Source organism: Jaculus jaculus, chromosome 19 (assembly GCF_020740685.1).
Source record: "Jaculus jaculus isolate mJacJac1 chromosome 19, mJacJac1.mat.Y.cur, whole genome shotgun sequence".
NCBI lineage: Eukaryota > Metazoa > Chordata > Mammalia > Rodentia > Dipodidae > Jaculus > Jaculus jaculus.
The window spans coordinates 54,690,264-54,810,521 of record NC_059120.1 but is presented as its reverse complement, the minus strand read 5'-3'; the positions used below and the strand labels follow the sequence as shown (position 1 = coordinate 54,810,521).

Here is a 120,258-nt window from a genome sequence, read left to right as displayed (position 1 = left end):
ATTAAAAGCATGTGCCACCATGCCCAGCCAAAAATTTTTTTTTAAATATTTTATTTTATTTATTTGAAAGAGAGAGAAAGAGGCAGATGGTGGGGGGGGAGAGAGAATGGGCACCCTAGGGCCTTCAGTCAAGGCAAATGAACTCCAGGCACATGTGCCACCTTCTGTATTTGGCTTACGTGGGTCCTGAGGAGTGGAACCTGGGACCTTTGGCTTTGCAGGCTAGCACCTTAACTGCTAAGCCATTCCCTCCAGCCTGGATTGTGGTTTTTAATTTAATTAAATTAATTTATTTGATAGAAAGAGGCAGAGAGAGAGGGAGAGAATGGATGTGCCAGGGACTCCAGCCACTGCAAATGAACTCTAGACACATGCGCCCCATTGTGCATCTGGCTTACATGGGTTCTGGAGAATCAAACTGGGATCCTTTGGCTTTGCAGGCAAACAACTTAACCATTGAGCCATCTCTCCAACCATTTTTTCAGCTTAAAAAAATTTTTTTTGGTTTATTTTTATTTATTTGAGAATGACAGACAGAGAAAGAGGCAGATAGATAGAATGGGTACGCCAGGGCCTCCAGCCACTGCAAACCAACTCCTGACGCATGCACCACCTTATGCATCTGGCTTACGTGGGTCCTGGGGAATTGAGCCTCGAACCAGGGTCCTCAGGCTTCACAGGCAAGCGTTTTTTAAAGATTTTAATTTTATTTATTAGACAAAGAGAGAGGGAGGGAGAGAGAGAGAATGGGCACACCAGGGCCTCCAGCCACTGCAAAGAACTCCAGACGCATGCACCCCCTTGTGTATCTGGCTTACATGGGACCTGGAGAGTCAAACCAGGGTCCTTAGATTTCGCAGGCATGCGCCTTAATGGCTAAGCCATCTCTCCAGTCTGGCTTGTGTGTGTGTTTTTTTTTTAAATAGTTTCTTTTTTTCCCCTTTATTTCTCTTTCCTCCTCTTTTTTTGTCTTTGTTTTCTGAGGTAGGGTCTCACTCTAGCTCAGGCTGACCTGGAATTAACTATGTAGTCTCAGGGTGGCCTCGAACTCATGGTGATCCTCCTACCTCTGCCTCCCAAGTGCTGGGATTAAAGGCGTGCGCCACCACAGCTGACTCCGGCTTGTACTTTTTTTTATGTGAGGTTTGGGGATCAAGTTTGGGTGCTGCAGCTTGAGGGGTACTGCAGTCAGCTTCACGTTGCTGGGATGAACCTCTAAACCAGGCACAGTGTAGAGGAGGAATGGCATTTATTGAAGCTTACAGATCCAGGGGAACTTCCATAATAGCAGAAGAAGCTGGTCCCTTTTTACAGGTCTACACAGAGAGAAAATCAACCACCACCAGCATTAGAGGCAAGCACACTCCAGGCAGAACTCAAGCACGCTGCATATCTTTAGGCTGTAATTTCAAATCTACCCCCAAACACACCATAGGGCTATCCCCTAGTATCTGCCTGCAGTGACACCTCCTCCACCCAGGCAGCTGGAGATGGAAAGCTTTAATAAACTCCTGAAACTAACTGGGGACATGCATTCAAGCTACCGTAAGGGTTGAGCTCTTTATCCATCTCCCCAGTCCATGGTTTTGTTTCTGAAGCACCATCTCTAGCCCAAGCTGACCTGGAAACTCACTTTGCATCCTAGGCTGGCCTAAAACTCATGGCAAACCTCTTACCTCAGCCTCTGGAGTGCTGGGGTTAAAGGTGTGAGTCACCAAGCGCGGCTCTGCCCACCCTTTACAGGGAAGTTTCATTTCATAGCTGATGTAATGCTAACCTCTCAGTAGTTTTACACACTTAGAACACCATCTAACTGACATACAAGGACACCCAGAGCAGCTGGTACAGGAAATCATCTTTTCATCTTTTTAAGATTTATTTATTAGAGAGAGAAAGAGAGAGGGAGAATGGGCGCATCAGGGCCTCTAGCCACTGCAAAGGAGCTCCAGACACCTGTGCTTCCATGTGCATCTGGCTTACGTGGGACCTGGAGAATCAAACCTGGGTCCTTAGGCTTCGTGTGCATGCGCCTTAACCACTAAGCCAACTCTCCAGGCCAGGAAATCATCTTAATCTGGGGTCCAGGGCCAGGTGCAGTTGTGAAATCCTTGGAACTCTGTGGCTCAGTAAGGCACAAATGGCACACACAAAAGCAATGAATGAAGCCAGGTGTGGTGGTGCACGCCTTTAATCTCCAGAGGCTGAGGTAGGAGGATTGCCTTGAGTTTGAGGCCAACCTGAGAATATGTAGAGAATTCTAGGTCAGTCTCGGCTAGAGTGAGACCCTCCCTCAAAAAACAAAAGCAAACAAACAAAAAAATAGTTGGGGCCTGGAGAAATGGCTTAGCGTTTAAGGCTCTTGTCTGAGAAGTCTAAGTATCAGAGTTCAATTCTCCAGGTCCCATTGTAAGCCAGATGCACATGGTAGCGCATGCATCTGGAGTACAACTGCAGTGGCTGGAGGCCCTGGCATGCCCCTTCTCTCTGTCTGTATTTGTATTTCCGCTCTTTTAAATTAATTAATTAAAATTTAAAAAGTAATTTGAAGTCAGTGGTGGCACACACCATTAATCCCAGCATTCAGGAGGCCCCCCTGAGACCACATAGTGAATTCCAGGTCAACATGGGCTAGAGGGAGACATTACCTCAAGAAATCAAAATAAGAGCTGGAGAGATTGCTTAGCGACTAAGGTGGTTACTTGTGAAGCCAAAGGACCTAGGTTTGATTCCCCAGAATCCATATAAGACAGATGTACAAGGTGGCACGTGTCTGGAGTTTGTTTGCAGTGGCTGAAGATCCTGGCATGCCCATTCTTTCTTTCTTTCTCTCCCTCTCTCTCTCTAATCTATCTGCCTCTTTCTCTCTCCCTCTCTCTCTATCTCTCCCCCAAAAAAATAAATTTAAAAAATATTTCCCAGGCACGGTGGTGCACGCCTTTAATCATAGCACTCGAGAGGTAAGGGTAGGAGGATCACCATGAGTTCAAGGCCACCCTGAGACTAGATAGTGAATGCCAGGTCAGCCCGGGCTACAATGAGACCCTACCTCCAAAAGGAATATATATTTAATAATAACAACTTGAACAAAAGTATCCTGTGCACATGGAAAAAAGATGTTCCCAGAAGCCATAAGGCTATTAAATGGGAATCCTAGTATCAGGAAGGGACTACCTCCCTATGAGTTGATGGGCAGAGAGGCCCCTAATACCACCCCCCCCAAAAAAATATAGCCTGTTGCCATTGCTGTTGATTGCTCACTGAAGTAGATAATGAGATCCTATGGGTAAGGACACCACATGCTTTTGTTGTAAAATAATGGTGAAATCAAGCCTGGCTTGAGCTGGAAGTTTCTTCCGTGCTGGCTAGCTTTCATAGAGTCAGAAGATGCTATGCAGGCCCTTGGGGGAGAATTATCAACAGTTCCAGTCAACAGTGATGTCCCATGCTACACCACCAACATGCCACGCAAGATATGCTGGCTGATGCAACAGTGGCATTCATGTCATGAATGTAGCAATTGTTTTCTGATTGTATTTAAGGTTCACGCCACAGGAGCGAGTTCATGTCCTGTAAACCTGGTCAAAGGCCTGTGGTGGGAAGGTCATAAAGCCCCAGTGAGCAAGCTACTGCTGGATATAATAGAGCTATCAAATTAGCTTTCTAAACATTTGTTTATACCTACAGATACCAGTCATCTTAAGTCAGAGATTTTTTTTTTTTTTTGAGGTAGGGTCTCAATTTAGCCCCAGCTGACCTGGAATTCACCATGTAATCTCACACTGGCCTTGAACTCACAGCGATCCTTCTACCTCGCCTCCCCAAGTGCTGGGATGAAAGGCATACACCAGCACGCCGGGCCTATCTCAAGGATTTGTAGAACTGATGGTCGCTAGGAGAAAGGGCCCACAGTCTCTCCCCAGGATTCATAGGCAGTTAACTGTTGTTAAGGGAAAGGTGTTAAAGATCACAATCCTTCCCCAAGGACATATTGGTAACTGACAGATGCTGAGAGACATTTCCTTCAGCAGGTTTAGCTGCACGCAGGCTGCAGTTGTGTGTGCTCTGTAACTAACCCATCACCTGGGCCCCTGTAACTGACCCATCACCCGAGCCCCTGTAACTGACCCCATCACCCGGGCCCCTGTAACTGACCCATCACCTGGACCCCTGTAACTGACCCATCACCCGAGCCCCTGTAACTGACCCCATCACCCGGACCCCTGTAACTGACCCATCACCTGGACCCCTGTAACTGACCCATCACCCGAGCCCCTGTAACTGACCCCATCACCCAAGCCCCTGTAACTGACCCCATCACCTGTGCTCCTGAAGTAACATGGCTCATTATGAGCATTATTAGTGTTTAAAAATTATTTTTTTAATTAAAAAATATTTCATTTTTATTTACTTGACGGAGAAAGAGGGAGAGAGAGTGAGAGAGAGAGAGGGGAGGGCATGGGAGTGTCAGGGCCTCTAGCCACTGCAAACGAACTCCAGATGCATGCGCCTCCTTGTACATCTGGCTAACGTGGGTCCTGAGGAATAGAACCTGGGTCCTTTGGCTTTGCAGGCAAACACCTTCCTTAATGACTAAACCATCCCTCCAGCCCTTTATTTATTTATTTGAGAGAGAGAAAGAGAGAGAGGGAGAGAGAGAGAAAATGGGTGTTCCATTCTTTCTCTGCAAACGAACTCCAGATGCATGCGCCCCCTTGTGCATTTGGCTAACATGGCTCCTGGAGAGTTGAACCGGAATCCTTTGGATTTGCAGGCAAACACGTTAATCGCTAAGCCATTTCTTCAGCCCCAGATTTTTGTTGTTGTTGTTGTTTTTTTAGGTAGGATCTCTCTCTGGTCCTGGTTAACCTGGATTTAACTATGTAGTCTCACAGTGGCTTTGAACTCACGAGGATCCTTCTACTTCTGCCTCTCGAGTGCTGGAATTAAAGGCATGCACCACCACGCCTAGCTTTTTTTTTTTTTTTTTTTTTTTTTTTAGGTAGGGTCTTGCTGTAGCTCTGGCTTACCTGGAAATCACTATGTAGTCTCATCCTCCTACCTCAGCCTTCCAAGTGCTGGTATTAAAGGTGTGTGCCACCACACCAGCTCATAATTGTCATTTTAAAAATAATTTTTATTTTTTATTGACAACTTCCATAATTGTAAACAATATCCCATGGTAATTCCCTCCTTCCACCTACTTTCCCCTTTGAAACTCCACTCTCCATCATATTGCCTCCCCCGCTCAATCAGTCTCTCTTTTATTTTGATGTCGTCATCTTTTCCTCCTGTTATGATGGTCTTGTGTAGGTAGTGTCAGGCACTGTGAGGTCATGGATATCCAGGCCATTTGGTGTGTGCTGGAGCATGTAGTAAGGAGTCCTACCCTTCCTTTGCCTCTTACATTCTTTCTGCCACTTCTTCTGCAATGGACCCTGAGTCTTGCAAGATGTGATAGAGATATTGCAGTGCTGAGCACTCCTCGGTCTCTTATTCTCAGCACCATGGTGTCTTCTGAATCATCCCAAGGTCACTGTCATCTAAAAAGATTAGCTTCTCTACCAGAAGTGAGAGTAGCATTAATATCAGGGTATGAACATTAAGAGAAGTGCTTAGTGGGCAGTTTGGTGAGCATAGCACATATATTTAGCCAGACAGCAACAGACGTTACACCCCTAGGGCTCATGACTACCCCTGTTGTAGTTTTCAGTATCAGGCATGTATTCTCTTCCATGGAGCGGGCCTCCAGTCCAATTAGAGGACGGTTGATTTCCCCCATAACAGATGTGCCACTATTGCACCCATTGGCTCATTTGGCCTAACCAGCCAGCTGTAAGGCTTGCAGTGTCCACTGTGGAGTATCTTCACTGGTGATTTCTCTCTCTCCCCTTGAACTTCATGCAGCATGGCTTTTTCCAGCTTTCTGTCAGCTGGTCTACATAGAGGAGGTTTTCAGCTCAGCTCCAGAAGGATTTCTCAGTGACCTTGCAGTCTAATTATATGGAGTCTTCAGCAATAGGGTCTTACAATCTATTCCTGGTGGGAAACCAAGGGCATTGACAATGGCCTATAATGCTTGGGGGCATCAGGGACCTCCCTAGCCAACAAGTCACTGGAAGCTATCCTATCTCTGTCACTGAAAAATTTCTAGTAACAATCTATGGCTTCTGAGTATTCAATTGTCAAAAAAGGAAGTTTTCCATATGACTTATTTATATCCTCTTAGATTTTGATTAGCCCTCCCTCCACCTTTCCTTTACTCAATCTCTTCCCCTGACCTCACTTATGCCTTTTCACCCCCATTAATCTATTCTTCTACTTACATATATACAATGCCATCCTATTAAGTCTCCCCTCCCTCCCTTTCTATTCCCTTTATATCTCCTTTCTAGATTACTGGCTTCTGCTACTGAGTTTTATGTACTTTATTATTTTTTTATGCAATTGTGAATGGAAGTGATTCTTTGATTTCATCTTCTGTGTGTTTGTTGCTAGCATATAAGGAAGGCTACTGATTTCTGTGTGTTTATTTTATACCTTGCTACATGGCTATAGGTGTTTATCAGCTCTAACAGTTTTCTGGTAGAGTCTTTAGGGTCCTTTATATATAAAATCATGTTATCTACAAATGATGATAACTTGATCTCTTCCTTTCCAATTTGTATCCCTTTTATGTGTGTCTCTTGCCTTATTGCTGTGGCTAAGACTTCCAGTACTATACTAAATAAAAGTGGGGACAGTGAACACCCTTGTCTTGTTCCTGATTTTAGTGGAAAAGCTTCAAGATAGTATTATGTTGGCTGTAGGTTTGTCATAAATAGCCTTTATTATATTGAGATATGTTCTTTTTTTTTTTGGTTTTTCGAGGTAGGGTCTCACTCTGGCCCAGGCTGACCTGGAATTCACTATGGAGTTTCAGGGTGGCCTCGAACTCACGGCAGTCCTCCTATCTCTGCCTCCTGAGTGCTGGGATTAAAGGCGTGTGCCACCATGCCCGGCTTGAGATATGTTCTTTCTATTCCCAGTCTCTGTAGGACTTTTATCATGTTGGATTTTGTCAAATGCTTTTTCTGCATCTAATGAGATGGTCATGTGATTTTTTTCCTTCAGTCCATTTATATAATGTATTACATTTATCGATTTGTGTATGTTGAACCATCCCTGCATCTCTAGGATACAGCCTGCTTGGTTGGGGTGAATAATCTTTCTGATATAGGCACTTATAGCTATAAATTTTCCTCTGAGGACTGCCTTCATTGTGTTCCAAAGGTTTTAGTATGTTCCTCCATAATTGTTCCTGGTCTGGAAGTTCATCTCAGAGTACTTGAATCTGTCTGCTACAGTGACCTTCCTTATCTTTCCTAACTATTGCTGGTCTGAAATCTACCTTGTCTGAAATTAATAGCAACCCCTGCTTGTTTTCTAGGCCTATTTGCTTAAAACGCCATTTTCTAAACTTTCACCCTAAGATAGTGTCCATCCTTTGTAGAAAGGTGAGTTTCTTGGAGGCAACAAATTGAAGGATCCTGCTTTTTACCCAAGTCTGCAAACCTATGTTTTTTGGTTGAGGCATTGAAGCTATTGATATTAAAAGTTATTATCGAAAGGTATGAATTTATTTTTACCATTTTTCTTGTTTTGTAGTTCTTCCAATTTTACCTTTGCTTTCTTGTATTAACTAGTATTTGAGTATGTTTTTGTTTTCCAGGTTCCTTATATGTGTGCTTTTCTTTCTCTTCAGCATGGAGGATCCTTTCAAGAATTTTCTTTTTCTTTTTTTTAAATGTGCCTTAACTGCTAAGCCATTTCCCCAAAGCAAGGCTTCACAATTGTGCAGTTTGTGTGTGTGTTTTATGTTCTTGAAAATGTCACTGTTCTGGTGGGATGGAGGACACGTATGGATAGTTCTACCTGAACAGAACTGCCGTGGCTATGGTGGCTTCTCTATGACTGTATGAATGAACTCGCACTTGCACCTCTGATAAAGGATGAATGAGAGAGGAAAGATGCAAGAGGCCTGCATCCCACACACCCATAGTATATCTACTGCAGAATGTTCGATTTTTTTTTTTTTTTTTTTTTGAGGTAGGGTCTCGCTCTAGCACAGGCTGACCTGGAATTCAGTATGTAGTCTCAAGGTGGCCTCAAACTCTCTGCGATCCTACCTCTGTTTCCCAAGTGCTGGGATTAAAGGCGTGCACCACCTTGCCCAGCAAAGCTAGCTTTTCTTTTTTTCTGAATTAAAAAAATATTTTATTTATTTATTTATTTGAGAGAAAGAGGCAGAGAGAGAGAGAGCAAGAGAGAGAGAGAGAGAAAGAATGGGCGTGTCACTGTAAATGAACTCCAGACACAAGTACCAACTTGTGTACCTGGCTTTTGTGGGGCCTGGAGAGTCAAACTGGGATCCTTTGGCTTTGCGGGCAAATGCCTTAACCGCTTGGCCAGCTCTCCAGCCTAAAGCTAGCTTTTAAAAGGAAGGTTGAGTTAGATGTTGAGGCCCAAAGAGAGAACCTGGAGATGCCACCTTGCCCTGACACAAGAATGGAACACTTGCCAGAAATGGAATTTGTGCTAGGTGTGGTGGCGCACGCCTTTAATCCCAGCACTCGGGAGGCAGAGGTAGGAGGATCGCCATGAGTTCAAGACCACCCTGAGACTCCATAGTGAATTCCAGGTCAGCCTGGGCTAGAGTAAAACCTTACCTCAAAATAAATAAAAAAAAAAAAAAAAAAAAAAAAAAGAATTAGAATTCATGTCTGATTCAGACTGATCTACAGCACCACCTGGTGCCCAGGCTGTAGCCCAGCTTGACCTGGAATTCACTATGTAGTCTGAGGGTGGCCACCAAGCCCTGCTCATATTTTTTATTTTTATTTTATTCATTTATGAGAAAGAGAGAGAGAGAGGGAAAGAATGGGCACATCAGGGCTTCTAGCACTGCAGACAACTTCCAGACACATGCGCCTCTTGTGCATCTGGCTTATGTGGGATCTGGGGAAAGGACTTGTTTGCAAAGCCTGTCGGCCATGGGTTTGATTCTCTGGCACCCACATAAAGCCAGATGTAAAGTGGTACATGCCTCTGAAGTTCATTTTCATAAGCAAGAGACCCCAGTGCATGCATACACACACACACACACACACACACACACACACACACACGGAAAAAAAAGTCCTGGAGAGATGGCTTAGTGGTTAAGGTGCTTGCCTGCAAAGCCGAAGGACCCAGGTTCTATCCCCCAGTACCCATGTAAGGCAGACGCATGAGGTGGCACATGTGTCTGGAGTTCCTTTGCAGTGGCTACAGGCCCTGGCAGGCCCATTTTTTTTCTCCCACTCTGTCTTTCTCTGTCTGCCTCTTTCCCTGACTCTCTAAAAAAAGAAATTATGAACTTTATATGATTAGGCCTAATGTTACCTACTAAAATTTCTCCATTAAGTAAATGTGGTTTTGTCTAATAGGAACAATATGAGATCAGAAATATATACAATATGTGTGTGTGTGTGTGTGTGTGTGTGTGTGTGAGTGTATGTGTCATGTACCACGAAATGAACTACAAGTCAGTGTATCAGAAGAAGCAAAGTCACTATGGATGCTTCCAAAGGAAGTCACATGGCCAGCACAACCTAGCAGAGGGCACAATGCTGAGAGTCCTAGAGCTCTTCACAGGTCCCTAAAAGTCTCTCCTACAGAGCCACCACTGACCTCTAAAGTAGAATAGGTTATTAACTATGACTACCTTACAGCCTTAAACACCCAGTAAGAGAATACAACCTCAAAATGTTACAATAGAAATGTGAATTCAGACTAATAGACTCTTTTGTCTGATGTTGGGTTATCACTAAGCTCTTAACGTTAACTTCTGCCTTCTTCTGCCTTTGCCTAGTTCTGATTAGTTAACCACTGTTTGCCTTTATATAAAAGATCAGCGGTGTGTGTGTGGGGGACTGGAGAGATGGCTTAGCGGTTAAGTGCTTGCCTGTGAAGACTAAAAGCCTTGGTTCGAGGCTTGATTCCCCAGGACCCACGTAAGCCAGATGCACAAGGTGGCACATGCATCTGGAGTTCGTTTGCAGTGGCTGGAGGCCCTGGCATACCCATTCTCTCTCCCTCTTTCTCTCTGAGTCTATTGCTCTCAAATAAATAAATAAAAATAAAACAAAAAAATCTTAAACATCTAGGGTTGGAGAGATGGCTCAGTGGTTAAGGCACTTGCCTGCAAAGCCAAAGGACCCAGGTTCAAATCCCCAGGACACACATAAGCAAGATGCAGAAGGTGGTGCATGGGTCTGGAGTTTGTTTGCAGTGGCCAGAAGCCCTGCTATGTCCATTCTCTCTATATCTGCTTCTCTCTCTCTGCTTCTTTCTCTCTCCCAAATAAATATAAAAGTTTTTTGTTTTTTTTTTTTAGTGGAGGGCTGGAGAGATGGCTTGCCTGAGAAGCCTAAGGACTCAGGTTCAATTACTCGGGACCCATGTAAGCCTCTCTCTCTCATAAATATATCAAACATGTATATATATATATATATATATATATATATATATATATATATATATATCAAACATGTCTACATATACATATTTATATACATATATATACATATATATAAACACACACACACATATATATGTTTGTTTTTCGAGGTATGGTCTCATTTTAGCACAGGCTGTCTTGGAATTCACTCTGTAGTCTCAGAGTGTCCTTGAACTCATGGCGAACCGCGAACCTCCTACCTCTGCCTCTGAGTGCTGGTATTAAAGGCATGTGCCACCATGCCTGGCAATAATATACATTTTGATTTATTTTATTATTTTTTTAAATTTAAAGACCTCAGCTGTGGCCTTTTAATTTTTTTTGTTTATTTTTATTTATTTGAGAGTGACAGAGAGTCAGAGAGAGAGAGAGAGAGAGAGAGAGAATGGGCATGCCAGGGCCTCCAGCCACTATAAACCAACTCCAGATGCATGGGCCCCCTTGTGCATCTGGCTAACGTGGGTCCTGGGGAATCAAGCCTCAAACCGGGGTCCTTAGGCTTCACAGGCAAGTGCTTAACCACTAAACCATCTCTCCAGCCCAATAATATATATTTTTAAATGGAGACAGCCAGGTGTGGTGGTGTATGCCTTTAATCCTAGCACTGGGAAAACAGAGGTAGAAAGATCCCTATGAATCCAAGGCCAGCCTGAGACTACATAGTGAATTTCAGGTCAGCCTAGGCTAGAGTGAGACTCTACCTCAAAAAAAAAAAAAAAAAAAAAGATTATGCGGTTAAGGTGCTAATAAAGCCTAAGGACCCAGGTCTGATTTCCCAGTATCCATGTAAGCCAGATGCACATGGTCACTCATGTGTCTGGAGTTCATTAGTAATGGCTGTAGGTCTGCCCATTCTCTCTATAATAAATAAATAAAATAAAATTTAAATTAAAAAAAAAGATTATCGATGGAATTTAAGAGAAGGAAGAAATGCAGAGCTCTTGCCCAAGAGAAGGCAATAAGGGATTCTGGAAAATGGAAAAGTCCACCTAGAGGTGCAGATAATTTTTTTTTTTAATTTTTATTTTTTAGGTAGGATCTTGCTCTAGCACAGGCTGACTTGGGATTCACTACATAGTCTCAGGGTGGCCTCAAATTCATGGGGATCCTCCTACCTCTGCTTCCCGAGTTCTGGGGTTAAAGGCATGTGCCCCCATGCCCAGTGCGGCTAGGGGTCTTTTATGGACTGGATGGGGACTCAACTAAGTAGAAACACCCAGATAGCTTAACCTAAGGAAAGTCATCTTAAGACACCCACCCATTCCATTTTTATAATAATAAAAGAAGCCCGATAATCTTTCTGTGTGTGTGTGTGTGTGTGTGTGTTTGTGTATTTGGTTTTTTAAAGTCCAACACAGACCTATAAAAAAAAGAATGAGTATGTCATCTCTGTTAAAACATCTGGTATTTCCTCCATACCCTATGCTAACCAGAAAATTCTGCCTTTTTTTTTTTTTGTTTTTAGAGGTGGGGTCTCACTCTAGCCCAGGCTGACCTGGAATTCACTGTGTATTCTCAGGGTGGCCTTGAACTCACAGTGATCCTCCTACTTCTGCCTCCTGAGTGCTGGGATTAAAGGCACTTGCTGTGAGGGGACAGTCTCCAACCAGATAATATAGTCTCTCTTTTTAAAATCCTTATTCAAGGGCTTGTGAGATGGCTTAGCAGTTAAGTGCTTGCCTGTGAAGCTTAAGGACCCCAGTTTGAGGCTTGATTCCCCAGCACCCATGTAAGCCAGATGTACAAGGTGGAGCATGCGTCTGGAGTTCGTTTGCAGTGGCTGGAGGCCCTAGCGTCCCCATTCTTTCTCTCTCTGCCTCTTTCTCTCTCTGTCTGTCTCTCTTAAATAAATAAATAAATAAATAAATAAATAAATAAATAAATAAATAAATAAATAAATAAAAGAAAATCCTTATTCAAGTGGTCTTGAACATGATTTCTGATCTGGGACTCACTACATTCTGGAGGCCCCAGCGAGATATATTCTTGCTAAAATGGTCCCTGGAATCTGGTCTCACAGTCTTGATTTCTTGGGGCTCTACTCCAGCTGCAGGTTGGAGATCCTAGGGGGCGGCCTCTGAGAGATGTTCCTTAGTACCAGGGACACTCTCCAGGCCCCAGCAGGAAGGAGTGGCAGTCAGAGGACATCAAAACTGTGTGCAGAGACTTATCTGGTCTGAAAGCCTCCAGAGGTAAGGGGGATTCAGAGGAAGGATGAATGTAACACTACTTCCTGAATTCCAGGGGGTCCCAAGACATCTCCCTGACCCTGGTCTTTCTGCTTCAGTTCCGTGTGGCCACATGTCTTTGTCCTTCTGTTTTATGTTTGTTTGGATTTTCCCAGGAGGCTGCCTACAGAAATCAACAATTCCACCATGGGGCAGATAAATTCCAGGTGTAGTCTTTTACTATGCCTTTTCTTTTCCTTTTTTTTTTTTTTCCAGGTAGGGTCTCACTCTAGCTCAAGCTGACCTGGAATTCGTTATACAGTCTCAGAGTGGCCTCAAACTCTCAGCAATCCTCCTTCCTCTGCCTCCCAAGTGCTGGGCCTGGTTTTTACAATGCTTCTTAACTAACTTTTCATATTTTCAACAAAGAGCCTCTGACTTGGGTGCCACCTGTGATGCCTTCTCTGTCAGAAAATTCTGTGAAGTAGATTGGCCCCCCTTTGATGTGGGATGGCCACCAGAGGGGACATTTGACCTGCCAACCACATATAGGGTGGAGCGTGTCGTCCCAGGCACCCTGATCAGGTTCCTCGTATTTAACTTGGATTGAGATATTTAGTGAAAAGCCCCCTTGGCTTCAGAAATGTGCTAAAAACAAAATGTTCTAGGGCTGGAGAGATCGCTTAGCTGTTAAGCCCTTGCCTGTGAAGCCTAAAGACCCCAGTTGGAGGCTCAAATCCCCAGGACCCATGTAAGCCAGATACACAAGGTGGCATGGCTGGAGGTCCTGGAATGCCCATTTTCTCTCTCTCTTTCTCTCTCTGTCATTCTCAAATAAATAAAAATAAATTAAAAAATTCAAAACCAAATATTGCTCTCTATCACACCTAAGAACCAAAAATCTCCCTCCTCACATGAGCCCCCTAAGCCATTCCTACAGGATTCCCCTGACAATGAACCCTCTCCTTCCCCCTCCTTACCCAAACCAACCTCCTTCCAGCTTTGATTCATTCCTGAGCCCGCCACACACAGGAGCGGGTCCCCTTATCACAACCCCCTGAGACATCTTTGTTAGGTCAGGACAAAATGAAGTGTATCATCCACATTCCTCAAGAAATTGTCCATGCATTATCCCTCCCCTGCCTAACAAAGCTCCAAGTCTAGATTTACTGCCCCCCTATGTCTCACTGGGTCACTTCTGGTCTCACCCTATGGCTCACGTAAAGAACAGAGATTTTCTGCCCCAACAAAGAAATTCCTTCCCTTCCTCACCTTCCCCCAAATGAAGAGCCTATAACGCCCACCATCTGTAACCCCAAGCTGACTGCTCCACTGAGTCCTGGCAACTCATGTTCTCCCCCCCCCCCCAAATAAAAACTTCCATCTTTGCCTCAGAGTTGTCTTGGTGGTCCTTGGTCACTCCTGAACCTTATAGTCTTCAGCCATACTCCTACCTTACATCAGGCTTCTGGGGCTGGAGCTCCTTCACGATCTAGCAGAATCTAGTGGCAAATCTAGTGGAAGCTAGTGATTTCTATAATTGGAAACAGCACAATCCTTCTGTCTCTGAAAAGCCCCAAGGTCTAATTTCCCTCCTTGAAACTATCTCTTTATATCCAGCATCCCACTTGGAACACTCGTCGGCAGCTTTTGCAGGCTTTCTTCATGGCAGAAGAATGGGACCGAATCCAGAGCAGAGCTCTAAAACATGCCATGGGATTGGACAGGACCCCCACTGAGGACCCTGGCCATCTGGAAAGGGCCTTTCCCCTCTCCTGCCCAAACTGGGACCGCAATTCAGATCACAGTAAGGAGGCTTTCGACAATTACCGCCAGTCCGAGATGCAGCAGGGAAACCTACAAAATTGTCCAAGGTGAGTGAGGTTACACAGGGACCTGATGAGTCCCCTGCCACCTTCCTAGGATGACCTTTGGAGGCCTACAGGACATACACTCCTGAAGCTCCTGAAAACAGGAGAGCTCTGAATATTGCTTTTGTTTCTCAATCAGCCCCAAACATTAAGAAGAAATTGCAAAAGCAGGAAGATTTTGAGGGAAAGTTATTGTCAGAATTAGTGGAGATGGGGTTGGACGTGGTGACACACGCTTTTAATCCCAGCACTTGGGAAGCAGAGGTAGGAGGATCGCCATGAGCCCACCTTGAGACGACATAGTGAATTCTAGGTCAGCCTGAGCTACAGCAAGACTCTACCTTGAACCACCCCTCCCCCCCCAAAAAAGAATTAGTGATGATAGCTGTGCAGGTCTTTAATAATGGAGACATGCCTGATGATAGACAGGCTAAGAAGATTACCAGGATCAGGATGGTGACTCTTCAGGAGCCAGTCCTACGACCACCAAGAGACCAAAAAGCATTAATTCAGAGGCGGGCCCTGTCAGACAAAAGACTGCAACTGGATGAAGGTCAGTGCACTTATGGTAAAGAGAAAGGACATTGGAAGAATGAGTGCCCAAAGTGGTCAGGTTTTACAGTTGAGGGAACAGAACTGCTGGGGCCCGGGGCTCCCTACAGGAGCCTGTGGTCACACTAAAAGTGAGGCGTAACAGTTACCAAGGCCTGATTTGAGACCAACCAAGGGTCAGATTCTCAAGACGACGGTTCTCAACCCAGCCACCCTCCTCTGTCTGATGATAATCCTGAGGAAGAGATTCATGACCGCCCTGAAAGCCTCAAATCCATCCAGGGCTTTTGGCCTGATCCCACAGCCATCCCATGAGACAACCCCAATGAGGTATTGTTTACTGATGGTGTCTGTTTCATTTATTTAAAAAAAAAAATTTTTTTTTGAGGGCTAGAGGGATGGCTTAGCGGTTAAGGCATCTTCCTACAAAGCCAAAGGACCTAGGTTCCATTCCTCAGGACCCACGTTAGCCAGATGCACAAGGGGCGCACACGTCTGGAGTTCATTTGCAGTGGCTGGAGGCCCTGGAGTGCCCATTCTCTTTCTCTGCCAAATAAATAAATAAATAAATTTAAATTTTTTTTGAGAAAGAGGGAAAGAGAGACTGAAAGGGAGAGGAATGGGTGCAACAGAGCCTCTAGCCACTGCAAACCAATTCCAGATGGATAAGCCACTTTGTGCATCTGGTTTATGTGGGTACTGGGAACCGAACCTGGGTCTTTAAGCTTCACAGGCAAGTACTTTAACCACTAAGCCGTCTCTCCAGCCCTCCTGTTTCATTTCTTTCTTTCTTTCTTTCTTTCTTTCTTTCTTTCTTTCTTTCTTTCTTTTTCAAGGTAGAGTCTCACTCTAGCTAAGGCTAAGCTGGAATTCACTATGTAGTTTCAGGGTGGCCTTGAACTTACAGAGATCCTCCTACCTCTGCCTCCCAAATGCTGGGATTAAAGGTGTGTGCTACCATGCCCGGCTCTCCTGTTTCATTTCTGATGCAATCAGGTATGCTGGGTCAGCAGCATTGGAAACAGTGGAAAGGACAATATGGTCTCAAGCCCTTGAGCATGGGACCTCTGCTCAAAAGGCTGAACTGAGGATTGGAGAGATGGCTTAGTGGTTAATATGCTTGCCTGCAAAGCCAAAGGACCTAGGTTCAATTTCCCAGGACCCACATAAGGTAGGTGGCACATGAGTCTGAAGTTTGTTTGCAGTGGCTGAAGACCCTGTAGTGCCCAATCTCTCTCTCTCTTTCTCAAATACATAAAAATTAAAAAAAATAAAAATATAGCGGGAACCAGTGATTGAGGAAGATGTCAACGTCTGGCCTACTATGCACACATACAAACATGCGTACACATGCAAAAGAAAGAGTAATCCCAAGGCAGTTGCCTGGGAGGGAACAAGCTAGTGAAGCTCAGTGGATAGGAGGGCCAGGCTCCACTGTGGGAATAAACCTGAATGCTGGGGCTACAAACCATTTTAAGGTGGATGCCGGAGAGACTGGGAGAAGGTAAGTGAAGGCAGAGAAAACAGAGGAGTACCAAGATCTATCCATAAAACAAAAAGATAGCTGACTGCCTAGCATGAGACATGCCACCTCTACCACATCTGCCTGGGCGCAGGTGAAATTGCAGAGGAAGTGGCAACATGAAAGGTCCTCCTACTGCTAGCCTGACAACCTGCTCTAGCACCATGGTGACAGATACCATGATCAATGAAAACCCATCCTGCTTACAATGCAATCTTCTGGGCATAAAGTGGCCTGGATATCCATGACATTGCAGTGCCTGGCACTACCTACACAAGACCATTGTAATAGGAGGAAAAGGTGATGACATCAAACTAAAAGAGAGACGCCTGGCGTGGTGGTGCATGCCTTTAATCTCAGCATTTGGGAGGCAGAGGTAGGAGGATTGCTGTGAGTTCAAGGCCACCCTGAGACTACAAAGTTAATTCCAGGTCAGCCTGTGCCAGAGTGAGACCTTACCTTGAAAAACCAAAAATAAGTAAATAAATAGATAAAAGAGAGACAATTGAGGGGGGAGGGATTATGACAGAGGGTGAAGTTGTGAAGGGGAAAGTGAGGGAGGGGAGGGAATTATCATGGTGTATTGTCTATAATTATGGAAGTTGTCAATAACAAAAAGTTAGGAGCTGGAGAGATGGCTTAGCAGTTAAGGTGTTTGCCTGCAAAGCAAAAGGACCTCGAATCGACTCCCCAGGGCCCACGTAAGCCAGATGCACAGGGTGCACAGGCATCTGGAGTTCATTTGCAGTGGCTGGAGGCCCTGGCATGCCCACCCTCTCTGTCTCTTTCTCGCTCTCAAATACCAATTCTAAGGAGGGGAAAAAAAACTACTAAAGCAGGGCTGGAGAGATGGCTTAGCGGTTAAGCGCTTGCCTGTGAAGCCTAAGGACCCCGGTTCGAGGCTCGGTTCCCCAGGACCCACGTTAGCCAGATGCACAAGGGGGCGCACGTGTCTGGAGTTCGTTTGCAGTGGCTGGAGGCCCTGGCGCGCCCATTCTCTCTCTATATATCTGCCTCTTTCTCTCTCTGTCTGTCGCTCTCAAATAAATAAATAAAAGTAAACAAAAAAATTAAAAGAATATAAAAAAAAAAAGAGTATAACCTGAGCTGGACGTGGTGGCTCATGCCTTTAATCCCAGGAGGATCTCTGTGAGTTCGAGGCTACCCTGAGACTGCACAGTGAATTCCTGGTCAGCCTGGGCTAAAAAACAAACAAACAAACAAAAACAACAGCAACAAAAAAAGAGTACAACCTGTTATAATACATACAAAATGAAAAAAAAAAAAACTTGTATGAAGCTCAGTTGGTAGAGTGCTTGATTATGCAGGAAGCTCTGGGTTCAATCCCTAAAACCACATAAAACAGGCACATATGAGTATGAGAAAGAAAGCATACACCACTACGCCTGGCACATTATAAAAGGACCATATACACCCATTTATTTAGCTAGAAACACCAGCTTAAGAGGTATTGGTTTATTCCATTTGTAATAACTTGTCTTATATTCATGTGTGAGAATGTTGAAGGACAGAAATGAGACAATAACTGTGTTTGCTGGTGCACCCTTTAATCCCAGCACTAGGGAGGCAGAACTAGGAGGATCACTGAGTTTGAGGACAGCCTAAGACTAGAGATTGAATTCCAGGTCAGCCTGGAAAAAAAAACAAAAAACAAAACCCAACAACAAACAAACAAACAAAAAAAAAAAAACAAGTGGCAGGAGAGATCGCTCAGCAAGGCACTTGTCTGCAAAGCCTAATGACCCTGGGGTTTGACTTCCCAGTACCACGAAAGCCAGATGCACACAGTGGTACATGCATCTGGAGTTCATTTGTAGTGGCTGGAGGACCTGGTATGCCCATTCTCTCTCTCCTTGCAAATAAATAAATACCATATTTAAAACAAACAAAAAAGAGACAATATTTTCTTCAACATCTTCTAACATTTCTTCAACATTCTCCAAAAGGTTATATATACCCTTATATTCCCCTCCCCTATTGTTTATGCTTTTTTTTTTCTTCTTTTTTTCATGGTAGGGTCTCACTTTAGCCCAGGCTGACCTGGAATTCATTATGCAGTCTCATGCTGACCTCAAATTCATAGCAATCCTCATGTCTCTGCCTCCCAAGTGCTATGATTAAAGGCATGTGCCACCATGCCCGGTTCTTTTTTGTTTTATTTATTTATTTGAGAGACAGTGAGAGACACAGAGAAAGAATGGGCACACTGGGGCCTTCTGCCACTGCAAAGAAACACCAGACACATGTACTACCCTGTGCATCTGGCTTTACATGGGTACTGGGAAATTGAACCTGGGTCCTTAGGCTTTTCAGGAAAGCGCCTCAACCACTAAACCATCTCTCCAGCTCCCCCAAACAAACAAACAAACAAACAAACATACATACATACATACATATATATATTTGAGGTAGGGTTTTACTCTAGGCGAGGCTGACCTAGAATTCACTAAGTATTTTCAGAGTGGTCTGGAACTCACAGCATTCCTCCTACTTCTGCTTCTCAAGTGCTGGAATTAAAGAAACGAGCCACCACACTGGGCTCCTAAAATAATAAAGAATCGAGCATGGCAGAGATATAGGGATTTAGGGTGTCTTTGAGAGTTTTGGAGCCCTTCCTTGGCTCTTTGGTGGGCAGTAACTCAGGTCTGTCACTGTTACAAAAAACTTTCACTGAGCCAGAGGCACCAGATCCTTGTCAGATGAATTTCAATGAATGAAATCCACAGATCAGAAGATTTAGAAACATATTATTTGGCTGGAGAAATGTCTTCGCGGATAAGGTTCTTGCCTGCAAAACCTAAGGACCCAGGTTCGATCCCCTAGCACCCATGTAAGCCAGATGCAAACTTCTGGAGTTCATTTGCAGGGACTGGAGGCCCTGGGACACCCATTCTCTCTCTCTCTCTCTTCCTCTCAAATAATTAAATATTAGAAGTATATTATTAAACTATAGCTCAGGTGAGGAAGAGCTTAAAGAGATAGAGCTTAGTGCTAAAGGAAAATGAATGAAAATTGAAGACTTCTGCTCATCTGGACAGAAGGGGCTTATCCAGAAAATGGAAAAGCCCACCTGAGACCCAGATTGGGGTCTTTTATGGGAGTGGGGACTGAACTAGACAGTCCAATCCTTGTATCAGGTTACAGGGGTCAGGTTTCTGGGAAAGGACTAATTCTTTTCTATTCCTTCCTCTTCCAGGAAAGGAAGAGATAAGAACCTAGCCACTTATTCAACTCTTTGAGAGATAAGAAAAATCTCAGGGTGGCCTCGAACTCATGGCAATCCTCCTACCACTGCCTCCCGAGAGTGCTGGGATTAAAGATGTGCGCCACCAAGCCTGGCTTCTTTCTGGCATTTCTGACCCTTGCTTAATTTCTTTGCTTCTACTTGTTTATCTGCAAAACAGAGAATCTTGTTCACACTGTTGTGAGAACACACTTTTAAGTTGTCTGCCCTGAAATGACCAGTGCTTCCTATTATTATTATAAAATTAATCTGTGCAGTCATCATCTTATCACTTCCTTAGTAAAAATCCATCCATTTGTCCCCATCAATGACAACAGGATGAAGCCCTATTTTGGGAGGGGACAGGTTTCATTTTGTAATCTAAATTACCCTTTAGTTTATCATCCTCGGGACAGTGCTTCCTGGGACACCCCACTCTCAATCAAGACAGCTTCTTCCTCCATTCCCTCCATTTGTTTGTCTGTATCATCTTCCTTATTAGCGGTTAGTTGTCCAGATTCTTTTACCCTATCAAGACCATAGCACATTTTCAAAATCTACTTATTGAAGCCGGGAACATCTTTAATCCCAGCACTCAGAGGGTAGTGGTAGGAAGATGGCTGTGAGTTCAAGGCCACCCTGAGACTACGTAAGTGAATTCCAGGTCAGCCTGGGCTAGAGCAAGACCCTACCTGGAAAAGTCCAAACAAAAACAACAACAAAAACCCCAAAACCAAAAACAAACAAAAAAATTAGTTATTGAATTTTTTTTTTCAGATTTTTGAGATAGGGTCTCACTGTAGTGCATTGAGTTGGAGCTCACTCTGTAGTCCCAGGCTGGGCTCGAACTCACTACGATTCTCCTACCTCTGCTCCACTAGTGCTGGGATTAAAGGAGCCCACCACTATGCCCCCCCCCCCCGTAGTTAATTGAACTTTCTGTTCAATAGGAATAAAAGTACTAAAAAAAAAGCCGCTGGGCTTGATGGCGCACAGCAGCACTTGGGAGGCAGAGATAGAATTGCCATGAGTTCAAGGCCACCCTAAGACTCCGTAGTGAATCCCAGGACAGCCGGAGCTAGAGTGAGACCCTACCTCATAAAAAAAAAAAAAGTCCTCGAAGTGACTCCCAGTCGTCACCACATGCAGTTAAAATAGAGGAATGACAAAACAAGTCGTCAGCAAGTAGTACATTCCGTACGGACAAACCCACAATCAAGCAGGACTTTTTAGTCAAAATTACACTTTTCAGCCGGGTGTGGTGGCGCACAATCCCAGCACTGGGGAGGCAGAGGTAGGAGGATCTCCGTGTGTTCGAGGCCACCCTGAGACTAACTACATCGTGAATTCCATCCAGGCCAGCTAGGGCGAGACCCTACCTCGAAAAACCAAAAAAAAAAACACCAAAAAAAAAACCAACAAAAAACCATTTCCATTGCTTCTCACTGACGTCACTCGGTCACGGACCTCTGACGCCTAGAAGGCGGGATCCCACACAGACAGCTGGACTTCTTCCGCGCCTCGGCATCACTGGACTCCCCCGGGGCCTCCCTGGTCCCGTCGGCTCTTCTCATTGGTCAGTGTTTCCCACGGAGGCGGGACTTGTACTGGCCACTCCCACTATGTGGGCGTGGCTTATCCTCCTCGGGCTGGGATTGTGGGGGGGGGTGTGAAGGGGGGGGGGTTGCCGCGTCCGCCATCTTGGACTCCGCCGCGGTAGCGGTGGCGGCCGTCGGGGTGCCGCTCCTGGGGAGTGGCTCTTCCCTCCTGCCTACTCCCCAGCTCGGTGGTTGGCTGCCCCTCCCACCCGGGGGTGGCGGCGGCGGCGGCGGCGGCCATCTAGGCCATGGCGGCGACTACTGCTAACCCGGGTGAGGAGACGGAGCGCGGGTGAGGGGGGGGGAGGAAGGGGAGAGGAGGGCGACCGTGCAGGGGGAGGGGCCGCCGGGGCTGACAACCGGGGAGACCCCCCTCCCGAGGGGACCCCCCGCGGGGAGGGCCCCGGGGACGGTGGGGGAGGGGAGCGGCTGGAGGGAGGCGCCAGACCTGACCCGACCCGACCCTGCCCTGGGGAACCGCGGACACCCCGCGGGACGCCGAGAGAACGGGAGAACGGTTTTGATCGCAGGTCTGTTTTTTTTTTTTTTTTGGGGGGGGTGGGTTCGAGTTCCTTGCCCCAAAGTGGCGGCGTCCTCGGGATGTGATGTCGTGATTTAAAGCCGCGGCCGTCTCGGCTCTGAGGTTGCGCTTGCAAACTCTTTTCTTTGGATTTTCTAGGTAGGGTCTCTCCCTCTAGCTCAGGTTGACCTGGCATTCACTGTGTCCTCTCAGGCTGGCCTCGAACTCACGGGGATGCTCCCGCCTCTGGCCTCCCGAGCGCTGGGATTAAAGGAGTGTGTCACCGCGACGCCCGGCTCTTCTTTTTTAGACTTTGTCAAAGTTAGGGTTCTTGGAACTTCTTCCACTTCACTGTCTCCAGCTTGTTCCCCATCCCGCCCCCCCCTCGGGCTGTAACTTGAAATCAGGTCTAGATGGGTTCCCCCTCTCCCCACTCCTCCACAGTCAAGACTCTTGTCAGTCCAGTGGCTGGAAGGTGGTTGTCATTAGTCCGTAGTTCAGCGCGAACATCAGGCTGAAATCTTGCTAGGCCTAGGACGAAGCCATTCTCATTCTTTCAGGAAAGTTTAGTTCTGGGTCGTTTGTCAGTAAACATTGATGTTAAAAATATATATATATGTAGGAGGCCTGAGAAGCCTAAGGACTCAGGTTTGAATCTCCAGCATCCATGTGAGCCAGATGCATAAGGTGGCACATGCATTTGGAGTTTGTTTGCACGGGCTGGAGGCCCTGGCCAGCCCATTCTCTCTCTCAAATAAATAATAAAGTGTTTATTTAAAAAATCTAGCCAGTCATGTGTAAGAGATGAAGTTGTAATTAATGCAGGGTTAGACGTAGAAAATGTTCAAATCCATGTTCCCCCTCTTTTTTTTTTGTTTTTTCGAGATAGGTTCTCACTCTAGCCCAGGTTACCCTGAATTCACACTAGCCTCAGGATGTCCTCGAACTCACAGCGATCCTTCTACGTCTGCCTCCCGAGTGCTGGGATTAAAGGCATGTGTGACCACACCCAGCTTTAGATATTATTTATTTCATTTATTTATAAATAAATAAATAGGCTTTGCAGGCAAGCACTAAACCATCTCCAGACCTTAGTTATTGCATTGCTTTTGTTTTTGGAGAGTTATTACATTGCTTTTGTGTTTGGAGACAGTCTCCGTAGCTCAGCTTGCCCCTCAAATGCCGCAGTCTTGCGTCAGTCTCTCAAGTGTTCCAGTTTCATAGGCCTGAGACATCGTGCCTGGCTCCCTAGTCTACTACACGACAGTTACTTCTCCCTTGAACGTATTTCATTTAAATGGGCCTAGTTTACCTTGCCTACCTTGTCCATTCTTTTAAAAATTAAAATTTTTGAGACGGGTGTGGTGGTGCATGCCTTTAATCCCAGCACTTGGGAAGTAGAGGTAGGAGGATTGTCATGAGTTCGAGGCCAGCCTGAGAATGCAGAGTGAATTTCAGGTCAGCCTGGGCTCGAGTGAGACCCTACCTTGAAAAAACAAAAACACAGTTTAAATTTTTGGGTTGGAGAGAGATGACTCAGCTGTTTAAAGGCAGTTGTTTACAAAGCTTAATGGCCTGGGTTTGATTCCCATGGAATGCTAAATGCAAAGTGGAGCATGCCACTGGAGTTCACTTACAGTGGCAAGAGGCCCAGGTGCGCCCATTCTCTCTTTCTCCATGCTAATAAATTCTTTCCAGAAATCTCTTTCTCCATGCTAATAAATTCTTTCCAGAAATCCATATCTTATATTTACACCCTTTAAGAAAGAAAGGGCTTGGGCTGAGGATACAGCTTAGTGGTTAAGACATTGCTTGCAAAGCCTAAGGAACCGGGTTCGATTCCTCAGGACCCATGTAAACCAGCTGTACAAGGGGTCGCATGTGTCTGGATTTCATTTGCAGGGGCTAGAGGCCCTGGTGCATCGATTCTCTTTCTTTCTGCCTCTTCCTCTCTCTCTGTCTCTCTCAAATAAATAAATATATTTAAAAACAAAGGAAGGGCTTGGAGAGTGAAGAGATGGCTTAGAGGTTAAGGCATTTGTCTGGGAAGCCTAAGGACCCAGATTCAATTCCCAAGAACCCATGTAAGTCAGATGCACATGGTGACACATGCATCTGAAGTTTGTTTGCAGTGGCTAGAGACCCTGGAGTGCCCGTTCTCTCTTTATTTTCCCTACTCTCTCTCTCAAAATTAGTAAATTAAAGAAAAAAAAAGGTCGGGCATGGTGGCGTACACCTTTAATCCCAGTACTTGGGAGGCAGAGGTAGGAGGATCGCCATAAATTCAAGGCCACCCTTAGACTACATAGTGAAGTCCAAGTCACCCTGGGGTAGAGTGAGACCCTACCTTGAAAAAACCAACAAAATAAAAAAACTGTTTGAGGGATTAATGAATTATGGAATAAGGTGATGCAACTTGCAAATATTGTTAGGGAAACCCAGACCTTGTGGCAAAGTAAACTGTGTCTCATCTAGAGAGCAAATACCCTAGATTTCAAATTCATTACACATTGTAAAATCCTTACATAACTCTGTTCAAATTGCACAGTGTTTCTATTATTAAGTGGCATGGATAAACAAGTTTTTTTCTTTTTTCCAGGTAGGGTTTCACTGTAGCCTATGCTTACCTGGCACTGCAGTACTCCTATCTCTGCCTCCCAAGCACTGAGATTAAAGGAAGTTTCTTTTTTAATTTTTTTTAATTTTTATTTATTTATTTGAGAGAGATAGAGAAAGAGGCAGAAAGAGAGAGAGAGAATGGGCACTCCAGGGCTTCCAGCCACTGCAAATGAACTCCACATGCATGTGCCACCTTGTGCATATGGCTTACGTGGGTACTGACTGGGGAATTGAACCTCAAGTGCATAACCACTAAGCCATCTCTCCAGCCACCCTCCCCCCTTTTTTTGAGGTAGGGTCTCGCTCTCTAGTCCAGGCTGACCTGTAAATCACTGTGTGGCCTCGAATTTATGGTGATCCTCCTACCTCTGCCTTCAGAGTGCTGGGATTAAAGGCTTGTGCCACCATGCCCAGTGCACATTAAAGGAAGTTTTTCTTTTAAATTGACAACTCCATAACAATATCCCATGGTAATGCCCTCCCTTCCCCCATTTTCACTTTTGAAACTCCACTCGTATCTCCTCCCCATCTCAGTCATTCTCTCTTTTATTTTGATGTCATGATCTTTTCCTCCTATTATGATGGTCTTGTGTAGGTAGTGTCAGGCACTGTGAGGTCATGGATATCCAGGCCATTTTGTGTCTGGAGGAGCACGTTGTAAGGAGTCCCACCCTTTCTCTGGCTCTTACATTCTTTCTGCCACCTCTTCCGCAATGGACCCTGAGCCTTGGAAGGTGTGATAGAGATATTGCAGTGCTGAGCACTCCTGTCACTTCTTTCCAGCACCATGATTCCTTCTGAGTCATCCCAAAGTCACTGCCCTCTGAAAAGAGAAGGCTCTCTAACCAAAAGTGAGAGTAGCATTAATATAAGGGTATGAACATTAAGAGAAGTGCTTACTGGGCAGTTTGGTGAGCATAGTATGTACATTTAGCCAGACAGCAGCAGGCGTTATACCCCTAGGGCTCATGACTACCCCTGTTGTAGGTTCTCAGTATCAGGGATGTATTCCCTCCCATGGAGCAGGCCTCCAATCTAATTAGAGGGCAGTTGATTCCCACCATAACAGATGTGTCATTATTGCACCTGTTGGCTCATTTGGCCTGGCTGGCCAAATACAAGGCTTGCAGTGTCCGCTGTTGGGTATTTTGACTGGTGATTTCTCTCTCTCCCATTGAATTGCCTGCAGCATGGCTTTTTCCAGCTTTCTGTCAGCTGGTCTACATCGAGGAGGTTTTCAGTTTAGCTTCAGCAGGGTTTCTCAGTGACCTTGCAACCCAAGTATGTGGAGTCTTCAGCAATAGGGTCTTACCATCTATTCCTGGTGGGAAACCAAGGGCCCCGGCAGTGGCCTGTAATGTTTTGGGGGAATCAGGGACCTCCCTGGCCAACAACTCACTGGAAGGTATCCCATCCATGGCACTGAAAATTTTCTAGTTATAATCTATGGCTCCTGTGTGTTCCATTGTCCAAAAAAGTAGGATTCCTTATGACTTAATTATATCCTCTTAGATTTTGATTAGCCCTTCTTCCACCTTTACTGAATCTCTTTCCTTGACCTCAGTTAGGCCTTTTCACCCCCCCTTAATCTGTTCTACTTACATGTATACGATACCATCCTAATACCATCCTATTAGGTCCCCCCTCCCTCCCTTTCTATTCCCTCTACATCTCCTTTCTTTTTTTTTTTTTTTTAATTATTTTTATTTTTATTTATTTACTTGAGAGCAGCACACACACAGAGAAAGAGGCGAAAGAGAGAGGAGAGAGAGAGAATGGGTGCGCCAGGGCCTCCAGCCACTGCAAACGAACTCCAGATGCGTGCGCCCCCTTGTGCATCTGGCTAACGTGGGTCCTGGGGAATCAAGCCTCGAACCGGAGTCCTTAGGCTTCACAGGCGAGCGCTTAACCGCTAAGCCATCTCTCCAGCCCTACATCTCCTTTCTAGCTTACTGGCTACTGAGTTTTCTTCCTACTCACACAGAAGTCCAGTCATTTGTAGCTAGGATCCACATATTTAAAGGAAGTTTTAATGTGTGTGTCAGAAACTTTTTTCCAGTTGTGTGGGTGGAGTTATTTTATTTTGTTGTCTGATAGTCTCTTTTTTAGTTTTTCAGAATGAGAAATCTCTTGATTGGATTTTCATTTCCTCATCAATGTTAGTTTAAATCTCTGAGCTGATAATCGTTCTTCCCTCTCCCTCTTTCCCTCATTCTTTCCTTTGGTAATTTTTAGACAGTCTTACTATGTAACCTTGGTGGCCTCAGACTTGAAACAGTCCTCCTGTTTCTGTCTCCCAAGTGCTGTGACTTACAGGCATATGCCACCGTCCATTGCTAGAAAATAGTATTTTTTGTTTGCTTCTTTTTTTACAATTTTATTTATTTACAAGAGGGAGGTAATAGGTGTACCAGAGCCTTTAGAAATCTAGAAACTTGTGCCATCTTGTGCATCTGGCTTTATGTGGGTACTGGAGATTTGAATCTGGGTCCCTTGAATTTGCAGGCAAGTGCCTTAACTACTAATCCATCTCTCCCAGCCCTGCTTCTTTTTTTTTTTTTTTTTTTTTTTTTTGAGGCAGACACTCTGGTCCAGGGTGGCCTCCAACTCACAACTCACAGTGGTCTTGCTACCTTATCCTCTTGAATTCTGGGATTAAAGACATGAGCTGTCACACATGGCTTGAAAGTGGTATTTTTAAAAATACAATTTTATGGGCTGGAGAGATGGCTTAGCGGTTAAGTGCTTGCCTGTGAAGCCTAAGTACCCGGTGCGAGGCTCCATTCCCCAGGACCCACGTAAGCCAGATGCACAGGGGGCGCACGCATCTGGAGTTCATTTATAGTGGCTGGAGGCCCTGGCGTACCCAGTCTCTTCTCTTTCTTTCTGTCACTGTCAAATAAATAAGTAAAAATAAACAAAAAATATTTTAAAAATTAAATTTCCTTAAAAAAATAAAAATACTTTTTTTACTTATTCATTTGCAAGGAGAGAGAGATAAACAGTGGGCATGCTAGGGTCTCTTGCCACTGCAAACAGACTCCAGACACATGCACCATTTTGTGCATATGGCTTATTATGGGTACTGGGGAATTGAACCCAGGCCATTAGGCTTTGCAAGCAAGTGCCTTTAACTGCTGAGCCATCTCTTCATCCCCTTAAATTTTTTTTTTTTTCGAGGTAGGGTCTCACTCTAAGATCAGACTGACCTGGAATAGTCTCAGGGTGGCCTCGAACTCACATTGATTCTCCTACCTCTGCCTCCCAAGTGCTGAGAATAAAATGCCTGGCTTTTTTTTTTTTTCTCTTCGATGTAGGGTCTCACTGTAGCCCAGGCTGACCTGGAACTCTCTATGTAATAATCTCAGTCAGGTTTTGAACTCACAGCGATGCTCCTGCCTCAGCCTCCCAGGTGCTGGAACAATAAGTGTGCGCTTATAATTATTTAATCTTTTTTTTTTTTTTTTTTTTTGGTTTTCAAGGTATGGTCTCACTCTAGCCCAGGCTGACCTGGAATTCACTATGTAGTCTCAGGGTGGCCTTGAACTCACCGTGATCCTCCTACCTCTGCCTCCCAAGTGCTGGTCTATGCCACCACACCCGGAGCATTTAAACATTTTTTTTTGGTAGTATGCAGCACATTTGTGGTGTATGCATGTGTGTATGTGTGCGCGTGCAAGTGGGTGTAATCCGTGCACACATGTTGCAGGCCACGGGAGGACTTTGGTGCCTCCTCTGTTGCTGTTCCTCATTTCACTGAGCCAACCTGGAGCTTGCCATTTTTACAGGCATGTGCAGCCTCATCCAGTTTTTTATGTGGATACTGGGGATCTACAGGTCCTTATTGCTTGGATAGAAAGCAGTTTTACCTGCTGAGCCATTTTCCCAGCCCCGTCCTTTGCTCTTTTATGTCCAGTGGAAGAGATCATACATGTTTGGAAATGATAGTTCTATTGTGGTAATAATTTTCTGCATGAATTGATTTAATTGATAATCATTTTTTTCATTAATTTTGCTTATTAGTGACAAATATTAATGTTTGGGTTATTAATAGTTTTAAGGAACTATTTTGTATATGTATCAGTGTGTGGTTTGCATTTGTGTGTTGTGTGTGTATGTGTTCATATCTGTGTGGGCATAAGTATGCAGGTACATGTGCATGTGTGTGCATGTGCATGGGAGACTAGAGATAAATGTTGGGTGCCTTCTTCAGTCACAATATGTTTTTTTTCAGATTGTGTCTCTCAATGAAAATAGAGCTTACCAATTTGCCTGGTGTGATGGTTTGAATTAGGTGTCCCAATAAATTCATGGGTTTTGTGGGCAGGAAAGATGGCTTAGAAGTCAAGACACTTGCCTACAAAGTGTAAGGATCCAGGTTTGACTCCCCAATACACACATAAGGTAGATGCACAGGGTGGTGCATGTGTCTGGAGTTTGTTTACAGTTACTGGAGGTCTTGGTGTACCCATTCTCTCTCTCTCTCATAAATAAATAAAATAAAACATTTAAAAGCAGAAAAAAAAATTGATGTGTTCTGAATGCTTGGTCTCCATCTGATAGCAATTTGGAAATTGGAGCCTCTTGGAGGCAGTGTATTTTTAGAGGAGTGCTATGGGTGTTATAGCCAGTTCCCCCTTGCCAGTGTATTTGGCTTACTCTCCTGCTGCTGCTGTCTGCTTGATATTGGCCAAGAAGTGATATCCAGCTTCTGCTCATGTCACCTTTTCCCTTCCATTGTGGAATTTCTTCTCAAGTCTGTAAGCCAAATAAACAACTTTCCTTTCAAGCTGCTTCTCCTTGGATGTTTGTTGCAGCAAAAAGAAACTGACATAAATAGAAATTGGTACCAGGAGTGGGGTTGTTGTTAGAACCCTGACTTTGGAGTTTGGCCTTTTTTTTATTAAAAAGTTTTTTATTTCAGAGAAGGAAAGAGGCGGGGGGGGGGAGGGAGGCGGGGAGGGGGGGAGGGAGGGAGGGAGGAATAGATAGAAATAGATAGAATGGGTGCACTAGGGCTTCCAGCCACTGCAGATGAACTCCAGATGCATGCTCTACCTTGTGCATCTGGCTTATGTGTGTCCTGGGGAATCAAACTGAGGTCCTTTGGCTTTGCAGGTGAGCGCTTAACTGCTAAGCTGTCTCTCTAGCCCCTAATTTTTTGTTGTTGTTGTTGACAACTTCCATAATTATAGTCAAACCATGATAGTTCCTGGCCCGCTCACTTTCTCCTTCACAACTTTACTCTCTCTCTCAATTATTCTCTCTTTTATTTTGATGTTATCATCTTTTCCTCCTATCATGAGAATCTTGTGTAAGTAGTGCCAGGCACTGTGAGGTCATGGGTATCCAGGCCATTTTCGTGTCTGGAAGAGTGCATTATAAGGAGTCCTACCCTTTCTTTTTTCGAGGTAGGGTCTTGCTGTAGTCCAGGCTGACCTGGAATTCACTATGTAGTCTCATGGGGTCTTGAACTCACAGTGATCCTCTTACCTCTGCCTCCTGAATGCTGGGATTAAAGGCGTGTGCCACCACCACCACCACACCCAGCTGCCCAGGCTGTTCTGGACCTTACTCTGTAGTCCCAGATTGGCCTCGAACTCACCGTGATTCTCCTACTTCTGCCTCCCTAATGTTGGGATTAAAGGTGTATGTCACCATGCCCTACTTACTTGTTTATTTTTTAAATTTTTATTTTTTTGCCTGTGGGGAGTGTGTGTGTGTGTGTGTGTGTGTGTATGTGTGTGTATTTGGGCATGTCAGGGTCTCTTGTGACTAGAAATCAACATCCTACTAAGGCACCACTTTTTATTTTATTTTGATGTGAGAGAATATTGGCATACTAGGGCCCTAGCCGTGGCAAAGTGGGCTCCAAATGCATGTGTTGCCTTGTGTGCATGCACCACCTGCGTGCCTGCATCACCTAGTTGTCAGGCTTACGTGGGCTCTGGGGAGTCAAACCTGGGTCATTGGGCTTTGCAGGCAAGTGCTTTAACTGCTAAGCCATCTCTCTAGCGTAAGGCACCACTTTTTGCATCCAACTTTATGTGGATGCTGGGGAATTTTTTTTTTTTTTTTTTGGTTTTTCAAGATAGGGTCTCACTCTAGCCCATGCTGACCTGGAATTCACTATGGAGTCTCAGGGTGGCCTTGAACTCATGTGATCCTCCTACCTTTGCCTCCTGAGTGCTGGGATTAAAGGCATGTGCCACCATGCCTGGCTGATGTTGGGGTATTTAATTTGGGTTTGAAGGTTTTTCAAACAAGTGCCTTTAACCACTAAGCCATCTTCTCCCCCATGTTTGCTTTAAAAAATTATTTATTTGCAAGGAAAGAGAATGAATGAATGAGTGTACCAGGGCCCCTTGCCCCTGCAAACAAACTTCAGATGAATATACCTCTTTGTACATCTGTCTTCATGTGAATACTGGGGAATTAAACCTTGGCTGGAAGGCTTTGCAAGCAAGGACATTTAACCATTGTGTCATCATCCCAGGCTCCAAAAAGGAATTTTAAAGATATTCTAAATTTAAATTTAATTTATTTGATAGAATGGTTGTGCCAAGGCCTCTAGCCACTGCAAATGAACTCCAGACGCCGGTGTCCCCTTGTACATCTGGCTTTACATGGGTACCCAGGGATTGAACCTGGGTCCTTAGGCTTTGCAGGCAAGTGCCTTAATTGCTGTGCCATCTCTCCAGCCCAAGAAGGAATTTTATTTTTTATATATATTAAATATTTATTTATTTGCAAGCAGAGAGAGCTAGACAGAAGAGAGACAGAGAGAGAGAATGGGCATGCCAGGGCCTCTAGTAGCTGTAAACAAACTCCAGATGCTTGTGCCCCTTGTGCATCTGGCTTTTGTGGGTCCTGGGGACTCAAACCTGGGCCTTTGGCTTCACAAGCAAATGCCTTAACTGCTAAGCCATCTCTCCAGCCCCCAAGAAGGAATTTTAAATACCAGCCTTGATTGTTGTCAATTTACCTTTCGGTTTTGTTAGTTTGGGACCTGTTCAAAGCTCTTGTCATTGGTTCATCTCTAACCTTGATTTAGTTGCCAGCAGTTTATGGATTTTGATCATTGGCCTGAAAGGTCAGTGTTGGTTTATGTTTAACTGCGCCATGGAAGGCCAGCACTTGGAAATGAGTTACCAGCAACTTGGAGATGTTTCACTATGGTGTTTAGCTCTGTCTTCTTTTGAAAGTATTTATTTTCCTATCTACCAGGGTATCACTAATCACTGACCAAGCCATTTGCCTCTGAGGAAGCCGGTATAGTGACATTCATCTGTCTGAATGGTACCTGCAGGGGAAGTATGTGGCTGTAGGTGGTCCTTCAGCCCCTTTCTTCTACCTAGCACCCCATCACTTTCTGTTTAGATGACGTCTGTCCGTCTTTCTGTCTCTCTCTCTCTTTCTTTCTTGAGGTAGGGTCTTACTCTAGCCCAGACTATGTAGTCTCAGGGTGGCCTTGAACTCATGGTGCTCCTCCTACCTCTGCCTCTCAAGTGCTGGGATTACAGGTGTATGCCACCATGCCTGGCCCTTGTTTTTTTTTTTTTTTAATAAGACAAGTTCTCACTATGTAACCCAGGCTGTCCTCAACTCACTGTGTAGAGTAGGTTGGCCTTGAACTCATGGTGATTCAGTTGTCTCAGTCTCTGGAATCTTGGGATTATAGGTATGAAGCCACCATGCCTTTTAGCCATGTTTTAAAGGGCTGATCTGTAGCCGTGTGTGGTGGCGTGCTGGCGCATGCTTTTCATTTGGGAGGCAGAGGTGGGGCTGTGAGTTTGAGGCCACCCTGAGATTACATAGTGAATTCCATACGGGTCAGCCTGAACTAGAGTGAGACCCTACCTTGAAAAACAAACAAACAAACAAAGTGTTGATCTGCCGGGCATGGTGCCGCACGCCTTTAATCCCAGCACTTGGGAGGCAGAGGTAGGAGGATCACTGTGAGTTTGAGGCTACCCTGAGACTACATAGTGAATTCCAGGTCAGCCTGAGCTAAAGTGAGACCCTACCCCAAAAAACCAAAAAAAAGTGTTGATCTGCTATTGACAGGTTATTATTAATATTATTTATTTATTTATTTATTTGAGAGAGAGGCAGAGAGAGAGAGAATGGGCACATCAGGACCTTTCGCCACTGCAGATGAACCCCAGATGTATGTGCCATTTTGTGCATCTGGCTTATATGGGTACCGTTTTCCTTTATCTGATAATGCCTTAATTTCTTCCTCATTCTTATATGATATTTTCACTGGGTATAAGATTCTGGGTTTATATATCTTTTTTTTTTTTTTTTTTGAGGCAGGGTCTTGCTTTAGCCCAGGCTGACCTGGAATTCACTCTAGTCTCAAGGTGGCATTGAATTCACAACGATCCTCCTACCTTAGCCTCCTGAGTGCTGGGATTAAAGGCGTGCAAAATATGGTATTATTTTCTGGCTTCCATGGTTTCTTTTTTTTCTTTCTTTTTTGGTTTTTCAAGGTAGGGTCTCACTGTAGCCCAGTCTGACCTGGAATTCACTATGGAGTCTCAGGGTGGCCTTGAACTCACGGCAATCCTCCTACCTCTGCCACCTGAGTGTTGGAATTAAAGATGTGCGCCACCATGCCCGGCCCATGGTTTCTGATTTTAAAAAGTTCACTGTTGGTGGTTTTAGTGGCTGGCTCATGTGTATAGTCTAAGCACTTAGGAGGCAGAGGCAGGAGAATCAGGAGTTGATCATCCTTGGTGGCTACATACAGAACTTTATGCTATCCTGGGCTACATGAACGCTGACTCAAAAAGAGAGGAGTGGGGAGTGGGATTGGAGAGATGGCTTAGCGGTTAAGGCACTTGCCTGCAAAGCAAATAGACCCAGGTTTGATTCCCCAGGACCCATGTAAAGCGGAATGTTTAAGGTGGTGCATGTATCTGGAGTAAATATGCTGTGGCGAGAGGCCCTGGCAAGCCCATTCTTTCTCTCTGAAAATAAATAAATAAGATATTTAAAAAAGGGGAGGGTGCTGGGGAGGTTGCTGCTCAGTTGTTAAGAGCACTGGTGCAATCATGAGAGCCTGACTCCCTGAGTTTAGCTCCCTCACACTTACATGGACCAGCTGTGTGGCTGTGTGCATCTCTAACCCCAGTCCTGGAGCAGGGTGGAGAGTGGAGAGTTTCTGGGGCTTGCTGGTGGTGCTGGTGGGGGTGCTGAGTGAGAGAGTCCTTCTCAAGGAAACACATGGATATATCGTGCTAGGCTGGCTTCGAACTCAAAAGTGATTTTCCTAAGATCATGACATCAAAATAGAAGAGAGACTGATTGAGAGGGTTAGGGAATATGACGGAGAGTGGAGTTTCAAAGGGGAAAGTGGGGGAGGGAGGGAATTACCATGGGATATTGTTTACAATTGTGGAAATTGTTAGTAAAAAAGATAAAAACAAAAAAAATTATTTTCCTACCTCTGCTGGGATTAAAAAAAGAAGATCAACAATAGCTCCTCCTACCTCAGTCTCTTGAGTGCTAGAAGTATAGGTGTGAGCCAATGTGCATGGCTGGTTTCAGATTTTTTTTTCTTAAAGATTTATTTTTATTTATTTATTAGAGATGGGGAGAGGGAAAGGGAGAGAGCAAGGGGGAGAGAGAGGGAGAGATAGATAGATAGATAGATTGAGAATGGGCATGCCAGGGTCTCTAGCCACTGCAAACAAACTCCAGATGCATGCACTACCATGTGCATCTAGCTTACATAGGACCAAGAGAATCAAACCTGGGTCCTTAGGCTTTGCAGGCAAATACCTTAAGCACTAAGCCATCTCTTCAGCCCTGGTTTTAGAATTTTTTTTTAATGTTTAGAAAGACTTTATTAGATTAGGTGAAGGAGCTCCTTCCATGTGGAAGGCAGGAGGGGATAGAAAACCCATGAGGGAGTAGGGGTCCCCTCTTCCTCGTCCCCAATCCCAGCTGGCAAGGTCTCACTCTAGCCTAGGCTGACCTGGAACTCTGTAGTCTTAGGCTGGCCTTGAACTCACAGCAATCCTCCCACTTCTGCTTTCTAAGTGCTGGAATTAAAGGTGTGAGCCACCATGCCCAGTTAAATGAACTCCAGATGCATATGCCAAGTTGTGCATCTGACTTTATATAGGTACTGGGGAATTGAGCTTGGGCCATTAGACTTTTCAAGCAATTGCTACGCTGAGCTATCTTTCCAGCAGCCCCTTGTTTTGTTTATTTCAGGAAAGGTCTCACTATAGGACGACCTCTGTAGCCCAGGCTGGCTTCAAACTCAGAATGATTCTTCTACCTCAGCCAACACACCTGGCATCTATCTATCATTTGTTTCCTTTTATTAATTTTTTTGTTTTATTTATTTATTTGAGAGCCACAGACAGACAAAGAGGCAGATAGAGAATGGGTGCACCAGGGACTGCAAACGAACTCCAGATGCATGTGCTACCTTGTGCATCTGGCTAACTTGGGTCCTGGGAAACCGAGCCACAAACCAATGTCCTTAGGCTTCACAGGCAAGTGCTTGCTCAACTGCTAAGCCATCTCTAGCCCCATTTCTTTCTTTTTTAAAAAAATTTTTTTTTTGAGGTAGGGTCTCACTCTAGCTCAGGCTGACCTGGAATTCACTATGGAGTCTCAGGGTGGACTTGAATTCATGGTGATCCTCCTACTTCTGCCTCCCAAGTGCTGGGATTAAAGGCGTGCGCCACCTCACCTGGATTTTTTTTTGGGGGCTTAAAAATATTTTTATTCAAGGCCACTCTGGGTCTATACAGTGAATTCTAGGTCAGCCTAGGGCTAGAGCGAGATCCTGCATCAATGAAAAAGGAGGAAAAAACTTTATTCATTTATTTGTAAGGGGGGGGGAAGAGAAAGAGAAAGAGAGAAAGAAGAAAGAAAGTGGGCACTTCAGGGCCTCTAGCCACTGTAAATTAACTGCAAATGCATCTGCCACTTTGTGTATCTGGCCTTATATGGATACTGGGGAATCAAAACCATCAGGCTTTGGAAACAAGCTCCTTTAATCATTGTGTCATCTCTCCAGCATACCTTTCCTTTTCTTCCCTCCCTCCCTCCCTCCCTTTTTCTTAAGTTTTAAAATTATTTTTACTTGAGAAATAGAGGCAAGGAGAGAGAGAAAGGGAGGGAGGGAGGGAGAATTGGCATGCTGGGGTCTTCAGCCACTGCAAAGGTACTCCTGACACATGCTCCACATCGTGCACATCTTACGTGGGTCCTGGAGAATTGAATCTGGGTCCTTTGGCTTCGCAGGCAAGTGCCTTAACTGCCAAACCATCTCTCCAGCCCTTCCACTCTTTTTCTTTCAAGTATGGGTCTCTTGTAGCTCAGGGTAGTATTAACTCACCATATATATATATATATGTATGTATGTATGTATGTATATATGTACAATTTTTGGGTTTTGGAGATAAGGTCTCATGCTAGCCTAGGCTGACCTGGCATTCACTATGTAGTCTCAGGATGACCTCCAACTCATGATCCTCCTAACTCTGCCTCCCGAAGGCTAGGATTAAAGGTATGCACCACCATACCCAGCCTCAAACTCACTATTTTGTCATAGATGACCTTGAACTCCTGATCCTCCTTCCTCCATCTTCCCAAATTCTGGGAAGGCAGGGATCGTTACGATGCTTAGCTAAAGCCTTTCTTTTAGACAACTTGATGATACTGATTGTTGATGAGGATGATGTGTGTGTGCGTGTGTGTGTGTGTGTGTGTGTGTGTGTGTGTATGTATATGCATATATATAAAATATTTTTTTTTCTTGACAGAAATGGCATCAGATGTGCCATCGCTGGGTCCCACCATTGCCTCTGGAAACTCTGGGCCTGGGATTCAAGGTGGAGGGGCCATTGTTCAGAGGGCTATTAAGCGGCGGCCAGGGTGAGTCTGAGTAGTGTCTTTCCTATGAAGTAACTTGGCTGTTCCTAACCTCACTTCCCTGCTTATTTATTACACTGCTGTCATGTGACTCCCCTCAATCCCTCCCTAGATTTTTTCTTACACTGAGTGACAGAGAACGAGGCAGAGAGAGAGAGAGAATGGGCACACCGGGGCCTCCAGCCACTGCAAACGAACTCCAGATGCATGCACCCCCTTGTGCACCTGGCTTATGTGGGTCTTGGAGAATTGAACCGGGATTCTTTGGCTTTGCAGGCCTTCTGCTAAGCCATGTCCCCAGCCCATCTTCGCATGTTGACTGGTGGAAAAACTGGGAAAATGAGTCACATAAGATGTGACATCAATCCTAAAAGTGTTCCTGCTCCTTCCCTTTATATTTTGTGGGAGGGAGGAAGGATAGGGTCTCTGTCCTTGATTTTGTTACATAGCCCAGAATGATCTTGAATTCATCTTTGTTGCTCCGCCTCCTGAGTGTGTATCACCTGAGCTGAGAGTGGGACCTCGGGTGTCAAGCATGCTAGACAGGCACCTTGCTAAGCTGCTTCTCCAATTCCTAGAAGCCTTTCTCCACTTTATTATCTGTATTGCTCAATAGCTAGAGTGCTCCCTTAGCATGGACAAAGGCCAAGTTTCATCTTCATTATCATACACTAACCAAAAGGCTTGAGAGATGGCTTACCACTTAAGGTTTTTGCCTGCCAAACCAAAGGACCCAGGTTCAATTCTCCAGTACCCTCCTATGCCAGGTGCACAAGGTGGCGCATGCATCTGGAGTTCACTTGTAGCAGCTGGAGGCTCTGGTGCATTCATTCTCTTCCCCTCTCTCTTTCTCTTTCCCCTCACCTATTTCTCTAATAGATAAATTGAAACAAAATATTAAAAAATAAAAAGAGCCGGTGTGGCGGCACATGCTTTTAATCCCAGTACTTGGAAGGCAGAAGTAGAAGGATCCCTGTGAGTTTGAGGTCACCCTGAGACTACATAGTGAATTCCTGGTCATCCTGAGCTAAAGTGAGACCCTACCTCAAAAAAAACAACAAAAATAAAAAATAAAAAAAAGAGGGGTCTGGTGAGATGGCTTAATGGTTAAGGTGCTTGCCTGCGAAGCCTAACAACCCAGGTTCAATTCCCCAGTACCCACATAAGCCAGATGCTCAAGGTGGTACACGGGTTTGGAGTTTGTTTGCAGTGGCTGGAGGCCCTGGCATGACCATATTTTTTTCTCTCTCTTTCTCTCCCAAATAAATAAATAAAAAAGACAGATGAAGCCTGATGTGGTGGCACAGGCCTTTAATTCCAGCATGGAGAAGGCAGAGGTAGGAAGATTGCCATGAGATTGAGGTCACCCTGAGACTACGTAGTGAATTCCAGGTCAGCCTGGGCTAGAGTAAGACCCTACCTACCTCGATAAACCGCCCCCCCCCCAAAAAAAAAGAGAGCCAGCCATGGTGGCACACACCTTGAATCCCAGCACTTGGGAGGCAGAGATAGGAGCATCGCCTTGAGTTTGAGGCCAGCCTGAGACTAATTCTAGGTCCACCTGGGCTAGAGCTTGAATTATTCATATTGACTTTTTTCCTGTCCTTTTTGAGTGGATTCCAGTTCATTTTGTAGAGATTATCTGTATGCAATCTTTTGGCCACCCTGTGCATCTAGCTTACGTGGGTACTGGGGAATTGAACCTGGGTCCGTAGGCTTCACAGGCAAGCACCCTAACTACTAAGCCCTTTCTTGAATTTGGGACTACAGAGTGAGTTTCATTCAGGTCAGCCAGGACTGGAGTGAGACCTTACCTTGAAAAAAACAAAACACGGGCGATACAGCTTTCGTGGCTTCTGTCCACTTTTCCTTTGTGCATGCCCTAGGAGGAGAATTGCTGCAAACACACTCCACTTGTTCTTTTCCTTCTACCTGGGTATGTTGATGAAGCTTGAATTTTTTAGTATTCTATATTATCAGTTGGCTTATAATATTTTTTATTGCCTTTTCCTAGGCTGGATTTTGATGATGATGGAGAAGGGAACAGTAAATTCTTGAGGTAAGGGTTTGGAATTTTTTCTAAACTTCTCATGTTAAAAATTATTAGGCTGGGGATGTAGTTTGGTAGAAGGCTTGCATAGCATGCTAGAGACATTGTGTTCAAACCTCAGCAATGAAAAAATGTTATTTAATCTTTATACTTGTGGCTTATAATATGTGTGTGTGTATGTGTGTGTGTATATGTGTGTGTGTATATATATATATATATATATATATATACACATATATATATGTATGCATGTGTATATGTGTATGTATATATGTACACACACAAAATAGAGAGCAAGAGAGAGAGAATTGGCATGCCAGAGCCTCTAGCCACTGTACTTGAACTCCAAATGCACGGGCCACTTTGTGTGCATGTGCGACCTTCCGCTTGCATCACCTTGTGCATCTGGCTTATGTGGTATCTGGGGAATCAAACATGGGTCTTTACGCTTCTCAGGCTAGCACTTTAACCACTAAGCCATCTCTCCAGCCCTTGTAATATTTTTATCCTCAAGCCTAAGAAAAGTGCTTCTTCCTAAACTATGCATTTTCATAATATAGCATAGACATTTTTCAAGCATTCTATTAATAATTTTAGACACATGACCTCTGTTGCAATTACCTTCACATTACTGGGACAGACATCTGACCCAAAACAGCTTATGAGAGGAGAGGGTTCATTTTAGGCTTACAGAATGCAGGGGAAATGCCATTAATGATGGAAGATGCTGAGTTATTCCCATAGATCTAACAAAGACATACTACCAAATAGCCAGCAAACGTGAACAGCCAGAGCTCAAAGTACTCTGAACTCACCTTAGGGCTGGACTACAAGACTTCCCTCCCCCTCCCCGTGACACACCTCTTCCCAGCAGCATACATAATGAATTTCCAGCCTGGACTACAGTAAAACCTTACATTGAAAAACAAAATAAAAAATTAATTAATCTCAGCACTTGGGAGGCAGAGATTGGAGGATTGCTGTGAGTTAGAGGCTACCCTGTGACTAGTGAATTCCAGGTCAGCCTGGGCTAGAGTGAACCCCTCCCCCCAAAAAAAGAGACAATTACTTAAGTAAACAAGTATGTTAATCAAGCCTTGTATTTTCTATGTAGTCTCAGGGTGGCCCTGAATTCACAAAGATCTTCTTACCTCAGCTCCCAAATGCTGGGATTTAAGGCTTGTGCCACCATGCCTGGCTTAGTTTTTTTTTTTTTTTTTTAATATTTATCTTATTTTTTATTTACTTGAGATATATATATATATATATATATGTATATATATATATAGATAGATAGATAGATAGATAGATGGATGGATGTATAGAGAGAGATATAGATATGGATATAGATATATATAGAGAGAGAATGAATATGGGTGAACCAGGGCCTTCAGCCACTGCAAACAAACTCCAGGCTCATGCGCCACCTTGTGCATCTGGCTTATGTGTGTACTGGGGAATCAAACCTGGGTCCTTTGGCTTTGCAGGCAAATGCCTTAACTGCTAAGGATAACTGTGAGTTCAAGGCCACCCTGTGACTACAAAGCGAGTTCTAGGTTCAGCCTGAGTTGGAGTGAGACCCTATCTTGAAAAAACCAAAAAGGAAAAAGAAAACCTACTATTTACAAATAATGTTGGCATTATTTGTCTAAGCTTCATATATTCTAACGGTCGTGAATATTGCTTTATGTTAAATTATAAAAGTGAGTCAGGTGTGGTGGTGCATGTCTTTAATCCCAGCACTTGGGAGGCAGAGGTAGGAGAATCACTGTCAGTTTGAGGCCACCCTGAGACTACATGGTGAATTTCAGGGCAGCCTGAGCTAGAGCAAGTCCCTACCTTGAAAATCCAAAATTAAATTAAATTAAATTAAACTAAAAAGAGATTGGCAGCCAGGCGTGGTGGCATACACCTTTAATCCCAGCACTCTGGAGGCAAAGGGGGCGTAGTGAATTCCAGGTCAGTCTGGACTAGAGTGAGACCCTCCTGTGGTGCGTGTGGGGGAGATTGACACATAGCAGAACATAGATGACTTTGTTGAGCTCTCTACAGTACGGAGTAACATCAGGGAGCTTAAGGTTTTTGTTTTGTTTTTCAAGGTAGGGTCTCACTAATCCAAACTGACCTGGAATTCACTATGTACTCTCAGGGTAGCCTTGAATTCACAGTGATCCTCCTACCTCTGCCCCCCAAAGCCATTTAAAAATATTATTTATCTATTTACTTATAACAGAGAGAGAGATGCAGATTTAGAATGGGTGCACTAGGTCCTCCAGCCACTGCAAATGAATTCCAGATGCATGTGTCACTTTGTGCACCTGGCTCTACCTGATTTCTGGGAAATTGAACCTGGGTCATTAGCCATCTCTATAAACCTCTATCTTCCCCCAAAACATTTTTTACTCTATAAATAAATCACATGTTGGTTCTGTGTTACCATATATTTCTTTCTTATCCCCATTGCACAAGGGCCTGCCTCAGAGGGGTCATGAAGGTCTTTTTTTTTTTTAAGGTAGGGGTCTTACTCTAGCCTAGGTTGACTTGGCATTCACTTTGTAGTCCCATGCTGGCCTCCAACTCATGAGGACCCTCCTACCTCTGCCTCCCAAGTGCTGGTATGCAGTTGTGTGCTCTCACACCTGCCATAAGACTTTATTGCTGTGAGTTCGAGGCCACCCTTAGAATACAGAGTGAATTCCAGGTCAGCCTGGGTTAGAGTGAGACCCTACCTCAACAAACGAACAAACAAAAAAAAATTATTCAGAAATACCTCTTTATGTGGTGGTGCACACCTTTAATCCCAGCACTCGGGAGACAGAAGTAGGAGGATTGCCATGAGTTCAAGGCCACCCTGAGATGACTGAGTTAATTCCAGGTCAGCCTGGACCAGACTGAGACCCTACCTCGAAAAACCAAAAAAAAAAAAAAAAAAAACTTCTTTAGGGGCTGGAGAGATGGCTCAGCAGGTAAAGTGCTTACCTTCCTGCTAAGCATAACAACCTGGCTTCAGCTCCCCAGTACCCACATACAGCCAGATGCACAAAGTGACACTTGAGTCTGGAGTTCCTTTGCAGTGGCTGGAGGCCCAGTCTCTCTCTGTCTATTTTTGCTTATAAATAAATATATAAGTAAAATATTTGAAAAAATAATTATTTATTTTTGGTAGAGAGAGAGGGAGAGACGGAGTGGTGAATATGAGACCCTGTGGCCTTCTGCTGCTGTAAATAAAACCCATATGCACAGGGGACAACATAAGCCCCCAGTGAGACATGCACCGCAGCCTAGGGTCTCCCTTACTCCCCCCATCCTCAGTTTGTATAGAGCAAAGGAGACAAAATAAACTTTGAAATAGATACATTGTTTCTCTCAAAGCCAAAAGCCATGGAAGAACAAAGGCTGGCACTCCTGGCATTAGCATAGAGCCAAGCAATTTCAGTGTGACACGCCCCTCAGATCTGGTCCAAGCATCTCAGCCACACTGAGCTCAGAGGCCTTGGCCTAAACCTGCAGTGAGACTTCCACCTTGCTTGGTCTCCTTCCGTTGCCCAACCCCTTTCCCAGTGTTAGGCTGTGGAGCAGTGGTGCTCCTCAGTCGCCCAAACGGCAGTGTCCCCCATCCCCTTCTGTGTGGCCTAGCCATTTCCGGGTCTGGCCAGCCCGCCCCTCCTCCTCCCTCTTTACTGGACAGTGTATTTGGAAGGAAGTGTGTGTGTGTGGGGGGGGGATTAATTTGAATTGATCTTTTTTTTTTTTTTACCATTTAGGTGTGATGACGATCAGATGTGTAATGATAAAGAGCGGTTCGCCAGGTAATGTAGTGTTGGGCCCTTGTTATGGGACCTGACCATCTAAAGTTTATCTGCGTGATCGTGAATTTCTTTGTCTGCTCTTTTCCTGTTCTGAAAGGTGGTGAAACTGTTGCAACTGTTACATATTTCAGGTGACGTGGCTTCAAACTAGAAGAATTTTTACCCAGCACTTTTCTTATGTGATAGCTATAGAACAGATACTTCTTTACTGAGATGTTAGGTTTCATTTTAGAAAGGAAGAAATATCAGGCAGAGTTTTAGCAGCTTAATATACTCTGTTAGGCTTTGAATTAGAGCATATTACATAAAATACTTGGTATTGTTACTTTTGTGGTTGCAGTATGTAAGACTTACCAAAGAAGCCTGTAGTCAGAGAGGTAGATAAAGGCAAGTTGTGAAGTCATAAGTGCCAGGACCAGAACAGTGGCAATGGCAACAGGAAAAGAGTAAATATATATAAGGGATTTAAAAAAATTTATTTTGGTTTCTCAAGATAGGGTCACACTCTAGCCCAGGCTGATGTGGAATTCACTATGTTGTCTCAGGGTGGCCTCGAACTCATGGCAATCCTCCCACCTCTGCTTCCCAAATGCTGGGATTAAAGGTGTGTGCCACCACGCCCGGCTTTAAGATATGATTTGTTAGGGTAGTTCACATCATATATAGCCTTTGGAATTCAGTAAGGGGTGTTCAAAAGCTCAAAATGTATAAGTTTTCTTCTCTTGATAAAAGCAGTTTTATAGTTTACTAAGGAATTGTCTAGAAGTAATATAACTCAAGGAACATGAAGCTACATAATACTGTTGTCTCTTCTCATCAGAATATGTACGTAAATTTTTTTGTGGTTCTCATTGTTATTGTTATTTTATTTATTTATTTATTTAAGAGCAACAGAGAAAGAGGCAGATAGAGAGAGAGAGAAAATGGGCAGGCCAGAGCCTCCAGCCACTGCAAACAAACTCCAGACTCATGCGCCCCCTTGTGCATCTGGCTAACGTGGGACCTGGGGAATCGAGCCTTGAACTGGGGTCCTTAGGCTTCACAGGCAAGCGCTTAACCACTAAGCTATCTCTCCAGCCCTGATAACTGTTATTTTATATCTCTTTCCTGTTGATGATTTTATTTTGCCACTTATTCATTCATTCAACAAATTAGTTTTTTTGTGAGTGGCAGGGTCTTAGTGAAGCCCTGACTGACCTGGATCCCACTCTGGCCTGGGACTTACAATAATCCTTTTCCCTCAGCCTCCTGAGTGCTGTGATTAAAGGCCATGAACTCACTCTGTAAGAGAGGATGACCCTGAACTTCTGATCCTTCTGGCCAGACTTCACAGTGCTGGGCTTGTTTACCACCACACCATGTTTATGTAGTGCTGGGGATGGAACCCTTTATGCAAGATAGACAAGCAGTCTGCCAGCAGCTACATCCCCAGTCCCTGATGTTATTGTCTTTATTTGTGTGTGTGTGTGTGTGTATGATTTTTGCCCAGGTAGGCTTTGACACCTTGGCTGAAACAGTGCTCTTGGCTCATCATCCCAAATAGCTGTACTGCAAGGTCACTCAGCTGCTGCTCCCAGTTTGGAGCAGAATCTTGAGCACTTACATGCAGATTTACCGTGCTTGGCTTCTTAAGTCTTGTTTGTTTGCTTGAGACAACCTCTCTGTGTAGCCCAGGCTAACTAGGAACTCTTTTCTTTTTTTTTTTTTTTTTTTTTTTTTTTTTTGAGTTTTCGAGGTAGGGTCTCTCTCTAGCTCAGGCTGACCTGGAATTTGCTGTGTAGTCTCAGGGTGGCCTTGAACTCACAAGCCTTGTCTCTTAATTGTATTGTTTTGCATTGCTGGGGATGGAACCCTGTGCCCTGTACAAGCTGGCAGTTACTTTGCTACTTAGGTATACTCTTTAGTCACTTTCACTTTTTTTGTTTTGTTGAGGTAGGGTCTCACTTTAGCCCAGGCTAACCTGGAATTCACTCTGTAGTCCCAGGCTGGCTACCTCAAACTCAATAGCAGTCCTCCTACCTCTGCTTCCCAAGTGCTGAAACTAAAGACATGTACCACCACACCTGATTATCTCAATATTTTATTTGAGGCTTATCTATGTAAAGTGAAATCAGTTAGTCTGGAGAGATGGCTCAGCAGTTAAGGCACTTGTTGGTAAAAATGGAATCAAATATTGATATACTGAATTGGTGATATTTTGATATTTATTTTCAATTGCCATTCACTCTTGGAATATCTCAATTTTCTGGAAAAATTGTATTAAAAGTTAGGTGATAATCTTTGTCCTCCATGGGGGGAAGTGGTTGATATTGGAGATATAACTGTGATGTACTTACACTGCAGAAAATGATGAAGTGATTGAATCAAAATGAAGAAATACTTTAGGAACATACAAATGATAGAGGATATAACAATAGCTTAGCTCTTACTTTTATTATGTAATTTCTCCAGAAAGAGCTAGTTGTTATTTTGTCTGAGTGTATGTGCATGTATGTGTTAAAAGATTATATTTAGCCGGGCACACGCCTTTAATCCCAGCACTTTGGATCCAGAAGTAGGAGGATTGCTGTGAGTTCGAAGCCACCCTGAGACTATATAGTGAATTCCAGGTCAGTCTGGGCTAGAGTGAAACCCTACCTTGAACCCCCCCCCCAAAAAAAAGATATATTTTCTATCATTTGTTTGACACTCTTGTCTTTACTGTTTTTTTTTTTTAATTTTTTTATTTTTCTTGTGTAGAATAGCTCATGTGGGTATAAAGTTCTTTCCAGATGGGCAGCAGTGTGTGAGAATGGTATTCTTGAATTCCCTGGTTGGTTTTGTTTAACTTCTATGTCTTTGATCTCTATAGGGATTAACTGACAAAATACTTTCTCTGATGAGATCATAATTACTTATAGTTGGCCTTGCTTTTATGTTGACTTGGTTTTGCTTTTATTATGCTGAATTACTTGATCCTTAACAGATTACAGGCAAGGTTCCAGTTTATATTTCCATTTCCTCCCTTTTCTCTGCTTTTGTTTGTAGAGGCTGGGTGGAAACTTACTGTGTAGCCCAGGTTGGCCTCAACTCACAGTGCCTGGATTTCAGAGTGAGCCACCCCACACCCGGGCCTGCATCTGTTTTATTCCCTCTCACCCCATTTACATTCCATTGTTATTCCTTTTCCTTCTTTCCTTCCTCCCTTTCTTTATTCCCTTTTATTTTCATTTTAGCTTAGTTCATTAATTCTGTTTTTAGGTCGGATGATGAGCAGAGCTCTGCGGATAAAGAGAGACTTGCCAGGTAGGAGGAAGTGCCCTTAGCATGGCAAAGCAGATGTTGCTGCTTTTCTCACCCTGTTTCTTACTCTCGTCTCCCTTCTGTATTTTCCTTATCTGTGGCAAGAGAGGACACGAGTTCTTACAAGTTGGGTGTGACAGGAACTTTGGCTTCCCCCATCAGAAAGTGGGTGAGTTGAGGGAATGTTACTTAGGAATTTAAGTGATTGCTCTCAGTTTTAAGTTTTTCTTTTCATTATTTCAACCCTAAGTTGTACAGAATGAAAAAGATTTAGAAATACTACAGCTTTGTTAGTGGTACTGTAACAGAAAAGTATTCTTTATCAGAAAATCGGTAACGTACCTGTATTCGCCGTCAGTTTCCAAAATATGGGCCTCCACCTTTGTTCTGAGCCTCGCTAGAAGCTCGCTCTTCTTCCCATGCAGGCTCATACTGCATCACAGGAAAACTGGCATTGGGGCTGGAGAGGTGGCTTAGTGGTTAAACGCTTGCCTGTGAAGCCTAAGGACCCCGGTTCGAGGCTCGATTCCCCAGGACCCACGTTAGCCAGTTGCACAAGGCGGCGCACGCGTCTGAAGTTCATTTGCAGTGGCTGGAGGCCCTGGTGCGCCTGTTCTATCTATCTGCCTATTTCTTTTTTTGTCTGTCTGTCGCTCTCAAATAAATAACTAAAAATAAACAAAAAAAATTAAAAGATGGGGTTTCTAGATTTTATTCTCAGAAATTTGTCTAATACTAAGATGCTGGCATTTTAAATTTGAGAGTAGACATTTTTTCTGTGTCTTTAGCAAAGTAAGTTAATATGAACCAAAAAGGTGAGAATTTTATGAGAGAGACAGAGAGAGACTCACACATACATACGTACATATATACATGTTCATCCTAGGCTGACCTGGAATTCACTATGTAGTCTCGGGGTGGCCTCAAACTTACAGCAATTCTTTACCCTTTGCCTCCCAAGTGCTGGGATTAAGGCATGCACTACCATGCCCAGTTTAAATATGTATTTTGAGACAGGGCCTGAGGTAGCCCAGGTTGGCCTGAAACTCCAGGTCTTCTTTCCTCTACCCCCCAAGGTGCGGGCATTACAAATATGTGGCATTATGCCAGCTAAAGCATTCTCTCAGCTAGATTTTCTTTTGAAAGGTCGCTGAGGACCAAACTCAGGGCCTTATGCAAACATTGCCAGTGAGTTACATCTCTAGATACTTTGAATTCTATTTTTAGAATGTTGTCCATAATGTAGAAATACTGCTATGTGCCAAACTTTTGTTTTTTTGGTCTCACTGACTTAGGATGCTGTATTGGAAACAGATCATACTATAAACATCTGTTTTTACTGTCTTCTTCTCTAATTTATTATTTATTTCCTCAAGCTGGGCTGCAAATTTATTTTGCTGCTGTTTAAATCCACGCCTGCTACTAACGTTTCGATTCTTTAGAAAACTCAGTGTGATGGTGTGGAAGGCATGGGATGGGGGCCGCTCTGGGGAAACCATTTAATCCTTTCCTCTCAGTTTGCTTATCTAATAAAAAAGAAATTTGCGTCAGATTAGCCAGTGTTGTTTTTTTTTTTTTAAAAGACTAGACTCCTTACGTGATGACAAATCAGAACAAATAAAGGTACCAAAGGAAAGCTGCTCAACGGAAGCCAAAGTGTGGTGGTGTTCGTTTTCTTCCTTGAGGCATCCCCATGGAAGACACTTCCAGAAATGCTGTTTTTAAACTTCTGGTTATTCCTCTGAACAGGACACCATTCTGTCAGAGTCTTTGTTAGTGACGTGGTATGCTTACCCTGGTGAAATCCAGCTTGTCTCTTCCAGGTCTTTTAAGTATTCCCCTCTCCACTGTACTTTTACTCCCCAGTTGATTTTGCAAGCCTGGGGAGCCATATGGTATCATTCATTCTGCTAAATTCAGCCATTGGCACACTCAGATAAAGACAGTAGAATTTATGACTTAGTGAAACAAGTAAAACTTCAGAATCGAAGATTCTGCATTGAAATGTTATAAGAGTAAAGCAGCCATTTATAGACAGTGGGCATCTATTCTATTAGTTCTTTCTTTTTTCTTCTTTTTTTGTGATTTTTGTTTTGTCTTTATATTCTTTTTTTGGTTGGTTTGTTTGTTTTTGTTTCTTTGAGGTAGGGTCTCACTCTAGTCTAGGTTGACCTAGAATTCACTCTGTAGTCACAGGGTGGCCTCATGGTGATCCTCCTACCTTTGCTGCCCAAATGCTGGGATTAAAGGCGTCTGCCACCACGCCTGGCATCATTAAGGTTTTTTGAGACACAAGGTATTGCTGGCCTCAGACTCATGGTGCTGTTCCTCCTGACTCAGCCTCCCAAATGCTGGGGTCAAGGCGTGCCCACTTCACCCCCCTTGTTCCAGTTTTCTGAGACAAGGCTCCACTATAGAGACTCGCCTGGATTTGCTATGTTGCCTAGATGGGCTGAAAACTAAATAATCCTCCTGCCTTAGCTCCTTCCTGGGTGGTGGGATTGTGGGCAAGCATGTGCCACCCATGACTGTTACTTCTTATGTCAGCTGTTGAGCAGCATACTGGGCAAAAATTGATCATTTTTATTTTCTAGCTTTTAAGCAGTTTAGTTAGTAAATATGTAATCATTGAAACTGAGATTTGTCCTTTTTAGTTTAAATGAAGTCAACATTTTAATGAAACATTATTTATTAATTAATTTTTTTCCAGGTATGTCTCACTGTAATCTAAGATGACCTGGAATTTATTTACCCTGCTGGGATCAAAGATGTGTGCCATCATGCCTTGAAAACAAAACTAATTTTTTTCTATTTTATTTTATTTATTTTTTGTTTCAAATTTTTATTAACAACTTCCATGATTATACAAAATATTCCATGGTAATACCCTCCTGACCCCCAAAACTAATTTTTTTTTTCGACGTAGAATTCACTCTAGTTTTTTAGTCCCAGGCTGGCCTTGAATTTGTGGCAGTTCTCCTACCTTTGCCTCCTGAGTGCTAGGATTAAGGGTGTGTGCCACCATGCCCAGCCTCAAAACTAATTTTTTAAGAGAGTGTTATTATTATTATTATTGGTTTTTTGAGGTAGGGTCCCACTGTAGCTCATGTTGACCTGGAATTCACTCTGTAGTCTCAGGGTGGCCTTGAACTCACATCAATCCTTCTACCTTTGCCTCTTGAGTGCTGGGATTAAAGGCGTGCACCACCACACCCAGCTAGGTTTTTTTTTTTTTTTTTTTTTGTTTTTGTTTTGGTGTGCATGTCACCCACTGAGATTACTTAGGATTGCTTGCATGAGCATGGGTGGGCATTTATTTACTGGAGCAGGAAAACCTTGCCTTTGGCTACACTGAAGAAAATGTCTCCTCCCCTCGGCAACCATTAACTGCCAGTGACTCCTCAGAGAGTTACCATCCACGACAGAGTGTTGACGGGCCCGATGGTTTGCAGATCTTGTGTAGGTGACCACAGTGCTGAGAGTTCATGAGGGCAACAGCTGCGTCATGTCCAGAAGACTGTGTTCCACAGCACTCCCTTCTGTCCTGTGGCTCTTACATTCTTTCCACCCTCTTCCTCAGTGTTCCTGAGCCTCGGAGGGAATGTGTCACTGTCCTGTTTAGGGCTGAGCACTCAACAGTCACCTATTCTCAACTCTTGGGCAAATTTTGAGTTTCCCCGTAATTACTGCCCACTACAAAAAGCAGCTTTTCTGACCCCAGCCGAGAACAGCACTACCCTATGGGCATAAACAAAAAGTGTAATTTCTTAAAAGTTTTCTTTGGCGAATGTGAATGAGTTTCTCGAGGAAGTGGCATTTCTCGGAGGTGCAGCGTCTGCTTGTTCTTTGTGTGCTTTGCTGGTTCTGTTCCACCCTTGCGTGCATGAGAAGGCTCATGAGCTTTACTTCTGAGACTTAGCCTCACTAAGCCTCAGTGCCACGTTCTCCGGCAGCTGCCTTGTCCATATTGTTCTCCCTGGTTCTAATGACCAGATGTGATCACCTGGAATGGGGCTTCTCCTCTCTCTCTCTATGCAGGGAAAATCACAGTGAAATTGAACGGCGACGACGGAACAAGATGACAGCTTACATCACAGAACTGTCAGACATGGTACCCACCTGCAGCGCCCTGGCTCGAAAACCAGACAAGCTGACCATCTTGCGCATGGCGGTCTCTCACATGAAGTCCTTGAGAGGAACCGGCAACACATCCGCCGACGGCTCCTACAAGCCATCTTTCCTCACCGACCAGGTCTCCGGGGCTTACGAAAACTCAGTGTGTCTTGGATCTGGGTGTAACTGAAAATTTTCATTGTTTTGGACAAAATTCAGTTTGTTTTATTTTTTTTGAGATGGGGTCTTAAAGTAGCCCAGATTGACCTTGAACTTGATATGCAGCTGACAGTTACCTGAATTTTTGATCTTTCTGTCTCTATCCCCATGTGCTGGATTACAGGCCACCACCATGTCTAGCTACAAGAAATTCAGACCATGGAAAAATGAGTTTTAGTCCTTGGCTATAACTAATAAGTATTAGAGTGGTGAGAAACAGGAGAGTTGTGAGAACTGTTCAGTGAATTTCTAGGTATTTTAGAACTTGATTTATGAATACAGCCTGAGAGAGAGAGAGAGAGAGAGAGAGAGAGAGAGAGAGATTGATTACCATATCCATGGAATCCAGCACTCTTCCTTGCCTTTAGGGTTGTGTAGGATGGAAGAAATCTGTCTCAACCTTAACTTACCTTCCAGTCTTTTTAAAAACATTTCTTTATTTGTTAAGACATTAGAGGAGAAAGAAAGAGGCAGATGTATATAGAGAGGATGGGCGCACCAGGGCCTCCAATCACTGCAAATGAACTCCAGATGCAGGTACCACGCTGCGCATCTGGCTGTCGTGGGTCCTGGGAAACGGAACCTGGGTCCTTTGGCTTTGCTGTCAAGTGCCTCAACTGCCAAGCCACCTCTCCAGTGCCGCCTTCCAGTCTTAATGATAGGAAGAATCTGTTAAGTAATCATTGTTCAGGGATATGGTCTGTTACATTTGGTATATGAAAAATAAAGACAGCAGAAACACTTCCTGCCTCTCAAAAATGCTATCCGAATGTTGCTGTGAGTAGTAAGTCACACACAGTGGAAAAAAATGCTTAGATAGAAAAGGCATACAGAGAGGAAGTGGCTCTTTTCCTTACTAATATTTTGTGTGTAATAGATAACTATTGACTGGAGGGATAAATTGATTTGAATGTCCAGAATGTCAGTGTGGTTAAGGAAGACCTGTGTTTTGTTTTGAAATGGGCTCCTGTAGCCCCAAGAACCCCTGCAACTCCCTATACAGCTGTTGATGGCCTTGAACTTTAGATCATCCTTTCTTTACCTCCCAAGTACTAGGATTACAGATGTGCACCATCATACCCAGTTTTACGTAGTACTAGGGCTTGAATTCAGGGCGTTATGAATGGTAGGCAGGAACTCTACCCACAGGTCCCAGTGAAACTTGACCAGAAATACTTGGATTTTTCAGAGTTCGGTATTCACTTCCATTTCTTTTTCCTTGACCAGGAATTGAAACACTTGATCTTGGAGGCAGCTGATGGCTTTCTGTTTATTGTCTCCTGTGAGACAGGCCGGGTGGTATACGTCTCTGATTCAGTGACTCCTGTTTTGAACCAGCCACAATCTGAGTGGCTTGGTAGCACACTGTATGAACAGGTGCACCCAGATGATGTGGATAAACTTCGTGAGCAGCTTTCCACTTCAGAAAATGCCCTGACAGGTGAGAGTTATGTGGTCAGCAAATGAATAGAAAAAGTCTTTTATTTTTCTGAAACATTTAAGGTGTTTTAAATGCTTAAGTTGATTTGTTGAATGGGTGGGATTCTAAAATTTCTTTTTTCCCCCCCTTTTTTGAGAGGGGGAGAGAGGAAGGTAGAGAGAGAGAGAATGAATGTTTATGCCAGGGCCTTCAGCCACTGCGGACAAACTCCAGTCGCATGTGCCACCTTGTGCAACTGGCTTACGTAGGTACTGGGGAATCGAACCTGGGTCCTTAAGCTTTGCAGGCAAGTGCCTTTTCTGCTGAGCCATCTCTCCAGCCCTAAATTATCTTCTTTAATGAATGTAATCAGTTCTTTTTATTTATATACAAGTTACCTACTCATTAGTAATATTTCATTAGCAATTATGTTGGTATAAAAGTATATTCTAATAATACTATGATTAAAAGAGAAGATCATGTAATAGTTTTTGTTCTCTGTTTCCTAACATAATTATGCTTTTATTTATTTTTTCTTTTTCTTTTTTGGGTTTTCAAGGTAAGGTGTTACCTCTGTCCCAGGCTGACCTGGAATTCACTATGTAGTCTCAGGGTGGCCTTAAACTTTTAGCGATCCTCCTACCTCTGCCTTCAGAGTGCTGGGATTAAAGGAGTGTGCCACCATGCCCAGCTATGTTTTTATCTTTTTAAAAAATTATTTTATTTATTTGTTTCAGAGAGAAAGAGAGAGAGAGGGAGGGAGGGAGGGAGGCAGGCAGGCAGACAGACAGACAGACAGACAGACAGACAGACAGACAGACAGAATGGGTGTGCCAGCCTGTAGCCACTGCAGATGAACTCCAGACTCATGTATCACCTTGTGCATCTGGCTTATGTGGGTACTGAGGAATGGAACCTGGGTCCTTTGGCTTAGCTGGCAAGTGCCTTAACTGCTAAGCCATCTCTCCAGCCCTCTGTCTTTTTAATTTTTAACATTTTTATTGATAGCTTCCATAATTATAGAGAGTGAGCCATGACAGTTCCCTCTCCTATATCCCCCTCACCAATCCACCCTTCATCATCTCCCCTCCACCTCTCAATTAGCCTCTTATTTATTTTTTAAATAAGGTTAAAGCAAACAGTGTAGTATTTTATTTATTTCTTTTAAAATTTTAGTTAATTTATTATTTACCAGAGAGAGAGGGAGAGACCAAGAGAATGAGAATGGGCACACCAGGGCCTCCAGCCATTGCAAATGAACTCCAGATGCATGCTGCACCATGTACATCTGGCTTACGTGGGTTCTGGGCAATTAAACCTGGGTCCTTTGGCTTTACAGGCAAACATCCTCAACCACTAAGCCATCCCTCCAGCCCCTCTCTTTTGTTTTGATGTCATCCTCTTTTCCTCCTATTATGGGGGTCTTGTGTAGGTAGTACCAGGCATTGTAGGTCATAGATACCCAGGCCTTTTTGTGTCTGTAAGATGGCATTGTAAGCAGTCCTGCCATCCTTTGGCTCTTACATTCTTTACGCCACCTCTTCCACAATGGACCCTGAATCTTGGAAGGTGTGATAGAGATGTCTCAGTGCTGAACACTACACTGTCACTTGTTCTCAGCCCTGTGGTGCCTTTTCACAGTGGTCACTGCCATCTGAAAAGAGAAGCTTCTTTAACCCAAAGTGAGAGTAGCATTAGTTATGCTTCTATTTCTGTAGATAATTACCTGGTTATTTTGTTTTGTTTTTATTTGTTTAATTTTTTTTTCCACTATAGCCCAGGCTAACCTGGAATTCACTCTGTAGTCCCAGGTTGTCCTCAGACTTACAGCAATTCTCCTACCTCTGCCACTGGAGGGCTAGGATTAAAGGTGTGTGCCCCCATGCCTGGCTACCTGCTTACTATATTTTTAAAATATCTGTATTTATTTAGGCACATCAGAGAGAGAATGGTTGTGCCGGTGCCTTTTATTGTCTTACCCCACTTTCCACTTCTACTTTACCCTTACAGAGTTGTGCTGTCTTGGAACGAATAGTGAGAGTCCTAGAGGAGAATTAGATCGTTTAAGCTTCAGAAAAAAAAAAAAAAAAAATGTCTGGCTTGGTCTAGTCTATCATAAACAAGAAGGCTGGAGGTAACCATGCAGATTCGATTCCCCAGGACCCACGTGAGCCAGATGCACAAGGTGGCACATGCATCTAGAGTGCACTTCCAGTGGCTAGAGGCCCTGGTGTGCCCATTCTCTTTTTTCTTTCAAATAAAAAACAAGCTGGAGGGTATGAATAGGATGCTTGCTTGCTTTGCATCCAGTATTTCTCCCCTTGTTGTCCACTCGCAGGAATAAACTCCAGATTGCTTCTTATGTCCTCCTTCAGGGCGAATCCTGGATCTAAAGACTGGAACAGTGAAAAAGGAAGGCCAGCAGTCCTCCATGAGGATGTGCATGGGCTCAAGGAGATCATTCATTTGCCGAATGAGGTGAGTAGAAAGCTTAGGACTGTGATTTTGTATAGGAAGGATAAAGAATGAGGTTTTCAGATTTTTCACAAGATTGCACATCCAGATCTGTCTCCTTCCCTCCCTCCCTTTCTCTCCTGGGGTTTAAACCTAGGGCCTCATAAATGCTTGGCAAGAGCTATATTCTCAGCCACACTTAGATTAAATTTAACTTTCAAGACCTAGATTAATTATCAGAGAGTAATGTAATTTGGTAAGAGAATGAATAACACTTGCTAAGCCCCTTCTGTGCCAGAGACTGATAGGCACCTTATACAGTGTTTCATTTCTGTGTTCTTATTTATCTCCAAGCGGCTCTGTTGAGTAAGATCTATGGTTACGAGCAGGGTGGGGAAGGGATGGAGAGACAGCTTAGCAGTTAATGCGTTTGCCTGCAAAACTTAAGGACCCAGGTTCAATACTCACATAAGCCAGATGCACAAGTTGGCACATGTCTTGAGTTTGTTTGCAGTGGTTGGAGGCCCTAGCGTGACCTTTCTCACTCCTTTCAAATAAATAAATATTATTTTATTATTTATTCATTAAAAAAAATATTTGACAGAGAAAGAGGGAAGGAGGGAGAGGGAGAGATAGAGAATGGGCGTGCCATTCCAAACAAACTCCAGATGCATGCACCCCCTGTGCATCTGGCTAACGTGTGTCCTGAGGAATCGAACCTGGGTCCTTTGGCTTTGCAAGCAAAACGCCTTAACCACTAAGCCATCTCTCCAGCCCTGTTTGTTTATTTTTATGCTGGGCATAGTGGCATATGCCTTTAATTCCAGCACTTGGGAGACAGAGGTAGGAGGATTGCCATGAGTTCAAGGCCACCCTGAGACTACAGAGGGACTTCCAGGTCACCTGGGCTAGAGTGAGACCCTATCTTGAAAAAAAAAAGTCTTTGAAAAAAAAAGAGCAGGAAGGGAGTGGAAGCCAGGTCACCTTGGAGGAGTTTGTGGTGGGATTTGGTGTATGTAACTGTGGAGATGTGGTTCGAGATTCTCCCCAGATTCAGCATCTTGGAGGGATTGTGGTGGCGTTTTGCTTTAACTGTGTGGAGATGTTCCAGATTCAGCATTTTGGAGGAGCTTATGGGTGGAATTTGGTATATGTAACTGGAGATGTAGTTCCAGATTCTCCCCAGATTAAGCATCTTGGAGGAGCTTGTGGGTGGGATTTGGTACATGTAACTGGAGATGTGGTTCGAGATTCTCCCCAGATTCAGCATCTTGGAGGGCTTGTGGGTGGGATTTGGTGTATGTAACTGTGTGGAGATGTGGTTCGAGATTCTCTCCAGATTCAGCTTCTTGGGCGTGTGCTTTTTCATTCCCAGTGTGGTCACTGCTGACATTCATAAGTTCTATAGTGGAGGTAAAGAAAAAAGGGTTGCCTGTATTTAATACCAGCAGGAGCTGATGGAAAGAGACAGGCATATCTCTGGAGTCAATAGTTGCTATGTGTCCAAGGGCTTGTAGAACATTGACTAAGGAAGTATTTTCTGATTGGTGGAAACAATGGTTATCTACTCCTGCTGGAAGGCCAGGCAGTGTATTATGTAGCTTGTAGTATGTTATGTAATACCTAATAAAAATGAAAAAGAAAGCTCAAAAAAAAAAATGAATTCATGGCTGGAGAGATGGCATAGTGGTTAAGGCATTTGCCTATAAAGCCAAGGGACCCAGGTTCAATTCCCCAATACCCTTGTAAAGCTGGATGCACACATGGTGCATGTATCTGGAGTTTATTTGCACCTATTTTAATCTGCCTCTATCTTGCCTTTCTCTGTCTCAAATAAATAAAATACTTATTTTTAATAAATAAATAATAAGATTTAAATAATATTTTATTTATTTATTTGAGAGAGAGAATGGACCAGGGCCTGCAGCCATGGCAGATGAACTCAAGACTCATATGCCACCTTGGTTTTATGTGAGTGAGTATTGAGGAAATCAAACCTGGGTCCTTTGGCTTTGCAAGCACATACATTGCTAAGCCATCTCTCCAGCCCCAAAATAATATATATATATTTAAAATTTTTTATTTATTTATTTGAGAGCGACAGACACAGAGAGACAGATAGAGGGAGAGAGAGAGAGAAAATGGGCGCGCCAGGGCTTCCAGCCTCTGCAAATGAACTCCAGATGCGTGCGCCCCCTTGTGCATCTGGCTAACTGGGACCTGGGAACTGAGCCTCGAACCAGGGTCCTTAGGCTTCACAGGCAAGCGCTTAACCGCTAAGCCATCTCTCCAGCCCCCCAAAATAATATTTTTAATATTTATTTTAGTTTGTTGTGTTGGCACATGCCTTTAATCCCAGCACTCGGGAGGCAGAGGTAGGAGGATCGCTGTGAGTTCAAGGCCACCCTGAGACTATATAATGAATTCCAGGTCAGCTTGGACTAGAGTGAAACCCTACCTCGAAAAGCCAAAAAAATTTTTTTTTAATTTTATTTATTTCATGAGAGAGAGAGAGAGAGAGAGAGAATTGGCTCGCGGCTCACTAGGGCCTCTAGCCACTGCAGTCAGACTCTAGACATGTGAGCCACCTTGTGCACGTGTGTGACCTTGTACTCTTATGTGAGTTCTGGAGACAGACAGACAGAGAATGGGTGTGCCAGGGTCTCTAGCCACTGCAAATGAACTCCAGACACATGTGCCACCTTGTGCATTTGGCTTATGTGGGTAGTGGGGAATCAAACCTGGGTCCTTAGGGTTTGCAGGCAAGTACCTTAACTGCTAAGCCATCCATCCCTCTGGTACAACAAAACATTTAAAATATTTATTTTTTTGTATTTATTTATTTATTTATGTGGGAGAGAATGGGAATGCCAGGGCCTCTGCAAAGGAACTCAAAACACATGTGCTACCTTGTGCGTCTGGCTTACGTGGGTTCTAGGGAGTTGAACCTTGCTTGGTCCCTAGGCTTTATAGGCAAGTACCTTGACGGCTAAGCTACCTCTCTCCATCCCAACAAAACATTTTAGAATTACTAGAGCTAGCTGGGTATGATGGTACACGCCTTTAATCCCAGCACTCGGGAGGCAGAGATAGGAGGTAGGAGGTCGCTGTGAGTTCTAGGCCACCCTGATACTACACTACATAGTGAATTCCAGGTCAGCCTGGGCTGGAGTGAGACCCTACCTTAAAAAGCAAACAAACAAAAAAAGGCATATTAGAGCTAACTTGCCTTTTTCTTTTCTTCTTGCTGCCAACAGTCTTCCACATCTACTTGTGTCCAGAGCCTGTTATCCTGCTGTTACTGTGCAGTTATTCTTCCTCAGTCCAATTGCTTGTATTTTCTGTTCACTAAAACAGGTGTGGCAGTAGTTCTGTGGACCCTGTTTCCATGAATAGACTGAGCTTTTTGAGGAACAGATGCAGGTGAGCCTGAAGCAGTGCAGATCATGGGTGGTAAAGGACCTCGCGTTTCACCCACCTCACCGTAGTCTTCCCTGTGGCATCCTCCACCCTCGTCTCTCACCCACCTCACCGTAGTCTTCCCTGTGGCATCCTCCACCCTCGTCTCTCACCCACCTCACCGTCGTCTTCGCTGTGGCGTCCTCCACCCTCGTCTCTCACCCACCTCACTGTAGTCTTTCCTATAGCAGCCTCTGCCTCATCTCTCTCATCTTACAGTTACTTTTTTCTGACACAAATTTCCTGAACTTAGAGTGGTGGCACACGCCTTTACTCCCAGGTCTTGGGAGGCAGAGGTAGGAGGATTGTCGTGAGTTCAAGGCCACCCTGATTCTGTATAGTGAATTCTAGGTCCTGGGCTAGAGTGAGACCCCACCTCAGAAAACCAAAATAAATTTTTTTCTTTTCCTAAGCTTGAAAAGCTTCTCTTGCTCCTTCTGCTTAAGGAGTTGTCTTCTACTTTCTTACCCTCCTCTGGTGCAGTATGTTTTTGTTCTTTTACTTTGTCAAGGGTTAAAATTGTAGCAGTCACTTTTGGATGGGAAAAGGCAAACACTGATTATCAAACTTTCTAAACACATAAGATGCTAGTTATAAAGGTGCTAAGGCAGCATTCCCTTTACGATTTACTTTGTAGAATTTTCCTCCTGACTCCTGTGCCTCTTCTAGGAATGGACTCGGCTCTGTAAAGGAAGGAGAGCCTCACTTTGTGGTCGTCCACTGCACAGGTTACATCAAAGCCTGGCCCCCAGCAGGTAGGAAAGTTGTATAGTGAGTAATTTTTCCCCAATGCGCTTTGTTGCTTAGAGAGTCCAAAAAAAATTGTCAATGTTTAATTAGCACAACATTTATTATGAACTTTGGAGCAAGTTAAAAGACAGTTGGACAGATAAAGATGGTTGTCAGCCATCCATGATTGAGCTTTTGCTTCAGCTGAGGACAGGGAGTCCTTAAACTTAAATCCTCCTACCTCAGCCTCCAAGGGCTAGGTTTAAGGGTCTTTACCACCACACCAAGCTATAATGAGCTTAAAAAAAAATCAGGAACATAATAAGCCAGGCATGGTGGCTTACACCTTTAATCCGAGCATTCAGGAGGCAGAAGTAGGAGGATCACCATGAGTTTGAGGCCACCCTGAGACTATATAGTAAATTCCAAGTCAGCCTGGGCTAGAGTGCGACCCTACCTCAAAAAAATTTTTTATTAAAAACAAGGTACCTGTACAAAGAAAAGGGGAGAAAATGTACTCTCTTTCTTTTTTCTTTTTCTTTTTTTGTGGTAGGGTCTCACTCTAGCTCAGGATGACCTGGAATTCACCACGTAGTCTCAGGGTGGCCTTGAACTCTCAGTGATCCGCCTACGTCTGCCTCCCAAGTGCTGGGACTAAAGGTGTGTGCCACCATGCCCAGTTCTTCTTTTTCCATAGAAAACATTGGCCTTTTTTTTTCTTTTCCAAAGAATATAAATTTCTACTGGTGTTTGGAATAGCTTAATTTCTTTGCTATTTACTTTAAGTCACAGATGAGACAAGAATAGTTGTCCTCTGCCTATGATGCGGTCACAGAATAGTTGCTTTAGTGGACACTTGATTTATTTAGCGTGCTTTTGCAGACTGCTTTGGGGGAAAGTTGCACTTTTTAGCTTAGTATAGTTCAGATGGGTGAAGTCCAGCACGGTGGCCCATCCAATCATCCCAGCACTTTGTAGGTAGAGGTGGGAGGATAAAGAGTTCATGCCTGGGGCTAGGGAGATGGCTCTCGTTGATGAAGAGTGCTTGTTGTAAAAGCATGAGGGTCTGAGAAGAGTTGGGTTCCCCAGAACCCATGTAAGCAGCTGGGTGTGGCCTCACTCTTCCGGAATCCCAGTCCTGTGGTGGGTGGGGGTGGGAACTGGAGAATCACTGGGCCTTGCTGACCAAAAAAATGGGAGCTGTGGGCTGAGTAAGAGACTCCATCTCAAGGAAACAAGCAGATGAACAAAAAGAGAACACCAGTTATGTTTTCCTCTGACCTTCATATCTGCACATATAGTACACGCACTACACACATGCCCAAATTTCATTCATATGTATATACACACATGTATACATATACACATATATATGTATGTATGTATTTACACATGTATGTATGTATGTATGGTTTTGTTTTTGTTTTTGTTTTTTGAGGTAGGATCTCATTCTAGCCCAGGCTCATGTGGATCTCACTCTAGTCCCAGGCTGGCCTCCAATTCACAGTGATCATCCTACCTCTGCCTCCAGAGTGCTGGGATTAAAGGTATGCACCACCTTGCCCAGCAAAATTGATATATTTATTTCCAAGTAGAGAGAGAGAAAATGGGCACACCAGGTCCCCTTACCACTGCAAACAAACTCCAGATGCATTCACCACTTTGTGCATCTGGCTTTAAATAGTTATCTAGAAACTGAGCCAGAGTCATCCAGCTTTGTAATCAAGCACCTTTAATATCTGAGCCATCTCTTCAACCCCCATTTTAAATTTTATTTTAAATTTATGTATGTATATGAGAGAGAGGGAGAGAATGGGCACACCAGGATCTCTTGCTGCAACAACCAAACTCCAGACACATGTCCCACTTTGTGTATCTAGCTTTATATGAGTATTGGAAAATTGAACCTAGGCCAATAGGTCTTGCAAACTAGTCCCTTTAACCGCTGAGCTACCTCCCCAGCCCCCCCCCCACATTATTTATTTATTTATTTGCTTATATTTTTTAAGACAGCTTTTTTTTTCTTGTCCAAATCTTTATTTAATTTTTTGTTTTGTTTTTTGTTTTTTGAGGTAGGGTCTCACTCTAGTCCAGACTGACCTGGAATTCACTCTGTAGTTTCCGGGTGGCCTCGAACTCTTGGCGATCCTCCTACCTCTGCCTCCCATGTGCTGGGGGATTAAAGGTGTGCACCACCATGCCTGGCTCCAAATCTTTATTTATTTTGAAAGTGAGAGAAAAAGAGGCAGAGAGCGGGAGAGAATGAGAATAGGCAGGCAAGGGCCTCCAACCACTGCAAACGAACTACAGACACATGTGTCCTCTTGTGCACCTGGCTTACGTGGGTCCTGGGGAATTGAACCGGGGTCCTTTGGCTTAGCAGGCAAATGCCTTAACCGCTGAGCCATCTCTCCAGCCCAGTATATTTTTATTTACTTTTATTTACTTAGAAAGTGTGAAACAGACAGAGAAAGAGGAGTATGGGCACACCAGGGCATCTGGCAACTGCAAACGATCTCCAGACACATGCACCACTTTGTGCATCTGGCTTTACATGGGTACTGGCGAATCAAACCTGGGCCATCCGGCTTTGCAAGAAAGTATGTTTAACCACTGAGCTATCTCTCCAGCCCCCACTAATTTTTAAAGAAAATATTTTTATTTATGTGAGAGAAAAGGAGGCAGTGAGAAAGTATGGATGTGCCAAGGTTTCTTGCCACTGCAAATGAGCTTCAGGTACACGCTGCCCATTGTGTGTCTGTGTGTATTTGGGTGGTGGAGAACCAAACCAAATCATCAGGCTTTGCAAGCGTCTTTAACTGCTGAGCCATCTCTCCAATTTATTTTATTTTATTTTATTATTATTTTTTTTAATTTTATTTATTTATTTATTTATTTATTTGAGAGCGACAGACACAGAGAGAAAGACGGAGAGAGAGAATGGGCGCGCCAGGGCTTCCAGCCTCTGCAAACGAACTCCAGATGCGTGCGCCCCCTTGTGCATCTGGCTAACGTGGGACCTGGGGAACCGAGCCTCGAACCGGGGTACTTAGGCTTCACAGGCAAGCGCTGAACCGCTAAGCCATCTCTCCAGCCCAATTTTTTTATTTTATTTATTTATTTGAGAGTGGCAGACAGAGGGAGAAGAAGGCAGAGAGAGAGAAAGAGGCAGAGAGAGGGAGAGCAAGAGAGAGAATAGGTATGCCAGGGCCTCCAGCCACTGCAAGTGAACTCCAGGCACATGTGCCCCTTGTGCATCTGGCTTACATGGGTCCTGGGAAATCAAGCCTCGAACTGGGGTCCTTAGGCTTCACAGGCAAGTGCTTAACCACTAAGCCATCTCTCCAGCCTCCAATTTTTTTTTTTTTTAAAGTTTGTGGTTATATCAGTTATAAGGGCATTCAAATCCAGGCTGAACTATGATATGAAACCCAGTCTCAAAAGGAAAAAAAAACAAAAAAAACAGGTGGGAGGTAGGTCACTCAGAGGACCTAAGTTTGATTCCCAGAACCCATGTAAAAATGACAGGGAGATCTTTGGGGTTCACTGGCCAGTTAGTTTAGCATAATGGGTGAGCCCCAGGCCAGTCATAGACCTTTCTCAAAATGCAGACCGCATTTTGACAGTCAAGATTGACCTCTGACCTCTACATGCACACCCATATCCACACAAACACATGCATAAAAAGCAAAACAATTACACACACAGCCAAATCCATGTTCCATGTATGTACTGACATATGGTAAATTGTGTCTAATTGCTTACCTTTATCCTTACCATTTATCAGTATGTTCTTTTATATATAGCCTCTTCATTCCTCAATGTATTTTGAATCTTTAGTCATCTTACTGTGAAGACATTTAAGTTTGAGGACTTTCTAAGTCTGTTTTCATTTTACCTTCTTGAAGGTGTTTCCCTCCCAGATGACGACCCTGAGGCGGGCCAGGGGAGTAAGTTTTGCCTAGTGGCCATTGGCAGATTGCAGGCAAGTACAAGTTTTCCACATCTACATCCCTTTTCAATTAGAAGAAATCTTCAAAACTTGTTCTGATTAATTTTCTTAATAAAAATTCAAATAAAATCCCCCCAAATTAAAGAAATGTAGTAGTCTTTTGAAACTCTCAGATTCAGCAAAAGTTGAAGACATGAAAGGGGAAACTTTTTCTTCTTTTTGTTGTTGGTGTTGATGTGAGATTTCCCAGTGTTGCCTAGGTTGGTCTCCACCTTTGGGTTCAGTGAACCGTCTTTCCCCATCTGTTGAGTGCTGGGGCTGCTGACCCATCACTGTGCTTGGCTTCCCCTCTCTTTCTCATTGTAGCTTTCTAACGCTGTTTCTAGTTAATTTCCTTGTCCCTCAGGAAAAGAAAAAAAGCCCTTTTACTTTTATCATTACATGATTTTTAATAGATTATGATTTTTATTCTTTACATAAATATAGTAATTTTCTCTGAATCTTTGAGCATAATTTTCCAATCTGAATAGTATACCCAGGCCAACCAGATAAAAGTAGGTGGGTTTGAGGTTGAATTTATTTTCTTATTTTACTAACTTCACATAAAGAGTACATTTGTGGGAGTAGAACTTTCTGTCTATGATTTTTTTCCTTTCTGGGTGAGATGCTTAGAAATTCCTAAATCTGATAAACTCAGGTCTCTGCAACTGCCCATGAAGAGATTAGAAATGTACCTGTAAATTGTGTTATTATTTGGCTCATTTTTATCTCTCTGTCCTCAGGTGACTAGTTCTCCTAACTGTACAGACATGAGTAACATTTGTCAACCAACAGAGTTCATCTCCCGACATAACATTGAGGGGATATTCACTTTTGTGGATCATCGGTGTGTGGCTACTGTCGGCTACCAGCCACAGGTGAGGAGCTGAGGCTGCTGTCACTGCCTGCTTGGCCTGTCTGCTCGGGTCAGTGTTGAAGTTATACGACCATGTAATTGCAGAGGTACCCAAAGCATGTCTGCCCCAGCTCAGAAAATGAGATGATCCTGATAGAATTATCAGTTCCTCAGTTTAAGCTGCTTCTTTTTTTTTTTTTTTTAATTTTTTTGGGTTTATTTTTATTTATTTGAGAGCGACAGACAGAGAAAAAGGCAGAGAGAGAGAATGGGTGCGCCAGGGCTTCCAGCCACTGCAGGTGAATTCCAGATGCGTGCGCCCCCTTGTGCATCTGGCTAATGTGGGACCTGGGGAATTGAACCTCAAACCGGGGTCCTTAGGTTTCACAGGCAAGCACTTAACCACTAAGCCGTTTCTCTAGCCCAGTTTAAGCTTCTTATCAAGGCTGTCACCCCATCTAGAGAAATCAGGTTTGTGAAATCAAATGGGAACAGCTGGTGCAAATAGACATCCATTTTATGTCACTGACATTAAAGCAGATGATATTGAAAACTGTTCATTTTAATTAATTGTGCAGGTATGGCCACTTCATCTGGGTAATTTATGTAACTAACAGTGGAGGCGCAACCCGTAAAATAAGCAACTGTAGCACCCGTCACTGTGATGAGCTCCCTCAGCCTGTCAGTTAGCTCTCTTGACCTGTGGCTGTGACCATGTGAGGTGGTCAACAGAGAGAATGCGGGTGGCTCAGTGGGTGCACTGCGTACCGTGACATCTAAGGACCTGAGTTTGGGTCCCCACATAACATGCAAGGGGTGAAGACAGGAAATCCTTGGGACTTGTGGCTAACTAGCCTTACCAGTGAGCTCCAGGTTCAGTGTGAGACTGTCTCAAAGAATAAGTGGAGAATGACTGACTAGGACACCGGACATTGACCTCTGGCCTCTGCATACACGGAGAAGCATGCACATGTAACCACACATATACAAACATGATGTACATACATGTGCCACGTGCACTCACACAATACAACTGTATATATGCACACATTTGCCACATGCACTTACACACCTACAAGCATGTGTAAACACACACCACATGCACACAAAAATGATTATGAAAATAAAGAACAAACTTGGACAATCCCTTATTTCAACACCTTTTTTTCCCCCCTAGGTAGGGTCTTACTCTAGCCCAAGCTGACCTGGAAAATCATTCTGTAGTTCCAGGCTGGCCTCAAACTCTGGGAACATGACTCTGGATATGTCTTACATACTGCTCTGGAAAATGGAAGCATCAAATGTCCACTGTCATGTTGTAAGTGGACACGTGACCTGTGACATGACCTATCCATGTCAGGGAATGCTTAAACAGTAGATGGGATGCACATAAAAGAAACCAGACTCAAACAAGTACATATTGTATGATTCAGTTTCTGTGAAATGTCTAGTAAAAGCAAAAGTAAAAAAGGCAAGGGCTGGAGAGATGGCTTAGCGGTTAAGACTCTTGCCTGTGAAGCCTAAGGACCCAGGTTCAATACCCTAGTATCCATGTAAGCCAGATGCACAAGGTAGCACAATGTGTCTGGGGTTTGTTTGTCATGCCTGAAAGACCTTGTGCTCCCATTGTCTCTATCTGCCTCTTTGCCTGTTTTCTTTCTCTCAGAAGAGAAAAGGAAAAGTAAAAGAAAAAAATCATTTATTATTATTTTATTTTATTTGTTTTTTCAAGGTAGTGTTTCACTCTAGCCCAGGCTAACTTGTAAATCACTGTGTAGTCTCAAGGTGGCATCAAACTCACAGTGATCCACCTACCTCTCTCTGCCTACCAATACTGGGATTAAAGATGTGTACCATCACATTGGCTTAAAAAAAAAAAAAAAAAAAAAGACAAAGTAAAAAGACAAAAAGGACATCAGTTTCTCATTGAGAAGTAGGAACTGTAAAGTTTTTTGTTTTTTTTTTTTCCCCCCAAGGTAGGGTCTCACTCTAGTCCAGGCTGTCCGGGAATTCACTATGTAGTCTCTGGGTGGCCTCGAACTCACAGTGATTCTCCTCACCAGTGCTGGGATTAAAGGCATGCACCACCACACCTGGTTTTATAACTGTAAAAACACACAAAAAATTTTTTTTTAGGCAAGTTCAACAAACTGGCCTTTTTTTTTCTTTTTAGATGTGAGAGAGCAAGAGTGAGAGAGGGAGAATTGGCACACCAGGGCCTCCAGCCACGGCAATCAAATTCCAGACACGTGGTTTACCTTGGGTGCATGTGCGACCTTGGCCATGCATCACCTCTGGTTTACTTGGGATCTGAAGAGTCAGTCCTTAGTCCTCGTAGGCAAGCACCTTAACCACTAAGGCATCTCTCCAGCCTGATACCTACATATTTTTTATATATATATATATATATATATATATATATATATATATATATTTAATTTTATTTATTTATTAGAGAGAGAGGGAGGGAGGATGGGCACGCCAGTGGCTAGGCCTGTAGCCACTGAGAATGAACTCCAGACATATGTGCCCCCTTGTGCATCTGGCTTACATGGGTCCTGGGGAATCAGACCTGGGTCCTTTGGCTTTGTAGGCAAACGCCTTAGGCACTAAGCCATCTCTCCAGCCAAACTATAGTTTGTTTAAAGTATATTTCTTTGAGCTGGGTATGGTGGTGCATACCTTTAATCTCAGCACTTGGGAGGCAGAGGAGGAGGATTGCCATGAGTTCAGGGCTACCCTGAGAATACATAGTTAATTCCAGGTCAGCCTGGACCAGAGTGAGACCCTACCTCAAAAAAACAAAAAAAAAGGAAAACAAACAAACAATTATTTGAAATAGAATGATACTCTCTCAATTAAATATAAGAAACTCTCTCTCATAAATAGGGGCATATCAGCCAGGCACCTTTAATCTCAGCAGTTGGGAGGCAGAGGGAGGAGGATCGCTGTTAGTTCGAGGCCACCCTGAGACTAAAGCGTGAATTCCAGGTCAGCCTGGGCTAGAGTGAGATCCTACTTCAGAAAAAACAAACAAAAACATGGGCATGTCAAGGCCTCCTCCATTGCAAATGAACTCCAGAAACGTGCTACTTGGTGCCTCTGTTACGTGAGTACTGGGGAATCGAACCCAGGCCTACAGGTTTGACAAGCTAACACCTATAACCACTGAGCCATCTCTTAAGCCCTGATAACTGTAAACTTGTTACTTATCATCAAATTATACACTTTGAATGAATGATTTATAAATGTAAATGATGCCTGAGAACTATAGTTAAAGCCATTAAAATAAAGGTAAAATATCCTGGGCTGGAGAGATGGCTTAGCAGTTAAGCCCTTCCCTGTGAAGCCTAAGGACCCCGGTTCAAGGCTCGATTCCCCAGGACCCACATTAGCCAGATGCACAAGGGGTCACATGCATCTGGAGTTCGTTAGCAGTGACTGGAAGCCCTGGTGCGCCCTTTCTCTCTCTCTCTCTTTGTCTCTTTCTCTCTTTGTCACACTCAAAAATAATAAATAAAAATGAACAACAAAAACAAAAAAGGTAAAATATCCTGAAAAAGGGAAATATGCAAGGATTCAACTGTTACCTGATTCTGTCATGTTTTGTCTTCTTTGTTTTTCAGTCAGACTTACAAAATATTTTTTAGGGCTGGAGGGATGGCTTAGTGTTTAAGGCGCTTGCCTGCAAAGCCAAAGGACCCCAGTCCGATTCCCCAGGACCCACGTTAGCCAGGTGCACAAGGTGCCGCACGTGTCTGAAGTTCATTTGCAGCAGCTGGAGGCCCTGCCGCGCCCATATTCTCCCTCTCCCCCCGTCCCCCCCCTCTCTCTCGTGCGTGTGCTCCCTCTTTCTCTGTCAAATAAATAAATAATAAAATATTTAAAAAGTATTTTTAGCTGGGTGTGGTGGCCTATGCCTTTAACCCCTCCACTTAGGAGGCAGAAGTAGGAGGATCACCGTGAGTTTGAGGCTACCCTGAGACTACTTAGTGAATTGCAGATCAGCCTGGGCTAGAGTGAGATCCTACCTTGAAAAAAAAAATTTCCTTTTGTTTTGTTTTGGGGCTGGAGAGATGACTCACCTGTAAAAGGTGCTTGCTTGCAAAGCATGATGACCCTGGTTCAATTTCCCAGTACCCATGGATAGCCAGATGCACAAAGTGACACCTGGATGGGTTTGGAGTTTTTTTGTAGTAGCAGGGGCCCCTGGTGCACCCATACTCTCTCTCTTTCTCTTTCTGCCTCTTTCTGTTTTCTTGAATAAAAATACTAAATAAAATTAAATATTTTTGCAGCTGGGCACACACCTTTAATCCTAGCACTTGGGAAGCAGAGGTATGAGGAGTGCCATGAGTTTGAGGCCACTGTGAGACTTCATAGTGAATTCCAGGTCAGACTGTGCTAGAGTGAGACCCTACATTGAAAAAACAAAAAAGGATTAAAAATTTTTTTAGTTAACTCTTTTGAATGTATGTATATTGAATATTTTGTATATGGATACTCCCAAGGTCTCTTGCTGGTTTAAATACATACTAGATACATGTGCCATTTAAAAAAAAAAAAATCACAGAACTTTTTTTTGTATGACAGAGAATGGGCACATCAGGGCCTCTAGCTACTGCAGAGGACTCCGGAAGCATATGCCACCTTGTGCATCTGGTTTATATGGGCGCTGGGAAATCGCATCTGAGTCCTTAGGCTTTGCAGGCAAGTGTCTTAACTGCTGAGCCGTCTCTCCAGCCCCGCATGTGCCACTTTACAAGTCTGGGTTTATGTGCTTAACTGGGGAGTCAAACCCAGGCTGGCCGTCTTTATATGAAAGCACCTTTAACCACTGAGTCATCTCCCCAGCCCCTTTTACACTTAAAAAAAAAAAAAAATTACGGGCTGGAGAGATGGCTTAGCGGTTAAGCGCTTGCCTGTGAAGCCTAAGGACCCTGGTTCGAGGCATGATTCCCCAGGACCCACGTTAGCCAGATGCACAAGGGGGCGCACGCGTCTGGAGTTCGTTTGCAGTGGCTGGAGGCCCTGGCACGCCCATTCTCTCTCTCTCTCTCTCTCTCTCTGCCTCTTTCTCTGTCACTCTCAAATAAAAAAACAAAAATTAAAAAAAAATTACTTGAGAGAGAATGAATATGCTAGGGCCTCTTGCTGCTGAAAATAAACTCCAGATACATATACCACTTTGTACATCTGGTTTTATGTGGGTCCTTGGAAATCAAACCCAAGCTGTCAGGCTATGCAAGTGACTTTGACCACGGAGCCTTCTCTCCAGCCCCACCTTTTATTTTTTTTCCCTGCAATCTTACAATAAAGAGAGAAGAAATAAAATCCTAGTCTCCATCTGCTAAGCAAGACATATTAGCTGATTATAAAAGTGGAACTTACTTTGCTTTCTCCCATCTAGGAACTCTTAGGAAAGAATATTGTAGAATTTTGTCATCCCGAAGACCAGCAGCTTCTAAGAGACAGCTTCCAACAGGTAACTTTTTTCCTGGTCTGGGTCTGAAGACATCTCTCATGTTCATCGCTGTTAAGTCACTGATCACTGATCAGTTAAACTGCGACAGGCACCACAGTTTTCTTCATACTTACATTTTTAAGAAACATAAAAAGATGGTAATTTGATGCTATAGATAATGTCCAGACATTTCTCCTGGGCTTTGGTACTTACTGCCTGAATGTAACTGGTTGTGTCCAAGGAATGGGCTTCAAAGTAGTTAAAATATGGCAGGCTTTGCTGATCTGTTTCAGATTTCTTTTATTGGTAATTGGAAGTTAACTCAATTGTTAAGGGTTAATTGTAATTTTTTTTTCTCCCGAGGTAGGGTCTTACTCTAGCCCAGGCTGACCTGGAATTCACTGTGTACTCTCAGGCTGGCTTGGAACTCATGGTGATCCTCCTACCTCTGCCTCCCATTGCTAGGATCAAAGACGTGCGCCACCACGCCCAGCATAAGCCCGAGCTCCTGAACATACCTTGTCTTAGATAACAGCTCTTACTTTAAGTTATAAACATTAATTAACCTTTTCTTTGAGGTTTTTTGTTTTGTTTCGAGGTAGGGTCTCACTCTGGACCAGGCTGACCTGGAATTTGCTATGTAGTCTCAGGGTGGCCTTGAACTCACAGTGATCCTCCTACCTGTGCTTCCTGAGTATGAGATTTTGCTCTGTGCCACCACACCCAGCTTGTGATTTACCTATTTAAGTTTCAGTAGTGTCCTTAAAATGCAGTGAATAACCCAGGTAAGGTGGCTTTGTAAAAAATCCAGTGGAAACTGTCCGTGGTGGCGCATGCCTTTAATCCCAGCACTCGGGAGGCAGAGGTAGTAGTAGCAGGATCGCCGTGAGTTCAAGGCTACCCCGAGACTACATAATGGCCTGGACTAGTGGGAGACCCTACCTTGAAAAAACAAAACAAAACAAAATCTAGTGGATAAAAATAATGCTTAACTTGTAGTGGTTTATTGGGAAGGTTATGTTTAAGATAATGCAATTAAGACATACATAGTGCAGTTTGCTTGTCACCTAATCATAAAATGAATGTTCATTGCTACTCTTGTTATTCTTCAATATTAGGAAAGAAGAGTCAAAAGTTTAATTTCTATTTAATGAGAGTCAAATCTAAAGTAATCTGAAAATCACTTATTTTAAAACTGTAAAACAAAATGAAGGCTACCTCCATGGGTACTATGGAAACAGAAGTTACCAAGTTTGGGAGGAGAGGCTAGTATTAAAAAGCAGTATGTAGAACATACCCAGAGTCATCAAACCCAGATTTCCGGTGTGCACTTGCAAAACGCGTATCTATGACAACTTTTCAAGGGAAGTGAGAAAACAATCTTTCTTTCCTGGAAATAATTGCTATTCTTGTTTGACTAGTTTGGTCGTATAGTTTGGAGCTCTGGGAAGAAATGTGTTAAGTAAACTTCTGCCTTAATTTTCTTTTCAGTTTTTTAAAAATATTTTATCTATTTGTGAGGAGAGAGAGTGTATGGGCGCATCAGGGCCTCTTGCCACTGCATATGAACTCCATATGCATGTGCCACTTTGTGCGTCTGGCTTTATGTGGGTCCTGGAGAATCAAGCCCAGCCAGGCAGGCTTTTTAATCAAGTGCCTCTGACCGCTGAGGCGTCTCCCCAGCCGCCTCCGTCTGCTTTAGCGTTGGAAGAGAGCGGTGCCTCCAGGACAGCACCACATTCGTCAAGTTGTAGACATGGGAAGATTGTTATTTAATTTTCACTGAAAATTTTTGAAGTCCATTGATGGCATGAAAACCCTTTCAGGTGGTGAAGTTAAAAGGCCAGGTGCTGTCTGTCATGTTCCGATTTCGATCTAAGAACCGAGAATGGCTCTGGATGAGAACCAGCTCCTTTACTTTCCAGAACCCATATTCAGATGAAATTGAGTATGTCATCTGTACCAACACCAGTGTGAAGTATGTACCCTTCAGTTTCCCTCCTCCCCTCCCTCCCCCCTCCCACCCAACGCCCATGGGGTGTGCGCATTCACACACACAAGCTTTCCTGTGCTAGTCTTGTGTGGATATCTGTTTTTATTATCCTTGGCATATATCCAGGAAGAGAATTCCTGGGTAGCACCGTACTTCTGTGCTATGCCATAAATATTAAGCAAACTATCGGCTGAACTTTTTTTTTTTTTCTTTTTTGAGGTAGGGTTTCACTCTAGTCCAAGCTGACCTGGAATTCACTGTGTAATCTCAGGGTGGCCTTGAACTCATGGTGATCCTCCTACCTCTGCCTCCTGAGTGCTGGGATCAAAGGCGTGCACCACCATGCCTGACTTTGCTAAGCATTTTAAAAAATTTTTTTTTTTAATTTGCTTTTTTGAGATAGGGTCTCACTCTGGCTCAGGTGGCCCTGAAATTCACTATGTAGTCTCAGGGTGGCCTCAAACTCATGGCAAAACCTCTGCCTCCCAAGTGATGGGTTTAAAGGCGCGCGCCACCACAGACGGCTTTAATTTTTTTTTAATTTTTATTTGTTTATTTGAGGGGGGAAGAGAAACAGGGAGGGAGGGAGGGGGAGAGGAAGAGAGAGAGAGAGAGAATGAGAATGGGTGTATGCACCAGGGCCTTTGCCCACTTAAACTCCAGATGCATGTGCCTCTTGTACATTTGGCGTGTATTGGTCTTGGGGATCGAACCTGGGTTCTTTAACTTTGCAGGCAAGTGCTTTCACCCTAAGCCATCTTTCCAGCCCTAAACATTTTCTTTTAATGTTTTCACTCACAGTATATGGATATTCTTGTATCTCTGCATCCTTTTTCAGTGCTTGCTTTTCTTTGTCTTTTTTGTGTGTCAATTGTAAGGTACTTTTTACAATAGAAGCTGGTTCTGTGGGATTGGCTCTTTTTTGTTGTTGTTGTTGTTTTTTGTTTTTCAAGGTAGGGTTTTACTCTAGGCCAGGCTAACCTGGAATTCACTATGTAGTGTCCAGGTGGCCTCGAACTCATGGCGATCCTCCTACCTCTGCCTCCTGAGTGCTGTAAAAAAAAAAATGTTTTTGTGGTTTTATTTCTTTAGGAGAGAGAGCAAGGGGGGAGAAGGAAGGAAAGAATTGGCACGCCAGAGCCTTTAGCCACTGCACTCAAACTCCAGACATGTGCACCACCTTGTGTGCAGACGTGACCTTGTGTGCATGTGCCACCTTGTGCATCTGGGTTACATGGGTTCTGGGGAATCCAACTTCAGTCCTGAGGGTTTGCAGGCAAGCACCTTAACTGCTAAGCCATCTCTCCAGTCCCCCTTTTTTCTCTAGGTAGGGACTCACTATAGTCCAGGCAGATCTGGAATTCATTGTGTAGTCTCAGGGTAGCCTTGAACTCACAGTGATCCTTCTGTGTCTGCCTCCTGAGTGCTGGGATTGAAGGCGTGTATCACCATGCCTGGCTCAATCTTTAATTTTTGCTAACAATAAAACTCAGTTGTTAGAAGTTTTTATTTTATTTTTTTAATCTTATCATCCATTTATTTATTTACTTTTGGTTTTTTGAGGTAGGGTCTCACTGTAGCCTAGGCTGACCTGGAGGTCACTATGTAACCTCAGACTGGTCGGAAACTCACAACAGTACTCTTGCCTCAGCCTCCTAAATGCTGGGATTAAAGGTATCTGTAACCACGCCCAGCCAATTTCCATTTATTTTTATTTTTATTTTATTTGTATTTCTTTTTTTCTTTGTCAATTTCCATTTTTAAAATACATTTTTATTTACTTAGGAAGGAGAATATAGGCGTTCCAGGGCCTCTTGCTGCTGCAAAAAACTCCAGACACGTGTCACTTTGTACATCTGGCTTTAAGTGGGTACTGAGGAATTGAACTCAAGCTGGCAGGCTTTGCAAGCAAGCACCTTTATCCACTGAAACATCTCTACAGCTCAGAAGTTTTTATTGACTTAGGATTCAATTATACTTGGCTATTGAAGTTTTTTTCAATTTTACATCTTTTGGTTACATAACCACTGTTATTTTGTGTTTCCATTTTGCTAAAATTTTTATTTATTTGCAAGTAGAGAGAGAGAGAGAGAGAGAGAGAAGGGCTGGCAGTGGGCACACCAGGGCCTCTTGTCTCTACACTTGAGCTCCATCCGCATGCTCCGCTTCATGTATCTGGCTCTACCTGGGTACTGGGGAATTCAGCCTCTGCTGTTACACTCTGCAAGTAAGCACTTTTAACTGCTGAGCCATCTCTCCAGCTTCTTGCTTAAATTTTGAGATTTGTTACACTGGGTTTTTTTTTTGGGGGGTGGGAGGATTTCAAGCTAGGGTCTCACTCTAGCTCAGGCTGGCTTCGAACTCATGGTGCTCAGCTGCTTTGTTTTGTTGCTTTTTATTTTTATTTTTTTGAGGTAAGGTCTTGCTATAGTTTGTTTTTGAGACTAGGTCTTACTATGTAACACAAGCTGGCCTTGAGCTTGCAGTCCTGCCTGTTCCTTCTAGCTGCTAGATTTGCAGGGTATCAGAAACTATAGAATAAAGGTTAAAAAATTTTCAACTCCAGATAGTCTTTGGTAATTCTTTTTTTTTTTTGAGGCAGAGCCTTACTCTAGATCAAGGTGACCTGGAACGCACTCTGTAGCCCAGTCTGGCCTCAACTCATAGTGAACCTACTACCTCAGCCTGTCTCCAGGTGTTGGGATTAAAGATGTGTGCCACCATGCTCAGCTTGTTAATTTTTAAAAATATTTTTGTTTGATTTCAAGGTAGTGTCTCACTCTAGCCCAGGCTGACCTGGGATTTACTATGTAGTCTCAGGGTGGCCTCAAACTTAAGGTGATCCTCCTACCTCTGCTTCCTGAGTGATTAAAGGCGTGTGGTACCACACCTGGCTTTTTTTATTTTTTCATATATTTATATATTATTTATTTGCAAGCAGAGGGAGGGGGAATAGAAGAGAGAGAGAGAGAGAGATGGGTGCGGCAGGGCCTGCCACCAGTGCAGACAAACCAGATGCATGTGCTACTCCGCACTTGGCTTCACGTGTGTCCTTGGAGATTGAACCTGGGGATTGAATCAGGCTTTGCCAACAAGCACACTTAACTGCTGCTGAGCCATCTCTCCAGTCTGATAATGTTTATAGTAAATGTTGTTCCAGTTTTTTAACCTATGATTTTGCTTAAACTGAGGTCCCCTATGGGATGAAACTTAAATAACTATTAATGACTGATTGCCTACCTACAGGTGAATGTGTGAAACTTACTGTACAGTCATTCCTGTTCTCTCTGTTCTTATTTATTTTCTTAGGAACTCTAGCCAGGAGCCCCGGCCTACACTGTCCAGCACAATGCAGAGGACACAGCTAGGTCCCACAGCTAGTTCACCCCTAGAGATGGGCTCAGGGCAGCTGGCGGCCAGGTAAGACATGGCAAAGTAGCTGTCTTTTGAGCAGTAGTTAGCCAGAGGCTAGTGGTGTGCGGCTATCCGTGGTTTTGGTAGATATTTTTTGTTGGTGGTGTTTTTTTTTTTTTCTTTGGTTTTTCGAGGTAGGGTCTCCCTCTAGCCCAGGCTGGCCTCACAGCAATCCTCCTACCTCCGCCTCCCAAGTGCTGGGATTAAAGACATGCACCACCACACCCTGCTATATTCTTAAAAATATTTGTATGTATTTATTTGCAAGCAGAGATAGAGAGGCAAGAAAGAGAATGGGCACATCAGGTCCTCCAGCCACTGCAGATGAACTCCAGACACACACACCACTGTGCACCTGGCTTTATGTGGGTCCTGGGGAATCCAACCTGGGTTATTAGGCTTTGCATATAAGCACCTTAACTGCTGAGCCATCTCTCCAGCTCTGTGATTTATTTTTTGAGGTGTTTTTTCCAAAGTCTTTGTTAAATTATTATTATTTTTATCACTTCTCTCCTTACTGATCTTTGACATACAGGCAGCAGCAACAACAAACAGAATTGGACATGGCACCAGGAAGAGATGGACTGGTCAGCTATAACCATTCCCAGGTGAGGGTGTGTGTGTTCTTTGAAGGAGACAGGAAGCTTTTTCTTTTCTTTTCTTTTCTTTTTTCTAATGTTTTTTTTTTATTATTATTATTATTTTATTTGAGGCAGGGTCTCACTCCAGTCCAGAGTGACCTGGGACTCACTCTTTTTTTTTTAATTGACAACTTCCATAATTGTAAACAATATCCCACCGTAACCCCCCCCCACTTTCCCCTTTGAAACTCCACTCTCCATCATATCCCCTCCCCATCTCAATCAGTCCCTCTTTTATTTTGATGTCATGATCTTTTCCTCCTATTATGATGGTCTTATGTAGGTAGTGTCAGGCACTGTGGGGTCATGGATGTCCAGGTCATTTTGTGTCTGGAAGAGCACATAGTAAGGAGTCCTACCCTTCCTTTGGCTCTCACATTCTTTCTGCCACCTCTTCTGCAATAGACCCTGAGCCTTGGAAGGTGTGATACAGATATTGCAGTGCTGAGCACTCCTGTCACTTCTTTCCAGCACCATGATGCCTTCTGAGTCATCCCAAGGTCACTGCCATCTGAAGAAGGTTCTCTAACCAAAAGTGAGAGTAGCGTTAATATAAGGGAATGGGCAGTTAGGTGAGCATAGTATATACATTTAGCCAGACAGCAGCAGACATTACATCCCTAGGGCTCATGACTACCCCTGTTTTAAGTTTTCAGTATCAGGGATGTATTCCCTCCCATGTGGGGGACCTCCAGTCACATTAGAGAGTGGTTGGTTTCTTAAAAATTATCTCCAAGTGAGAATATAAATGATTTTTTTTTTGTTTTTTGAAATAGGGTCTCATTCTAGTCAAGGCTAACCTGGAATTCACTATGTGGTGTTTATTTGAGAGAGAAACAGACAAAGAACGGGCACGCCAGGGCCTCCAGCCACAACAAATGAACTTCAGACACATGCGCCACTATGTATTTGACTTACATAGGTCCTGGGGAATTGAACCTGGGTCCTTTGGCTTTGCAGGCAAGTGCCTTAACCACTAAGCCATCTCTCCAGCCTCCCTTTTTTTTTTTCATTTTGTACCATAGGTTTCTGTCCAGAGTGTAACAGCCACTGGACCAGAACACAGCAAACCCCTTGAGAAGTCAGACGGTCTATTTTCCCAGGATAGAGATCCAAGATTTTCCGAAATATATTCCAACATCAGCACAGGTATGCTTCTTCCTCAGTCTCCTTTTAGTTTCTCATTTAGGCTGGCTACTTCCTAATCAGCAACACTGCAGCATATTTTCACTAAAATTGCAATACTTCATGGGTAAACAGGAATTTATTAAACACTATACTACTGCCCCTGACTGGCCCTCCCCCGACTCCTTTTGGTCTTCAGATCAGAGTAAAGGCATCTCCTCCAGCACTGTCCCTGCCACCCAGCAGCTATTCTCCCAAGGCAGCTCATTTCCTCCTACGCCCCGGCCGGCAGAGAGCTTCAGGTGAGCCTTACGCGTGCTGCTTTGCAGGGCCCCGAGGTTTCAGTCTTGCCTTGCTTCCTCTGGTTGCTCCAGACAAAGGAGTAGCGCTTGTGGGACTCCGAGAAGCCGCCTGGCTTCCTCCTGGTTGTGCACCGGGTGCCATGTTCCAGGCTCCGTGTGGTCCCTACGGGCCTGTCTTTCTTGTGGTTTTCACGTTTTCCTTAACTCCAAGGAAGTCAGAGGGATCAGGTGTAGCATTAGGTTGTCCTTTGATTCGTAGCTTTGGTGATGAATTCATGTATTAACCCTTTCCTCTATTTGTTTACTCCTAGGAACAGTGGTCTCACCCCTTCTGTAACCATTGTCCAGCCACCGTCTTCTGCAGGGCAGATGTTGGCCCAGATTTCTCGCCACTCCAATCCTCCGCAGGGAGCAGCCCCAGCTTGGCCCCCTAGCACTCGCCCGGGCTTCTCTGCGCAGGTAATGCTCCTCATTTGTCTGACACTGCGTACTCTTTTTGTGGTGTGTGTGTGTGTGTATGCAGGTTCATTTTTTTTCCTGTATGTGATTATCTTTGATACCATCTTCCATCCTCCACCTTGTAACTTTCATGTTTGTCGCATGCACCCAGATAATTAAAATGTCCCAGATAATCCAAAAACCTCATTAGAGTTCATGGCTTTCACATATTTACTTTAAGCCAAAATTGCACATGCAAAACAAGTTGAACAGGTTTTGGCTGGACTGGCCATCGCAGTGGCAAGTCAGTAAGAGGGTCTGAGAGCCCGTCTCAAAGGAGGTGGGAGTTGTGCTTGCTTCCGCATCCTGTGTGCTGAAACTGGAACAGTTCAGAGAGATGTTGATGCCTTCTACTGTTTATAAAATGTGTGTAGTTCTTCCCATTTCTTTTCTTTGAGGGGGAGGGGTTCTTTTTGGTTTTTCAAAGTAGGGTCTCACTTTGGCTCAGGCTGACCTGGAATTCACTGTGTAGTCTGTGAGTGGCCTTGAACTCATGCAGTCCTCCTACCTCTGCCTCCCGAGCGCGGCTTCCAATTTCTTTTGTTTGAACTTTCACTTATCTTTGTGTGTGTGAACGTGGGGAGGGGATGCACACGCACTTCACTCTGTACTCAGCTTTATGTAGGGTGGCAGGAAATTGAGCCCTGACCAGCAGGGTTGGGAAGCCAGTGCCTTTGACCACTGAGCCATTTTCCCAATCCCAGTTCTTTCAGTTTCTATTAGACCCCTAGTTCTGTGATTTTGGCACTTTCTTTTTTTTTTGGTAGAGTCTCACTCTGGTTCAGGCTAACCTGGAATTCACTGTGTGGTCACAGGGTGTCCTTGGAACTCACGGCGATCCTCCTACCTCTGCCTCCCGAGTGCTGGGATTAAAGGCGTGCACCACCACGCCCGGCTGATTTTGCCACTTTTTTCTTGGGTACCTAGAAAATACGTTTAGGAGCGGTGGGGGCTAAGCAGCAGAAGTTTGTATTTGGGAAGTGCTGTGATGCTGGGTTCAGAAGAACACCACGGTTCGTAGAGCACGGAGTCTCCCTGACCTAGCGCGTAACACTGTGCATGCTTCACCGGTGGCTCTCCACTCTCTTCCCTCCGTCCTTCAGCAAGTGGCAACCCAGGCTACAGCCAAGACTCGGTCTTCCCAGTTTGCTGTGGGTAACTTTCAGACTCCATCCTCCTTCAGTACTGCGGCTCTTCCTGGTGCTCCCACCGCATCACCTGGTGCCACTGCCTACCCTAATCTTACCAGTCGTGGATCCAGCTTTGGTAAGTTCAAACCAGAAACAGTACCAGGAAAATCAAACTACTAAAGAGAAAGGATCTCATAGTTAAAATTGTTTGCCTGTGTCATGACTGCACTAACCTAATTATGCAAAATGACACACACGTCTGGAGTTCATTTGCAGCTGCAAGAGGCCCTGGTGTGCCCCCCACACACACTTGCAAGTAAATAGAAATACACACACACATACACACACATATATTTGGGGGGGGGTCGTTAGAGGTAAGGTCTCACTCTAGCCCAGGCTGACCTGGAATTCACTATGTAGTCTCAGAGTGGCCTTGAACGTATGGCGACCCTCATACCTCTGCCTCCCGAGTGCTGGGATTAAAGGCGTGCACCACCATGCCTGGCTTAGCAAATAAATAAAAATATTTAAGAATATTAATTTGATAACTGGCCTTTGAAGTAGAAGAGGCATTGATTAATAGAGAGGAGGACAAAGAGACCATAAAAATTACTGACATACAGCTGTGTCACAGTTTCTCTTTTCCATTAGAATTGCTAGGTTGAAATTGAATTTTTTTTTTTTTTTCCAGATTTTGAGGTAGAGTCTCACTCTAGCCAAGGCTGACCTGGAACTCACTATGTAGTGTTAGGGTGGCCTTGAACTCATGGCGATCCTCCTACCTCTGCCTCCCAAGTGCTGGGATTAAAAGCGTGCGCCACCACGCCCGGCTGAAGTTGAATTCTTGCTTTATTTCTAGCTCCTGAGACTGGACAGACTGTAGGACAGTTCCAGACCCGGACAGCAGAGGGTGTGGGTGTCTGGCCACAGTGGCAAGGCCAGCAGGCTCATCATCGGTCAGGTTCTGGTGAGCAACATGTTCAGCAAACGTCAGCACAACCACCTAGCCAGCCTGAAGTTTTCCAGGTGAGAGGATAGACCTTAGAAAATTCAAAATTAGGAAAAGTAAGATCAGGGAAAAGATAGATAAAAGAAGAATGCCTGAACTAAGGTGTCATTTGAGATATGTTGAAAAAAAAAAAAAGAGAAAGGATATGTGGAGATAAATGTTAGTAATTCAAGAGATTATGAACTTAGTATGATGCATACCTTTTAGCAGACTAGAAAAAATTGAGTGAAGTAATGTATGGATGGCAAAGAAAGCTGTATTAGTTCATTCATATTGTTATTTCACAACAACTTTGGCCTTAAAATAAGACAGTTTATAAAAGTATATGAGGAGTGGATAGATTCTTGGTGCTTAAGGCACATGCCTGTGAAGCCTGAGGACCCAGGTTCAATTCCCTAGTACCCACGTAAGACAGATGTTCAAGGTGGTTCATGTATCTGCACTTTGTTTGCAAAATCACTGGAGGCCCTGGCATACCCTTCTCTCTCTCCACCTTTCTCTCTCTCAAATAAAATACAAAGATACACACACACATACACTGTTTTGGTTTTTCTAGGTAGGGTTTCGCTCTAGCTCAGTCTGACCTGAAATTCACTATGTAGTCTCAGGGTGGCCTTGAACTCATGGCGATCCTCCTACCTGTGCCTCCCAAGTACTGGCATTAAAGGCATATTGCCTACCTTGGAAAAAAATAATAAATAAATAAAATAAAAAGTGTATGAGGGCTGGAGAGATGGCTCAGCACTTAAGGTGTTTGCCTGCACAGCTTAACAACCCAGGTTCAATTCCTCAGTCCCCATGGAAAGCCAAAGTGGATCATGCATCTAGAGTTTGTTTGCTGGATGCTGTGGCATGCCCATATACTCATTCCTTCTCTCTCTGTCTTTTTCTGCTTGCAGATAAATATTTTTTAAATATATGAAATAGAACATACTGATGATAACTTTAAGGATCTATTTAAGCCAGGTGTAGTGGAGTGGTCTTTTAATCCCAGCACTCAGGAGACAGAGGTAGGAGGATCACTGTGAGTTTGAGGCCACCCTGAGACTCTAAAGTTAATTCCAGGTCAGCCTGGGCTAGAGTGAGACCCTACCTCGAAAACCAAAACCAAAACAAAACATAGGACAAGGAGGCTGGCAAGATGGCTTAATCGTTAAGGCTCTTGCCTGCAAAGCCTAAGGACCCAGGTTTGATTCTCCAGGTCCCATGTAAACCAGTTGCACATGGTGACACATGCATCTGGAGTTCATTTGCAGTGGCTGGAGGCCCTGGTGTGCCCATTCTTTCTTTCTCTCTCTCTCTTTTCCTGTCTAAAAAAAATTAAAGTAGGATAAGGCTGGGGGGGGGGGGTGCACAGCACTCAGGAGGCAGATGTAGGAGGATCGCCATGAGTACAAGGCCAGCCTGAGATTACATAGTGAATTCCAGGTCAGCCTGGGCTAGAGTGAGACCCTACCTCAGAAAAACAAAAGACAAACAACAACAACAAAAAAAAGGAAATAGGATAAGACATATTCCATATATAAGGGGTAAATGAAATGTGGAAAGCAGATTTTCTCCTTTTGAAACTAGCAATGTTTAGAAAGGGGGGCAATATGGAATTATAGGAAGAAACAGTAGAAGGAACTAGGGATAAAAGTCTGTGATGTAAAGGAGTCAGAGATCTTGGAAATAAGGAAGATTGAGAGAGCTAACTAAAGATTGGGTTCAGGAATGGTGGTGCTAGGGAATGTTGAGAGGTAACTCAGTAAATGTAAGGGTATGTGACCCCACTTCATCTTTGTCTCTCATTAGGAAATGCTGTCCATGCTGGGAGAGCAGAGCAACACCTACAACAATGAAGAATTTCCTGATCTAACCATGTTTCCCTCCTTCTCAGAATAGAACTGTTGGGGTGAGGACAAGGGGTGGGGGAGAAAATTTCCTTTTTTTTTTTAAAAGCAAATCTTTTGGAACAGAATAAAAAGATCATCTCCCTTCCCTTCCCTCACCCCTGACAGGTTCCCCTTTCCCTCCTGGAACTTCCCCAGCCTCCATCCCTTGCCTCTCTGAGGTAATTCTGGAAGAAAGTAAATCAGTCTCCCAGGCTTTCAGGCCCCTCTGAAAAGTTGAGGCTAGTGAGGTTAGCATGCCTCTCCTCATGTCTCCTGACCGGAAGAATGAGTTGACAGCACTCGTTTGTGCCTGCGTCAACAGGCAGAAGAAACTGACCTCCGCTGTTTGCCTTGGATACTGCAGCTTGTTTGGGTAAAGAAGTTCTGAGAAGAGTGGAAGAGAGGAGAAATGTCCTCATATTTGAGGGCTGGGAATCATGATAGGTATATATGGGGTTTTGGGAAGTGAGTTTAGGCTCTTTCTGTTACCTGGGAGCAGTTCCCCTGGACAGAAGCATGTGTGAGAGAGAGAGTGTTTGCATTTGTGTATGTGTGTGTGTGTGACTGTGTGTGTGTATTTGTGTGCACCCATGCACACGTGTGCGTTCTTGCATTCTTTTCTTTCTCCCTATTAGGGAGTTTATGCAAAGATTGTCCCAGATTTTATCCTTTATCTTTCTCTGTGCTCCTCAAAGAGTCCCAAGGAGTTAACTCTTCCAGGCATTTTCCACTTAATATTGCAGCCAAAGAGTGTTTAAATCCAGTCTTTGCTGCACTTAAAGCTGTGCCCAGCCAAAGTGCACCTGTAGGCAAATACCTAAAGTCTTCTGTTGATAGGGCTGGCGTCTTAGTGGCCATATTCCGTGGTCAAGCTGGACTCTTCGTGCTTTTTGGTGCTCTCTCCTCATCTGGAAGATCTGTAAGCATTACCAGAATGGGCTGGCTGGGTCAATACTTTCAGAAATCCCAGATTTGGCCATAAAGATAATGCTGTATTTTTCTGTCAGTCTCATATGATGTATCCTGGAGAGGTCATTTGTACATGGAAACTCAACTTCTTGGACTAGCAATGCCCAGGAAGGTCTTCAGTGCTGGGGTGTAAGCCAAATACAGAGGGCTCCGGCGCAGAAGCCTTCTTGGTCCTACCTTTAAATATCCCATCAGCAAAAAAGCAGATTTAGGTCTTTCCTAGGTCTGTAGTTCTTTCTCTCTTTGCTCCTTTCCCAATCCTTAGGTTGGGTTTTGCTTCGGAGCACAAATACCATTGTGTGTGTTAGACGGGACATGGACGCCCATCGTACAGGGTCACTTAGTGATTATAGCCATAGAAACGTGGGTACAGGTCACTGCTCTCGCCCTCCACCCTCCTCAGGTAAGTCTCTCATATCAGCCTTTTTTTTATTGGCTCCTGCCAGTATGTAAATGCAAGACTGAATTAATGTGGAAAAGACATGAAGTGTATTCATAAGTGACTGAGGAGCACAGGCAGCCTTGGGGAAGCTGAGGGAATTTCACGTACTAGTTTTCCCGCTGTTCTCACTACAGTCTGGTGCCAGGTTGTGGAATGGAAAAGGAGACAATTTATTTTTTTATTCTATGTGCACACATACAGTATACATATATATATATATTTATATCACAATTTACGAAACCAAAAGGTTGAGTTTCCAATGGAATATTTGTTTTTTAATAATCAACTTGTTTTTAAATGTGATTGGGACTATAATGTACAGTTAACATAGGGCTTCAGAGGAAGGGGAAGGGAGGGAGAAGATGCTCTGGGGATTTTGTTTCTGCTTTTCCTTCAGGGTTTTACTTTTGATTGTTTTCTTTTGTGTTCCTGTTGGCCATTTCTGTATTGCCGGCCTCTGCTAAGCCTTACAGTGGCAAACATAATGATATGTAGCAAAGATTTTAAAACAAAGTATTTTTTTCCTTTTGTAAAACATCTTGTGTTGTGTGATCTTGATTGCGGCTTCATTATTCCACATCATAAACAACCGACACCTCCAACTGAGAATCCATTAATTTGAGCTCATAACATACAGACATAATGCCTCATGTGTGTCCTGTGTCTTCACTTCAGGAATCAGAAGTCACAGGGCCCTGATGAGTCACCCTTCTTAAGGTCCTCCTGATCCTGACACACAGTGAGTAAGAGCAGCAGAGAAGTCTGGTCACTGTGGAGTAGGGGTGTTCCTCAGAGGGTGGCCAGAGGGGGACTAGAAGTCATATGGTGCCTCTGAATGCCTTTGTGTACTTGGGTTAAAAGGAGCAAGGGACTGAGAACTTTTCATTTCCTCCATGCCCATGCGGTTCACAGTCTAGAGGCACAAGTCTTGAGGGCGTCTACGTAGAATCCAGCTAGGAACTACATCTAGATTCCTTGACTGACTGTTTTCTGTCCCAAGGTCCCTCTTTCCCCACATCTGTTTATGGGAGAAAAGGAAGCTTGGGGGTGTAGTCTAGTTGACTGAGCTGGAGTCTCATGATCTGTCACATGCTGGATTTGGAGAAGCTCTTATGACTGGACCTAGACTGGGGGTTTTCATAGTTGAGACTTTCTGCTCATCAGACCTCCTACCATCAATTTCAGCAGCACAGCAACATGCGTCATCAGCTTACTGATTCCCAGTGCTGTTGTGAGAACGCTGGCTTCTAGAAATGTTTATTTTTATTTATTTTTAAATATTTATTTATTTGAGACACACAGAGAGAGAGAGAGGGAGAGAATGGGTACGTTAGAGCCTCTAGCCACTGCAAATGAACTCCAGATGCATATGCCACCTTGTGCATCTGGCTTATGTGGGTCCTGAGGAATTGAACCGAGGTCCTTTGGCTTTGCAGGCAAACACCTTAACCGCTAAGCCATCTCTCCAGTCCCTAGAAATGTTTATTTGAGAGAATGAGAATGGACATGTTGGGGCTTCTTGCCATTACAAGTGAACTCCAGACACGTCCCACTTCATGCATCTGGTTTTACATGGGTACTGGGACATGGGACCCAGACAGGCAGGCTTTGCAGACAAGTGACTATAACCACTTAGCCACCTCTCCAGCCTGTTTTTATTTTTTTATTTATTTTTAGGTAGTATCTGGCTCTAGCCCAGGCTGACCTGGAACTCACTATGTAGTTTCAGACTGGCCTTGAACTCATAGCGATCCTCTTACCTCTGCCTCCTGAGTATTGGAATTAAAGGTATGTGCCACCATACCTGGCTTATTTATTTTAAATGATGTACTGGTTATTAAACCTAGGTTCTCACACATGCTAAGTGAGCATTTCACCACTGAGTTCTGTTCCCAGTCCTCCTTTGGGGGGGTTGGGAGGAGGGCTCAAGGTAAGGTCTTGCTCTAGCCTAGGTTGACCTGGAATTCACTATGTAGTCTCAGGGTGGCCTTGAACTCTCAGTGATCCTCCTACCTCTGCCTCCCCAGTGCTGGGATTAAAGGCCCAGTCCTCTTAACTTTTTTTTTCTCGAGGTAGGGTCTTATCTGGCCCAGGCTGACCTAGAATTCATTATGTAGTCTCAGGATGGCCTCGAACTCACAGCAATCCTCCTACCTCTGCCTTCCAAATGCTGGGATTAAAGGCATCTGCCACCATGCCTGGCTTTTTTTTTTTAGTTTCCTAGCCAGGTATGGTGGCGCACACCACTTCCAGCATTCTGGAGGCAGAGGTAAAAGGGTCACCGTGAGTTCAAGGCCACCCTGAGACTACATAGTGAATTCCAGGTCAGACTGGGCTAGATAGAGTCCTTCTTTGCCTGCCTAAGGAGGTAGAATTGTAAGCCTGGAACACCAGGCCCAGCTTTCAGTCACTTTTTTTTTTTTTGGTTTTTCGAGGTAGGGTCTCGCTCTAGCCCAGGCTGACCTGGAATTTACTATGGAGTCTCAGGGTGGCCTCAAACTCATGGCAATCCTCCTACCTCTTCCTCCCGAGTGCTGGGATTAAAGGTATGCGCCACCACGCCCGGTTTCAGTCACTTTTAAAATCAATTTCATCTGGATTTTCTGGGAAGATTCTCCCTCTGAATAGCCATATTGGATTAGCAAAGCTGTGTCCGTGTCTGAAAGGACTGACAGCTTTAGCCAGCAATATCCATAATTTTTTTGAAAACTGGAGCTGAGCCTGGAGAGATGGCTTAGTGGTTAAGGTGCTTGCCTACAAAGCCAAAGGAGCCAGGTTCGATTCCTCAGGACCCATGTAAGCCAGATGCACAAGGTGGCACATGTGTCTGGAGTTCATTTGCAGCAGCTGAAGGCCCTGGCATGCCCATTCTCTCTCAAGTAAATAAAAAAATAATAAAATATTTTAAAAATGGAGTGTGGGGTTGGAGAGATGGCTTAGTAGTTAAAGGCACTTGCCTGCAGAGCCTAAGGACCCATGTTTGACTCTCCAGATCCCACATAAGCCAGACACACAGTGATGCGAGTGTGCAAGGTCACACTTGTGCACAAGGGGACATAAGCATCTGGAGTTGGGTTGCAGTGGCTGGATGCCCTTGTGCACCAATTCTCTCTCTCTCATTAAAAAAAGGGGGGGGGGAGTGGCTAGAGAAATAGCTTAGTGGTTAAAGTGTTTGCCTGTAAAAGCAAAGAATCTTGGTTTGATTCTCCAGGACCCACATAAGCCAGATGCACAAAGGAGTGCATGCATCATGAGTTTGCAGTGGCTGGAGGCCCTTGCACACCCATTCATATTCCTTCTCTCTCTCTCTCCCTCTTTTTCTTTCAAATAAATAAATATATTTTTTAAAAATGCCAGTCTGTTGGGCTTGCCTCAAAAAACAAACAAACAAACAAACAAACAAAAAACTGGAGCCTGTGTCTTTTTTTATGTTATTCTCCCGTCCTGTCATCTCAGAAGAATTCAGACACAAACAGGTTTAAAGGTAAGGGAGGTGTGGGGTCATGACAGGAAGGATAGGAAAAGATGAAGTTCTCCAATATCATAACAAAAAAGGTTTCGGAAGATGGATGGCAGCTAGAACTGTATCCTTCCATCCCCACCCCGAGATGGTTATGTAAAAGTGCTCAGCAACTTCCACCCTGGCATACCGCGCTGCTCACAGAAACTCCATACAGATTTGCTGTGTGCTTCCACCCTAACACTTACCCCACCCCCTCCTGGACACTTCTATCCCCGCCTCCCTTAGCCAAATTTTCCAGCCAACTGCTGGAGTTGACTTCCGCAATCTTAATGGAATAAATCTAGCACCCCTGGCCTTTCGCTCATATTTGGCACCCTTCCTGTCTGAAAGGAGCCTAGACAACAGATTCTCAACAGCAGGTAACGTTTCCAACTTCTGGATCTTTCAGCTTCTCTGTTTTTACCAGTTCTCTTGAAGAAGAATAAGATTTTTGAGTTAGGGACTAAAATAACTAAGCTCTGAATGGAAACAGATACCAAGTTCATTTCCTGGAAATCTTTAGGATTCCTTATGTGATTGTATATGTGAATATATGTTTGTTAATAACAGTGGAGGAACCAAACCCTGGTCCCATCTTTCAAAGGGGCCTCTCTGGAGTTCTGTTTTAACTGAAAGGGTTAGCTGCCAAGGAGGAAGAGACATATTGTTAGGGGGTAGCTCAGTGTTTCTGTGCAAAAATCTCCAGGCCCTTAACACTGGTTATTAAATGTCCTGTGAATATGTTGCTGGTTGGTAAAGATTACACAAAAATGGACTAAATTTAGTATTGCACAAGTCAGATGACTTGCTAGAGGCTGAAATAGTTCTCAAGATGAAGAATTTGCTATTAAGCCAGTTCAAGAAATTAGTGAAAAAAGGGGGAAAAGAAAAAAATGTATTAGTGAAGCCATAACCTCAGAAAAGCTGTGAGCGTAATCATCACAGAACGTTGCCCTTCCATCCTACGTTCTAACCTTTTCTTGAGGTTTTTGCCCTGTGAGGCAGCCATGGGGATTATTTACTGATGGAACAAGAAAAGAATCTGTCCACCAACAGCATCTGGTTAAGATTAGAGCAGTTTCCTGCCAACGGGGGGTGGGAGGGTGAGGGAGGAAGAAAAGGACTAGAATGGTGGTGAAGGCAGTAAACATCTGGCTAGATGCTGTCAATTTTAGCCTTGCCCTCCCGGAATAGTGGGAGAAGTATCAGGATTTAGGCGAGGAAGAAAAGGATGTCTTGAAGAGATTATGTGGCAAAAAAAGCTGGAAATCTTTGTGTATCCTCCAGCCAAGTCCCCATGTTGTATATGTTTTGTCCTCCTTGGGGACACTAGGAAAGGTAAATAAATGCTGAGCCCATCCCAATGGTCCCTTTTCCTACCCTGTTTCTGGTCGTCTGCAGTGTGTGTTGTGTTGGCTGACCTTCCCTATGTCAAAATACTTGTGGCCTGGAGAGATGGCTTAGCGGTTAAGATGCTTGCCAGGACCCAGGTTTGATTTTCCCAGTACCCACATAAAATGATGCATACGGTGGCGCATGCCTCTGGAGTTTGTTTGCAATGGCTGGAGGCCCTGGCACCCCCGTTTTCTCTTAATGAAAAAACAAAAATGCTTGATCAGCACCTCATTGAAACCCAGCCTCTGTTCCTTGTCTGTTTTCCTCATATAACTAACTTTCCTTCTGTCTAGAAAGGGTTTGGATTCGTGAATCTCCTAAGATTCTGCTTCTGGTGGGAGGGATTTTTTTTTTTTTTTTTTTAGCTCCTCAGGAGTTTCCTGAAAGGTCCATAGCCACCCAACTGGGAACGTGGCTGCAGCCGTTTGCACATCTCAAGTCAGGCTGTGAACTTGGAAGGCTCAGGAATTTCTTCTAATTATTCCCTTCCCCAGGATGTGGGGGTTCAAGCTTCTGCTGCTACCAGTGGTGAGCTTTGCTCTGTACCCTGAGAGGATACTGGATTCCCAGTGGGAGCTCTGGAAGAAGACTTACAAGAAGCAGTATAACAGCAAGGTGCCTGGGCCTTGGGGGGGGGGGGGGAGATGTGCAGGAGGGCTGCGGTTTTTGCTTCTAAACTGCCTTAAATGCAGCACATAGGACTTGACAAGCAAGCATACCTGTCTCTATTCCTCAACTCTTTGTTTTTCGAGGTAGGAATTCACTATGTAGTCTCAGGGTGACCTCGAACTCATGATCCTCCTACCTCTGCCTCCCAAGTGCTGGGATTAAAGGCGTGCGCCACCATGCCTGGCTTTATTCCTCGACTCTTTTTTTGTTTATTTTTATTTATTTATTTGAGAGTGAGAGAGAGAGAATGGGCATGCCAGGGCTTCTAGCCACTGCAAACGAACCCCAGATGCGTGCGCCCCCTTGTGCATCTGGCTAACGTGGGTCCTGGGGAATCCAGCCTCGAACCGGGTTCCTTAGGCTTCACAGGCAAGCACTTAACCGCTAAGCCATCTCTCCTGCCTCAACTCTTAACATGTGGTTTTCATTTCAATGCAACTCATTATACTCGCCCTTCTACTCGATTGGCTTCAGGTGTCCTTTAGAGTGCTTGCCTAGCATGTGCAAGGTCCTGCATTCAATATCCAGCACCGTGAAGTATTTCTCTTTGGGAAAGACTTTTCAGATTGATGATAATAAATAATATATAAACAGTTCTATAGTTCTCTCCAGAGTTTTGCTTTTGTTTGTTTGTTTGTTTACCTTTTTTTTAGATGGTGGGCATGACTTGGAATTCACTCTGTAGTCTAGGCTGACTTTGAATTCATAGCTATGCTCTTAACTTTAGCCTCCCAAGTGCTGAGATTAGAAGTGAGCACCACCATGCCGAGCTTTAATTGTTTTTTTATGTGCTCAAAGTTTTAGTTCTCAAAGTAGATTGTAAACTTTTGTTTGTTTTCTCCTGAGGTGGAATTCAGGACCTCTTTCCTGCTAGGCAAATGCTCTGCCACAGAGCTACATCCTCAGTTAGACATTAAGCTTTTTAAATATATTTTACTTATGTATTTATTTGTGAGAGAGAATTCCAGATGCATGCTCCTCCTTGTGCATCTGGCAAATCGAACCGGGGCTTTGCAGGCAAACGCCTTAACTGCTAAGCCATCTTCTCCACTGTAAATTTTTTATGGTTGTAACCTGTGTCTTTTCAAAACTTCCTTTGTGGGCTGGAGAGATTGCTCAGTGGTTGCTTGCCTACAGAATATAAAGACATCAGTTCTATTCCCCAGTATCCACACACGTAAAGCCAGATGCACAGAGTGGTGCATGTATCTGGAGTTTCTTTGCAGTGACTAGAGGTCCTGGTGCGTCCATTCTCTGTCTCTTATCTCTCTCCCTCTCTGCTTGCAAATGAATAAAAATATTTAATAAAAAATAAAACCTCCTGTGTAACTTTGTTCATAGTCTACAATGTACTAACTATGCTCTATTTAGGTGGATGAAACCTCTCGGCGTTTAATTTGGGAAAAAAACCTGAAGCATATTTCCATCCATAATCTTGAGGCCTCTCTCGGTGTGCACACATATGAAATGGCCATGAATCACTTGGGGGACATGGTGAGTTGAGCCTCTGTTCCAGGCCCACCACTGGCTCTTACCCTAAACCCCCGCTAATGCTTGGCACTTTTTTTTTTTTTTTTTTGTCTCAGACCAGTGAAGAAGTGGTTCAGAAGATGACTGGACTCAAAGTACCCCCTTCTCGTCCCCACAGTAATGACACACTCTATATCCCAGACTGGGAAGGTAGAGCCCCAGAGTCTATTGACTATCGAAAGAAGGGATATGTCACTCCTGTCAAAAACCAGGTACTTGCGCGCGCGTGCGTGTGCGCGTGCGTGTGCGTGTGCGTGTGTGTGTGTGTGTGTGTGTGTGTGTGTGTGTGTGTGTAGGTAAATCTTTGTATTGTTCCTTTTTCTGCTTCTTTGTTCTTGAGGTAGGGCACCAGGAACAGAGGGCAAAGGGGGCTGGAGAGATGGCTTAGCGGTTAAGGCATTTGTCTACAAAGCCAAAAGACCTCAGTTCGATTCCCCAGGTCTGATGTAAGCCAGCTGTACAAGAGGCGCATGTGTCTGGAGTTCATTTTCAGTGGCTGGAGTCCCTGGTGTGCCCATTCTCTCTCTCAAATAAATTAATTTTTTTAAAGGACTTAAAAAGAGGGCAAAGAAATATGACACACGTCCCCCATGCTGAGAATAGAGCATATTCAACTCATCACCTAGTTATTTTTTCTTTTTAATTTAAAGAATAAAGTTGGGCTGGAGAGATGCTGTAGCAGTTCGAGGCTCGATTCCCCAAGACCCACATAAGCCAGATGCACAAGGTGATGCACGCATCTGGAGTTCATTTGCAGTGGCTGGAGACCCTGGCATGCCCATTCTCTCTCTCTCTCTGCCTCTTTCTCTCTCTGTCGCTCTCAAATAAATAAATAAAAATAAACAAAAAAACTTTAAAAAACAAAACGATTGAAGGTGTGTGTGTGTGTGATAGTGTGTTGAGTGGGCATGGATATGTGTATGCCATGGTGCATGTGTGTGCCACAGTGTGTGTGGAAGTCAGAGGACAACCTCTGGTGTGAATCCTCCCTTCCACTTTGTTTTGAGGGAGGGTCCCTTGCTCACTGCTGCTTATGCAGGTTAGCTTTCCGAGGTTCTCCTGTCTGCGCCTCCCGTTCTGCCGTAGCCACGTTGGGGTTGCACGTGGATGTCACTACAGCCGGCTTTTTGTGGGTTCCCCACTCGGGTCCTCACTCTTGCACAGCAGGCACTTTGACCCACTGAGCTATCTTCCCAATGCCTAAATTCTTTATTTATTTGAGAGAGAGATAAAAAGAGGGAAAGAGAGAGAGGGAGAGAGAGCAAATGGGTGCTCCAGGGCCCTCAGCCACTGTAAACGAACTCCAGATGCACACACCACTGTGTGCACCTGGCTTACATGGGTTCTGGGAAATTGAACCCAGGTCCTTTGGCTTCACAGGCACATGCCTTAACCGCTAAGCCATCTCTCCAGCCCTAGATTTATTTACTAAATTATTTTATGTAAATTAGACCTCTTTATTCTCAGGAAATCTCACTAAGTATAGTATTATTCACTTTTTTTGGTGGGAGGAGGAGGGCAGTAGACATCTACCTTGACGAAAAAAAGACAAAACACAATAAACAAAATAAATAAATAAATAAATAAATAAATAAATAAAAAAGCAATAAACTGGGCATGGTGGCGCACGCCTTTAATCCCAGCATTGGGGAGGCAGATGTAGGAGAATCTCAAACACACACGCACACATGCACACCCACACACTCACGCAGAGCAACAATAATGACAGGTGGCTTTTCTGTGTGCCTCCCAGGGTCAGTGTGGTTCCTGTTGGGCTTTCAGCTCTGTGGGTGCCCTGGAAGGCCAGCTGAAGAAGAAAACTGGAAAACTCTTAAATCTGAGTCCCCAGAACCTGGTGGACTGTGTGTCTGACAATGATGGCTGTGGAGGGGGCTACATGACCAATGCCTTCCAGTACGTGCAGAGGAACCGTGGCATTGACTCGGAGGACGCTTACCCGTACGTGGGACAGGTGAGGCTGCTCCGTGCTCACACTTGGCATCCTGCTTCTGCTTCCTCCCCACCGCGGCTCTCTCCGTTCTATCCTGCCCTCATTCTCCCCTTCCTCTTCCTTTTCTTTTAAATTTTGAGGCAGGATCTCACTATGTAAACCCAACTCTGCCTCAAACTTGTAGCCTACTCTGGTCTTTTAAAAATATATTTTATTTATTTATTTGAGAGAGAAAGAGGGGGGAGAGAGAGAAAATGGGTGTGCCTGGGCCTCCAGCCACTGCACATGAACTCCAGATGCGTGTGCCCCCTTGTGCATCTGCCTTACATGGGTCCTGGAGAATTGAACTGAGATCCCTTGGCTCTGTAGGCAAAAACCTTAACTGTTAAGCCATCTCTCCAGCCCATGCTGGTGTTTTTTTATTTTTATTTTTTTATTATTTATTTATTTATTTGAGAGCGACAGACACAGAGAGAAAGACAGATGGAGAGAGAGAGAATGGGTACACCAGGGCTTCCAGCCTCTGCAAACAAACTCCAGACACCTGCGCCCCCTTGTGCATCTGGCTAACGTGGGACCTGGGGAACCGAGCCTCGAACCAGGGTCCTTAGGCTTCACAGGCAAGCGCTTAACTGCTAAGCCATCTCTCCAGCCCCCATGCTGGTGTTTTTTAACCAACCTTCTTCCCTTCCCTTCCATTTTCTTCCCTTTCCTTCCCTTCCCTCTCCCCTTCCCTCTCTTTCCCTTCCTCCCTCCCTCCCTTCCTCCCTCCCTCCTTTCCTCCTTCCCTCCTTTCCTTTCCTTTCCTTTCCTTTCCTTTCCTTTCCTTTCCTTTCCTTTCCTTTCCTTTCCTTTCCTTTCCTTTCCTTTCCTTTCTTTCTTTCCTTCCTCCCTCCCTCCTTCCTTCCTTCCTTCCTTCTGTTTTGAGTCAGGGTCTCATGTAGCCCAGCTGCCCTCCAGTTCCCTATGTAGCTTAGGATGACTTTAAACTCCTATCCTTCGACGCTCACGTATTTGTCACCACATGTAGCTATCCTGTTGTGTTCATGGAATAATTTCCCATGGAAGGTGAAGATTCGCCCAACCTGGGAGAGCTTTGGGAGTTTAAGCTGCCACTGTTTCTGTTTATCTCTGCCCAGCATGGGAAATGAAAATGGATTATCCTATAGACTTCTGAGAAGGTCTCTAGAACTCTCTCCTAAGTTCTTCATTCCTACAACAAATCCAGAAAATCACTGTGCTACTTTATTATTTTATTTTGGGGGGGGATTGAAAATACTTTATTTATTTGTTTGTTTGAAAGAAGAAGAAGCAAATAGAGAGGGAGAGAGAATGGATATGCTAGGGCCTCTAGCCATGAAGATGAACTCCAGACACGTGTGGCTCCTTGTGCATCTGTCTTACATGGGCCTGGGGAATTGAACTTGGGTTCATTGGCTTTGCAGGCAAGCACCTTAACCCACTAAACCATCTCTCCAGCCACCCCCCCCCCCGCCTTTTGAGGTAGGGTCTCATTCTTGCCCAGGCTGTCCTGGAATTCACTCTGTAGTCCTAGGCTGGCCTTGAACTCACAGTGGTCCTCCTACCTTTGCCTCCTGAGTGCTTGGATTAAAACTGTGCCACCATGCCTGGCTCACCATGCTAATTTTTTTAATATATGTATATTTATTTATTTTTCTTTATTTATATGAGACTGAGAAATAAATGGGAAGGGAGAGAGAGGCACACACACAAAGAGAGAATGAGTGCACTAGGGCTTCTAGCCAGTGTAAATGAACTCCAGATGTGTGCGCCCCCTTGTGCATCTGGCTTATATGGGTCCTGGGGAATCAAACCTGGGTCCTTTGGCTTTGCAGGCAAGCACCTTAACCATAATCCAGCCTTAACCATGCTATTTTATTTTATTTTTTAGTAGGCATGTGCTAGCTACTTTAATAAAATGTGACCAAACTCAATTACAAGTTCAAAAAGGCATAGAAAACCCAATGAGTTTCAGTTTTATTACAAGTTTTTAAAACCTGGGACCATTTTTTAAAAAAATATGTGAAGTTCAGCCCAGAGTTTTTTTTTACAGTGGAACTAAAACTTAACCACACAGGAACATCAATGCAATAAACAAGATTTGCAAACCCAAATCACAAACTTAGAAAGCAACATGATCAGAGTAAGGGACAGAGTCCAAGAAAGACTGATGCCTAGTTAGGTCTGAAAGCTATAATACCACCTCCTGTGAGGGCAGAGGAGAAAAGTACAAACAAGTCTGCTTTGGGAAATTTGCATCGAAATAGAAAATGTTGGAACCTTTGCCACAAGCTGCGATTGCAAGGCCCCAATACTTTAAACTCAATCCTAGAAGCATCAATGTTCAACTGGAGCCAAGGCAGGACTTGAACATTTAATTTCCAGCTGTGACTGGCAGAGCACAACTTTTTGTGAGCAAGCTCTTTTGACATTTCATAAAGAATTATACGAGGCAGGTGTTTCTACAGAATGGCTTGGATTTCAGAAGAGCATCAAAATGCTCCTTCCCATATCAGTTCTCCTTGTTGGCAAAAACACAGGATGTGGCCCTGTTCTCCGTCCCAGTAGCTTGCAGATCTATAACTGGAGGACTGGGTTCTGAAGCTAGGGCCTTGAGCGTGCTAAGCAAGGCTACAGCACTGAGCTACAGCCCTAGACCCTGTAAGGCTTTGGCCTTCAAGTCCAGTCATAGTCTAAGTAGCATGGAAGCAGTTTATTTCCTGGGCAGCATGAAACATTCCCCTCCATCACAAGCCTCCAGAGGCTTTGGCCCAGAAGGGGTCCAGTTACTGAAGACATTTGGAAGCTGTCTTCAGCTCCCTCTGCTGGAGGCCAGAGAAACAGCTTGTTGCAATATTCACAATCTTGTCACAAAGGGCAGACTGTGCAGCAGTACTAAAGGACTGCACCTTACTTCTATGGGAACGAAAAGGACTTGCTACAGCTGTGAGCACTGAGAAGTGATTAGAGAATGGACACAAATGTCCCAGAAATCTGCATTTTACTGATACTGCCACTCCCTCACAAGAACCTTGGGGGAAAGTGTCACCTATTTTGCTTTTCATGAGCAAGAAACCCCACATTGTATTCTTGAGTCTTCTTTGAGAAGCGTACTGTCACTCCTTAACAGGAACTCACTGAAGCTCACACTTCCACCCTCCATGTCAGGTGGGTTGTAGCTTCCTTAAGTAGCCTGTTTTTACTGGGCATTACTACTGGAAGAACTGAAGTTTTCATACAGGAAAGATAAAAACAAAACAACATCTAGATACAAACAAGCGGCAGGGCGGCCCAAGTCAACCGTTTACTGTGATTTCCGATTTTCCATCCAATCCACACTGTAGAGACACAAGGAGAAACCAGCAGTTTTGTTCCTAAGTTTTATTCATGAATTCATACAAAATATTCCAGACCAGTGTTTTAATCCTCATCTTCCTCCTCTTCATCCTGGTTAATCTGGAAGTAACGCAATTCGTAACTCTCTTTGCCGCTAGCAACTACGCGTAACCAATCACGTAGGTTATTCTTCTCCAAATATTTTTTGGTGAGATATTTCAAATACCTTTTGGAAAAAGGCACCTCGGAAGTTACAGTGATCTTGCTCTTGCTCCTCTCAATGGTTACAACCCCTCTACCAAGGTTCCCAGCCTTTCTGTTCACTTTGATTCTCTCTTGGAGGAACTGCTCGAACTTGGCAGCATCCATGAGTCCATCTTCTACAGGGTGGGTGCAGTCGAGGGCAAACTTCAGACCCTGCTTCTTTTTTTTGCCCCCCTTCATCACAAGCTTTTTCACAGGCACCATGGTGGCAGTGGAGGCAGGAAGGGAGGAGGGCGCACCCTCACCATGCTATTTTTAAAAAGTAGTTTTCTTTTTCTTTATTTATTTGAGAAAGAGAGGGAGAGAGAAAGAGACAGATAGAGAATGAATGTGTCAGGGCCTCCAACCACTGCAAACAAACTCCAAACATACGTACCTCCTTGTGCTTACATGGTAAAGGATCTTGTGCCTGATAGGCAATTACTCTACTACTCCAGCTGCACGCCAAGTCCCATGCAGATTATTCTTAAAGTACCCCAATATTCTTTTTTTATTAATACGTTTTTGTCCATTATTTATTTATTTATTTGAGAACGACAGACACAGAGAGAAAGACAGATAGAGGGAGAGAGAGGGAATGGGCGCGCCAGGCCTTCCAGCCACTGCAAACGAACTCCAGACGCGTGCGCCCCCTTGTGTATCTGGCTAATGTGGGACCTGGGGAACCGAGCCTCGAACCGGGGTCCTTAGGCTTCACAGGCAAGCGCTTAACCGCTAAGCCATCTCTCCAGCCCCCAACATTCTTTTGAGTCCATTCACAAGGTCCTGTATTTTACATGTAGATGTGTGTGTGTGTGTGTTTTGTTTTTGGGAGCTGGTCTCACTACTCAGCTAAGGTTGGCCCAGAACTTGTGATCCTCCTGCCTTGGAATGCTGGGTTACAGGGGTGGGCCACCACACCTGCGACCTCTGTACGATTTCTAAAAATTTTTTATTATTGTTATTATTATTATTTTTTTTTTCAAGGTAGGGTCTCACTCTGGCCCAGGCTGACCTGGAATTCACTATGTAGTCTCAGGGTGGCCTCGAACTCACGGCGATCCTCCCTCCTACCTCTGCCTCCCAAGTGCTGGGATGCAAGGCATGCGTCACAATGCCTGGCCATCTGTACAGTTTTTAACATCAGAGTCTCATGACAGAGAGCAGATGAATCTTGAGAATTTATTAAGATACTTCTGTCTTAGAATATCATATCCAATGCTGCCAGTACATTGGCATTTTGTTCAAGAAATCTACATTCTTCTTGTGGCTGTAACCTTAGGGTTTTGAAGGGCTAGTTCTAAGAAAGTGACTTGACACAAGAACTTGCCCCCTTGACATGGCCTCTCATTAGAGGCCATATTCTACCAAGGCTTGTAAGCATGGTGCTGGAAGGCTACAAGCTATCCTGCTATGAATTTTTAAAAAATATTTTTATATTTACTTATTTATTAGAGAGGGGGGGGGGAGAAATAGACAGGTAGAGAGAGAGAATGGGCACTCCAGGGTCTTTAGCCACTGCAAATGAATTCCAGATGGGTGTGCCCCCTTGTGCATCTGGCTTACGTGGGTCCTGGGGAGTCGAACCTGGGTCCTTTGGCTTTGCAGGCAAATGCCTTTACTGCTTAGCTATTTCTCCAGCCCTGCTATGAATTTTTAAAATTTATTTATTTTTTATTTAAGAGAGACAAAAAAAAAAAAAAGAGAGAGAGAGAGAGGGAGGCAGATAGAGAATGGGCACGCTGGGGTCTCTAGCCACTGCATACAAACTCCAGATGCATGTGCCACCTTATGTATCTGGCTTATGTGGGTACTGGGGAATCAAACCTGGGCCTTTAGGCTTCACAGACAAGTGCCTTAACAAATAATCCATCTCCCCAACCCTCATCATGTTATTTTTGTGTTGCATCTTAGTCTCTGCGGAGAGGATCAAGGCCCGGCTGAAAGTTTCTCCTCTTCCTACCTTCCCTGACAGGCACACGGAGGCTGCGGGCCTCTCTAGCCGACCTTTGGCCTTGGCCGCTTCCCTTCATGGAGCCGGTTCCTTCTTGCTCTCCAAAGCTCACATATGCTACACAGGGAGAAAATGGCTAGTATTTTAAAAGTCTTATTCTGATATCTTTCTGTGCTCCTGTGTTAGTCAAAACAAGATCAGTACATGGGAGGTAGTGGCAGGAGTGTCAGAAATTCAAGGTCATCATTGGCTATATAGTAAGTACAAGGCAAGATTGGGCTACACAAAATCTTATGTCAAAAAGCCAAAAAGGGGCTGGAGAGATAGCTTAACAGTTAAGGCACTTGCCTGTGAAGACTAAGGTCCCAGGTTCGATTCCCCAGTACCCACATAAGCCAGATGCACAAGGGGACGCATGCTTCTGCATCTGGAGTTCGTTTGCAGTGGCTAGAGGCCCTGGTGTGCCCATTCTCTCTATGTCCTCTCTGTCTGTCTGTCTCCCTTTAAAAATAAATAAAATAAAATAAAATAATTTTTTGGAAGCCAGGAAGAAAAAAGAACAGTCTTTTGAGTTGATGTTTTAAAAATTATTGATTGGAGAAGGAGGGAGAGAGAGAATGTATGGGCACGCCAGAGTCTCCAGCCACTGCAAATGAACTCCAGATTCATATAACACCATTTACATCTGGTTTCATGTGGGTACTGGGGAATCAAACCTGGGTCCTTAGGTTTCACAGGCAAGCGCCTTAGCTGCTGAGCTCTCTCTCCAGCCCTTGAGTTGATATTTGTTGTTGTTTGTTTTTCCAGGTAGCATCTTGCTCTTATAGTGTAGTCTCAGGGTGGCCTCAAACTCACAGTAATCCTCCTCTCTGCCTCCTTAGTGCTGGGATTAAAGACATGTACCACCATGCCGAGAATTATTTTATTTATTTTACTTTATTCTTTTGGTTTTTCGAGGTAGGGTCTCGCTCTAGCCCAGCCTGACCTGTAAGTTTCTATGTAGTCTCAAGGTGGCCTGAAACTCCTGGCAATCCTCCTACCTCTGCCTCGCAAGTGCTGGGATTAAGGCATGTGCCACCATGCTCAGAAGCGTTGGTTTTTATGAATGGTGGAAGGTAGGAAATCCATGTTGTTTTACATAGTTTTCTTTTAAATAATTTTTATTTTATTTTATTTTTATTTATTTATTTGAGATAGATAGATACAGAAATAGGCAGGTAGAGAGAGAGAATGGGCACACCAGGGCCTCCAGCCCTGTAAATGAACTCCAGATGCATGTGCCCCTTGTGCATCTGGCTTACATGGGTTCTGGAATCGAACCGAGGTCCTTTGGCTTTGCAGGCAAGTGTCTTAAGGGCTAAGCCATCTCTCCAGCCCCCAATTTTTTAAACATTTATTTATTTATGAGAGAGAAAGAGGCAGAGAGACAGAGAGAATGGGCATGCCAGGGCCTTCAGCGAATGCAAAGGAACTCCAGATGCGTGTGCACCTTGTGCTTCCAGCTTACATGGGTCCTGGAGAATCCAACCAGGGTCCTTTGGTTTTGCAGGCAAATGCCTTAACTGCTAAGCCATCTCTCCAGCCCCTTCTTTTAAAAAAAAAAATTATTTATTTATCCATTTGCAAGCAGAGAGAGATAGGAGACAGAGAGAATGCTCATGTCAGGGCCTAAAGCCACTGCAAATGAACTCCAGATGCATGCACCACTCCTGGGGAATTGAACTCAGGGTGTTAGGCTTTGCAAGTAAGCGCCTTAACCACTGAGCCATCTCTCTGACCCTTCCTTCTTCTTGTTGTTGTTGTTTTGAGGTGAGGTTTCATGTTGTCCAGGCTGACCGGAAACTCACTCTGTAGTCCCACACTGGCCTCATATTCACAGTGTTCCTCCTACTTCTGCCTTTCGAGTGCTGGGATTAAATGTGTACACAACCACAGTCATCTTGTTTTGTTTTGTTTTTTTTCTATTAAGGTACGTGTCACCAATCCCAGCTTTTTAAAAATACTTTAGTTAGGGCTGGAGAGATGGCTTAGTGGTTAAGGCGCCTGCCTAAGAAGCCTAAGAACTCATGTTCGAATCTCTAGGTCCCACATAGCCAGACTCACAGTGATGCAGACCAATGTCACATGCACACAAGGGAGTGCACACATCTGTAGTTTGTCTGCAGCAACTGAAGACTCTGGCGTCCTATTCCCCCTCCCCCCTCTCTATCTCTACCTGTCTCTCTCAAAATAAATAATTAAAAAACTTATTTAGAGCTGGGCATATTGGCTCACACCTTTAATCCCAGCACTTGGGAGGCAGAGGTAGGAGGATCAGTGAGAGTTTGAGGCTACCCTGAGACTACATAGTGAATTCCAGGTTAGCCTCAGCTAGAGTGAGACCCTACCTGGAAAAACAAAAACAAACAAGAAATTGGTTGAGTTTCTTACTTACCAACTCATTGCCTATTGATTTACGCTAATCCTATTCCAACCTTGTTTTTTTTTTTTTTTTTTTCCAGGATGAAAGCTGTATGTACAACCCAACAGGAAAGGCAGCTAAATGCAGAGGTTACAGAGAGATCCCCATGGGGAGTGAGAAAGCCCTGAAGAGGGCGGTGGCCCGTGTGGGGCCCATCTCTGTGGCCATCGACGCAAGCCTGACTTCTTTCCAGTTTTACAGCAAAGGTGAGGAGCTGACCTGCAGCACACTCTCCTTCACGATAGGGGTGAGGCAGCTTTGTGAAAGCCTTGGGAATCTGGGTACTTCACTTTCATATTTAGATCAGTCTGCTTGAGCAAAACTGGCAGCTTCCCAAGTGCAGAGCGCCCATGTTGAAAACCCACCGAGCCCAAGTTCTCCAGGTTTTCCTGGACTGCAGGTCCCACCGAGCCACTCAGAGCACAGAGGCCTCATCAGCGTCTTTCTTTTCTAGGTGTCTATTATGATGAAAACTGCAACAGTGACAATATGAACCATGCGGTCTTGGCAGTGGGATATGGGATCCAGAAGGGAAACAAGCACTGGATAGTTAAAAACAGGTAAAGCTGGGTGTGGTCTCGTACTTGGGAGGTGGAGGTAGGAGGGTCACTGTGAGTTCAAGGCCACCCTGAGACTACAGAGTGAATTCCAGGTCAGCTTGGGCTAGATAGAGTGAAATTCTGCCTCAGAAAAAAAGAAAGAGAGAAAGAAAGAGGGAAGGAGGGATGGCTTAGCCATTAAGGCGTTTGCCTGCGAAGCCAAAGGACCCAGGTTTGATTCTCCAGGACCCACGTTAGCCAGATGCACAAGGTGACGCATGCGTCTGGAGTTTGTTTGCAGTGGCTGGAGGCCCTGCATGCCCATTCTTTTTCTCTGTCAAATAAATAAAAACAAAATATTTTTTAAAAAGAAAGAAAAAAATGAGAACACTATTGTCATTTGATCTCCTTTATAATTACTACCCAGCCTCACCTTCAGCGTCCCAGCATGGTTCATTTAATTTCTCATTGCTGGGACAAACCCCAGACCAGAAGCAGCTTATGGGAGGAAAGGGTTTATTTCAGACTGACAGAATCTGGGGAAAGAATCATCATGATGGATGAAGCTGGCTCACTGCCATAGATCCATGGTCGAGAGACACCAATAACAGCCAGCGAACCCAAAGCGCCTGAGCTCCAACTGGCTCTGCACACACTTTAGGGCTGACTGCAAGGTTCACCCCCACCCCAGCCCTGTGACTCTGTCTCCAGCAAGATGCTGGAGATGTAAGTAGGAAGCTTAACCTTAATCAAAAATTCCTGAGAGGTGGACTGGAGAGATGGCTTAGTGGTTAAGGCATTTGCCTACAAAGCCAAAGGACCCAGGTTCATTTCCCCTGGACCCACATAAATAAGAGACACATGTGTCTGGAGTTTACAGAGGCTAGAGGCCTTGGCATGCCCATTCTCTCTCTGTCTCTCTCTTCGCTCTGCTTGCAAATAAATAAAGAAAATTCATGAGTGAACAGAGAGATGGCTTAGTGGTTAAGGTACTTGGCGGAAAAGCCAAGGGACCCAGGTTTGATTCCTCAGTACCCATGTAAAGCCGGGTGCACAAGGTGGTGCATGCATCTAGAGTTTGTTTGCAGTGGCTGGAGGCCTTGGTGCACCCATTCTCTCTTTATCTGTTTTTCTCTCTCTCCTTCTCTTACAAATTGTATATATTTGTTGTAGTTCGGTTCATATTGCTGGTAGAAATCACCCAACCAAGAGCAGCTTTTGGGGGTAAAAGGGTTTTTTTTGGTTTACACACTCAAGGGAAAGCTCCAAGATGGCAGAGAAAACAATGGCATGAGCAGTGGGTGGACATCACCCCCTGGCCAACATAAGGTGGACAATAGCAACAGAAGAGGGTGCCAAACACTGGCCAGGGGGAGCTGGTTCTAACACCCATAAGCCCACCCCCAACAATACACCACCTCCAGCAGGCTTTAATTTCCAATTGCTATCAGCTGGGAACCTAGCATTCAGAACACCTAAGTTTATGGGGGACAGCTGAACCAAACTACCACAATATATTTTTTTAAGTCTTTAGTATCATGACTAACATTTCTTGTTTTAAAAATCATTTTATTTATTTATTTACTTAATAGAGACAAGAGGGAGAGAGAGAGAATGGATGCACCAGGGCCTCTAGCCACTGCAAACGAACTCCAGATGCATGCGCCACCATGTGCATCTGGCTTACATGGGATGTGGAGAATTGAATATGGGTCCTTAGGCTTTGCAAGCAAGTGCCTTAACTGCTAAGCCATCTCTCCAGCCCTAAAATATATTTTTTTAATCCCTGAGGCTGTGAGAGATGTACATCCACATCCAAACCACTGTACAACGTTTCTTTCTTTTTCCAAGATCAAGAGAAAATTGTCTCAGGGTTCTCAGTTCAACCTTTCCAACCAGTTCTTAATTATGAAGCCTTCTTGTGATGGCCAGACAGTAGTACTCAACGCGTATGTTGGATAGCTGCTCCTTGTGTAAGATACTTAACTACAAATGCTTGTGTTCAGTGGTTGTTTCAAAGAACCAACTCATTTCCGTACTAAGCTCACCCATGTGAGAGTTATTTTACTCTTATTTTTTTAATTAAAAAATTGTTTGTTATTTTTATTTATTTGAGAGTGACAGATAGAGAGAAAGAGGCAAATAGAGCGAGGGAGAGAGAATGGGCACCCTGGGGCCTCCAGCCACTGCAAACGAACTCCAGACACGTGCACCCCCTTGTGCATCTGGCTAACGTGGGTCCTAGGGAGTCGAGTCTCAAACTGGGGTCCTTAGGCTTCACAGGCAAGCGCTTAACTGCTAAGCCATCTCTCCAGCCCTTTATTCTTGTTTTTGAGAGAGAGAGAATGGGCGGGCCAGGACCTTCAGCCTGCTGTCAACAAACTCCAGACACATGCACCCCTTTCCCTCTCTCACATAAATAAATAAAAATAAAATATTTTATTTACTTATATGGGAGAGAGGCAGAGAGAGAGGTAGAGAAAGAATGGGCACACCAGGGCCTCCAGCCACTGCAACCGAGCTCCAGATACATGTGCCACCTTGTGTCTGGCTTATGTCCTAGGGAACCAAACCTGGGTCCTTTGGCTTTACACGCAAGCGCCTTAACTGCTAAGTTATCTCTCCATGCCCTCTTTCCACTTCTTGACTTGAGACTTTTTTTTTTTTTAAATTTTTATTTATTTGAGAGCGACAGACACAGAGAGAAAGACAGATAGAGGGAGAGAGAGAGAATGGGCGCGCCAGGGCTTCCAGCCTCTGCAAACGAACTCCAGATGCGTGTGCCCCCTTGTGCATCTGGCTAACGTGGGACCTGGGGAACCGAGCCTCGAACCGGGGTCCTTAGGCTTCACAGGCAAGCGCTTAACCGCTAAGCCATCTCTCCAGCCCAACTTGAGACTTTTTAGGGAAAAGACTGTTACTCGTTTTTGTATACCATCAGTACCTAGCAAAATACAGTGAGTGAAGGATACTAAGAGCTTTCCTTGATTATTTCTACAGCTGGGGCGAAAGCTGGGGCAACAAAGGATATGTACTCATGGCTCGGAATAAGAACAACTCCTGTGGCATTGCCAACCTGGCCAGCTTCCCCAAGATGTGATTCCAGCTGGCCAGTCCCATCCCGCTCTTCCGCTCCTTCTGAGATGGTGCAGCATGCTGGCATGCTTTGGAAAGGAGTTTGTACTGTTCTTGACACAGATGTGTTGATACCAAGAGTGCTTGATTCCTGCACTCCACTCGGTGCTTCAAATGACGCCGCCACTGCCCCTTCTTCCCAAGGCCCTTTACTTTTCCTTTTCTCACTCTAGCCCAGACTGACGTGAAACTCCCTCTAACTCCAGGCTGGTCTCAAACTCATGGTGATCCTCCTGCCTCAGCCTCCCAAGCACTGGGATTATAGGTGTTAGCCACACCCTTTTCTTAAGAAAGAAAATGACCCTTTTCTTTGTGGGCACAGCAGGAATTTCTCTGAGAGGTATAGACTCTTAGACTAAGAGATGTGGTTTCAAGTGACCGGATTCTATTGTCTTGGGGCTGATTCTGTGGGCATAGGTGCTGGAGACCCTCAGGAAGACTGGATTCCTTCGTGTGAGACTAGCTAGCTTTAACCCCTACAGGACTCAGGGGACCTGACTCATGTTTCCAAGACTCCATCTTCTGTATCCTCAAAACCAGACATTTCTGTCTTTTCCACTCCACAAATCTATCCATAATCCTTTGGTATAGGATTACATGACACAAGAAACAGTCTTCTTCCTTCTTTGCATTTTTTAAATAAAGTATCTCTTGTTTACAAATGAAGGCAAAACCATTCACATTCATGTTGCATACTGTGCTAGCCAGCAATTGTTGAGTATTTACCATGTACCAAGAATCGTATATTCATTTCTGGATTAAGTGGATCTAAGAAGATGTCAGTATTTAAAATTGCCTCTGAATCTGGGTATTGTGGCACATACCTGTGCAGAGGAAGGATGATTACAGTAAGTAAGTGTCATGTATCTGAGTGTTCAAAAATATAGGCCTGGGGAGATGGCTTAGTGGTTACGGCACTTGCCTACGAAGCCTAAGGACCTATGTTCGACTCTCCAGGTCCCACATAAGCCAGACACACAAGGTGATGCAAGTGCACAAGGTGGTGCATGTGTCTGGGGTTTGATTACAATGGCTAGAAGCCTTGGTAACGCCAGTTCTTTCTCTCTCCCTGTCTCTCTCTGTCTCTCTCTCTCATTCTTGCTCCCTCTCATAAAAAAAGGGGGGGGCCAGTGAGAAATACAGGTGGGACCACAAATTCCACATTCTGCTGGGACCTGTCAGCGGTGACCATGGTGGACGCCAGCACTGCCCAGAGCCCGGCCATGGTCTTACTGTGTGTAAACCATACCTGGTCACCTTTCTGGAACAATCAAAGCAGCTTTGGAATGTTGAGATTAAAGAGCCTAGAACTGGGCTGGAGAGATGGCGTAGCGGTTAAGCGCTTGCCTGTGAAGCCTAAGGACCCCGGTTCAAGGCTCGGTTCCCCAGGTCCCACGTTAGCCAGATGCACAAGGGGGCGCACGCGTCTGGAGTTCGCTTGCAGAGGCTGGAAGCCCTGGCGCGCCCATTCTCTCTCTCTCCCTCTACCTGTCTTTCTCTCTCTGTCTGTCGCTCTCAAATAAATAAATAAAATTAAAAAAAAAAAAAAGAGCCTAGAACCATATATCCAGCAAACCTTGGCAAATACAGCAAACGACCAAAAACTTTAAGCAGTCCTCCAAAGCATCCATCATTTGGGGTGTCCATTTTCAACAGAAGCCTTGCAGATACAAGGAATTTAGAGCAGCTTCTATCAGTGACGCACCCTCAAATCTACATCAGTGGGTCAATAAGGCAGGTGAGCCCTACCGATGTAAAGAGAGTGGCAGACATCTGAAGTCTCATTCCTCTGTAAAAACGCACGAAGAGGTGGCTGTGGTGGTGTACGCCTTTAATCCCAGCACTCGGGAGGCAGAGGTAGGAGAATCGCCGTGAATTCAAGGCCACCCTGAGACAACAGAGTTAATTCCAGGTCAGCCTGGACCAGAGTGAGACCCTACCTCGAAAAAAAAAAAAAACAAACAAACAACGCACGAAGTACTTCACACTGGCGCAAAACCATGCAAAAGGGAGGAAGGTGGCAAAAGCTTCAAAACGGATAGAAATCTTAGACAACGTCATCCAATTCAGACGGGAGAGAAGCTATACAAAAGTGAAGAGTGTGGCAAAAGCCTCACCAGGCCTACAAGACTTAAAGAGCATCATTGAGTTCATTCTGGAGAGAGGCCATACAAATGCCAGGAAAGTGGCAAAGCTTTCAGAAATAAGGCAACCCTTAATCAGCATTGTCCTCTTCATAGAGTAGATAATGCCCCAAATGCGAGGAGTGCGGCAAAGCTTTCAGTTCTAATGCACGACTTAATCGTCATCGTATATTTCAGACAGAAGAGAAGCCATACCAATATTGAGAATGTAGTGGCGCACGCCTTGAATCCCAGCACTCTGAGAGGCAGAGGTAGGAGGATGGCCATGAGTTTGAGGCCACCCTGAGACTACAGAGTGAATTCCAGGTCAGCCTGGGCTAGAGTGAGACCCTACCCCAAAAAACAAACAAAAATGTGGCAAAGGTTTGTTAAGTAAAAGGAAACTTAGTAGTCATTACTTAATGCAGGAGAGAAACCACATAAATGTAGAGAATGTGACAAAACCTTCAGATCTTGTCCAAACCTTGTAACACATGAAAAACTTCATTCTGGACCCAAGCCATTCAAATGCAACGAATGTCATGAAACCTTTTAAGTATTTTGTGCACTTGATTCAGCCCTTGAAAATTCATGGGGCTGGGCTTTCCTAGAGGTGCAATGAGTGTGGTCAATGTTTCAGTATTTCTCCCGCTTTTGTGTTCATCAGACTATTTGTACTGGAGAGAGGCCTTATATACATGTAAGGAATGTAGCAGGGCTGGAGAGATGCTTAGCGGTTAAGCACTTACCTGTGAAGCCTAGGGACCCCAGTTCGAGGCTTGATTCCCCAGGACCCATGTAAGCCAGATGCACAAGGGGGCGCACGCATCTGGAGTTGGTTTGCAGTGGCTGGAGGCCCTCGTGTGCCCATTCTCTCTCTCTCTGCCTCTTCCTCTCTCTGTCTGTCACTTTCAAAAAAAAAGAAGAATGTGGCAAAAATCTGGCTGTGCTTTACATCTTTCTGTACATCAGGTGGTTCATCGTAGAGACACCGTGTAGATGTGATGCATGTGGCAGAGTCTGTTACACTTCTTCCCATCTTAAATGACATCAGAGGATCCATTATGAAGGATGCTACCATTGTCAACTATGTGGCATAGCCTTTAATAATATGTCAGCCTTTCCCGTACACCAAAAGACACATACTGGAGACAGACCCTGTACCTGTAAGGAGTGTGGCAAAGCCTATTTCCTCTCTTTTCAGCCTGAACAACATCAGAAATCTCATACTGGAGAGAGACCCCCATGCATGTAAGGAACGTGGGCACACTTATAAAAACGTGTTCAGCCCTTGTTGAACACCAGAGAATCCATACTGGGGAGAAACCCTACAGTTGTAAGGAATGTAGACAAGCCTTTTACTGTTATTCCCAAGTTTATCATCATCGGAAAATTCATACTGGAGAGGGACCACAGACATGTCACCAGTGTGGCAAAAGCTTCATCACTTCTTTGAAGCTGACACAACACCAAAAGACTCATACTGAAGGGAACCCCTAGCAGTGTGTAGAAAGGCCAGACCTTCCATAGTTCAACCCCTTCTAAACACCACGTCACTCACAGGGAAAAAACTTTCTAAATGCAGAGTCTGGGAAAGCCACGGACCCACTGCACAGCCCCCACGTGAGCCTGTCAGCCATGGAGGAGACACTACAAATGGAAAAGGGCTTGTGAGGGAAGTTTCAAGAGTCACACAGCAGTGACTGGACACCTAAGGATCCGAACGTATGCCCACCTCCCCAAAATAGCCAGACTATGCAATTAAAATAATCTTACAGGGCTGAAGAGATGGCTTAGCGGTTAAGGCGCTCGCCTGCAAAGCCAAAGGATCCAGGTTCGATTCCCCAGGACCCATGTTAGCCAGATGCACAAGGTGGTACATGTGCCTGGAGTTCGTTTGCAGTGGCTGGAGGCCCTGACGTGCCCATTCTCCCTCTCTTTGTCTTTCTCTCTGACTCTCTCTCTCTCTCTCTCAAATAAATAAAAATAAATTATTTTAAAAATGTAACAATTTGCTGGGCGTGGTGGCGCACGCCTTTAATCCCAGCACTCGGGAGGCAGAGGTAGGAGGATCGCCGTGAGTTCAAGGCCACCCTGAGACTACAGAGTTAATTCCAGGTCAGCCTGGACCAGAGTAAGACCCTACCTTGAAAAACCAAAAAAAAAAAAAAAAAAAAGTAACAATTTTATGTTGCACAGAATGTAACAAAGTTTATTATTTATTTATTTATTTTGGTTTTTCAAGGTAGGGTCTCACTCTAAGCTCAGGCTGACCTGGAACACACTATGTAGTCTCAGGGTGGCCTCGAACTCTCGGTGATCCTCCTACCTCTGTCTCCTGAGTACTGGGATTCAAGATGTGCGCCACCCCGCCTGGCTAGTAATGAAGTTCCTATTCAGCTCTTAAGATGTGCAAAAGGACTCGTATAGGACTAAAACCCCATAGGTATATGTGGAATGCAAATTGTTGAACATTTAAACTGTACAGGACATCACAGGTTGAGCTTTTGTTGTTGCTGTTGTTTTTCATGGTCGATTCTCGCCCATGGTAGGTTGTTGCTATTGTTTTATTGTTGTGTGTGTGACGAAGTCATCTATACAGAAGGCTGGCTAGAGATTCACTGTATAGTTGAGAATAATGAACTCCTGACTCTATATTTTGTTTTATTTTATTTTGTTTTTTTGGGCTTTTCAAGGTAGGGTCTCACTCTAGCCCAGGCTGACCTGGAATTCACTGTGTAGTCTCAGGGTGGCCTGGAACTCACAATGATCCTTCTACCTCTGCCTCCCAAATGCTGGGATTAAACACGTGCATCACCATGGCCAGCTTCCCTCCCCCTCCAGAACCCCCCCCCCCCAAGGTAGGGTTTCTCTCTAGCCCAGGCTGATCTGGAATTCACTATGTAGTCTCAGGTGGCCTTAAATTCACAGTGGACCACCATGCCCAGCTTTTTTTTTTTTTAATATTTAATTAATTCATTTATTTGAGAGAGAAAGAGACACACAGAGAGAGAATTAGCATGCCAAAGCCTCCAGCCACTGCAAATGAACTCCACATGCATGTGCCACCTTGTGCATCTGGCTTACTTGGTACTGAGGAATTGAACTCCAGACCTTAGGCTTCGCAGGCAAATGCCTTAACCACTAAGCCATCTTTCCAGCACTGCTTTATTTTATTTTTTATTTTTTTGTTTATTTTTAATTTATTTATTTGAGAGTGACAGACAGAGAAAGAAAGAGGCAGAGAGAGAGAGAGAGAGAGAATGGGCGTGCCAGGGCTTCCAACCACTGCAAACGAACTCCAGATGCATGCGCCCCCTTGTGCAACTGGCTAACGTGGGTCCTGGGGAATTGAGCCTCGAACCAGGGTCCTTAGGCTTCACAGGCAAGTGCTTAACCGCTAAGCCATCTCTCCAGCCCTGTTTTGTTTTTTTGAGGTAGGGTCTCACTCTAGCCCAGGCTGACCTGGAATTCACTATGAAGTCTCAGAGTGGCCTTGAACTCAGGACAATCCTCCTACCTCTGCCTCCCAAGTGCTGGGATGAAAGGCATGCACCACTATGCCCAGCTGTTTTTATTTAAATTATTTGAGCGAGAAAGAGAGAATGGCAAGCCAAGGCCTCTAGCCACTGCAAACGAACTCTAGATGCATCACCATGTGCATCTGGCTTACGTGGGTACTAGGGAATAGAACCTGGGTCCTTAGGCTTCACAGGCAAGCACCTTAACAGCTAAGTCATCTCTCCAGCCCCCGGCTATTTTTTTTTTTTTTTAAGATAAGGTCTGGCATCAAACCTCCAACCTGGGATTATAGATGTATATCACCATGCCCAGCTTAAAATCCTTTACTAATAGTTCCTGGTCAAAATTCTAGAATAATAAGTCAGCACATTTTTCCCCATGTTTTGCAAATTTTCAGTAAATGTTGCAATTTTTCACAAAGCACTATTATTACCATAAGGAAGAACTCACATGGTTGGAATATTTACTCTATTTCCTTCTGTGAGAAAATGTTTTGCTTGGGTGTGGTTAGCTATGCATTCAGCCTAGGAGGATGAAAAACATTAGCAATGGCCAGAGAGATGGTTTAGTGGCTAAAGTCCCTTTCTTTCTTTCTTTCTTTTTTTTACTAAAAAACATTTTTATTGGGGCCTGGAGAGTTGGCTTAGCAGTTCAGACACTTGCCTGAAAAACCGAAGGTCCAGGTTTGATTCCCCGGGGACCCACATAAGCCAGATGATGCACAAGAGAGTACATGCATGTGGAGTTCGTTTGCAGTGGCTGAAGGCCTTGGCGTGCCTATTCTTTCTCTGTCTCGAAGAAATAAATACAAATAAAATATTTAAAATATTTATTTTCAAGGGGAGAGGGAGAGAGAGAGAATGGTTCCACCAGGTCCTCCAGCCACTGCAAACAAACTCCAGATGCACGTACCAGAAAGGCACTTTCTTACAAAGCCTGGCAGTCCAGCTTCCATTCCCCAGGACCCATGTAAAGACAGATGTATGAAATGTCACATTCATCTGTGGTTTCTTCTGGCACACTGATACTTTTCTCTTTCTCTCTCCTTTCCATTCCTTGCAAATAAATAAATAAATTTTTTATTTATTTCTTATTTGAGAGAGAGAGAATGGGTGCACCAGTGCCTCTAGCCACTACAAAAACTCCAAATGCATGTACCACCTTGTGCATCTGGCTTATGTAGGTCCTGGAGAATTGAACCTGGGTCTTTTGAGTTTACAGACAAACACCTTAACCACTAAGCCATCTCTCCTTAGCCCGTCAATGGTAGTATGGTATATGTAAGCCACCTACTCCTGGCTCAAAATTGATGTTTGCATTGTAGCTTGCAACTATGTCAAGCTCATTTCATTAGCTGTAATTTTTAAAAAATATATTTTAGGCTGGAGAGATGGCTTAGCGGTTAAGTGCTTGCCTGTGAAGCCTAAGGACCCCGGTTCGAGGCTCGGTTCCCCAGGTCTCACGTTAGCCAGATGCACAAGGGGGAGCATGTGTCTGGAGTTTGTTTGCAGAGGCTGGAAGCCCTGGCACGCCCATTCTCTCTCTCTCCCTCTATCTGTCTTTCTCTCTGTGTCTGTCGCTCTCAAATAAATAAATAAATAAATTTTAAAATATATATATATATTATTTATTTATTTGAGAGAGAAAAAGGGAAAGAAGGATAGGGAGGGAGAGAATGGGCGCGCCAGGGCCTTCAGCCACTGCAAATGAACTCCAGATGTGTGCGCCACCCCTTACATCTAGCTTATGTGGGTCCTGGAGATTCGAACCAGGATCCTTTGGCTTTGCAGGCAAATGCCTTAACTGCTAAGCCATCTCTCCAGACATAGCTGTAATTTTTTTAGTTACTTATTTAGAATTTCTGCCGAGCATGCTGGTGCATGCCTGTAACCCCAGTATTCAAGAGGTGGAGGCAAGCAGATCAGCAGTTGAAAGCCAACTTCAGCTGTGTTGAGTCTTGAGACCATTTTGGGCTACATGAGACCCTGCATCAAAAAAAAAAGTGGGGGGGAGCTGGAGAGATGGCTTAGTGGTGAATTCCAGGTCAGACTGGGCTAGAGTGAGACCCTACCTGGAAAAACCAAAAACAACAACAACAAAACAAAATCAGGGCTGGAGAGATGGCTCAGCGGTGAAGGGGCTTGTTTGCAAAGCCTAACAACCTGGGTTTGATTCCCCAGTACCTACCTAAGTAGCACATGCATCAGGAGTTCATCTGCAGCAGCCAGAGGCCCTGAAGTGCCCATTCTCTCTGCCTCTTTTGTATCTCTCTCTGCTTGCAAATAGAAATTAAACAAAACACACACACAATCAATCAACAAGAAAAATTAAAAATATGGCTGGGAAGGTAAGACGATTCAGCAGGAAAAGCTTGCTTGTCCCAGCACCCGTACCTGAGTTTAGATTCCCAGCACCAACACTTGGAGGCTGGGGCAAGGAGGATTGCTTCAAGTTCAGAGCCGGCGTGAGTACATAGTAAGTTCTAGGCCAACCTGGTCTATCTGGCAAGAGCCTGTCTCAAAAATATAACAACCAAATATCCCAGTGTGGTGGTGAACGCCTTTCATCCCAGCAGAGGTACGAGGACCACCCATGAGTTCGAGGCCACCCCTGAGACTACATAGTGAATTCCAGGTCAGCCTGGGCTAGAGGGAAACCCTATCTTGGAAAAACTAAATATATTTGTGTATATATATTTGGAAGCAGAGAGAAAGAGAGACTGGATATGCCAGGGCCTCCTGCCACTGGAAACAAACTCCGGATGCATGTGTCACTTTGAATATTTGTCTTTACGTGGGTGCTGGGCAATTGAATCTTGGGTCATCAGGCTTTGCAAGCAATTGCCTTTAGCCACTGAGAAATCTCTCCAGCCTGTAAAAAGGAAAATAACTTTTGACTCTTTCTAGCATATGGATGGACCTTGACACCATGGTAAGTGAAATAAGCCAAGCAGAAAGTCAGATACTGTGATTCCACTTACACGAGGCATTTAACACAGGCAAATGCAGAGACAGGAAATAGAACAGAGAACACCAGGGTAGAACTGTAGGGTGATTGCATGATGGGGGGGGATGGGAGGAAAACCCTCAAGAGGCAGAAGTTGGGTACATGGGGCAATAAATGTACTGCAACTCTACTTCTGCTTAATTTTGCTATGAATCAAAAACTAAGGCTGACAGAAAGCTGGAAGAAGCCATTCTGCATGCAGTTCATTGGGAGAAAGAGATACCACCAGTGAAGATACTCAGCAGTGGACACTGCAAGCCTTATAATTGGCCAGTCAGGACAAATAAGCTAATGGGTGCAATAGTGGCACGTCCATCGTGGTGGAAACCAACTGCCCTCTAATTGAACTGGAGGATTGCTTCATCGGAGGGAATACACTCCTGATACTGAAAACTTAAAACAGGGGTAGTCATGAGCCCTAGGGGTGTAACATCTGCTGTTGTCTGGCTAAATGTATATACTATGCTTATCAAACTGCCCAATAAGCACTTCTCTTAATATTCATACCCTTATATTAATGCTACTCTCGCTTTGGTAGAGACTCTTCTCTTTTCAGATGGCAGTGACCTTGGGACGACTCAGAAGGTATCATAGTGCTGGAAAGAAATGACTGGAGTACTGAGTAACATCTCAATCACACCTTCCAAGGCTCAGGGTCTAATGCGGAAGAGGTGGCGGAAAGAATGTATGAGCCAAAGGAAGGGTAGGACTCCTTACAACATGCTCCCTCCAGACATAAATGGCCTGGATATCCATGACCTCACAGTGTCTGACACTACCTACACAAGACCATCATAAGAGGAAAAGATCATGACATCAAAATAAAAGAGAGACTGATTGAGACAGGGAGGAGATATAATGGAGAATGGAATTTCAAAGGGGAAAGTGGGGGAGGGAGGGTATTACCATTGGATATATATATTTTTTAATATTTCATTTATTTACTTGAGAGAAAGAGATGCCTATAGCCGTTGCAGACAAACTCCCAATGCATGTGCCAGCTTGTACATTAGTACTGGGGAATTGAACCTGGGTCCTCATACTTCACAGGCAAGTGCATTAACCACTAAGCCAGCTCTCCAGTCCCCCCCCCCCGACCACTGGATATTTTTTATAACCACGGAAGATGTTAATAAATACTGAGAAAATAAAAAACTAAGAATTGTCTATTTTTGTTTTGTTGAGGTAGGGTCTTGCTCTAGCCCAGGCTGACCTGGAATTCACCATGTAGTCTCAGGGTGGCCTCAAACTCACAGCGATCCTCCTACCTCTACCTCCCAAGGGCTGGGATTAAAGGTGTGTAACACCATGTTTAGCTAGACTTGTCTATTTTGAAAAAAACATATCTGGAAGTAGTGGTTATGCTTATATGACATTATACATAGACTTACTGTTACTTTACACTTAAAATGGGGCCGGGAAGTGAGCGCAACTATACCCAGAAGGTGCTACATGAGCTACTGGAGGAAAATGGCCAACATCTGTCTGAACAACTTGAGGTCTAAGCTACTCAGCAGCAAACAACCTGATGTGATACGCTCACCCAAGTACAACAGTGGCACAGAGCCATGGTGGGTAACCAGCTGCTCTTAATTTGGCTAACTGATCCCCTCAGTGGAACGGAACCCCCATAGCTGGAGCTGGGAAACAAATCAGAATCACATCCAAATAATGAGTTCACTCTCCAATATAAAGCTCTCACCAATCTTGCGTTATAACAGGGCCCATGTCTATTAAATTCTCTCTAAACTAATAATGGTTAACCCATTTATCGGGTGCGGACTTCACTCTCGGTTGGAGAATCTGTTCCTCTTTTCGGGATGGATGCAGATCCTGAGGAGAGAATGAGCCCATCGCACCTCACCAGGGCCACAGCTGAAACTATAGAAGAATCGGGGAAATGAGCAAGAGTGCTGCTTTCTTGGTGAACCTGGTACCAGCACAAGGGTGAAGGAGACAGACACAGAGAACACTCAACCCCTACCAAACCAGAGATCCAGAGACACAGACACTCCCAAGACCTCATCACTGAAGCAGACCTAAAACGAACCCAACATGGCTCAGGGAAATTCACGGAAGAGGGGGCAGAAAGATTGTTAGAGGCACAGAGACATTGCCTCTTCTCCATAAAATGATGGCCACTCCCACAATGCACAACCCACAGTTCCCATGGTGATAGCTGGCATCCCCAATGAGGAGGGTCCCTTTGGAGGGAGGAGGACAGGGATGAGGGTAAGGATGGTACTAACGTGCTGTTTACACACAGAGTATGTCCATAACTAATCAAGAAAAATGGGATTGGGGAGATGGCTCAGTGGTTAAAGACACTTGCTTGCAAAGCTGGACCACATGGTTTCAAATCCTCAGTACCCACATAAAGCCAGATCCGCAAAATGGCATATGCATCCGGAGTTTGCAGTTGCAAAATGTCTTGGCATGCTCATTCTTTCTCTCTTTCTTTCTTTCTCTCTCCTTACAAATAAAAAAAATTATTTTTTGATGGTTAAAATGGAAGCCAGGCTAGACAGGGTGGTGCACACCTTTAATCCCAATACTAGGGAGGCAGAGGTAAGAGGATCACTGGAAGTTCAAAGAAAAAAATAAAAATAGGGGCTGGAGAGATGGCTTAGAGGTTAAGGTGTTTGCCTGCAAAACCAAAGGATCCTGGTTAAAATCTCTAGACCCATGTAAACCAGATGCACAAGGTGGTGCATGCATCTGGAGCTCATTTGCAGTGGCTAGAGGCCCTGGCGTGCCCATTCTCTCTCTCTCTTTCTCTCTCTCTCCCTCTTTCTCTTTCTCAAATAAATAAATAAAATATCTTAATAAAAAATAAATAAAAAGCAGCAGCAGCAGCTAAGGAATGCACAACTAACAAACAGATGCAACTTATGGTTTCATTTCCCCTTCCCCATGTCATGTTGGAAATGCCGCCTCCTCTATGCTGGAAAAGGGCCATGTTCGGGTAAGACTTCATATTTGGCTGTTAGACACTTCCCTTGTTTTTCTTTCTTCTTCTTTTTCCTTTTCCTTTTTCTTTTTTTCTTTTTCTTTCTTTTTTTTTTCTTTGGTGGTGGTTGTTTTTTTTGAGGTAGGCTCTCACTCTAGCTCAGGCTGACCTGGAATTCACTACGTAGTCTCAGGGTGGCCTTGAACTCATGGCAATCCTCCTACCTCTGCCTCCTGAGTGTTGGGATTAAAGGCGTGCGCCATCATGCCCGGCTGCGGCTTTTTTTTAAATTTATTTTTATTTATTTATTACAGAGAGAGAGTGAGAATCTCCAGATGCATGTGCATCTGGCTTAGGTGGGACCTGGAGAATTGAACCTGGGTCCTTAGGCTTTGCAGGCAAGGGCCTTAACCTCTAAGCCATCTCTCCATCCCGAGCTTTATTTATTTATTTATTTATTTTATTTTATTTTGGTTTTTCAAGGTAGGGTCTCACTCTGGTCCAGGCTGACCTGGAATTAACTCTGTAGTCTCAGGGTGGCCTTGAACTCATGGCGATCCTCCTACCTCTACCTCCCAAGTGCTGGGATTAAAGGCGTGCACCACCACGCCCAGCTCCCAGCTTTATTTTTTTAAAAAAAGCTTTTTAATGATTTTTGTTTTTTGGTTGTTTGATTTTTGAGGTAGGGTCTTGCTCTAGCCCAGGCTGACCTGGAATTCACTATGTAGTCTCTGGGTGGTCTTGGCCTACCTCTGCCTCTTGAGTGCTGGGATTAAAGGTGTGTGCCACCATGTGTGGTTTTGATCTATATTATATATATATATATATTTGAGAGAGAGTGACAGAGAGAGAATGGGCACATCGGGGCTTCCAGCCACTGCAAACGAACTTGAGATGCATGCGCCCCCTTGTGCATCTGGCTTACGTGGGTACTGGAGAATCGATCCGGGATCCTTTGGCTTTGTAGACAAGTGCCTTAACTGCTAAACCATCTCTCCAGCCCTGATCTATAATTTTTTTCTTTATTTTTACTTATTTATTTGAGAGTGACAGAGAGAGAGAGAGAGAATGGGCATGCCAGGGCCTCCAGCCACTGCAAATGAGCTTCAGATGCATGCACCCCCTTGTGCATCTGGCTAACATGGGTCCTGGGGAATCGAGCCTTGAATCAGGGTCCTTAGGCTTCACGGGCAAGTGCTTAACTGCTAAACCATCTCTCCAGCCCCTGATCTATAATTTTTTGACCCCTACATATAAAACAAAGTTTAGAACTTCTTCCCTATTTTTATCACTTAAGAAAAAACAAGCTGGATTCAGGCATGATGGCACATGCCTTTAATCCCAGCACTTGTGAGGCAGAGGTAGGAGGTTTGCCCTAAATTCGAGGCTACCCTGAGATTACATAGTGAATTTCGCATCAGCCTGGACCATAGTGAAACCCTGCCTCAAAAAACTTAAAACAAAACAAAACAAAACAAAACAAAAAAAACCCTTGGCATGGTAGCTCACACTTTTAATCCCAGCACTTGGGGGAGAAAGAGGTAGGAGAATCACTGTGAGTCCCTGAGACTACATAGTGAATGCCAGGTCAGCCTGGGCTAGAGCAAGACCCTACCTCAAAAAAAAAAAAAAAAAAAAAGGCTAGAGGTCCTTGTGCACCCATTCTCTCTCTCTCTGCCTTGTTCTCTCTCTCAAATAAAGAAAATATTTTTTAAAACACACACACACAAACAAAAAACCAAGATACATAACTGGATTTTGAAAACAATGAAAAAGAATCTCACTGGGAGCTGGGGAGGTGCCTCAGCAGTTACAGGCACTTGCTTGCAAAACCTACTGGCCCAGTTTCAGTTCCACAGCCACCCACATAAAGCCATATGGGCATAAGTTTGCAGCAGCAAGAGACCTTGGCACAGAAAAATAAATAATTTTTTGGAGCCTCACGCGGTGGCACACGCCTTTTATCCCATCACTTGGGAGGCAGAGGGTGAAGGATCAAGACCACCCTGAGACTACAGAGTGAATTCCAGGCTAGCCTAGGCTATAGTGAGACCATGCCTTGAAAAAACTAACTAAATAAATAATTTTTAAAAAGAATCTAAACCAAAAAGCCGGGCGTGGTGGCACATGCCTTTAATCCCAGCACTCTGGAGGCAGAGGTAGGAGGATTGTTCAAGGCCACTCTGAGGCTCAATAGTGAATTCCAGGTCAGCCTGGCCTAGAGTGAGACACTACCTTGAAAAAAAAAAATCTAAACAAACAAACAAAAAAGCTGGATGTGATGGTGCATGCCTTTAATCCCAGCACTGTAAAAAAAAAAAAAACAAAGCTAGAATCTAATTATTTACTATTTATACAGACGACAGTCATTTGGATATTATCACTGAGTTAAATACAATATTTTAAAAATAGTTATTTATTTTTTTATCTTGCCTATAAAATTTTTTATTTATTTAGAGTCTCACCTGGAACTCACTCTGTAGCCCCAGGCTGATCTCACACAACAATTTTCCTACCTCTGCCTCCTGAGTGCTAGGATTAAAGGCTTGTGCTACCATGCCCATTTTATTTATTTATTTATTTATTCATTCATCCACTTATTTACTTGAGAAAGAGATACAGAAATAGTCAGGGAGAGAGAGAGAGAGAGAATGGGTGCGTCAGGGCCTTCAGGCACTGCAAACGAACTCCAGATGCATGTGCCACCTTGTGCATCTGGTTTACATGGATCCTGGGGAATCGAGCCTGGGTCCTTTGGCTTTGCAGGCAAGTGCTGTAATCACTAAGCCATCTCTCCAGCCCCCATGCCCATTTTTTGTTTGTTTGTTTTTTAACTTGAGAGAAATAGAAAGAGAGATAGTATGTGTGAGCCTCGAACCGGGGTCCTTAGGCTTCACAGGCAAGCATATAACCACCAAGCCAACACTCCAGCCCTTTATTGTTTTTATTTATGTGTGTATAAATGTTCCTGTGTGTGCAGGTATATGTGCACATGTGTACATGTGTGTATGGAGGCCAGAGATTTGCAGTCAGGTGTCTTTCCCAATTGCTCTCCCCATTGTTTTTGAGTCAGGGTCTCACAGAATATACAGCTTGCCACTGTGGCACTCTAGCAAGCCAGTAAGCCCCCGGAGCCTCCTGTCTCTGCCTCCCAGCACTGGGATTACAGGTATGCACTGCACCCAGCTTTTAAAAACGTGAGTGTTGGTCTGGAGAGATGGTTTAGTGCCTAAGGTGCTTGCCTGCAAAGCCTAAGAAAGCATGTTTGAATTTCCAGGTCCCAAGTAACCAGATGCAGTGATGCAAGCATGCAATGTCACACAGGGGCCGCAAGCATCTGGCGTTCATTCACAGAAGCTGAAAGCTGAAAGGCCCTGGTGCACCCATTTTCATTTTATCTGGCTCTCAAAAATAAGATAATAGGGCTGAGGAAATGGCTTAGCAGTTAACGTACTTGCATGCAAAGCCAAAGGACCCTGTTTCCATTCCCCAGAACCAGATGCACAAAGGGGCTCATGCGTCTGAAGTTCATTTGCAGTGGCTGGAGGCTCTGGCCCGCCCATTCTCTCTTTATCTGCCTCTTCAACCGACCCTCCCCAAAATAAAATATTTAAATTTTTTAAGAAAATAAGTCGGGTGTGGTGGCGCACACCTTTAATCCCAGCACTAGGGAGGCAGAGGTAGGAGGATTGCAGTGAGTTCAAGGCCACCCTGAGACTCCATAGTGAATTCTAGGTCAGCATGGGTGAGCGAGACCCTATCTCGAAACAAAAAAAAAAAAAAAAATTAATAAAACAAATGTGAGTGCTAGCAATCAGAAGCCAGGTCTTCATGCTTGCCTGGCAAACACTTTACCAACTGAGTCATCTCCTAAACCCCTATTTTTATTATTTATTTATTTATTTACAAGGAGAGAGAGAGAATGATAATGGGTGCCCCAGGGCCTAATGCCACTTCATGAAAACTCCACTTTGTGCATCTGGCTTTATGTGGGTATTTGGGAATTGAACCTAGACTGTTAGGCTTTGCAAGAAAGTACCTTTGACTGCTGAGCTATATCTTCTGCTCCTATTTTAAAATTTCTTCTTTTGAGACAGAGTCTCTTTCTTGTAGCGTGGGACTTCTTACATAGCTGAACCTGGCCTTGAACTCTTTCTTGATCCTCCTGCCTCCTCCTGCCAAGGTTTGTGTCACCACCCTTTTGGTTTTTGGTTTTGAAGATAGGATGTCGCTGTAGCTCAAGTTAACCTGGAATTCACTATGAAGTCTCAGGGTGGCTTTGAACTCACAGCAATCCTTTTACCTCTGTCTCCCAAGTGCTGAGATTAAAAGCGTGTGCCACCATGCCTTGCTTAAACACTTTTTGGCTCTACAACGTCTTTTTTGGCTTTTTTAAAACAGGGTCTTGCTGTGTGGCTCTGGTTGCCGCATACTGAACTCCCAACAACGCTCCTGTCTCCTAAGTACTGGGATTACAAACACGCACCACTACACCATTTACTTGTTTGTTAATACTTATTATTACCAAAGAAATTAAAATTGGCTGGGTGTGGTGACACACACCTTGAGTCCCAGCACTCAAGAGGCAGAGATAGGAGGATCGCTGTGAGTTCCAGGTCAGCCTGGGCTAGAGTGAGACCCTACCTTGACAAAAACAAAAAATCCTGAAATTGATTTGCTTTGCTAGGCATGGTAGTGTTGACCTGCAGAAGGATCACAAATTCAAGGCTAGCCTCAGATACATAGGAATTCAAGGTTAGCCTGGGCTGCATGTAATTGTATCTCAACAAAAATTAAAAAAAAAAAAAATAGAGGACTGGAGAGATGGCTCAGCACTTAAGGCACTTGCTTATAAAGCCAAAGGACCCAGGTTCAACTCCCCAGGACCCATGTAAGCTAGATGCACAAGGCTGCACATGTGGCTGGTTTGTTTTCAGTGGCTAGAGGCCTTGGTGCTCCCATTCTCTCTCTCTCTACCTGCCTCTCTCTCAAATAAATAAAGAAAATATTTTAAAAGGTTTGCATTTTACTCCTTCCTTCCTTCCTTGCCTCACTCTCTCTCTCTCTTTTAAGTTAAAACTGCTTTGTGGGGCTGGGAAGAGTGCTCAGAAGTTAAGAGTACCTGCTGGGGCTGGAGAGATGGCTCCTCAGTTAAGACATTTGCCTGCAAAACCTAACAAACTGGGCGAGCAGGGTCAACTTCCCACTACCCATGTAAAGCCGATGCACAGAGTGGTGTATGAATATGGAGTTTGTTTGCAGCACCTAGAGGCCTTGGTGCATTTATTCTTTCTCTCTGTGTCTCTCTCTTTCTCTCTGCTTGCAATAAATAAATAAAAATATTTTAGGGGCTGGAGAAATGGCTTAGTGGTTAAGGCATTTGCCTACAAAGCCAAAGGATCCAGGTTTGATTCCCCAGTACCCACTTAAGCCAGACACACAAGGTGGCTCCTGCATCTGGAGTTCCTTTTCAGTGGCTGGAGGCCCTGGCATGCCCATTCTCTCTCCCTACCTCTTTCCTTTTCTGACTCTTTCAGAATAGATAAATTAAAAAAATATATATTTCAGGGCTGGAGAGATGGTTTAGCGGTTAAGCGCTTGCCTGTGAAGCCTAAGGACCCCGGTTCGAGGCTCGGTTCCCCAGGACCCACGTTAGCCAGATGCACAAGGGGGCGCACGTGTCTGGAGTTCGTTTGCAGTGGCTGGAAGCCCTGGCGCGCCATTTCTCAATCATTCTCTCTGTCTCTCTCTCTCTCTCTCTCTGTCACTCTCAAATAAATTAATAAAAAATGAACAAAAAAATTAAAAAATCAAAAAGAAAGAAAATGCAAATTTTAAAAAAAGCTCATCTTGCTCCTGCATGCACAGATAAACACGGTAGCAGTGGGATGTGTGGTGTGGAGGTATCCTTTTTTGCATGAATACACCATTGTGCGTGAGTGTCGAGATCCTGTGAACCGATGAGAAAGGAACGGCTGCGTGAGGATGAGACAACAGCAGATCATGAATGAGTTGGGCTAAAAGGGACAGGACAGGGTTTCCTAGGAAATCACGGAAAGAGCTCATCTTAGAGGTCTCAATCCCAGTCTTGTCATAACTGTTCTGGATCCAAGTTTTCTACCTCAAAATTGATTATTTTTCCTGTT

General features: G+C 44.3%; 3 protein-coding genes and 1 pseudogene across 4 annotated transcripts; 3 read left to right on the top strand and 1 right to left on the bottom strand.

Annotated features, from left to right (window-relative positions):
- The first annotated feature begins 21,615 nt into the window (after window positions 1-21,615).
- On the top strand, window positions 21,616-82,312 carry Arnt (aryl hydrocarbon receptor nuclear translocator). 2 transcript variants are annotated; one of them, XM_045138844.1, is made up of 23 exons: window positions 21,616-21,765; window positions 36,424-36,535; window positions 38,547-38,591; window positions 42,347-42,391; window positions 45,632-45,676; window positions 49,712-49,925; window positions 51,233-51,446; window positions 53,801-53,903; window positions 57,237-57,302; window positions 58,008-58,093; window positions 61,976-62,052; window positions 62,802-62,936; window positions 68,325-68,399; window positions 70,205-70,356; window positions 73,681-73,791; window positions 74,321-74,393; window positions 75,452-75,575; window positions 75,751-75,853; window positions 76,165-76,312; window positions 77,455-77,617; window positions 78,341-78,507; window positions 80,285-80,384; window positions 80,491-82,312. In XM_045138844.1, exons 1-22 carry the CDS (start codon window positions 21,741-21,743, stop codon window positions 80,372-80,374), a joined length of 2,373 nt encoding a protein of 790 aa, XP_044994779.1. In that variant the 5' UTR covers window positions 21,616-21,740; the 3' UTR covers window positions 80,375-80,384; window positions 80,491-82,312. The 2 variants fall into 2 exon arrangements, with proteins under 2 accessions (XP_044994779.1, XP_044994780.1); XM_045138845.1 differs by lacking the exon at window positions 45,632-45,676.
- On the top strand, window positions 55,196-55,408 carry LOC101600380 (annotated as a pseudogene).
- Window positions 82,313-85,520: 3,208 nt separating the features above from the next.
- Window positions 85,521-103,173, top strand: Ctsk (cathepsin K). Its single transcript, XM_004667137.3, has 8 exons — window positions 85,521-85,657; window positions 87,167-87,287; window positions 88,713-88,835; window positions 88,928-89,083; window positions 90,625-90,843; window positions 98,878-99,043; window positions 99,292-99,397; window positions 102,377-103,173. The coding sequence occupies exons 2-8, from the start codon at window positions 87,168-87,170 to the stop codon at window positions 102,474-102,476; spliced, it is 990 nt and encodes a 329-aa protein (XP_004667194.1). The 5' UTR covers window positions 85,521-85,657; window position 87,167; the 3' UTR covers window positions 102,477-103,173.
- On the bottom strand, window positions 94,210-94,647 carry LOC123456086 (60S ribosomal protein L22-like). Its single transcript, XM_045138846.1, has one exon. It carries the CDS (start codon window positions 94,645-94,647, stop codon window positions 94,264-94,266), a length of 384 nt encoding a protein of 127 aa, XP_044994781.1. The 3' UTR covers window positions 94,210-94,263.
- Window positions 103,174-120,258: the final 17,085 nt, after the last annotated feature.

Coding starts and splice junctions, on each gene's coding strand:
- LOC123456086 (XM_045138846.1), bottom strand. CDS start 94,647: ATGGTGCCTGTGAAAAAGCTTGTGATGAAGGGGGGCAAAAAAAAGAAG.
- Arnt (XM_045138844.1), top strand. CDS start 21,741: ATGGCGGCGACTACTGCTAACCCGG. Junction 36,536..38,546: donor GCTATTAAGCGGCGGCCAGG/GTGAGTCTGAGT, acceptor GCCTTTTCCTAG/GCTGGATTTTGATGATGATG. Junction 62,053..62,801: donor TGGCCATTGGCAGATTGCAG/GCAAGTACAAGT, acceptor CTCTGTCCTCAG/GTGACTAGTTCTCCTAACTG.
- Ctsk (XM_004667137.3), top strand. CDS start 87,168: ATGTGGGGGTTCAAGCTTCTGCTGCTACCAGTGGTGAGCTTTGCTCTG. Junction 89,084..90,624: donor TCACTCCTGTCAAAAACCAG/GTACTTGCGCGC, acceptor TGTGCCTCCCAG/GGTCAGTGTGGTTCCTGTTG. Junction 90,844..98,877: donor CTTACCCGTACGTGGGACAG/GTGAGGCTGCTC, acceptor TTTTTTTTCCAG/GATGAAAGCTGTATGTACAA.